The 144,179-nt window shown below is 44.4% G+C and overlaps 1 protein-coding gene across 8 annotated transcripts; it reads left to right on the top strand.

The window, feature by feature from the left end:
• The first annotated feature begins 52,711 nt into the window (after positions 1-52,711).
• On the top strand, positions 52,712-97,562 carry ppargc1a (peroxisome proliferator-activated receptor gamma, coactivator 1 alpha). 8 transcript variants are annotated; one of them, XM_029674559.2, is made up of 13 exons: positions 52,712-52,886; positions 56,234-56,413; positions 75,615-75,806; positions 76,787-76,909; positions 77,736-78,072; positions 79,915-79,960; positions 80,157-80,230; positions 84,114-85,338; positions 87,482-87,586; positions 88,249-88,369; positions 91,546-91,670; positions 92,025-92,176; positions 94,472-97,562. In XM_029674559.2, exons 1-13 carry the CDS (start codon positions 52,839-52,841, stop codon positions 94,573-94,575), a joined length of 2,832 nt encoding a protein of 943 aa, XP_029530419.1. In that variant the 5' UTR covers positions 52,712-52,838; the 3' UTR covers positions 94,576-97,562. The 8 variants fall into 8 exon arrangements, with proteins under 8 accessions (XP_029530419.1, XP_029530414.1, XP_029530418.1 ...); XM_029674554.2 differs by having other exon boundaries at positions 77,736-79,062; XM_029674558.2 differs by having other exon boundaries at positions 75,612-75,806; positions 91,549-91,670.
• The last annotated feature ends 46,617 nt before the right edge of the window (positions 97,563-144,179 follow it).

The raw sequence follows: 144,179 nt of genomic DNA, 5'->3' as shown, positions 1-144,179 counted from the left end.
TCTCAGGCCCCCCTTCCATCATTGGGGAACAACCCGCACCCCTGTGCCCGCCACGTCTATTTCTAAAGGGCACAAGCACTGTTCATGACACAAACTGTTCACACCCCTCTTGTTGCCGGAGAGAAACATTTGCGGGTTTAAAGCTTATCACCTGCAATTCTATACATATTGCCATGTCTCGTGTATTCATGTGATATTTGAGTGACTCAAACATTACAACCAAATCTATGGGCTAAAAAAACCTAGCAAAAAAACGTTAGCTGACATGGGCTAATTGATCTGGACAAGTTATAAATAGCTCTCTATTACGAAGAAAACGGATGATGCACGACCAAATTTCGAAATTGCACCTTGTACATTCCACTATTACAACTTTCAAGGGTAAGTTGAAAGCCGGACAGAGGGGTCGACCCCCCGTGTTTAGTCTTTGTCATGTTCCATACATACTCTTGTCTTAATGATGGTGTTACTGCTTTTAAGTGAAGTGTGTGTTTTAAGGGAACACACAGATCAGGCAGACAACCCGGATGTTTTTTTTTGTAGAACCAGTGTAAGTTAAGCTGAGTGAACGAACGCGACACAGCTAAGGCTGGAAATAAGATGGACCTCCTGCCTTCAGGGGACAGCTGATCTGTTGAACAGAATAGCAATGGGCTCTTGATAATGCCACTGCACCCAGGCCTACGGCACAGGCACATTAGTGGCTGCTATTCACTGCCAAGTGGCACATTCTCTTCCCAGCCTCCTCAATGGCTTTCTATGGGCCCTTCCACTACAATGGCCGCTGTTGTCATGGGAGCACCTGACCAGGGGCGATCTCCAACGCAGTCCGAACGTTCCGAGTCACAGCGAGAGCCTTTGAACCGGCGACCTCCGAATTCAAGAGCTGTGAGTGGGCCGAGATAGCGACAACTAAAAAGCCAAAGACCAAGCCATTATTGTTAGCCGTCCGTTTTTTGATCACTTTTATGTTTTTTTTCCCCCCTCAGTTCGTTTGTTTTTCTACCTACGCGCCCAAACATTTCCAGATATTTCTCTGATAAAACGGCTCAATCTTGTGGCTTATCTCCCTCTTCCAATAAAGAGCTTCGACACACTTCAAGATGCTTCAATTTGATGGAGTACTTTTCTCACCCTCTCTTCTTCTTTTTTTTCAAACAAATCAATAGCCAGCCCATAGTTTAGCCTTTCATAGGAAAGATTACAGAGAAATAGCTATTAGGGGCTTAGCGCTATCAATTCTTATATCGCAAAGCCACTTAAGGGCCTTGGCACTCTTGGTTGGGATTCTGGACCTGGCGCGCCACTGCACTGCAGAGAGGCAATGTTATCAAGTTCAGAGATTCACCGTGCATCACACATCCGAGAGCATTGCTCCGAGCGCCCCTATAGAAGGAGACTTCCTTGAAACAACAATGCGGCAAGACAAGAAAAGGACAGAAAAACAACCAGCCCCAAAAAGCACTCCAATGGGCTTTTCACTGTTATTACAGCCCATCATCAAGACAATGGCCGCCTCTCTTGATACCTTCCCAGATTGAAGCTTCCTTCAAAATGGCCTCTTATGTCGGAGCATATGTGTGTGATTGGAGCGAGCAGCAGGATGCCTGGCTCGGGCACCCGAGGAATCAAAATAGCCAGTGTAATCAGTGAAATATAAAAAGCAAGCCACCGCCGCTACTCCCTTTTAAAGATACCACACTGTGGGGATGGAATTCAGGCAGGCAGCCCCATGACCCGAGCACCACATAGCTAATGCTAAGAGGCTAAGCGCTCACGTTGTCAAGGGTCACACCATTGGCTTTCAACTCGGCTGCTCAGCTATGCAGCTTTTCAGCACACCACGCATGACTGCTAGCGCTCGTAGCAGGGGTGGCAATAGAGGCACAGCGAGTCATTATGTGGAACACATGCATTGGCAAAGCTTGTTGCTATCCCTAGCACAATTAGCTGCCCAGCGAAATGGCCACCTCAGCTTTCATTAGCTTGCAGAGTGATGAAAGGAAACCTGAATAGCATATATTGGGGGAATATTGGCATCAGTTCCTCCCTCTTTAAAGAGTTTTCTTTTGTCAACTATTTGGTAGACTTAAAACCGTAAGTTCATTAGGATGCTTGTTGTTGTTATTCTGAGGAACTATTTACCAAGGCTTATTTGTTCTGTATTTCTGGCACTGAAGCTTTGAATAGAATAGACTTCAAGTATTGGGATAGGTTTTCTGTCTCTCTCTCTCTCTCTCTCTCTCTCTCTCTCTCTCTCTCTCTCTCTCTCTCTCTCTCTCGTTTTAAAATGATGTTGAGTTAAATATTAGACCTAAACGATCACCAAGAAAAACAAACTGTGAGGGGTGAAATGAGGCTCCCTGAACCGCACGGTGGGCGGGATTACCATGCACTGTCAATCATTTACAGATTTACCCCAATGAACACTCTCCCAACATGGACGAAGTAGAGCCTCTATTGGTTTAAACAGATCAATAACTTGCCACGTGTGGTAATCCTACTGAAGGAAGGTTTCATACAAAACGAGGTCGTCACCCCCTCCCCTCTCTCATAAACACATACGGTGACAGGTCATGCTGTTGCTGGGTAGGATTTCTATCTAGCTATGTACAGTATGCCCCTCACTATGCCCCTTTGAGAAATAATTGCAGATTATACTTCAGTCACTTTGTCTTACTTCCGAAGGCAGCCACAATATGGTACTCAGCAGGAACTCCATGGTCTCAGGTATAGAATACATTGACAGAGGAGCAATAATAAAGAACAGTATAGATCTTGTTACTCTGAAATGAATAGGCTACTCAGACAGTAGCCACCAACTTGTGCCATCAGTGAGCTCTCTGGATAGCAATGTTCCAGGTTTGCAATTGAAATCTCTCCGTTTTGATAGAGCTCTCATTATACAGTGGAGAATGGCAATGTCAAGGAAGTCTATGGAAAATGATGCCCTAGAGCAATATACCACGCTAGCATCATGGCACTGGCACAAGATTGGTGTGTTTGGTGTAGGGGGAGAAAGGAAGAAAAAAAGCCCAGTCTTTTCCCAACAGGTCTATAAATGAAATTAGATGTTTGAAAGACTTCAAAGGGGTGTCGAGGTGTTGTGATCCATGATATTGGGAGATTTAATGCTATCTCTGGGATGCTTAGGCTGCTGCATTCTGCAATCCTGGCTGAACTGACCCCTCGGGAGCAACCATGGCATGTGTGTGCGTGTGTGTGCTTGTGGTCTTACTGGACTATCATACACTCCACTGCCCAGTGGACAGTGAACCTGGCTATAGCTGCACATTTTCTTTGCCCCTCCCACCCCCATCACCCACCCACCCACCCTCCTCTCATCACACCCACCTCCCTCCCCCAAGAGACCACCCCGTTGAAGGAGCTTTTTGGATTTTGAAGCAGGCATCCAGCTGGCCGGCCCTCTCTTTCTCTCATTCCGCCCGCCTGCCCATCACTTTCTCTGGCTGGGGATAGACAGCAACACCCGTGCTGTGATAAGGACAGCTGGTCCGCGCTCTCTCAAGGCTCCAGAAGGTGAGAAATCTGCGATACCTTTCATAGCACATTAGCCTCATTTTGGTGGCAGAGAGAAAGGGGGAGGCGGAAAAAGGAGGCCATTATTTTCATTAGGTTGAGGTGATCTCCCTCCTCTCCAAGTCTTCCAACCCAACCCCCCCCCCCCCCCTTTTTTGGTTTCTTATTCCCATTGATGGAGGGGGCGTGCAAATATTTGTCACTGCGATATGTCAATTACAGTGATGGGGTTGTCCACTCGAGCCTTCCCTCTGTCAATAGATGACAGTAAATCTGTGGCCAAGTGATTAGGCTGTATTTCTACTTCTCTTATTCGCGGGAATGCACACACAAACACTGCCATCGGTGTACGATACTGTGCGCTTCTATACAGTAGCGTGCAGTAGCATCTGTTCACTGTTGACGATCCATCTCTCCTTTAGAAGTCTCAATGTTTACCCCCATATCCCTACTTTATCTCTGGATTGATGTATTTCACATGATCCACGCATCCACGCAAACACAGAGAGTCAAAGCAGATGTTGTTCCATATACAATAGCAGGCAGTCAAACTGTGTCCTTATCCCAACACCCACTGGCTCCAAGCAGCACCAGACACATTCAGCAGGGGGGAGGGGAACGATGAAATCCATATGACATATTTCTCTCAGCGTTTAGTTACTTGTTCAGTCCAGCAAGATGTCACAGAGACAGCAGTCGGAGACAGCTGAATGGGGAAACCGAGGGCTATAGCAAGGTTTGCTGATGTGAAGAAAAAAAAACAGATAAACTTGGGCGAGGCAAACAACACAACTTTTTTATCTGACGGCAAGACTTTTTAAAACGTTGTCGACAAGGAGACCGGTCAAAGGCTCGCCGTTTGAGTGAATCACTGTGAGTTTCTCCCGTCAATATCGTGTCAAAGCTCATTTGATTAGCCTCCTGACGCCGGTAGCATCACAGCTAATCCCTTCACCATGTCTCCGCCGGCGCCGGGCCCTTGGCATTCCAACGACGGTTGTCAGTATGCGCGGGACGTCTCGGATCAGTGTTGATTGAATCATTTTCCAAACGGGAAATGATAATTACAAGAACTGGTGGCTTTGCACATTACACAAGTGCTGCTTCATGACTTCGGAGCCAAACGGGTGGTGCCATTATTTAAGCAGGCTGGCCAGCTCTTAATCTATTTCCAGGATTTCCGAGGCTTCAGCAATCCAGGGATTAGACGTTTTTGCACAGATTTAGCCCCCCAAACCCTACACACACACACACACACACACACACACACACACACACACACACACACACACACACACACACACACACACACACACACACACACACACACACAGACATACTGTACCACTATAACACACTACTAACAGTATGGGACTGGTGCAAGCACAGAGATGCACATATACACATACGAACACACTCAGAGGTTACACTATGTGGCAAACACAACTTTGTGTGTCAGAGGCATGTGCCTTTTGCTAACTGTTTTTCAGGGTCTTAAAATGGTTGGTTTAGTCTCTAGACGCACATGCATATTGTTAAATGCTGTATATAGTGTGTTTTTTGTAAACAACAACGGGATTAACCAAACAGTTCAGTCCAGACTTGGAGACTCCCCACAGGCTTTCTCGCCTTCTCACACACCCTCTCACACACACCCTCTCTCACACACCCTCTCACACACCCTCTCACACACACCCTCTCACACACACCCTCTCACACACACCCGTGTCCGTGAGGCCGTGTCCATGTTCCTTGAAAATCCACTGTTGAGCTCCACCTGTTTTCTGGCTCGGATGACGAGATGTTTGGATCCATAGTTCTTCCTTGACAACCGGAAGAAAATGCAAGTCCAATTGTAAAAGATCAAAAATTAGTGCAAAAGGAGATATCATAGCATGGCCAAGATTCCCAATGTTATCAGATCATGACAATCCAAGATGCTTTGGTGTTATTTCTAGACAGGGTCAAAAAAAAATTTAAAATAAAAATAGTAAACCTTTATTTAACCAGGTAAGCTAGTTGAGAACAAGCTCTCATTTACAACTGCGACCTGGCCAAGATAAAGCAAAGCAGTGCGACAGAAACAACAGCACAGAGTTACACATGGAATAAACAAGCGTACAGTCAATAACACAATAGGAAAAAAAGAAAGTCTATATACAGTGTGTATATGGATAAAATCCCATACAGTTGATCACCAAACACTGCACCAATACCCACAATCACCTTGTTTAAGATATTAGATGTTGAGACATCCCCTTAATGGTATTTGTTTGAAGCAGGATTTCAGGGGGATGATGTAGGTGTCAATACGTGGTCTATTACACAGGAATATATGGGGGTTTATGAGCCAACAGCTGCCATGACTAGGGGCAGCGCTAGGGGTCAGGGGTCAGGGAATGTGACATGGCAATGAGGGTGACAACAGGCCTTAAGGCTGTATGCCATAAAGAGGACAGAAGAGGAAGGCTGAATACGCTTTGTACTAGAGGTTGACAATGGAACAGGACTCCTGTGTGTCTTGCAGGTCCCGCGGGATTCTTGCAGGAATGGGAGGGAAATTCGAGAGTCAAGTTCACGACAGGACGGGACAAGAAGAAAATGTCCACATTTCTTTGTGTGTTATAAGCAGTTTCAGAAGAACATATTGTTTTGAATGTTTTTTTCGCCCTGCCCCTCCTCCCAACAGAAATACATGTTCTTCAGTATTCATTTACTATTAAAAAAATGCTGGGCAGGCAACGAAAGGTAGCTAGCTAATGTGCGAATGCAGCCCAAAATGGGGTCGTTGCTATAGAAACTCAACGCAGCAGAGTGCATGAAGCGGGGACAGACAGACGTGCGGCTGACAGAAGAAGTTATTTCAGATTTCTGCGCTTTAAAAGGAACAAGGGACCGGAGTTATTTTTATCAGGGCAGGACAGGAAAGTTGTCGGGGTTGTAGAACTTTTGCAGTATCGGGACAGTACAGGAAAATAATTGCCAGGACCAGACAGGACAACCTCTGCTTTGTACTATCTGTAATTACCTGCTCTGACCCTACCGCCACCCCAAACCATCACCTTGAGCGCTACAGATCTGCTATCTTAATATGACCCTGTTTCTCACAGCAGGAAAATAATCCTGCAGCAACAGGAAATGGGAATTATTATGTGAATTATAATTAATCAACATTTTTGTAGGGGTTGATACTTTTTTCGTTCGGGGCAAATCAAGTCTGACATTTTAAAGTTGAAATTACAATCTTTTGAAGCCTTTTTTTAAACCTTAAATACACTACCATTAGAAAACATTAAGAACACCTGCTCTTTCCATCACATAGACTGACCATGTGAATCCAGGTGAAAGCTATGATCCCCTATCGATGTCACTTGTTAAATCCACTTCAATCAGTGAATTTTTAAGCCTTGAGACAATTGAAACATGGTTGGGGGGGAGGGGGCAGCATGTAAATGCACTCATTTACACTCGGTTGCCCTCAATCTCTCTCTCTCTTTCATTCTCTTTTTCGCTCTCACTCTCCTTCTCATCACACACACATATATATATATATATATACACACACACACGCACATGCACACGTACACATTGGTGGTACATTTATGTGCCAGGTGGATCAGATTTCCAGTCGGGCAGCTTTCTGGGCAGTCCTCACCTCTGGGGGTTCACACAACACTGTCAACAAGGTCAGGGTGTCCAAAACATAATTACACCTTGCCAGGGGGACAGGGACAGGACTGCCATAACCTTCCCTCTCCAAGCTAATCATGGAACAGCTCATGCTTGTGGCTGTCCCCTCTCTGAGAGATATCCTCTCAGCCGGCCGCAGAGACACCGAAGGCCTTGGAGGGGTCATGAACATCAGAGCCAGACGCATGAAAGGGACTCTCTTCTGTTGGCTCTGGAGGGTGGACGGTGGAGTGTTCGATGTCATATTTGCGCCCGTATAGGAATCATCACTCAGGGATGTGGAGATTCAAAATGGAAGGGGATCGGACATAATTGTGTTGCTCTGAACAGAGATAAAGTAGCTAGGATGTTGAATTCAAAAAGTCTGGCCCTTGAATCAAGTCGAAACCGCAATGCTCCGTTTTTTTTCTCAATAAAACAATTGAATAAAACAAGCATTTATATGGGGCAGTGTTGAGGGATTCAATACTTATCACACACTGATATTGTGTATACTTGAATTAAACCTCCAGGGAAGCAAATTTAATGCAAACTGATAATACAGTGAAACTCCTTGTCGAATCAAACCTCTGTATCCGAGCTCAGATGGGAGGCGATCTCTATCTGAACATGTAATGACTTGCCTGATGGGATCCTCAGAGTGGAATAATGTGCTCCGACAAAGAGTCCCCCAGCAACGCTCGTATTTCCCATGTCTACAGACCTACCTGGTGGTGAACAGGGAAAGTTTGAGTTTGACCGTGATCTGTTCGGGTTGGGGCACGTGCCCGAGAAAAAGTGAAGAAGCGCCAAAGGCGTGGTTATCAGGGCATTAAACCAAGATTTAGATAAGCTTATGCGATTAAAAGGGGAAGAAAGACGGCATCAATTAACAAATCCCTTCCGACTTTTTTTGCCAATATTTGTTTAAGCATGTTGTGTTTGTGAGGTAAGCCGCTTGGTACCATTTGCAAATATTTGCACTTTCGTCATTGTAATTTCTCATTGAGGAATATTGCATGTTCTATCACTAATGGTGGCATGTGTTTACATGTATTAAATATTTGAAGTCATTTGAATCTTACAGTTGAAGTCAGAAGTTTACATACACTTAGGTTGGAGTCATTAAAACTTGTTTTTCAACCACTCCACAAATGTCTTGTTAACAAACTAGAGTTTTGGCAAGTCGATCAGGACATCTACTTTGTGCATGACACAAGTCCATTTTTTCAACAATTGTTTAAAGACAGATTATTTCACTTATAATTCACTGTATCACAATTCCAGTGGGTTACATACACTAAATTGACCATGCCTCTAAACAGTTTGGAAAATTCCAGAACATGATGTCAAGCTTCTGATAAGCGAATTTACATAATTTGAGTCAATTGGAGGTGTACCTGTGGATGTATTTCAAGGCCAACCTTCAAACTCAGTGCCTCTTTGCTTGACATCTAAAATCTAATGAAAACAGCCAAGACCTCAGAAAACAAATTATAGACCTCCACAAGCCTGGTTCATCCTTGGGAGCCATTTCCAAACACCTGAAGGTACCACGTTCATCTGTACAAACCATAGTAAGCAAGTATAAACACCATTGGACCATGCAGCCGTCATACTGCTCAGGAAGAAGTCGTGTTCTGTCTCCTAGAGATGAACGAACTTTGGTGTGAAAAGTGCAAATCAATCCCAGAACAACAGCAAAGGACCCTGTGAAGATGCTGGAGGAAACAGGTACAAAAGTATCTATATCCACAGTAAAACGAGTCCTACATCAACATAACCTCAAAGGCCACTCAGCAAGGAAGAAGCCACTGCTCCAAAACTGGCATAAAAAAGTCAGACTACGGTTTGCAACTGCACATGGGGACAAAGATCGTACTTTTAGGAGAAATGTCCTCTGGTCTGATGACACAAAAATAGAACTGATTGGCCGTAATGACCATCATTATGTTTGGAGGAAAAAGGGGGAAGCTTGCAAGCTGAAGAACACCATCGCAACCGTGAAGCGTGGGGGTGGCAGCATCATGTTGTGGGGGTCCTTTGCTGCAGGAGGGACTGGTGCACTTCACAAAATAGATGGCATCATGAGGAGGGAAAATTATGTGGATATATTGAAGAGAATATATAGTAGACAAACGACACAGGGGCTTTCCCGCTTTGCCTCTTTAGAAAGTTGAAGGAAAATACAAACCACGGATACATTTAGTTTATGTCTTAGGCATGTAATGTTCCAATAAGTTCAATATATTTAGTTGATTTCCTACTAAGTTCCAATACATTTTTTAAATATTATTGAATTCTGTTTTAATGTCTGGATTCCACGATTCCGTTTACGTTCTCCACATTGCGGATTTTATAGGATAATAGTGTTTCTCAAAGCACAATGAATTGTCTGATTAGTGATACCACAAATCATTCTAAAGCTTTAAATTGCTTTCAGAAACCACAAAGACAGTTATTTCATGCTAATGTTCTTTAGAAGGTGAGCTAATGTGAACGAGCTAGCCATCCTCTATCACCTCAATATGACCCGTGCTGAAATGTCACCCAAGGCCACCCCGAGCTATCAGTCTGAAATGAGTTTACAACACTTTTGTGTACAGTGCGTCGGTATCTTATTAGCCTGCCAATATGGTGATGCTCAGTCTCCTGGGGCTATGCTTCTCCCACAGACGTTTGTAATCTCCACTGACACAGTCCCTGTCCATTGTTTTCTCCCAGCATTGTTTGGCTGCCACATCATCGATGAGATAGACCATGGACATGCCACTTACAATGGGCCTCTCCTGATTAGCCTAGCACAACACTACCCGCCTGCACCCTTCCCCGACACACACACACACACCACACACACACACACACACACACACACACACACACACACACACACACACACACACACACACACACGCTGCCTGCCTTGCTTTAGGAGTGCATCTCAAGAGTTGCTTTTCAGACTATTAAAGCCTAATTAACTGGCCTGGTGTTGAAGGGTGATAACCACTAAACAGCAATCATCGGCTAGCATGACACTCAATAAAGGGCCACTCTACACTATAGCCTCCTCTCACACTGACCATAGATCATAGACACAGAGATAGAGAGAGACAGAGAGACAGACAGAGGGGGACACTCATCCTTGTCCCCGAGTCAGGCCTGGACTTGAGAGGACCCCAGTCAGAAGATCAGAAGACCCTGTCTGTTTTCATGGGGTACCAGTGAGTGTCTCCAAAGCAGGGCACACAGAGGCCCCTCGGCGTATCCTGGAAGTGAGATGTTAGAGAAACAGGTTTTTGGCACCGGCCTAAAAGCACCGAGCCTCCGCCAACAAGCCTTTGTGATGGCTTTCTCTCTCTCTTTCCCCCTTTCTCTTTCCATCCATCCCTCACGATGAATAAAGGCTAGAGGCTCAGTGGCAGAGTGGTGGCGGGTGCCGTGATTCCAATCCATTTAGGATTGATCGGTTGTCTGTTCCTTTGTTGAGCTGGAGGGAAGAGAGGTGTCGATATCGGCAGCCCTTTTTAATCGCGTTGAGGGTTCGCCCTTAAGTGAACCGCCACACAAAAGGGACAAAACAACAATCATTGTCACTGTTACATTTTGCCCCGGATCACAATAGCAGCAAGTTACTTTTCTCTGGCAATTTCATGCATCGCGGGTTTCATTCGAGTTGTTTAATCGCGAACCATGTGTAGGCATGCATAGATCTTCGTTTGCGTTTACCACACTTATCCTCCATAACCCTGTGTCTTACGCAATAACATACCAGGGTGTGTACGCCAATGAAAAAGAGAATGTCAGTTACTGCAGGCTACTGCCACGTCATGGTTGTTGTATTTGTAATACACAGATACACAGGCATTATGTTTTCGTTGAGTTTATTAGTATCCCCATTAGCTACTGCACATGCAGAAACGACTCTTTCTGGGGTCCACATAAAACGTACAAATACATGACAAGGTACAAAACAGTTATAGACAAGGATATAAAAATATATACACCCCCGTTCAAAAGTTTGGGGTCACTTAGAAATGCCCTTGATTTTGAAAGAAAAGCTCATTTTTTTGTCCATTAAAATAACACAAAATTGATCAGAAATACAGTGTAGACATTGTTAATGTTGTAAATGACTATTGAAGCTGGAAATGGCTGATTTTTTATGGAATATCTACATAGGCGTGCAGAGGAACACACTCCTGTGTTCCAATGGCACGTTGTGTTAGCTTATCCAAGTTTATCATTTTAAAAGGCTAATTGGTCATTAGAAAACCCTTTTGCAATTATGTTAGCACAGCTCAAAACTGTTCTGATAAAAGCAATAAAGCTGGCCTTGAGCAATAAAACTGGCCTTCTTTAGACTAGTTGAGTATCTGGAGCATCAGCATTTGTGGGTTCAATTACAGGCTCAAAATGTACAACGCTGTGTACTACTCCATTCACAGAACAGAGCAAACAGTCTCTAAACAGAATACAAAGAGGTGTGGGAGGCCCTGGTGCACAACTGAGCAAGAGGACAAGTACATTTGAGTGTCTAGTTTGAGAAACAGACGCCTCACAAGTCCTCAAATGGCAGCTTCATTAAATAGTTCCTGCAAAACACCAGTCTCAACGTCAACAGTGAAGAGGCGACTCTGGGATGCTGGCCTTCTAGGCAGAGTTGCAAAGAAAAAGCCATATCTCTGTCCAGTGACTGTGTTATTTTTCCCATCTTAATATTTTCAGTTTATTGGCCAGTCTGAGATTTGTATTTTTCTTTGCAACTCTGCCGAGAAGGCCAGGATCCCGGAGTTGCCTCTTCACTGTTGACGTCGAGACTTGTGTTTTGCAGGTACGATTTAATTAAGCTGCAGAGAGATCCTTGATGAAAACCTGCCTTTTCAATTCATCATCGATCCAGGGGGCTCTAACAGTTCTCACAGTTAGTTTCTTAACAGGTGCATGCTTGACAACAATTGGCTAAAATAATTTAACAAATTCTCCAAAGTGCTGAATCTGGATTCTCCTCCTTATACACATCAGATCAACATACATTTTTAAAACATTTTCAATAAAAGAGTCCTGAGAAAACATTTTGTATGATCTCTTATAAATAACTTTAGGCCCCACTTTTGGTACTTTGGCTGTCCTTGTTATTGCCACAATGGGAACTGATATTGCGTTGGAGCAAAGCACTGCAGCATTAGTGATGATATGATCAATACAAGTGAATGTCACAGATCCAACTCCATTAGTATACACTGTAGTTGGTTGAGTGATAACCTGGGTCATGTTACAGGCATTACATTACAGGACAACTAGATGATAACCAGTCAATGGTCAGGCCACCAAGAAAATACATGTCTCTGTTAGCATCAGAGACCTTATCTAACACCACACACATATTCTCCAGATACTGCCATTTTGCACTTGGTGGCCCATAGCAGCACCCAAAAGAAGAGGCTTCAGATGAGGCAGGTGATGTTAGAAGATCTTTAGTTGGATCCCTGCCACATTCTGTTTACAACTCAAGCCAGGGCATTGTAATCTTCCTAAAGTGTGAAAATTAGGACGCAACAACTGAAATTAGCCTCATGAGAGAGAGGTTCCTTTCCATCTGAGAGGGTCATTAGTAAGGGGAGGATCTGCCTATTGGGGATGTCACACTTTACTGCCAACCAGAAGTGACACCTGATGAGGCCTATAGTGGAGGATGCTTAGAGGGGGGGGGTCCTACAGGCATGGCCCTGTCTAGTTTGTGGTCCCGGGGGATATGGATCTTTCATCTTCCCCTCTCAGAGTAGGCGGCCCACAGATCTCCATGTGACACTTCCTTGCCATTTTGTTTGGCTAGAATTTGCTTTGTACTTTGGGACCTGTGAAATAGGTTTGGTGTTGTCACATTCAGAGTAATCTTGCTAACCTTGTTAATGTTGAGATCCTACTCTCACTTTGTGGCATTCATGTTTGGTGAAGAGCGTTTGTACACATTTGTGCATCATGGGCTGTGTTTACACAGGTAAAAAAAAAAAACCAATTAGTGGAACAAATATCACTATTTGGGCTGCATGTGTAAATGCAGCCTAAGCTGTGTGGAGTTAATCAAATTTCAGATTTCTCTCTTTCTGATGTAGACATGGGGGGGACTGATATGCGCCTAAATAGGAATGCAGTGACTGTTGTAGTAGCATGCTATAAATTACGTTAGAGCTCAGCTCAGTATGGGTTTTGACTTACAGCTGTTCTGAACTTCAGCACCACACGCTAAAGAAGCTTCCCCATCCCTCCCTTTAATTTGGCAACTTTTGCAAATGTTTTGATGTCTGAGAGAGGGAAATGTTGTAAATTACGAGAATATATTATGAAAGATGAGAGGTTGAGGATTATATTAAATACAGGCAAACCCATTAGTCCAAATGTGCACTTCACATTTTCATATCATTAAACACTTCAATTTGCTTACCGCCCCAATAGATCCACAGACTATGCAATCACCATTGTACTGCACACTGGCCTATCCCATCTGGACAAGAGGAATTCCTATGTAAGAATACTGTTCATTGACTATAGCTCAGCATTCAACACCAGAGTACCTTCCAAGCTAATCATTAAGCTTGAGGCCCTGGGTCTGAACTTCGCCCTGTGCAACTGGGTCCTGGTCTTCCTGAAAGGCCGCCCCCAGCTGGTGAAGGTCGGTAATGACATCTACACTTCGCTGATCCTCAACACAGGGGCCCCGCAAGGGTGTGTGCTCAGTCCCCTCCTGTATTCCCTGTTCACCCATGACTGTGTGGCCACGCACGCCTCCAACTCAATCATTAAGTTTGCAGACGACACAACAGTAGTATGCCTGATTTTTTATTTTTATTTTATTTTTATTTCACCTTTATTTAACCAGGTAGGCTAGTTGAGAACAAGTTCTCATTTGCAACTGCGACCTGGCCAAGATAAAGCATAGCAGTGTGAACAGACAACACAGAGTTACACATGGAGTAAACAATTAACAAGTCAATAACACAGTAGAAAAAAAATGGGCAGTCTATATACAATGTGTGCAAAAGGCATGAGGAGGTAGGCGAATAATACTATTTTGCAGATTAACACTGGGGTGATAAATGATCAGATGGTCATGTACAGGTAGAGATATTGGTGTGCAAAAGAGCAGAAAAGTAAATAAAAAAAAAAAAAAACAGTATAAAAACAGTATGGGAATGAGGTAGGTGAAAATGGGTGGGCTAATTACCAATAGACTATGTACAGCTGCAGCGATCGGTTAGCTGCTCGGATAGCTGATGTTTGAAGTTGGTGAGGGAGATAAAAGTCTCCAACTTCAGCGATTTTTGCAGTTCGTTCCAGTCACAGGCAGCAGAGTACTGGAACGAAAGGCGGCCAAATGAGGTGTTGGCTTTAGGGATGATCAGTGAGATACACCTGCTGGAGCGTGTGCTACGGATGGGTGTTGCCATCGTGACCAGTGAACTGAGATTACCAACAATGACTAGACAGCCTACAGGGAGGAGGTGAGGGCCCTGGTAGATTGGTGCCAGGAAAATAACCTTGCACTCAACATCAACAAAACTGATTGTGGACTTCAGGAAACAGCAAAGGGAGCACACCCCTATCCACATCGACGTGACCGCAGTGGAGTAGGTGGAAAGATTCAAGTTCCTCAGCGTACACATCACTGACGATCTGAAAATGGTTCACACAGAGTGTCGGTGGAGGCAACAGCGCCTCTTCAACATCAGGAGCCTGAAGAAATTTGCATTGGCCCCTAAAACCCTCACAAACTTTTACAGATGCACAATTGAGAGCATCCAGTATCACTGCCTGGTATGGAAACTTCACCGCCCACAACCGCAGAGCTCTCCAGAGGGTGATGTGGTCTGCCCAACGCATCACTTGGGGCAAACTATCTGCCCTCCAGGACACCTACAGCATCCGATGTCACAGGAAGGCCAAAAAGATCATCAAGGATATCAACCACCCGAGCCGTGGCCTGTTCACCATGCAGTCATCCAGAAGGTGAGGTCAGTACAGGTGTATCAAAGCTGGGACTGAGAAACTGAAAAACAGCTTCTATCTTAAGGCCATCAGACTGTTAAATAGCCATCTCTAGCTGGCTTCCACCCGGTTACGCAACCCTGCACCTTAGAGTCTGCTGCACTATATACAGTTGAAGTCGGAAGTTTACATACACCTTAGCCAAATACATTTAAACTCAGTTTTTCACAATTCCTGACATTTAATCCTAGTACAAAATTCCCTGTTTTAGGGCAGTTAGAATCACCACTTTATTTTAAGAATGTGAAATGTCAGAATAATAGTAGAGAGAATGATTTCTTTCAGCTTTTATTTCTTTCATCACATGGTCAGAAGTTTACATACAATCAATTAGTCAGAAGTTTGGTCAGAAGTTTGGTCAGAAGTTTACATACACTCAATTAGTATTTGGTAACATTGCCTTTAAATGGTTTAACTTGGGTCAAATGTTTCGGGTCGCCTTCCACAAGCTTCCCACAATAAGCTGGATTCATTTTTGCCCATTCCTCCTGACAGAGCTGGTGTAACTGAGTCAGGTTTATAGGCCTCCTTGCTCGCACACACTTTTTCAGTTCTGCCCACAACTTTTTTATAGGATTGAGGTCAGGGCTTTGTGATGGCCACTCCAATACATTGACTTTGTTGTCCTTAAGCCATTTTGCCACAACTTTGGAAGTATGCTTTGGTTATTTGTCCATTTGGAAGACCCATTTGCGACCAAGCTTTAACTTCCTGACTGATGTCTTGAGATGTTGCTTCAATATATCCACATCATTTCCCCGCCTCATGATGCCATCTATTTTTGTGAAGTGCACCAGTCCCTCCTGCAGCAAAGCACCCCCACAACATGATGCTGCCATCCCCGTGCTTCACGTTTGGGATAGTGTTTTTCAGCTTGCAAGCCTCCCCCTTTTTCCTCCAAAACATAATGATAGTCATTATGGCCAAACAGTTCTATATTTGTTTCATCAGACCAGAGGACATTTCTCCAAAAAGTACGATCTTTGTCCCCATATGCAGTTGCAAACCGTAGTCAGTTTTTTTATGGCGGTTTTGGAGCAGTGGCTTCTTCCTGGCTGAGCGGCCTTTCAGGTTATGTCGATATGGGACTTGTTTTATTGTGGATATCGATACTTTTGTACCTGTTTCCTCCAGCATCTTCACATGGTCCTTTGCTGTTGTTCTGGGATTGATTTGCACTTTTCGCACCAAAGTACGTTCATCTCTAGGAGACAGAACACGACTCCTTCCTGAGCGATATGACGGCTGCGTGGTCCCATGGTGTTTATACTTGCGTACTATTGTTTGTACAGCTGAACGTGGTACCTTCAGGCATTTGGAAATTTCTCCCAAGGATGAACCAGGCTTGTGGAGGTGTAAAAAAAAAAAATCTGATATTTTGCCTGATTTCTTTTGATTTTCCCATGATGTCAAGCAAAGAGGCACTGAGTTGGAAGGTTGGCTTTGAAATACATCCACAGGTACACCTCCAATTGAATCAAATTATGTCAATTAGCCTCTCGGAAGCTTCGAAAGCCATGACATCATGTTCTGGAATTTTCCAAGCTGTTTAAAGGCACAGTTAACTTAGTGTATGTAAACTTCTGACCCACTGGAATTGTGATACAGTGAATTATATGTGAAATAATCTGTCTGTAAACAATTGTTGGAAAAATGACTTGTGTCATGCACAAAGTAGATGTCCTAACCGACTTGCCAAAACATTTGTTAACAAGACATTTGTGGAGTGGTTGAAAAACAAGTTTTAATGACTCCAACCTAAATGTATGTAAACTTCTGGCTTCAACTGTATACAGACTTGGAATCACTGGCCACTGTAATAATGTTTACACACTGCTTTACTCATTTCATATGTATATACTGTATTCTATTCTACTGTATTTTAGTCAATGCCACTCCAACATTGCTCAATCTAATATTTATATATTTCTTAATTCCCTTATTTAATTTTTTATATTTGTGTGTATTGTTGTGAATCGTTTTTAGATACTACTGCACTGTTGGAGCTAGGAACACAAGCATTTCGCTACACCCACAATAACATCTGCTAAATATGTGAATGTGACCAATACAATTAGATTTAATTTAATTTGATTTGATCGTGACTCCTTTCTATGTGCACCAAAATGATGATATATTTTTCTGAATTGCCTTGTGAAAGCTGAACACTGTAAGATCCTATTTAATAACTTAGCATTTCAATTGATCCCTATCCATATAGGCAAATTCCCACAAGTTAACATATAGACCTATTTGACTATATTAATAATAACTTAGTGAAATGACCTCAATGGCTACACAGCAATTAATGATTTACAAAACAATGTAGCTGACATTTCCTGGTTCAGAGGGGAGGCTGTGCATTTTGCCCAATGGGCTCCAGCCTTGTAGTCTTGGTTGCCGGTGGTTGATAACATGCTCATTGCAGCCTAAAACAATGTTAACTCTCACGTGACGACCGGGGTCCCCTATCAGCAAAAAGCACGGTCCTTGCCAATGCAAGTTCCCAGTTCCCCTCTAGCATCCCTGGGTTAAAGCTATGTCCGACAGTGTCGTTACCCTGTCCTGTATTTATTATTTCTGATGTGCGCGAGCCTGTGTGCCACACGACCAGCCGGCCACTAGCGTGGTGGACGCAAACCATGCTCGACGTCGCCATCTCATGTGGAAGGTGAGGGTAGATAAGATTCCAGTGGGGAGAAAAACACACAAGCATTACCTCGGAGCCAGGTTGTCATGAGATCCATGCAACCTCAAGCCTGCTCAGGCTCTCGCTGTCCATGAAGGTTGAGATACCACCGGCTGGCTGGTTAACCATTCACAGTGTTTAGGTTTCTCTCTGTTTTCTCCCCCTGGTCTAAGAACTGACTGTATGAAGGTGTGGGCCCCCTTTAGCACTAGGCTTGGGTTAGTTTACGGCATTACAGTTTATGCATGAGAATCCACACAATCCACCTTCCTCCTCTATCAATGTCGATCCCCTGCATGTCTTTTCCCATACAGAAATGCTACACTTCCTTCCGAGTCCTTCCAGGGAGAGAGACATAGTACAGGGAAAACACACTTATCAATAAGAAGCCCTGTGTTATTATACTACTGTGTGGTGCTCAAGTACACAGGGATAACATCATCTTCATGAGAGCAAATCATGTTTGGGGATGAGTGGGATTTGTTTTTTTGCATGTGTGAATAGTGATTTTAATAGGGACTTAAAATGAGGTTACTTGATATTGGACAAGTCTGCAAATCCGGTTTCCCAGAAATCAAGCATGCATGGACTTAAAATAGCCACCTGGAGGGAGCCAATCATAATACTTTATTTTGAGAATGTAATTTTCTCATACCTAGCCAGTAATTAACCTTGGGTACATAAATGTATTGGAAACTGCCACAGAGACAATTACACAGCTATAGTTTGTTAAAGGACTGGCTATATGATAGGGGGGAAGGAATGAGAAGGAATGAAGGAAAAAAAGAGACTATATTCAACTTTATCGAGCGCCAGGGAGCGTTTCCTTAGACTTTCTTTGCATTCTCTTCCCCGTCTTATTTAAAACTGCTGTTTCTTCATTTTTTGCTGAATTGGGTTTTGTTCTGAGCTAATTCAAGCCGGCTCATTCCGGGTCCTGTGGGAACCGACAGCATCGCTTACAACCACGGCCGTCCAACACCTGGGAGATAATTGACTGTGCTACGGTCAAACTTGTTTTTCCAAAAGTCCTCACAATGTAGACAAAGAGCACAGCAGAACACACATACAAAAAGACATATTGGAATCTCAGAATTCATATCCAGGCTGAACTGTACTGAACAGACGAACCATGGCTCCAAATAAATTTGCTGCAGTGTGTGGAGACATTGTCAGTTGGTTTTGGAACAGTGGTTTGGTTCTTACTTGGGTTTCAAGCAGCTATAATGTTCCGGTCTGTGATAGATGAAGGCAAATGGATACGTCTAGTGTCTTTCTCAGACTAGAATGAATGCTATCTTCAACTCCAGACTGATATCTGAAGGTTGTACTTCGAAGAAGACACTTGTAGTGAGAATTTCATTCATAAGATAAGGTGGACATCTTTACAGGCCTTTATGAATCAATAATATAGCCACAATTCCTGACTAAAAGGGGATGTCAAACAACCTAAACCTCCATTTCTTGACACACAAAGTTAACAACCAATTTACAGCACCTTGATGTAAGGAAATAAGTAGGTAGCTCATTGGCTGTAATTGTATTTCAGTAGTTCTTATCTGAAGTCAACACTTCCCTCAGTAATGATCTTGTCTCCAAGATGGCGTAGCAGTAAGTCGTCCTGTCGTATCGTCTCTCTGTAAATATCGTCTCTTTTTTGTTTCGTTTTAGATATTTTTCTTTGCATATCTTTAAAAACATTTTGCTAAACCTAAGCTTCCAAATACTCTCCTGCAACCCGCCTCACCCAATGTAGCTACTTTTCCTAAAGTATTTATATTTACTTCGCAACTGAAGCTAACCACCAGCTATGCTAGCGGTCTTCGGCTAACCGGTCATCAGCTAACCTTTAGCTCGGAAAGCTCTCGCCAGTTCGAACAACGCGACGCTAACCAGAGCATAACGGACCTATTTATTTTTTATCCCCGGATTCCCACCGTACACGGAACATTTTTCAGCTGGATCTTCACAACTAGCTATCGAGCTAAACCGCAACCCTGGTCGATTACTCCTGGCTAGCGTTTCCACCCACGTAGCTTGAAGCTAACCCGGCCAGACCTCCTGTGCTCCTAGCATACTCCTGGGCTACAATACCTGGACTCACGACCGGTCTATCGATGTCACTGCATTAAGAGGAATAAACAGACTCACCCAACCGCGACGTCCTCCAAAGGCTAACTCTCTAGCCCTCGCTATCTCCTTGCTTGCTAATTCGGCATGCTAACTGCTAGCTTGTTTAACCCAGGTCCGCTAACTACTACCTTGTTTACCCCGGCCTGCTAATCTGTTAGCTTGTTAGCACAGGCCTGCTAACCGTCTGCATCGACGCGTCCCAAACACGCAGCGGCCCATATGTACTTTCTATCTCTTCCCGATTTTTTAAAATTTGTTTATACCTTCCGGAAACCTGCCTCACCCAATATGATACGGAATCGCTATTATTTTTAATTAGTCATTGTTAGTTTCTTAACCTGGATAACACTCGCCAGTCCAGCCCCCCTGCCCCATCCACCGCTGCCCCTGGACTCTGATCACTTGGCTACATAGCTGATGCACGCTGGACTGTCCATTAATCACGGTACTCCATTCTGCTTGTTCGTTTTATCTGTCGGCCCCGTTGCCTAGTCAATGCCATTTTACCTGCTGTTGTTATGCTAGCTGATTAGCTGTTGTCTCACCCACTGTTTTAGCTAGCTTTCCGAATTCAACACCTGTGATTACTGTATGCCTCGCTGTATGTCTCTCTCAAATGTCAATATGCCTTGTATACTGTTGCTCAGGTTAGTTATCATTGTTTTAGTTCACAATGGAGCCCCTAGTCCCACTCCTCATACCCCTGATACCCCCTTTGTCCCACCTCCCACATATGCGGTGACCTCACCCATTACAACCAGCATGTCCAGAGATAAAACCTCTCTCATCATCACCCAGTGCCTGGGCTTACCTCCGCCATACCCGCACCCCACCATACCCCTGTCTGTGCATTATGCCCTGAATATATTCTACCATGCCCAGAAACCTGCTCCTCTTATTCTCTGTCCCCAACGCTCTAGGCGACCAGTTTTGATAGCCTTTAGCCGCACCCTCATACTACTCCTTCTCTGTTCCGCGGGTGATGTGGAGGTAAACCCAGGCCCTGCATGTCCCCAGGCACCCTCATTTGTTGACTTCTGTGATCTAAAAAGCCTTGGTTTCATGCATGTCAACATCAGAAGCCTCCTCCCTAAGTTTGTTTTACTCACTGCTTTAGCACACTCTGCTAACCCTGATGTCCTTGCCGTGTTTGAATCCTGGCTCAGGAAGGCCACCAAAAATTCAGAGATTTCCATACCCAACTATAACATCTTCCGTCAAGATAGAACTGCCAAAGGGGGAGGAGTTGCAGTCTACTGCAGAGATAGCCTGCAAAGTAATGTCATACTTTCCAGGTCCATACCCAAACAGTTCGAACTACTAATTCTGAAAATGACTCTCTCCAGAAATAAGGCTCTCACTGTTGCCGCCTGCTACCGACCCCCCTCAGCTCCCAGCTGTGCCCTGGACACCATTTGCGAACTGATTGCCCCCCATCTAGATTCAGAGTTTGTTCTGTTAGGTGACCTAAACTGGGATATGCTTAACACCCCGGCAGTCCTACAATCTAAGCTAGATGCCCTCAATCTCACACAAATCATCAAGGAACCCACCAGGTACAACCCTAACTCTGTAAGCAAGGGCACCCTCATAGACGTCATCCTGACCAACTGGCCCTCCAAATACACCTCCGCTGTCTTCAACCAGGATCTCAGCGATCACTGCCTCATTGCCTGTATCCGCTACGGTGCCGCAGTCAAACGACCACCCCTCATCACTGTCAAACGCTCCCTAAAACACTTCTGTGAGCAGGCCTTTCTAATCGACCTGGCCCGGGTATCCTGGAAGGACATTGACCTCATCCCGTCAGTTGAGGATGCCTGGTCATTCTTTAAGAGTAACTCCCTCACCATTTTAGATAAGCATGCTCCGTTCAAAAATGCAGAACTAAGAACAGATACAGCCCTTGGTTCACTCCAGACCTGACTGCCCTCGACCAGCACAAAAACATCCTGTGGCGGACTGCAATAGCATCGAACAGTCCCCGCGATATGCAACTGTTCAGGGAAGTCAGGAACCAATACACGCAGTCAGTCAGGAAAGCTAAGGCCAGCTTCTTCAGGCAGAAGTTTGCATCCTGTAGCTCCAACTCCAAAAAGTTCTGGGACACTGTGAAGTCCATGGAGAACAAGAGCACCTCCTCCCAGCTGCCCACTGCACTGAGGCTAGGAACACGGTCACCACCGACAAATCCATGATTATCGAAAACTTCAACAAGCATTTCTCAACGGCTGGCCATGCCTTCCGCCTGGCTACTCCTACCTCGGCCAACAGCTCCGGCCCCCCGCAGCTCCTCGCCCAAGCCTCTCCAGGTTCTCCTTTACCCAAATCCAGATAGCAGATGTTCTGAAAGAGCTGCAAAACCTGGACCCGTATAAATCAGCTGGGCTTGACAATCTGGACCCTCTATTTCTGAAACTATCCGCCGCCATTGTCGCAACCCCTATTACCAGCCTGTTCAACCTCTCTTTCATATCGTCTGAGATCCCCAAGGATTGAAAGCTGCCGCAGTCATCCCCCTCTTCAAAGGGGGAGACACCCTGGACCCAAACTGTTACAGACCTATATCCATTCTGCCCTGCCTATCTAAGGTCTTGAAAGCCAAGTCAACAAACAGGTCACTGACCATCTCGAATCCCACCGTACCTTCTCCGCTGTGCAATTTGGTTTCCGAGCCGGTCACGGGTGCACCTCAGCCACACTCAAGGTACTAAACGACATCATAACCGCCATCGATAAAAGACAGTACTGTGCAGCCGTCTTCATCGACCTTGCCAAGGCTTTCGACTCTGTCAATCACCATATTCTTATCGGCAGACTCAGTAGCCTCGGTTTTTCGGATGACTGCCTTGCCTGGTTCACCAATTACTTTGCAGACAGAGTTCAGTGTGTCAAATCGGAGGGCATGCTGTCCGGTCCTCTGGCAGTCTCTATGGGGTGCCACAGGGTTCAATTCTCGGGCCGACTCTTTTCTCTGTATATATCAATGATGTTGCTCTTGCTGCGGGCGATTCCCTGATCCACCTCTCACGCAGACGACACCATTCTATATACTTTCGGCCCGTCATTGGACACTGTGCTATCTAACCTCCAAACGAGCTTCAATGCCATACAACACTCCTTCCGTGGCCTCCAACTGCTCTTAAACGCTAGTAAAACCAAATGCATGCTTTTCAACCGATCGCTGCCTGCACCCGCATGCCCGACTAGCATCACCACACTGGATGGTTCCGACCTTGAATATGTGGACACCTATAAGTACCTAGGTGTCTGGCTAGACTGCAAACTCTCCTTCCAGACCCATATCAAACATCTCCAATCGAAAATCAAATCAAGAGTCGGCTTTCTATTCCGCAACAAAGCCTCCTTCACTCACGCTGCCAAGCTTACCCTAGTAAAACTGACTATCCTACCGATCCTCGACTTCGGCGATGTCATCTACAAAATTGCTTCCAACACTCTACTCAGCAAACTGGATTCAGTTTATCACAGTGCCATCCGTTTTGTTACTAAAGCACCTTATACAACCCACCACTGCGACTTGTATGCTCTAGTCGGCTGGCCCTCGCTACATATTCGTCGCCAGACCCACTGGCTCCAGGTCATCTACAAGTCCATGCTAGGTAAAGCTCCGCCTTATCTCAGTTCACTGGTCACGATGGCAACACCCATCCGTAGCACACGCTCCAGCAGGTGTATCTCACTGATCATCCCTAAAGCCAACACCTCATTTGGCCGCCTTTCGTTCCAGTACTCTGCTGCCTGTGACTGGAACGAACTGCAAAAATCGCTGAAGTTGGAGACTTTTATCTCCCTCACCAACTTCAAACATCAGCTATCCGAGCAGCTAACCGATCGCTGCAGCTGTACATAGTCTATTGGTAAATAGCCCACCCATTTTCACCTACCTCATTCCCATACTGTTTTTATACTGTTTTTTTTAATTTTTTTATTTACTTTTCTGCTCTTTTGCACACCAATATCTCTACCTGTACATGACCATCTGATCATTTATCACCCCAGTGTTAATCTGCAAAATTGTATTATTCGCCTACCTCCTCATGCCTTTTGCACACATTGTATATAGACTGCCCATTTTTTTTTCTACTGTGTTATTGACTTGTTAATTGTTTACTCCATGTGTAACTCTGTGTTGTCTGTTCACACTGCTATGCTTTATCTTGGCCAGGTCACAGTTGCAAATGAGAACTTGTTCTCAACTAGCCTACCTGGTTAAATAAAGGTGAAATAATATTTTTTTTTAAAAGGTGTGAAATACATTTCCTGAGCTTTCCGAGTAAACCCGGAAACATTCCCAGGACATTAGATAACATTCCCGTTAAGTTCTAGTTATGGTACATTCAAGTAATGTTTTTGATAACATTTTATGTTCTTCAGAATGAAAACAAAATGGTAAAAATAACTTGGAATGTTCTCCAAACATTCATTAACATTTTGTGCACAACATCTGTAAAATAAAACGCAACAGTGGACATGACTGTATATAGTGAGAGCCCGTGTTTCTGGAGGTCATGCTAGGCAGTTGTTATAATATATTTAGAAGATTATTTTTATTTGCTAGCAATGTGTCAGTCTCCTGCTGAGACATCACCTACAATATTTTAGCATGCCCGTGGTCTATCTATGACCTGTTTACAATGAGCTATACTGAAGGTAAATTAAGGGCAAATGTGTGGGATTATTGAAGGGTTACAGGCCTGGCATACATTCACTCACACACCTGCACGCACACACGCGAACGCACACACACATACACACACCCTCCCATACACACACACACACACACACACACACACACACACACACACACACACACACACACACACACACACACACACACACACACACACACACACACACACACACACACACACACACACACACACACACACACACTCCCACCTCTGTTTATGTGGAGGAGTGCTTCAACTGAGATTGAGGTCTCTGGAGCGATTTCACGAGATTTTGGAAGCCTGCCTCCCTCCCTCCTTCCCTTCATCTCTCCTCCCCGCTCGGACCACAGCACTGCCTCGTGAAACATGCATCCCATTAAAAACCCAAGCTCTCTCATCATTATGTATGTATTTCGCCAACATTGTTAACCAGCGTGACTCACCACGACCATGAAACATGAATAGCTTGTAGGTTATTGTGACATTACCCCTGGCTGTGACATGTTACACATATGGCTTCGCTAGTATGCCACTCCTCTGTAATACTAGCTCTGGTATACATAAATCTATACCACGTCAATCCCTCCCTGGTCTAGATGGAAGGCGTGCCGGCATGTGCTATTGGAAGGTTATGCTCGGACTTTTCCCATGCGGTCGCTAGCTCTTAGTGTCCTAACAGGTGGGCTTGGGGAAAAGGGCACTGGATAGGGTGTTGTCAATTGCACCACCGCCCCCCCTTGTGACCGACATAGCTTTGAAAATCTGTAGAAACATCGACTGCCCCCACCCCCCGCCCCTGTGTGGGCGCCTTCAGGGGACGGTTGCTGTAAAGGGGTGTTAGGGGTGTGTGAGAAAAGGGCTTGTTGCTAGGGACCGAAAGGAATGTGCCATTCTGCCTGAACCTATGGGTCAGTCTGATCTTCAGAACTTTCCCTTTCGAGTTGCCGTTTGTGTGTGATAACCTACTCGAGATAAAAACATGCCTTAATACAAACCTCATCCCATGCTAATGTGGTTGGCACTTGACTTACATAAAGCTGTCATAATGATGCCATAACAGATGTCATAACAGGTGATATCAGCCTATGACACCTGATGTTATACAAATCCATGAATGTAGATGAGCTCGATTGCTAACAGCTAGCAGTTTGTGTCACAGCTGTGAATTAAGCTTCACCTTTAACAGTCATCATGACTGTATGGCACCCACCTTGTATGTCATCGTTTTGACAGCGTTGAGTAGCCATTGTGTCAAAGGGTTCTACTCAAGCATTACCCTAATGTGTTAGCATTATCATGGAGGTCCAATACCATCGCATATTGCTGATAAGCTACTTTTTATCCCGATAGCGCGACGCCTCATATTCTAATACACATTTGGATGATTGATGTCTCAAATTAGGAAGTGAATTCAGAATGGATTATCTGCAGCATTGTAGATATGACATTAACATATAGCTACTCTTCTTTCCATTGTCAAGACTTGACCAAAAAAAATCTTTTGAACGAATCAAATCATGCCATCATCCAATTTCATATCTTGCCTCTTCTATAGGCCACACACTGTCCTCGGTTTTTAGCCACATTGGCTATCTATAAAATGTAATATTCTTAATCCTACATTTAGAACACAGTGTGCTTGGCTGAAGCCCCACAAAGCCAGAAGTACGCCTGTTTAATTGCTCTGTTTTATAGACTGTACACAAGGCTACCCATACTAAATGCAGGCAGGGCTAGATTAATGGAAGCGTGCAGCGTTAGTGCATTTTTAATGAGCGCTGGAGGCTGCCAGGCTACATTTCTATATGATGTGGCTCCATTTCGTTTCTCCTGCTCGCCGTTTGTGACACTGGCATGGGGCGAAACGGTGCCCGTGCTCAGCCAGCTGGCACCCACGTGAAGCCAGCTAGGCTGGCTGGTGTGCTCAGCTAAGTGTGCCCTGCTACAAACCCCAAACAAACAAACAGACAAATGTATATCTCTGACTCGTCGTTTGTTGTCAGGCAAGCACAGACTGGTAAACAGACACACAGACATATATGGGCCAGCGCGATAAATTGTGCACATGGATAAGCTGGCATTCGCCACCTCTGCACAGAGCGCTGCTCCTGTTGGAGGTGTGAAGAAATGCACACAAACACACAGAGAGAGAGCTTATCGAAGAAAAACAAGAGTTTACAAGATGATACGGAGGGGCAGAAGGTGTGACCCTATTCTGCATTTGCATATTGAGTGCAACAGAGTACAGATGGCAGACATGGCAGCCAGGCAGCAGAGAAGATAACCCCACACATTCACTCTGAGTCCATGCCTGGGTCTCATCTCTTCTATCTGAATGAATACCTCAATCTGTGTGTGTGTGTGTGTGTGTGTGTGTGTGTGTGTGTGCCTTTCACTTTCTTGCTCTGTGCGTGTGTTGGTGTGTCTCTGTCTCTTGTTCTGTGTGTGTGTGTGTGTGTGTGTGTGTGTGTGTGTGTGTGTGTGTGCCTTTCACTTTCTTGCTCTGTGCGTGTGTTGGTGTGTCTCTGTCTCTTGTTCTGTGTGTGTGTGTGTGTGTGTGTTCTGTGTGTGTGTGTGTGTGTGTGTGTGTGTGTGTGTGTGTGTGTGTGTGTGTGTGTGTGTGTGTGTGTGTGTGTGTGTGTGTCTCACACTGTATTCAAGTTAAAACTGTTTTAGTAGTTGATTTGGAATTGAAGTGACATTTGTCCATAGTCTTAGATACTGCACCCTTTGCCATTTCAATATTCTCCCCATTCAAAGAGTCAAACCAATAGTACCCATCAGTTCTGCTGTCTGTGCATTTCTTTTTCACTGAGAAATGGCTAGTATTCTTTAATGGAAGATTACGTTTAGATTCAAGGTTAAAGATTATGCTCTTTCATATATGTCTCTGTGGGCCATTATTTGATGCCACTTTGTATAGAATAGAGTGAACCCTCTCCCTCACTTCCTCCATCCCTCCTATCTATTTCTCTCTCAATTCAAGTCTATCTTTAATTCAGGCTATTCAAACACAGTGTAAGCCCACCACCCAACACTATGCATGTATTGTCAGTTGACACTTTTCACCAAAAGTGTCAAACACGTGACTTTTAATGGTGGCCATCTTTGATCCATGCAGCTTACTTTACATGCAATAGCACCAGCGCATCCCATCCGCTGACAGGCCACATACATAATTGAATCCTTTATAATATGAAAAATCTAATCTATGCGGGGGGGAATATTCATTTTATATCCCCCCTCCACTGTTGGTACCATCTGACTCGTTGCTTTATGAATTATTCCAGAAATTGGTCCTGATGTCCTGTGTTGGTAGGCCATTACAGGAGGGGGAACTTAATTCGCCCATCGCTAATTGCTTGTATACTTACCGGGAGTAATAAAAATGCTATTAAGTAAAATACCTCTATCATTAACCTAACTCTGTTAATATGGGACTCAGCGGGGCACGATAAACAAAATCTGTAGTAGCCCTTTGTCGCATGGGGGCAATTAAAAAAGCGCTGTCATTAATTATGTCAGAGCGAGAGATCATCCGATGAGTTATGGGCACACCGCCGGTTTAGTTGTACCCATTGGTTGCGACACAGCGAGAGAACTAAGTGTTTCGAGTCACAATATGGTTCGACCGCCTTATAGTTTCCAGTTTCCGTATGCTATTCTTTGTCTGCCGTTGGTCTTTAGAATGCCAAGGTTAGCCCCCAAGCATCCCTATTTCTGAAGGTCCACTAGGTCCCTCTTTGTCATTGAGAAATCTGTTAAGATAGAAGTGACCTTTTTGCCAAAGTTATAATTGATCTTGAATGCAATTGATTTCCGTGGGGTTAAAAAGTTAATCGTCAAACATAATGTCTTAGCACCTCAAAGCTAACATTGCGAAGTATCTGAACACGTTTGGACAAAATGACGTCAATGCTCATTGACAGGTCACGTTGCTTTATTAGGATGAATCTGTGTGTATAAATTCCAAAGCTCACAACAAGATAACCACTCTTTACAGAAAGTCTTGTTCACCAATTGTTGATCCAGGGTCCAATAAAACACCTTCAGGTCAAGAACGAATAAAACGTAGTCAGGTTAAATATTCTCCATTTTGCAAACATGCTGTAATGGTGCTCTTAGATCGTGGTAGTGATATTAATCTTTGTGCAAACAAGCCGATCGCTAGTTAACTGTGCCATTCACAAAGAGTCAGTGAAAGGGATTTTTTTTTGTGGCAATAAGCTTCCCTTGAAGACAGAAATGGCAACTAAGATATTCCTTCAGATATGAAATACCTATGCAACAACTGAAATCTGAGGAAATATGCCCTCATGTGAAAGAACGTTTCTTTCCATACTATCAAGGCATTACTGTGTTTTTTCACACACCAAAATGTTCATGTATAAAAATGATTCTCAAGCTAATTCTGAGAATATCTAAAGCTTGTTTTACATAAGAATGCAGGTAAAACCCTCACCTACTTTATGCAGTCCATATGTAAATACATTCCCACTGTGTACACACCCACACCTCCTGTGCACACACACACACACACACACACACACACACACACACACACACACACACACACACACACACACACACACACACACACACACACACCTCCAAAGAGCCACTAAAAGGACCACTTCTATCTCGCTCTCCATTTCTTCCTTTAATCTCCTTTCTCTCTCTCTCTCTCTCCGTCTGTCTGTCCTCACCTTGTCACGTTCCTCAGAAACCCGGCGGCGCCGGTGTGAAATTGATGTGATGAAAAAACAACTGGGATATCTCTATGAGCCATTTGCTTTGCCATTATGGCAGCCCTCTCTCCCCTCAGCACGACACCGGGGCGTCCGCTGTGATAGGGAACACACAGAAAATTACCCAGCAGCTATCTCAGGTTATCAGGCCTGCCCACCGCCGACCCCCTCCCGGCAAACTTCTCCCCCATCTGGTAACCAGCGGATGCTCCGGCTGTGGCTGCAGCTCCAGCAGAACTTCACTAGAAGGCTGAGCTGTCCTGCTCCTTCCTCTCAGAATGCTTTGGCATCAGTTGACTGGCTCGGTGGAGAGTAGTGGATAGCATTGGTTTGATTGCTAACGATACCAAAGCGTATGATTGATTGAGTTTGGTGGTTGTTACTGTGGTTGTTTTTAGTACCGAGACATTACATTGGGATAAAGGGTCTCTTTGTGAGATCAGAATCTGATTCATTAAAACACAGACCGTGATCAAATCAAAACCTCCATCGATGACTTTATAAAACACTGAAACATGACTCTGTGATGCATGAGCTCACAGTACCACCGGGGGCGGCAGGTAGCCTAGTGGCTAGAGCATTGGGCTAGTAACCGAAAGGTTGCTGGATCGAATCTCCGATCTGACAAGGGAAAAATCTGTCTTTCTGCCCCTGAGCAAGGCATTTAACCCACTGTTCGCTGAAGACATGGATGTCGATTAAGGCAGCCCCCCGCACCGTTCAGAGGGTTTGAGTTAAATGCGTGGAGACACATTTCATTTGAAGGCATTCAGTTGTGCAACTGACTAGGTATCCCCTGTTCCCTAGACCTCAGCAATACCATTGTCCTTTAAACAAAAATCCACGTGGATAACCCCCAGCCATAGAGATAGTTAGAAGATGTCCCATTAGAACATCACATCATTCAGGCCATCTCCATTTTGAAGAAGTCCAAACTGAAATGGTGCATACTGCCACCTGGAATGTGTTGTTTGAATAGGTATCAAGCCAAGGTTGGCGATTAACTGGGACCTGCAGTTATGGAATGTTTGCTCATGAGTATAATTCATTGGCTGATCCCTCCTGATAACCTGGATGAAATTATGTGATCCTTCCTTAACCCATAGGAAGTCCCACCCAATATACCACTTGAAAATGGTGAAAGTCCACAATGGCACTGCCCATATTAAAACAGGATTTTGGGCACTACAGTCCGCTATGTATCTCTATGGTTTCACCCTATCATCTCCCAGCTGAGCCATGAAATGGGGCCCTGACATTATCCCGCGGCTCCAAGTTTAGAAGCAGATATAAGAGCAGAGCAGCCCATTGTGTTGGCCAGAGTAACCCCAAACATCGAAGCGCATCTCAACCATCTCACATTGTGGTGCGACAGTATATTGAGCCATTTAAAACCCTCTTCTTTGTGTGTAAAAGAAAAGACAGGTCGAAGCAATGAAGCGAGCATGAATGCAAGTGACTTCCATAAATGAATACGCAAAGCGACCGACTGTGTCATCTCGGGATGTGGATAAATGAATAAGTTAGCAAATTAGTGCGTAAGCGAGTTAGTGGGGAAATAAATGAATCAGTGAGCGAATTACAATGCCACGGAGTGAGTTAGTCGAGTAAATAAAGACATTGGAGAAGTGTTCCTCAGTAAAAAGGAAGTAGGAAGTTAGGCTCCCGAGTGGTGCAGTGGTCTGAGGCACTGCGTCTCAGTGCTTGAGGCGTCACTACAGACCCTGGTTCGATTCCAGGCTGTATCACAACCGGCTGTGATTGCAAGTCCCATAAGGCGGCGCACAATTGACCCAGCGTCGTCCGGGTTAGTTTTTGACCGGGGCAGGCTGTTATTGTAAGTAAGAATTTGTTCTTGACTGACTTGCCTAGTTAAATAAAAAATAAAATCATTAAAGTGGAGTGGTTATGGCCACCGCCGCTGCCAGTTGCCAGTTTTCCACTCATGTCATCTTTCCTCATTTACAGATGACGTGACAATTATTCCGTAATTACACACGTCATCTGGACCAGAGTGCCTGTCGCCAGCGCTGATTAATCCTGTTTACAGTGGCGACGGCAACGAGTCCCCGTTGTTACGGCTGGCCACCAGAGAGACAGACGGGCTATGGGTGTGCTGGTAATGAAGGTGCAAATAGGTGTAACTGACTAGCCACCAGTAAACAGATAGCTGACACACAGTGGTGTCGTCTCATCGGTTGGCGACCTTTAAGGCATTGACGGATTGATGCTATGATGATTCAAAGTGGTTTCATGTCAATTATTTGACCCTTCCACCATGGGAATCGCACTAGGGGGTGAGGCAACAGAGGCTAGAGAAAACCACCAAAGTGTCGGTGCTAACGACTCTGAGGTTGCCCACTCACGGGGAAAGGGCCAAACATCGATGCTTAGACACACACAAAGCGGCGGGACGCTTGCCAAGGCATTTGAATACTATGTACAGTAGTCTAGGTCTAACCACCTCTGTCAGCATCTGACGCCAACCCCGATGTGCAATCCATGAATAAGACTCTCAATTCATTACCTAGTGCCAGTAGATATTAACAAAGGAGATGGCAAGACTGCAAATTAGAATTGTATTTTCCTCATTGGGCAGTGAGGTCATGTGGGCATTGGAAGCGGAGGGGCGTGTGAATCACTCTGCAGGCTGTGTTTGTGTGTATGCACGTGCGCATGTTTGTTGTGCACATGCATGGAAATATAGATTTTCCTGTAAATGAATACACAGCACATGTGAGCCAGAAACCCAGTAAACAGTAAACAGGAAGATCTTGTCCCATGACGGGAATGTGGGGAGGGGATGGGAGAGGCGTAGATGACAGTCTGGCTGGTCCTCGGTCGGTGGGGGCCTGAGTCAGGCCCTTTGAGGGGTGGGGGTGAGCAGACAGGGGTTTATCTGAAGATGAGGTATGGGGGCAATGGGGTGGAGGGGGGTTGTGAAGCACTCTGTCATCTCAGGTTTATTCAGTTGGGGGGGGGGGGTTCTCTATCCATCCATTACCATCACCTTTTCTTTCTTTCTCTTTCTCTCTGTGACAGTGGAATGCCTCAGTGAGAATGTGAATCGACTGTGCCTTCTTTTCCCAGTAGTCCCCACACTCCCCCCCCCTTCTTTTCCTTAACGGTGTGCTCATTTAGGGAGCGGGTAAAAAGAGTCGAGTAGAAATGTACCCTGTAAGGGGAAAAAAGGTGATGATACAATCAGTTTTATTGTGCTGTAAGGATTTTCATGCACTTGTGGTTACACACCCCGTATACATGCTCTATGCAGGCCACAATGAAAGAATTGCAATTCACATGCTTTTCCCCCCACCTTCCATCTTTTCATTGCTCCAAATAATCAGGCCAGTGTTTGGACTCATGGGCGGAACTTCTCTGCTCACGTTTCTATGAAACGTGACGAAAAGAAGAAAAAAATGTGGCCAATTTGTGCTGCTCTAGAAAATGATACCTGTGTGTGACACCTCCTCTCCTCCCCTGGTGTGGTTTTAGCATGGAGTTGCACAAGGTACACTGCACTTCGTCTGACCTAATTCTTGTCTGGCACACTTCCAATGCTACGAGTGCATAAGGAGCACGAGACTCGCTGTCAAGGTATTCCAAGAGGTGCTGTTCTAGTATTTGGCAATTAAATGACATCTGTTATGTTTTTGGGCGATTATAGTGATCCCGTGGAATTGAAGTCTGAAACTATTCCACAAAATTCATAGAGATTGCCTACATTTTCCAGACGTCTTTGTAACAGTCTGGAGAGACAACAGTCTGGAGAGGCAGTTTGAATCTCTATTTTGCTCTTTCAAGCAAATGATTTTGGTCAGCCATTGTCACATTTGAGGTATGTTGCATCATTTGACATCTGCCGGAATTTTACAACCGTCTTAAAATGTAAGTTTATGGAAATGTATTCGTGTGTGTGTGTGTGTTTGTGCACGTGTGTGTGTGTGTGAGTCCCACCCCTTATGGTCCATCAGTTTTAGCATTCCTCTCAAGTCCCACCCAGGCAAAACCCAAAGCTCCCTTACGGGTGCCTGCCCAGAGAGTTAGCTTACCACAGCTCTCTATAACCAGAGTATTACACGCCATGCCTGCGTTGGCTCTTTGCCCTCTTCCTCTGCTGACACTTTCTCCCATGCATCTTTCATGACTCGCGGTGGTTTTAAACAGGCCCAATAACAGCCCTTACAACAGGGAGCACCGACGGGGGGCAACAACTCCATTCGCCGAGCGACCATGATATTATTCGTCGGCGGGAGAGCAAGGCTCGCCGCTGCGCCCTCCGCTCCTCGAAAGCAAGGACGGGGGGTAGGGGGGGGGGGGGGGTATGGGGCGCCCTGCCGCGTCCCTTTTGTGTTTACCCGCCTCTGCGTGGGACTTATGTTATTTTCAATTTCAAGGCACAGACCCGGCTAACTCGGCCCCAGCCCCCGTCATGCCATTTGCCTTAATAACGTGTGCTGGACTCTCAACGGGGAGAATCGCCGCCACCCTGAGACCTGCTTTATGCCACATTGAAGTTCATTGATGGAAAGGATTACATGCTTTTGCACGCAGGGCGCGTGGCAAAGCGACCCTCTTCATATTTCTCTCTCTCTCTCTACCACACCTGCTGTCTCGACCTCCGAATGCTCAGCTATGAAAAGCCAACTGACATTTACTCCTGAGGTACTGACCTGTTGCACCCTGAACAACCACTGTGATTATTATTTGACCCTGCTGGTCATCTATAAACGTTTGAACATCTCGAAGAACGATTTGGCCTTAATGGCCGTATACTCTTATAATATCCGTCCCGCACAGCCAGAAGAGGATAGCCCCCCCCCCCCCCGCTCCCGGAGCATGGTTCCTCTCTAGGTTTCTTCCCAGGTCTTCCCTTCTAGGCAGATTTTCTGAGCCACTGTGCTTCTACGTCTGCACTGCTTGCTCCCTGGGGTGTTACGCTGGGTTTCTGTATGAGCACTTTGTGACATCTGCTGATGTAAAAAGGGCTTTATAACTGCATTGGACTGATTGATTGACTTATTCTATGAAGGGCACTAAACAAAGGTGATGGATCGTGTTTGAAGGGAAGAGGTGGCTCACCGAGATGTCAACGAAAAAGTGAGCTGATTTACTTATCCATGTGTAATGCGCTCCTTATGTAGTGCTCCTCACAGAAAAAGCCTATGGGAGCCTATGGGATCCCATGGGAGGTTGGTCACCTGCCCTCTCACTTATTTTTGAATTCATTCCATTTGTAGGTTATGTGTTCCATCCTTTCAATAACACTTGTATGATGGCTTGCTTGTCATGCTTTGATAGGTATTACAATCTTGTGTCCAAAATATGAAATACCACATCATGCACAGCCGATATAGAACGTGGTGGTCTCTGCATTGGTAGCGTTGCCTCATTGTGATTTCTCCATGGTGTATCTTACGTCTAAGGAAGCCATGTGCTATGGACACAATTGGCATGCGCGTTCAGAGCACATGTATCCTTTTACAACTCTGTGTCGAAGCGTGGCATTGCCAGGGACGCGACCCATCCTGAACTCTCTCTTACTTTGTCCCCCAATGTTTGCTCCGGAGCGGACGACACATTTATCAAAGGAAAAATGACCGGGGCTCTGGAGCGTCTGAAAGGACGTCAAACGATGATCAAATGAAGAGATACTGTATCTTATCGTGTTCCTGTGCAATACGCGGATAGATATTTATTCTCCTGCCAACACTGCTCGCGATTAATTCATATAAATGCATCTGTTATGCCTCAAACTGGCCAGATGCTTGGATAGATTCTGTTGGGAGGGTGTGACATACGACAAAGTGATATGAATCACCTTCCAAAAGCGTGAGCCCCATGAAACATATTCTCATAGGCTCCTATTTTCTGGATTAATGGTCACTTTTGCCAAAATGATTAACATAGTACTTAAACTTCCCTAAAGGGACTGTTTCCTGTAACAAATGATGATGAAAAGGGTAGCAATAGTCTCAAACTAAGCCTCCTGATCATAGGGGGTGCAGAACATTGGATTAGAACAACTTTCCAGTTCAGAATATATGAGCCATTCAGGGGTAAACAATTTGCCTGGGTTTCCTGTCATGTAATAGCTGTAAGTGGGGCAGGGCACCAAGTACTGTGGGACCAGGCCAACCTCTATGCAGCTAATTCATCAAGGGTAAACATTTTATATAGGCATATTTGACTATAACTGCCTCCTCACATGAAGGCTTAAATGCAGTAATCGATTGAAAGTTCAAAGTTCATAACTGAGATGAATGTGGATTTTCGACATTTCGGATATGAGAATTCCAGATGACGCCCCTGCCCGCTAATTCTCAGACAAATCACTCAACCATTTAGGGCATTCCATTTCTAGGAAATGCCATCAGCGGAGTAAAATCCTGGTAAAGGATTTAAACAATGGCGCTAGCTAGTGACGAGTTTGCCATGAAAACTGACAATCTACTAATCTACTTGAATAATTGACTAAATGACGTACAAATGCCGAACTACGAATGGAGGCTTCACAACCATCTAATTGTCGGATTGGGGTCATCATCATGCGGGGTAAATCAATGCTCAAAGCTTCTGCTTCGTAGTGACCAAGTCCATCACACCACAATACCCCATGCAACAAATGAGTGTGAACAAATGTTCACACATCTCCCACTATCGGTTGATCCTTTGGAAGCATGATGTATGTCCATGGGGAGGCCTTAATGTAAAGACTGTGTGAAAGCAAGACTTGCGGCCATCTTTTTATATAAGAGTAGCTGTGATATTGCCACAAGCATTGCTTTCAGTGCGCCGCCCACCAATGTCCCTTCCGATGTTGGCCAACACATGTTTCAAATGCATTAGTCACCCTGTGAGTGGGATAGTCCTACACACAGACCACTGATAGGCCACTTCATTAAATAGACTACCTATACCTTGAACACAATACCCAATAGTACTTTAAATAAGGCTGGACAGACTCCATCTTCAAAGATTAGCCTTAAATCTGTCAACCACCGCGACACTAAACAAAACAAAAATCTATATGCTGCATCTACCAGACAAAAAGGGTAGAAAAACCAACCAATCAGAAACAAAAGCAATCCAAAATTCAAAAATCACAACACAGTCTATTTTTAAGCTCGGCCGTCTTAATTGGCATGAAGAACACAATCAGAGAAGCCTGGGTATGTGAATCAGACGCTACCCAGAAGCCTGGGTATGCTTCCAGAGCCCCTACTATCGTGTTCTGTGTCACTTCCATAGGTCCCCTGCTCTATGTGTGTGTGTGTGTGTGGGGGGGGTCCATCTGGGCCCAGTGAGGTCATTGCACACCGGCTGCTCAAGTAAGGTTTCACCATGGCTTCTGGGTAGCGTCTGTGGCCACTGGGCACGCATGGCGAAGCAGATGTGTAGGTTTACTGGTAGAAAAGGCCCTGGGATGGCAATAATCATCAAGCAGACACAATGTCACCACCGCTTACAAAGCATGTCCCCAGCTCCAGGTTTCTGTGCAATTTCATGTTTAATGAGACCTATGTGGCTTGCTAATTTAGGGAGACAATTGCTCCTTGCATGCTCAGGTGGAGTTAATAGGCCCTTGAAAACAAAACTGGACTGAGCCCAGTTTATTCCATAGAGTGAAATGTTATTCCTTGTTTGGGTTGTGTGTGTGTTGTGTTGTATGTAGTTATCTATGTGTACCTCTAAAGAATACATTGGTAAAACGTAACATTACGTTTCTCTTATACTTGTGTACTAATGGTGCATTTATATTAACAACAAATGTATAAATTTTGTTACATTGTAATTTAATAGTGGTATTACACAATACAAAATCTTCTTTGAATTATTCTAAAAGATGTTTAATACCATCACAACCCATTGGGCACAAACTGGTTGAATCAACGTTCAATCAACAATTGTCAACGTATTTTGATGTGGAATCTACATAGAAAATGCACTAGATTTGAAAAAAGTAATCAACTGTTGTTTTGAGGGTGAAACTTCAACCACAGGTTTATTTCGTCATGTTAACCAAATTTCAATTTAGACAAACCTTGTATAAAATATGTTGAATTTGAACCTTTAAAACAGCGTTATATCAACTATTAGAAGAACAAAAAACAATAGGCTGGAGAATTGATATCTCTACAACTACCCTTTGGTCTCCGATACAGGGTTTTAACCAAGCCCAGCCCTGCTTAGGTATGATATTTGTCACTGACTATTACCAATGTGCTATCGTGAGAATGAAGGTTGAGAGATCTTCACTTAAAAATGAAATACATTCACTGTTGCTATCAAAGTCATTCCAACGGGTAGGTTTAACAGAGCAAACAAATTGGGACCATACTTTATCACTCATATATCATTAATGATGCTATTTAGGCCTATATACAGTTGAAGTCGGAAGTTTACATACACTTAGGTTGGAGTCATTAAAACTTGTTTTTCAACCACTCTACAAATTTATTGTTAACAAACTATAGTTTTGGCAAATCGGTTAGGACATCTACTTTGTGCATGACACAAGTAATCTTTCCAACAATTGTTTACAGACAGATTATTTCACTTATAATTCACTGTATCACAATTCCAGTGGGTCAGACGTTTACATACGCTAAGTTGACTGTGCCTTTAAACAGCTTGGAAAAGTCCAGAAAATGATGTCATGGCTTTAGAAGCTTCTGATAGGCTAATTGACATAATTTGAGTCAATTGGAGGTGTACATGTGGATGTATTTCATGGCCTACCTTCAAAGTCAGTGCCTATTTGCTTGATATCATGGGAAAATCTAAGACCTCAGCCAAGACCTCAGAAAAACAATTGTAGACCTCCACAAGTCTGGTTCATCCTTGGGAGCAATTTCCAAACGCCTGAAGGTACCACGTTCATCTGTACAAACAATAGTACGCGAGTATAAACTCCATGGGACCACACAGCTCAGGAAGGAGACGCGTTCTGTCTACTAGAGATCAACGTACTTTGGTGCAAACAGTGCAAATCAATCCCAGAACAGCAGCAAAGGACCTTGTGAAGATGCTGGAGGAAACAGGTACAAAAGTATCTATATCCACAGTAAAACGAGTCCTATATTGACATAACATGAAAGGCTGCTCAGCAAGGAAGAAGCCACTGCTCCAAAACCGCCATAAAAAAGCCAGACTACGGTTTGCAACTGCACATGGGGACAAAGATTGTACTTTTTCGATAAATGTCCTCTGGTCTGATGAAACAAAAATAGAACTGTTTGGCCATAATGACCATCGGTATGTTTGGAGGAAAAAGGGGGAGGCTTGCAAGTCAAAGAACACCATCCCAATCCTGAAGCGCTGGGGTGGCAGCATCATGTTGTGGGGGTGCTATGCTGCAGGAGGGACTGGTGCAAAATAGATGGCGTCATGAGGGAGGAAAATTATGTGAATATATTAAATCAACATCTCAAGATATCAGTCAGGAAGTTAAAGCTTGGTCGCAAATGGGTCTTCCAAATGGACAATGACCCCAAGCATACTTCCAAAGTTGTGGCAAAATGACTTAAGGACAACAAAGTCCAGGTATTGGAGTGGCCATCACAAAGCCCTGACCTCAATCCTATAGAAAATGTGTGGGCAGTACTGAAAAAGTGTGTGCGAGCAAGGAGGCCTACAAACCTGACTCAGTTACACCAGCTCTGTCAGGAGGAATGGGCCAAAATTCACCCAACTTATTGTGGGAAGCTTGTGGAAGGCTACCCAAAACGTTTGACCCATGTTAAACAATTTAAAGGCAATGCTACCAAATACTATGTAAACTTCTGACCCACTGGGAATGTGATGAAGGAAATAAAAGCTGAAATAAAGAATTATCTCTACTATTATTCTGACATTTCACATTCTTAAAATAAAGTGGTCATCCAATCTGCCCTAAAGGGAATATTTACTCAGATTAAATGTCAGGAATTGTGAAAAACTGAGTTTGAATGTATTTGGCTAAGGTGTATGTAAACTTCCGACTTCAACTGTAGCATTTGCAAAGTAATCAACAGCTATTGTTTAATCTCAACCCAGAATTCAACAAAAAATAGACTATACATATAGGTCTAGGGCAGGGGTCCCCAAACATTTTTGGCCCACGACCCAGTTTTGATATAAAAAGAAAAAAACCCACCGTGTAAAAAAAGTAATACTTTTTTGGGCCTTCCTCAGACACCGCCTAGTATATAGGTCCTGGATGTCAGGGAGCTTGGCCCCGTGATGTACTGGGCCGTACGCACTACCCTTTGTAGCACCTTACGGTCAGATGCAGAGCAGTTGCCATACCAGGCAGTGATGCAACCGGTCAGGTTGCTCTCGATGGTGCAGCTGTATAACTTTTTGAGGATCTGGGGACCCATGCCAAATCCTTTCAGTCTCCTGAGGGGGAAAAGGTGCTGTCGTGCCCTCTTCACAACTGTCTCAATGTGTTTGGACCATGATAGTTTGTTGGTGATGTGGACACCAAGGAACTTGAAACTCTTGACCCGTTCCACTTCAGCCCTGTTGATGTTAAATGGGACCTGTTCGGTCCTCCTTTTCCTATAGTCTACGATCAGCTCCTTTGTCTTGCTCACATTGAGTGAGAGGTTGTTGTCCTGCCACCACACAGCCAGGTCTCTGACCTCCTCCCTGTCTCATCGTTGTTGGTGATCAGGCCTACCACTGTGGTGTCGTCAGCAAACTTAATGTTGGTGTTGGAGTCGTGCTTGGCCACGCAGTCGTGGGTGATCAGGGAGTTACGGAGGGGACTAAGCACGCACCCCTGAGGGGTCCCAGTGTTGAGGATCAGCATGGCAGATGTGTTGTTGCCTACCTTCACCACCTGGGGGCGGTCCGTCAGGAAGTCCAGGATCCAGTTGCAGGGGGAGGTGTTTAGTCCCAGGTTCCTTAGCTTAGTGATGAGCTTTGTGGGCACTATGGTGTTGAACGCTGAGCTGTAGTCAATAAACAGCATTTCCAAATAGGTGTTCCTTTTGTTCAGGTGGGAAAGGGCAGTGTGGAGTGCAATAGAGATGGCATCATCTGTGGATCTGTTTGGGAGGTATGCAAATTGGAGTGGGTCTAGGGTTTCTGGGATAATGGTGTTGATGTGAGCCATTAACAGCCTTTCAAAGCACTTCATGGCTACGGACGTGAGTGCTACGGGTCAGTAGTCATTTAGGCAGGTTGCGTTCTTGGGCACAGGGACTATGGTGGTCTACTTGAAGCATGTTGATATTACAGACTCAATCAGGGACATATTGAAAATGTCAGTGAAGACACCTGCCAGTTGGTCAGCACATGTCCTGAGCACATGTCCTGGTAATCAGTCTGGCCCCGCAGCCTTGTGTATGTTGACCTGTTTAAAGGTCTTACTCACGTCGGCTACGGAGAGAGTGATCACACAGTCGTCCGGAACAGCTGATGCTCTCATGCATGCCTCAGTGTTGCTTGCCTAGAAGCGAGCATAGAAGTGATTTAGTTCGTCTGGTAGGCTCATGTCACTTGGCAGCTCGCGGCTGTGCTTCCCTTTGTAGTCTGTAATAGTTTGCAAGCCCTGCCACATCCGACGAGCGTAGTATGATTCAATCTTAGCCCTGTATTGACGCTTTGCCTGTTTGATGGTTCGTCGCAGGGTATAGCGGGATTTCTTGTAAGCTTCCGGGTTAGAGTCCCGCACCTTGAAAGCGGCAGCTCTACCCTTTAGCTCAGTGCGAATGTTGCCTGTAATCCATGGCTTCTGGTTGGGATATGTACGTACAGTCACTGTGGGGACGACGTCCTCAATGCACTTATTGATAAAGCCAGTGACTGGTGTATTCCTCAATGTCATCAGAAGAGTCCCTGAACATGTTCCAGTCTGTGATAGCAAAGCAGTCCTGTAGTGTAGCATCTGCTTCATCTGACCATTTTTTTTATAGACCGAGTCACTGGTGCTTCCTGCGTTAATTTTTGCTTGTAAGCAGGAATCAGGAGGATAGAGTTGTGGTCGGATTTACCAAATGGAGGGTGAGGGAGAGCTTTGTATGCGTCACTGTGTGTGGAGTACATGTGATCTAGAATTTATTTCCCTCTGGTTGCACATTTAACATGTTGATAGATTTGGTAGAACTGATTTAAGTTTCCCTGCATTAAAGTCTCCGGCCACTAGGAGTGCCACCTCTGGGTGAGTGGTTTCCTGTTTGCTTATTTCCTTATACAGGTGACTGAGTGCGGTCTTAGTGTCAGCATCTGCCTGTGGTGGTAAATAAACAGCCACAAAAAGCATAGCTGAGAACTCTCTAGGCAAGTAGTGTGGCCTGCAGTTTATCACAATATACTCTACTTCAGGCAAGCAAAATCTAGAGACTTCCTTAGATTTCGTGCACCAGCTGTTGTTTACAAATATGCACAGACCGGCCCCCCTCGTCTTACCGGAGTGTGCTGTTCTGTCCTGCCGGTGCAGGGTGTATCCCGCTAGCTGAATATCTATGTCATCACTCAGCCACGATTCCGTGAAGCATAGGATATTACAGTTTTTGATGTCCCGTTGGTAGGATATTCGTGATTGTACCTCGTCTAGTTTATTGTCCAATGATTGCACGTTGGCGAGAAATATTGACGCTAACAGCAGCTTTCCTAGTTGTCTTCTGCGGGTCCGGACGAGGCTTCCGGCTCTTCGTCCTCTGCGTCGCTTCCTTTTGCGAATAATTGGGAAGTCTGCCCTGTGAGGTGTTTGGAGAATATCGTGTGAGTCCTGCTTGTTGTTGTTGAAGAAATCTTCGTCTAATCCGAGGTGAGTGATCGCTGTCCTGATATCCAGAAGCTCTTTTCTTCCGTAAGATATGGTTGCAGAAACATTATGTACAAAATAATTTACAAATATTGCGAAAAAACCCCACATAATAGCACAATTGGTTAGAAGACCGTAAAACGGCGGCGATCTCCTCCGGCGGCGCCGAGTCCTTTAGATTCCTTTTGGCAAACTCCAAGCGGGCTGTCATGTGCCTTTTACTGAGGTTGCGTTGAACACCAAACACAATTCAATATCACTTTATAAATCAAATAAAAAGCCTAGTAATTTGTCAGGAAGTTAACAAATGATATGTTGGATTCACGTCTCCAACTCAACCTAAAATACCTACTTCCTACTCTGAAGACGCGTTGTGAATACCTGCCCTGGAATAAAGCTTGTTGTCCAATAACTTGCACAGCGGTCGTTTGACCACAGGACTCTAGAGGTATTATAGTCAATGCTTATGAACTGAACATAAGTGAATTTCCATATATCAATGACACTAAAAAATATGTTGAATTTTTCAGCAACTTGCAGTAAATGCTAGCATGGCTTTGGTGATGAAATGCGTTTATTGTTGTCTCCCTATCAGGCCACTACATGCTGTGACAAGGGCCTGGATGGTGACACATTTTCTTCAAGCTACCTGACTAAATACTGGAGACTTCAGTGCTACTGGAAGCAAGGGCCTTACCTGGGAGCACAGCAACAGTCTCTCTCTCTCTCTCTTGCGCTCTGTCTCACACAGCCATTCTGTCAACATGTCAGTGCTTTCAGAAATTATTCATACCACTTGACTTATTCCACATTTTGTTGTGTTACAGCCTGAATTCAAAATTTATCAAAATGTATACTTTTTCTCATCTATCTACACACAATAACCCCAATAACCCATAAAACTGAAAACATGTTTTTAGAAATCTTGGCAAATATATTGAAAATAAAATACAGAAATATCTAATTGACATAAATGTCAACACCCCTGAGTCAATCCATGTCAGAATCACATTTGGTAGTGTTTACAGCTGTGAGTTTTTCTGGGTAAGTCTCTAAGAGCTTTGCACACTTGGATTGTACAATATTTTCCATGATTCTTTTTAATGTTCTGTCAACTTGGTTGTTGCTAGACAACCATTTTCAAGACTTGCCATAGGTTTTCAAGCAGATTTAAGTCAAAACTGTAACTTGGCCACTCAAGAACATTCACTTTCTTCTTGGTAAGCAACTCCAGTGTAGATTTGGCCTTGTGTTTTATGTTTATTGTCCTGCTGAAAGGTGAATTAATCTGCCAGTGTCTGGTGGAAAGCAGACTGAACCAGGTTTTCCTCTAGGATTTTGCCTGTACCTAGCTCCATTCCGTTTATTTTTTGTCCTGAAAAACTCCCTGGTTCTTAACAATTACATGCATACCCAAAACATGATGCAGCGACCACTGTGCTTGAAAATATGGAGAGTGGTACTCAGTAATGTGTTGCCCCAAACATAACACTTTGTATTCAGGACAAATGGTTAATTGCTTTGCCACATTTTTTGCAGTATTACTTTAGTGCCTTGACGCAAACAGCATGTTTTGGAATGTTTTTATTCTGTACAGGCTTCTTCTTTTTTGCTCTTTCAATTGGTTAGTATTGTGGAGTAATTGCAACATTCTTCATACATCTTCCGTTTTCATCTGTCACAGCCATTAAACTTTGTAACTGTTTTAAAGTCACCAATCCCTGAGCGGTTTCCTTCCTCTCCGGCAACTGAGTTAGGAAGGACGCCTGTATCTTTGTAGTTACTGTGTTTATTTATACACCATCAAAAGTGTAAATAATAACTTCACCATGCTCAAAGGGATATTCAATTTCATCTTTTTTTTGACCCATGTACCAATAGGTGCCCTTCTTTGGAGTCATTGGAAAACCTCCCTGGTCTTTGTGGTTGAATCTGTGTTTGAAATTCACTGCTCGACTGAGGGACCTTACAGATCATTGTATGTGTTGTGTACAGAGATGAGGTATTCATAAAAAAATCATGTTGAACACTATTATTGTACAGAGAGTGAGTCCATTCAAGTTATTATCTGGCTTGTTAGGCACATTTTTACTCCTGAATTAAATACTTATTGACTCAAGACATTTCAGCTTTTCATTTCTGATTCATTCGTAAAACAAAATCCAAGAACATAATTCTATTTTGTCATTATGGGGTATTGTGTGTAGGCGAGTGACAAAACAAATCTCAATTTAATTCATTTAAAATCCAGCCTGTAACACAACAAAATGTGGAAAATGTTACTACCGAAACCAAGTGAATTATATTATGGCACCACGTCTCATCTCACTAACAATTGCTACCTCGACTTATTCCATCATGACAACATCGTGCTCCCCCTTATTTTACTGTAGTTAGCAGGCTTACAACTTGTGTGATTGTTGAGGCTTAATTTAGCATCCAAACAGCTTCATAGACGATGTCTGAAAAATGAGTAACACTTTACTTGACACCCAGCGTCATAACAGCTGTCATAATATGGTCAGAACACTGTCATGACATATATTGTGTTATTTTATAGCTGGTCATGACACCTACATAAGAGTGTCCAAACCCACTAAACCTACCACAGTAGTTATTTTATGGTTGGATATGGTCCATACATAAGAGTCAAAACCCACTAAACCTACCACCGTAGTTATTATATGGTTGGATATGGACCATACATAAGAGTGTCAAAACCCACTAAACCTACCAGCGTAGTTATTTTATGGTTGGATATGGTCCATACATAAGTGTCAAAACCCACTAAACCTACCACCGTAGTTATTTTATGGTTGGATATGGTCCATACATAAGTGTCAAAACCCACTAAACCTACCACCGTAGTTATTTTATGGTTGGATATGGTCCATACATAAAAGTGTCAAAACCCACTAAACCTACCAGCGTAGTTATTTTATGGTTGGATATGGTCCGTACATAAGAGTGTCAAAACCCACTAAACCTACCACCGTAGTTATTTTATGGTTGGATATGGTCCGTACATAAGAGTGTCAAAACCCACTAAACCTACCACAATAGTTATTTTATGGTTGGATATGGTCCGTACATAAGAGTGTCAAAACCCACTAAACCTACCACCGTAGTTATTTTATGGTTGGATATGGTCCATACATAAGAGTGTCAAAACCCACTAAACCTACCACAATAGTTATTATATGGTTGGATATGGACCATACATAAGAGTGTCAAAACCCACTAAACCTACCACTGTAGTTATTTTATGGTTGGATATGGTCCATACATAAGTGTCAAAACCCACTAAACCTACCACCGTAGTTATTTTATGGTTGGATATGGTCCATACATAAGTGTCAAAACCCACTAAACCTACCACCGTAGTTATTATATGGTTGGATATGGTCCATACATTAGACTGTCATATCCCACAAAACCTACCACACAAGACAAAACATTCCATTACACCATAGTCTACTTGTCAATTGTATGTTTATGTCAAATGAAATTTTCTGAAATTGGCCATATGAAATTATAATTGTAATTGCGCACACATTAATGTCAGACTTGCACCTACCCCAATGCTGTTTCTGATGACTGGGATGAATGCAGGATGAGATTTCAGGAGCAGGACAAGACACACTCTTTGTGACTGATGTCTGACATAAGGGCATGTATGTGATATGTATATGATTATGATGGTCATAATGCTTCATAACAGTGCCATAAAGTGTACTTTCTTAGTCCAAATAAAGTGACAGGATGGTCATAATGCTTCATAACAGTGCCATAAAGTGTACTTTCTTAGTCCAAATAAAGTGACAGGATGGTCATAATGCTTCATGACAGTGTCATAAAGTGTACTTTCTTAGTCCAAATAAAGTGACAGGATGGTCATAATGCTTCATGACAGCGCCATAGTGTATTTTCTTAGTCCAAGTAAAGTGACACAGGATGGTATTAATATTTTATGACAGTGTCGTAAAGTGTATTTTCTAAAAGTTATTTTCTATTTTCTACAAGAATTCATTACAACAACAACAAAGGACCTAAGAAACAAACTTTCAAATGAAAGGAAACTTCTTGGCAGGGAAAAAACACATTTGAATAAATGGGAGTTTTGACACTTATGTAGGTGTCATAACCAGCCATTAAAACATAATAATATATGTCACAACAGGTGTAAATATATGGGTCATGACAGTGTTATGACCATATTATGACAGGTTATGACAAGTTATGTCAGCTGTTATGACATATTATACAATGGGTTGGTCTAATCCTGAATGCTGATTGGTTAAAAGCGCATTCCAGCCGGTGTCTATTCCACGAGTTACCACCGGCAAAATCTATGACGTTAAAAATGCCTATTTACGCTGTTCCATCTGACTGCGAAATCCACTATCTCATCAGCCCAGCCAGGCAATTTATGAACTTGATCTCTACTAGATAAAGCATATAGACATTATCTCACATTTCTTTTAGACTAACATTTAGTTTTCAACAGTGGAGATTTATTATAAACCTTGCTGTCTATCTTGCCGACATTTGCAACACTTTCAATATTCAAATTCGATCTCCAGCTATCGCTTAGTAAGGAACGTGTCAGGAGTCGGGATGAAACAGACAGGCAAAACAGCCTGGATTTATACAAAGAAATATCAATAGAAAACAGGTCAACTTAAATGAAGTGCAGCAAGTTTGCAGTTTTTCCAACTTCAGTTTGAAGTGATTGTGTTAGCTGTTGGCTCGCTTCTCTGAACAACAGTGTCCTGACGAGAAAGCACATTTTCTATTGCAGGTGAAATCACACATCATTAGCTCATTGATATGAATGTATCCAAATAAATGTAACTAGAAAACAGCTTAAACAAATGCAAACGCAGATACTTTGTTGTTATTATAGCTGCACTGTTTGACGTGACTGTAAGTTAGCCGAAGTTGGCTAGCTAGCAAGGGTTATTTATCTTGTTTTTTTTGTAGGTTATGGGATTGTGGTGTAGTATAGTAGTCTAGGAAAGTCTATGGTTGCCTGGAGTCGTTCTCAATCAGAGGCAGGGGTTTATCGTTGTCTCTGATTGGGAACCATATTTAGGCAGCTATATTCTTTGAGTGTTTCGTGGGTGATTGTTCCTGTCTCTGTGTTTGTGTTTGTTTGCACCAGATAGGGCTGTTTCGGTTTTTCACGTTACGTTTAGTGTTTTTGTATTGTTCGTTTTTCATCTTTATTAAATAACCACGCTGCATTTTGGTCCTCCTCTCATTCGACAGAAGAAAACCGTAACACAGCCAGTATGGCAATAAAACATTTAGAATGAACGACTGGACGAACGATTTAGAACGAATGTCCATAGATACAGAACAAAAAGACTTAATGACTGGGACACGTCTCTGGCAACCGAACCGATAAAATGAACGACTAGCAGGCTTGGATAGCAAGCCTAGATTTGTGTTGGACTATAACTTGTGAAAGGATGAAATAGTATCAATAAATTCATCAAAATAATGTTTTTAATGAAAATATGTAAATCATTATTTGAATATCTTGGTAACCTGTTGTATAAAAGGGATAATGTACCTCGAAGCTGGTGTATGGAGAATATATTGGCACGATTTTCCAGACCTCGACTTCATCTCGGGCCTAACAACAGCCGTGCCAATATATCCTCCAAACACCTGCTTCTCTGGCATTACCACTTAAGTATGACATGTAAAACACAGCTAGTTAGCTAACCAACAAGCTAGCTAGTTTCTCTAGCTTGCTTGACACACTGTAAGGTTAACTTATCATGCTTTTCAGGACAACTCGACATTCCTCTTGCCAATCCTGGTCGACTGTCACGCCCTGACAATAGAGTCTTTTTATTCTCTATTTTGATTAGGTCGGGGTGTGACTAGGGTGGGTAATCTAGGTTGTTTTATTTCTATGTTGGCCTGGTATGGTTCCCAATCAGAGGAAGCTGTTTAGCGTTGTCTCTGATTGGGGATCATATTTAGGCAGCCATTTCCCCACTGTTTTTTTGTGGGATCTTGTTTTGAGTTAGTGCATGTGGCACCTCTGATGTCACGGTTCGTTGTTTGTATCTTTTTTTGTTTGGAGGTTTCGAGTAAATAAATGATGTGGAACTTTAATCACGCTGCGCCTTGGTCAGTCTCTCCACACAACCGTGACATGAAGACCTCATACGACGGTCCACAGTCCGGAACCTCCTACGACGGTCCACATTCCGGCACCTCCTGCGACGGTCCATGGTCCATAGCTTCCAGGCAAGGCGTCCAGTCCTGCTACATGGCAGGAGCCTCCCTCTGCGCCAGTGCCCAGTCCAGGCACGGCGTCCAGTCCAGCTCCAAGGCCGGAGCCTTCCTCTGCGCCGATGTCCAATCCAGACACGGTGTCCAGTCCCGCTCCAAGGCCGGAGCCTTCCTCTGCGCCTGTGCCCAGTCCAGGCACGTTGTCCAGTCCTGCTCCATGGCCGGAGCCTTCTTCTGCGCCGGGGCCCAGTCCAGGCATGGCGTCCAGTCCCGCTCCATGACAGGGGCCTCCCTCTGCGCCGGTGCCCAGTCCAGGCACGGTGTCCAGTCCAGCTCCAAGGCCGGAGCCTTCCTCTGCGCCGGTGCCCGGTCCAGGCACGACGTCCAGTCCCGCTCCAAGGCCGGAGCCTTCCTCTGCGTCGGGGCACTGCGTCCAGTCCAGCTCCAAGGCCGGAGCCTTCCTCTGCACCGAAGTCCAGGTCAGGTCCGGCATCCAGTCCTGCTCCATGGCAGGAGCCTCCCTCTGCGCCGGTGCCCAGTCCAGGCACGGTGTCCAGTCCTGCTCCAAGGCCGGAGCCTTCCTCTGCGCCGGTTCCCGGTCCAGGCATGACATCCAGTCCCGCCCCAAGGCCAGAGCCTTCCTCTGCGCCGGTTCCCGTTCCAGGCACGGTGTCCAGTCCCGCTCCTTGGCGGGAGCCTTCATCTGCGCCAATGTCCAGTCCAGGCACGGTGTCCAGTCCCGCTCCAAGGCCGGAGCCTTCCTCTGCGCCGGTTCCCGGTCCAGGCACGGTGTCCAGTCCCGCTCCTTGGCAGGGGCCTTTGTCTGCGCCAATGTCCAGTCCAGCGTCCAGTCCTGGTCCATGGCCGAAGCCTTCCTCTGGGTGCGGCGTTCAACCCAGCTCCATGGCTGGGGTCCTCCTCTGCGCCGAGGCCCAGTCCGGGCACGGTGTTCTACCCGGCTCCATGGCCGGACCCGTGGTCTGGGCAGGGGCAAAGTCCCACACCAGAGCCGCCACCGATGCTGGAGCCGCGGGATGAGGGGGTTCTTTGACCCGCACCGGCGCCGCCACCGAAGCTAGATGCCCACCCGGACCCTCCCCTATAGAGTCAGGTTTTGCAGCCGGAGTCCGCACATTTGTGTGTGGGGGGGGTACAGTCAGGCCCTGAGCATAGAGAGCCTTTTTATTCTCTATTTTAGTTGGGGTGTGACTAGGGTGGGTAATCTAGGTTGTTTTATTTCTATGTTGGCCTGGTATGGTTCCCAATCAGAGGCAGTTGTTTAGCGTTGTCTCTGATTGGGGATAGGCAGCCATTTCCCCAATATTTTTTTGTGGGATCTTGTTTTGAGTTAGTGCATGTGGCACCTCTGATGTCACGGTTCGTTGTTCGTTTCTTTTTTTGTTTGGAAGTTTCGGGAAAATAAATTATGTGGAACTTTAATCACGCCCTGGTCCGTCTCTCCACACAACCGTGACATCGACTCCTTCTTGCCTACTCCCGTCTCTCGGTCTTCTTCTAGATTCAAAACGTTATGACTGTAGACAGTCTGGTGCCTTATTGTAAAAAAGCAACCCACTGACACAGCAGCATCGCTTTTATCTCAAATTTCCAATGTTGAATGAAAAAACAAAGTGACAAATCATATTGATGCATACACTGTGTATACATAACATTAAGAACACCTGCTCTTTCCATGACATAGACTGACCAGGTGAATCCAGGTTAAAGCTATGATCCCTTATTGATGTGACTTCAATCAGTGTAAATCTACTTCAATCAGCGTGGATGAAGGGCTGGAGGCAGGTTAAAGGATTTTTAATCCTTGAGACAATTGAGACATGGATTGTGTATGTGTGCCATTCAGAGGGTGAATGGGCAAGACAAAAGATTGAAGTGCCTTTGAGCGGGGTATGGTAGTAGGTGCCAGGCACACCGGTTTGTGTCAAGAACTGCAACGCTGCTGTTTTTTTTATTACGCTCAACAGTTTCCTATGTGCATCAACAATGGTCCAACACCCAAAGGACATCCAGCCAACTTGACAACTGTGGGAGGCATTGAAGTCAACATGGGCCAGCATCCCTGTAGAATGCTTTCGACATCTTGTAGAGTCCACGCCCTGTTGAATTGAGGCTGTTCTTAGGGCAAAGGGGGGGGGGGGGTGCAACTCAATATTAAGAAGGTATTCCTAATGTTTGGTATACTCAATGTTTTTGCACTACACATAATTTTTTGGGGGGGGTGCTATTGTGAAACATGGTATTTAATGAAAATATAAATGTAGAATGAACGGTCCATCTTTAGTGTTTCCACTGGGGTACAATAACTACTGCGCACATGGCTTGAAATCACCTCCCCAGTTTAAGCACCTCCTTCCACGTTGAAATGACATAGTGTGCCCAGTGAGAAGGGCCCTTTAAACTTGAAAAAGATTCAACTTGAAAAATACTATCAATGACGCCTCAGAGGCTACATTCACATTTGGTTTAGCTTTTTTACCTGATAAAATATCTTAATTCAATTGTTGGAATTATATCAGATTTATCCTAGGTAATAATGTTAACTTGTATTTGTGAATTTAGCAAAAATGGGACTAGATTAATTTCCTTAGATGAGAATTGTATCTCTTTTCATACCTATAGGGTTTTACATCAAGTGGATTTTCTGTGGAAAGGAATACCACAACCAAAAGGTATGTGTGCCCAGGCACAACCCACTGATGACCTGCTTGTTTGAAATGTCTACACAGAGCTTGTGTTTTTGGTTGTCTGTGCTGCTGTTTCGTATACATGCACTGTTGACACTGTACACATGGTTGATACTTGTCACCTGCTGCACCATGTCTTCTAAAATGTAAATCTCCAGTTTTGAAACAGATAGAAACCTAATGGGGGGGGTAGTAGGTATTAGGTTTTTGTCTTGAAATTACAGCCTAGGCTAAAATGTCTAAAGCTGTAACGTACATTGAGATGGGGGGGGGGGGGACTAGTCATGTCCAAACTTGCACAATTTCCTTTCATTCTGCTGTTATTAGGAAATAATAATGGAAATTCAAAAGTGTCTAACATTAGTTTTGGAGTAGCCTAGCATGCAGGCAGGCTGTCAGCGTGGACATGACGCCTTATGTCAACCAGATGTATCAAATCATGTGGAAGTCATTCATTGTCAATGGAGCAGTCTGCAACGCTACGTTGGGGATACCGCACTAGGCTGTAGTGCGTTCTGTGTACCACGTGCATTTAATATCTTCAACTAGTGCGGTTGCTTTACTGTGCACTGGTACATGGAAGTACACAGACTCCAACTAGCTAGCTTTTAGCAACTTGAAAAGCGAAGCACGTGCATCAAGTACGAAAAATGCGGGCTACACATCTAACAAACAAAACGCATATGCATGTGGTGGAGATTGAGCGTTATGTAAACGGTAGAGACTTTATACACAAGCCTCGCGTCGCCCAGGCGATTCTGAAACCTATACCCCAGTTGGAAATGCAGTAGCCTAGCCTTGAGATATTGGAAAACTTCACAGTAACATAGTTGGAACATCTGGGAAATGTTATTGAAGTCAGACCAATAGGCTACACTTAAATAGGCTACACTTTGTTTGTATAACCTTATGTTTTGTTTTTGTCGCCATGTTCTTCACATGATCCGTTATTTCCTTATAATATATGGGAACTCACAGCGCACCCCTTTTCAATAGATGAGCATCAGTAATTGTCTACTATTTGTTTAACTAAACAGGGTGCGTGGTGTCATAGTAGCCTACCGTGTTACTATATTTAATAGGTTACGGGAATTAATATGCTTATGGCGCAATGTAGACACGTTCAACAAGACAGAGATGTTTCATTGATATCACTGTGCATTTTGATATCTTGAAATGCTGCATGCATGGTGGTGATTCGAGTGTCAAACGTGTGTAGGCCTATAGACCAGTGAGCGGTCTGGGCATAGCAGTGACTTGATAAGCAAAGCAACAATATATGTGGGCTGCGCTAGAAATATATTTTATTTCTCCGTGTCATTAGAATTTACCGATTTTTTTTAGTTGGAACATATTGACGATGCGCGTTCCAGACCCCGCCTGCTTCACAGTACGTCATTGGCGAGTAGTAGGGAGGGGGCGAAGGGACTCACTTCCCTGCCTACTTTTAATAGCTTTGTCATGTGATGGAAGCAGTTGTAAGACAGGTACCCTCAGTTCATTCTCGGTAAGGGGCAGTAGCCTGTGCGAGAGCGAGTGGAGCGCGAGTGGATTTCTTTTTGCCTGATTTCTTTTTTTGTTTCTTTCGGACCGTCATTCAGTGCCTGGATGGCGTGGGACAGGTGTAACCAGGACTCGGTCTGGAGAGAATTAGAGGTGAGCAGTTCTAAAATATCAAACTTATTGTCAACTGTACCGTTCTGGAACGTTTTGGGTGATGGACCTCACAGAACATCCAAAGACGGTGATATCCGATAACGAATACGGCTTTTCCTTTGCTGGTGTTGGCACGGGATGCGTAATATCGCCGCTATTGCGCTGAGGATACGATACGGGGAAATGCACAGGAATACATGACAAGTGGAGGGGATAAAGCAAAATTGCTGCTTTTACTTCATAGTGTCGTGTTTAAGTCGTTATATGTAATGTTGTAGGCTGCATGAGCGGTGCGTCTCTTGCAGCCCTGGAGTTTGCTGCTGGTCGCGTCTCCCTAGGATGTCGTGCAGTCGGAAAGAATGTTTACATGCGTATGGAGATCTTTCCAGTCAAAGTCTGTATTCGCTCTTGTGCTGATGTGAGAAGGGTCCGCTCTTGAAGTCCGAATGACAGAAATGTTTCTAAGTCAGGTATTGTACAGTGACAAAGAACACTCACGACGATATACGTATCTTTTTATCGGGGCTTTATCGGGATTTTACGTGATTTGTTCAGTGGGATTTGTTCAGTGGAAAGTGCAGGGGTGATAACAGGCACGGAGGTTCGATATTACGGAGGAGCATCTTCTCTTACATGTATCGGGCGCGTCTTGACATTTCTGCCAACAACATCCGTTTGGAGGAGTAATCACATATCTGTAGCCTAGTTGCATATTACAAAATAGGCTATGAGAATGTTTTGACCGGTTAATGACAATATTTGCGTAATTGCCATCGGTAATGTTTTTCCCACAGCATACTTAGTAAGCTCTTGGTTTAAAACGCACGGGGTAGATTGACAACTCAAATGCAATGATTTTTACTTGAATAACTGGAAATAATGCAAATAGTGATTTGGAGATGGACGATAGACTATAACTCTGTTATTAGTGTTATGCATGCCTATGCAGTTTGTTTTAGGCATTGAGCTGTAGGCTATAGTCTGCAGTTACCGTCGACTTTTAACGCATTCATGGGATAGAAGCTTATCTTCGATATGAAGCTGCTGTCGGTTTATCAGCTTTTCTCCATCTGTCTATTATCACCACTCGAGGCAAGATTGAATGACAATTATTCGCTTGACAAAATGCCTTGAAATGTCAGTTTAACCCATTACTTATTGACCAAGACCATTGACCTACGCATGTATTTATTTGCTTTCCTTGACAGCCTGGCGAATTACTTTATGCACCAGTAGCACTTCTTTACACTTTAACTTCAATTATTCATATCGATAGATGGATGCTCGGTCGTCTGAGCCAGCCTGTCAAATTATTATAATAAAAAAAAAAACATTTTGTTTTTTTTGTTCCGTATCGGCATTTTCGAGTGTATCAACGTAGTGATCTCTGCTGCCTATCTATTGTGTTGTTCATCCCCCCCCCCCCCCCCCCCCCATTAAAAAGGTGCGTGTATTTCAAGAACCTGTCCTGCTTGTGACAGACATGCTAACTTTATTCTTTATTTTCTAAGTGCGTCAATTCATTCTGAGTTGAGCATAAATCATGCCGTGAAATTTCCAAAGACCGCCCCTTTACAACCAGGGAATTTCACTCAACATCCCCAGTCATATTCCTAATAATCTCACCATAGCAGGTGCTTGTATGTGTTCTGTGTGTGTAAATCACGTTGGCTCGCAGTGGCGGTTAGCGCACTCCCCCCTCGCTCTGTCTGGCGGCGCTATTTCATTAACACCCTTGGAAGTCGATGAGAAGATTGAGAGGAAATGTCAGATCTCTCTTTGATTTCTTTTTTCGTATATCTTGATAAAGTGGGGCATTTTACAGGGCTAGGAGGGATAGAGACTACGATGAATTTGCATCTTTATCCTAGTTTATGGGCAAAGGAGAGGGAGTTGTGTCGTAAATATAACCTATGACTATGTCATCTCATGAGCGCAACCAGAGGCCGGATCGACTATGGCACGTGTTAGCCGGGGCGTTTTTCTTTTTTTGAAGCCTACCTCCCACTTGGTATAGTAGGCTATCTGTCTCTCTGTTGCCCTGAGTCGAACCCTAGGCTCATCTCTCTCCAGTCAGACGCCCTCTCCCTCTCTCTGGCTCCTTGGCGAACTAACTGCCTCCGGGGTATGCCCGAGGGTATCACCATTAACTCTCCCTTAAGTCTGCATACATTGAATCCTGACAACTCTCTAGCCAACATTTATGACATGTGGGGTTCGATTTGACATTTGCCAAACTTAAAACGCCTGTTTATCTATGCATAACGAGGGTGTCAGTGAGAAGACGCGAGAGTAAATTTGGGATTTAAAAAAATACCTGCATTTGGCTCACTCGAGCTGATATCTCCTTGCTTGCCTAGGGGTTTCTCTCTCTGTCGAGTAGAAGTGACTGCCATGTTCCAGAACAAGATGCATTGCGTGCAGTGCTGACATAACCTTGCCTCAAGCAAGCACGGGCCGCTGAAGCAATTAACATTTGTAACATATTGGCACCTGAATAAGAAATGTAGGTTAGCAAAGCGCCTTCCTGGAACGTGTTTACATTGAGCTTGCAACCGTTGGCGCAGAGTCAAACTTCATTGCCCCATCTTCCTCCTCTCTCCACACCACACATATTTAAAGCCTGTGGATCCCCTCAACGCAGTTCGATGAAGCGATGATTTGTGTCTGGAGAGCGGCGGAGCAGCTGTCGCATAGGCCCCTATATAAAAGCGGACAGTGACGAATGAAATGGCAACATTTAGCATCACCGCGGCCCGCTGTATCACATGTACGGGGTGGAAAACGACTGTTGGGTCAGAGTGAAATTTGTGCCATGGCTACCGCTGCCATTGTGTTGACGCGCCCAGGTCAGCCAGTCAGGTGGCAAGTCTAGCCATGCTGTCATTCAAATGAGGTTGACCCCGAGAGTTCAGCCTATCAGTGACATGGACATAAAACCATAGGAAGAATACCCATGGAACACGATGTTGACTGAATTATCAGGCTTTATGAATGTCTGACCAATTAGGCCAATAGGCCTAAGCAGGATTTCCTAGTCTACTAAAACGAACCATGCAGTATGAGAAATGTAAAAAGGTAGGCCTATCAATAAAGATAACTTGTTATCATCAAATACATAATGAATGTCCTCAAGGCCAGGATGTAGTGTACAGATATTGCATAATAACCATAAAATAATACCTGTGGGGGTAACGGCTTGTGAAGTAATGTGAAAAAGTAGCTTTCATCATTTGCCTCAGTGTGCGTGTGTGTTTGTGTGTGTGCGTTGGTACGTACGTGTGTGTCTGCGCACCTTTGTGTGTATTGATGGGTTTTTGACACCTTCCGTCTTCTTGTCTCCCCAGTGTGCTGCCTTGGTTGGCGAAGACCAACCCCTCTGTCCGGACCTCCCCGAACTCGACCTCTCAGAGCTTGATGTCAGTGACCTGGATGCGGACAGCTTCCTGGGCGGGCTCAAGTGGTACAGTGACCAATCAGAGATAATTTCCAGTCAATATGGCAACGAGGCTTCCAACCTCTTTGAGGTAAGAGAGCATATCATACTACAGCTTGTTTTTATCTCCCCAAGTCTCTCTGCTCCCCTTTGCCCCAGTATCACACAATTTATGACACGGTCGTTAACTATTTACGGATATTTTGGTAGCCTGGACTCTTGTTCAGTATGTATTTTTCCATCTAGGAAGTGGATGCTAGGTAAATGAACTCTTCAGAGGTCACCAGCCTGAGCTCAGTCAGCGATAGAAACAGACGCGTCACACTGTGTTTGCTATCTGTTGAAAGCCTTCCAGGTACATGATAAAAACCTCCCGCCTCGTACAGTATGTAGTAGTACCGACTGTATTGAGAGAGGGACTTTATATCCCCCTGAAAAGTACGAAGTCAAGATAACAGGGGTTTGGCGATAAGCCTGGAGACCTTTGTACTGCCCTTTGGCTTCTCTCCCTGACAGTACCTTATCAATCCCCCAAGTCATTTATTACAGTCCAGCCACTGCTCTACTCTGCTGTGGCAGGCATCTAAAGGAGCAGAGGAAATTAAACCCAGCTCTTGGCCCTTTGGCCCCCATATTATGGCCATATTGCGAAAGCCCCCTTTTCCAAAAGGTTTGGGAGGAAAATGTTCAACTTTCAACCTGCGGCACTCTCTCTCATTCAGGGAGGCAAAGTCCACTGAAAGTAGCATGCTGGGGGAAAATAAAGTCATTTGGGACAAGTAAGCTAGGAGAGACAGTTCATTACTGGTTTATCTGTGGGGAGATAGGCGAGGAACATGGAGATTGGTGCTGGCTTGGCTGGAGAGAGGAGAATGCTGGAGGGGAATGCCACTGTTGGTCTGTGGCTTGTCATGCTGTCACGTTTTCGGAGGCGGAAAGTGTGTGTCTCAATGGCCCCAGTAGGGGAGAGGTTGATAGCGGACAGAATTCTTTCCACACACACACACACACACACACGTCTCCCTCCCTCCCTCTGGTCCTTCAACCTAGTGCCAGTGAGGGGCCCCTAGACAGTCCCTTGTGCTCCGGGGTCCTGAGTGCTAGTCGTGTGACTCCGGACCCTCAGAGTGATATGGCCTGCGGCCGATGAGGGGATGGATAAAAATACAAGCTAGCATGTCTGTCAAGTGTGTGTGTGTCACATTTTAAAACACAATGCACTCTTTGAGGTAGCCAGCATAGAGAAACCAGCACTGTACGAAGTGTGTGTGTAGGATACTACATTATTTCAACACACATACTACACAGCTACGATCAGAAAACAGCTGTAACGTTCGAAAAACATCTGAGCACTAATGAATGTGATGCATTTCAAATGAGCTGGCTTTACAATCAATGAATGTATTCCTTGTGCTGGTGGTTGCCATCTGGAATTGGAAAGTGGAAAGTTTTCAAGTTGCCATACGAAGTGCTCAGTACATCATACTGCAATGCTGGGAGTTGGCTCGTGTTATTAGTAATCCTTACTAATCTGACAGGGGAAAAATGGTTGGTTCTCTCTCTGTGTGTGTGTGCGTGCACGCTCACAGATCAGAGGCTTGGGGCTGGGGGTTGCCGCACAAACTTTCTGCGCTTCCCTGATTGGCCTGTGTGGGGCACTGCAGCGCCCAATCACAACGTCAGGTTTTAGAACTGGTTATTGATTGGCCAGCTGTTATGTGAAACAAGTTGGCACAGGGGACTTTGTGTTCTTCCTCTCTCACAATCTACTGCCAATGTTTTCTTAAACTACCTGACTAGAGGTTAATGGGTGTTCGTGGTAGGTCGTCTCTACCCTAACCTTAACCTTAAACAATGCACAAACGAATGAATACACACGCACACACACAAACCTCATAGACATACAAATCCACACACATACTTACATAACTACTGCACACACAAATGCGCATAGTCTCTCTCTCAGTCTCTCTCACTAATTCTCTCTCTTTTTCCACACACACACACACACACACACAGAGTGCTGAAGGGCCCGTTGCTCTGTTTTTTTTATCCCGCATGTGTGATTTGCCATGGAGTTCTTCTAGTGTGCACAGAACAGAACAGGCCCTGGCTGGCAGGCAGATGAGCAGAGAGAGAGATCGAAAGCGAGACAGAGAGATAGGATCGGGGAGCAGCAGCAGAAAAGGCACAGTGGATTGTTGTGAACTTGACGGTTGATGCCCTTCAGTGTCAGTTCGCTTGGCCATGATTCATCTGGAGCATCTCCGGGGCTAAAATGGTGGAGTTGAGTCTGGAGGTGGTAGGGGAGTGGAGGCCGCTTCCCAGGGAGGGTGCCTGGAAGCTGGGTGCAGCTGTCACCGTGGGGCCCCATTCTGGAGGGTGAGCGGTAGGGAGGGGGAACCAAGACGGGGAGATGTGTGCTAGGCTGGGCTCCCTCTGGCTACTGCACACAACTGGAGGGAGGGGGAGAGCGTGAGAGATAAAGAGAGAGATAAACAGATGTAAAGAGACAGAGTGAGAGTGATAGAGGCAGAGAGAGACTGAGACCGATAGAGAGGGATAGACCGCAAGAGAGAGACACCCTCTGATGCCAGAGAAAGAAAGCTTTGTCTTTCCTTCTTTAAGAACAGCCTCTGAGAATCCTTCCTAAAATGGACACCCTGGTTGTGTTTTAATGAACTTCAGTCTCGGTCCAACGCTACTTGGGAAGAAGAACAAGTATTGTTTTTGTAGCGTTGGCACCGATGTAGATGCTGCCGGCCGCGTGACTGGCGGTGGCAAATGTGTAAGCAGCTTTATTATTCTACACCTAGAATTTTGTTTTTTAAAAGTCGCTGGCTGTCGATAATGTGAACATCTAGCGTGAAGTTGGTTTGATCATTAATGGACCAGGGTGATTGTTCACATCCTGCACGTGGGCTATTCGTGTGTGTGTTTGGTGTGTGCGACTACTATCAAGTGTTTGATATAGAGTGTGTGTGTGTGTGTGTGACTGTCTGCTTGTGGGTGCACTTGTTGTGTGTGTGTGTGTGTGTGGGTGTGCTTGTCCATGTGCATTGTGTGTGTGTGTGTGTGTGTGTGTGTTCTTTCCCTTGGATGGCCTATTTTACAGTACTCTGCCAGTGTTCTTCAGCGGGATCCGGACAACACTGAGAGTGGCACACAGCCTCTTACAAGGCCAGCTATCAGTCTGGACCACAGTGTGCTCTCACACCTCTTCAACACGCCCCGGCCACTAAGCCAACACTTTCTATATCGGGCTATGGTTGTTGGGTCTGCCAGTGAGATTATGTCCAGAACTCCCCAACCGGTTGCCAATGTGGACTGAGAATCACGTGGGATCTCCAGGATACTCAAACAACAGATCTAGATTCAGATTACGCTGTCTTCAATCCCTACCTTAAACCTTATGCAGATTAAGCAAGATCTGATCCTACATCAGTGGTTAGGAGCAACTTTATACCCACTCCATCAAATATGGATGCCGTCTCCTTGTAAGGAAGGAGTGCAAATAACATTTGCCCAATGACAGCCGGTCTCAAACACTCTGATCAAGCCATTTAAAGATGACTCCATCCCCAGCTGTCAATCACTCAACATTACCCAGTAAAGATATCAGACCATTAACAGAGTCTCTTATTAACAACGATAGTGAGGTAGTCAACATCGCTAGAGGTAAAACAAGATGTCGATTGCGTGCCTCTGTCTGAAACAAGTCGCTGATCCCGCGGATTGAGTGATTGGCGTCATTTTCGCGGCGAGGATAGAATCCCGCCGTGGAGTGCCAGCGGAAATCCCCCAACTGATGAATTAAAAACAAGAGAGTCTGGTGAGAGAGGGAGTGGAGGATTTAGGGCATTAGCCAGGTACTGTATATGCAATGGCTTTTTCTGTGTCGGTCGCACACAAACACACGCTAGATTAGTCATCGGAGGTGGGCGATCTTGTTTACGGCGGGTTTGGGATTGTTAAAGGAAGAAGGTATTATGCCTCCGAGACAGAGGTCCCTCCTCTGTTTGTTTCATTTTTGTTTGTTTATGTGTTGTTCAAATGTTTCCCTGGGCAGATGCAGTGCTTACGCATAGCGGGCCGAGGAAGAGAAAGACAGCCCGGATTGATTAGGGGGATGTGTGTGTGTGTGTGTGTACGTTTGGAAGTGCTGATTGTGTCGCGATCAAAATGTTTGTTTAATAGTCCCCCCTCCCTCACCCTAGACACTCACAAGTAGTAAACTTGCACGCACACACACACACACACACACGCACGCATGCACACACACACACACACACACACACACACACACCTTCATCACCCCCTGTTACCAGTCCCTGCTGAACGCTGGCTGCGTTTACTTTGCAAATTTATGCTGACATTTGAGAGCACAGCACACGCACCCTTTCTGCAGTTCAGCAAGGGTGGCTAAATTATCATACTGTTCTGTATAATATGATTCTCTCAAGTGAGCCCTATTAAAATAAAACACACTTTCCATAATTGTTAGGACCCCTACTTTGTACACAAACAATGTAGTTTGATAAAAGCTAGGCTCCCCTTCTTCTGATAAACAAAGGCAATCTCTGTAACAGTGTAACAGACTCACAGATCTGCCATTCTGGCTGTAATGTAGTCTTGTGTTTTTTGGGGGGGAGGGGTGTTGCAAGTGTGCTGATCAAAATGTTATGTTCCAATATCCCTTTCTTCCAACACACACAGGCACACTCAAGTGTACACGTATAGGCACTCACTCACACGTGAACACACACATGTCAGCACACACACACGGTTGAGTCGGAGCGTTATCTCTGAGCGTCTGTCAGATTCATTCCACAGCAAAGAGATACTCTATCTCTCTATCTCTCTCTCCCCTACACAATACTCCATTGGCTCTCACACAGACACACACACACACAGACACACACACACAGACACACACACACACAGACACACACACTCTCCCCAAAGGATGTCCACAAACATCCCCGTTACGTTTCATATCCAGTGGGCATAAAGAAATGGATTCACCCGCAGACTGAGGGATGGGGAAGAGGGGTGAGGGAACGAGGTGAGCGAGGCAGCCAAGAAAATAGTACCCTCAGGGCATGTTTGGAAAAGAGCAAGTGGGAATATCTTTTGGTGGTTGCTTGGCAGGCTGGCTGGCTGACTGTTGTGTCTTCCTAAAGAGATACACTGCTGATTGAGGGCTGGGTTGGAGCAAGTAAGTGGCCCGGCCGAGTGTCCTCAAACGTATTAGCTGATTGTATCTGCTTAACAAGACACCTACACACACACACACACACACACACACACACACCCTTCTATTCAATGAGACGTCACCGGTACGGCCAAGAGTTTAATGGGTTTTGTGTGTGCAAGCGCTAGCCGGACTGTCTGTCTAATGTTTCGGGGTCTGTGTATCTAATGATGCAAAGCTTTGGGTCCCATCTCACACAGACAACCGTACTGTACTGGGCATGGATGGAAAACACACTAACTGTATCATCTGACAACACCATAGAGACTGCATTCGGAAAGTATTCAGACCCCTTGACTTTTTCCACATTTTGTTACGTTACAGCCTTATTCTAAAATGGATTCAATGTTTTTTTTCCTCATCAATCTACACACAATACATTTACATTTACATTTAAGTCATTTAGCAGACGCTCTTATCCAGAGCGACTTACAATACCCCATAATGTTTTTTTAAATGTAAAAAAAAAAAGTCTGACATTTTTGAAAATGTATTACAAATTAAACCCAGATATATCACATTTACATAAGTATTCAGACCCTTTACTCAGTACTTTGTTGAAGCACCTTTGGCAATGATTACAGCCTCGAGTCTTCTTGGGTATGACGCTACAATCTTGGCACACCTGTATTTGGGGAGATTCTCCCATTCTTCTCTGCAGATCCTCTCAAGCTCTGTCAGGTTGAATGGGGAGTGTTGCTGCACAGATATTTCCAGGTCTCTACGGATATTTTTGATTGCGTTCAAGTCCGGGCTCTGGCAGGGCCACTCAAGGACATTCAGAGATTTGTCCCGAAGACACTCCTGCATTGTCTTGGCTGTGTGATTAGGATTGTTTTCCTGTTGTAAACTGAAACTTTTCATCAAGGATCTCTCTGTACTTTGCTCCGTGCACCTTTGCCTCGATCCTGACTAGTCTCCAAGTCCCTACCGCTGAAAAACATCCACCTTACATGCTGACCAGACCGCTAGCGTGCGTACATCCGTCATCGCGTGCATGTTGATTTTATCCACCCACACCAGGTCACACAGGTTGAAATATCAAAACAAACTCTGAACTAACTATATTCATTTGGGGACGGGTCGAAAAGCATTGAACATTTATGGCAACTTAACTAGCTAGCTTACTGTTGTTGGTTAATTTGTCCTGGGATATTAACATTGGGTTGTTATTTTACCTGAAATGCACAAGGTCCTCTACTCCGACAATTAATCCACAGATAAAAGGTTAAAGTTTGTTTCTAGTAATCTCTCCTCCATCAGGCTTCTTCTTCTTCGGACTCTATATGGCGGTTGGCAACCAACTTTAAGGTGCATTACCACTACCAACTGGACTGGAGTGTGGACCTCAGTTAATCTTTCAATCACCCACGTGGGTATATGCATCTAAAAACCAATGAGGAGATGGGAGAGGTGGGACTTGCAGCACATCAAGCTTCACAAATAGAACCAAGTTCTATTTTAGCGCCTGGCTATGCAGACGCTCGTTGACGCTCGCAAGCAGTGTGGGTGCAATGATTGAATAACACATATGTGTACATTCACTTTGCAACGTGAGCGGTGTGGTCAGCATGTTAGGTGATGGTGCCAGGTTTTCTCCAGAAATGACTCTTGGCATTCAGGCCAAAGAGTTCAATCTTGGTTTCATCAGACCAGAGAATCTTGTTTCTCATGGTCTGAGATTCTTTAGGTGCCTTGTTAAATGGCGGGTGCCATTTACTGAGGAGTGAGTTCTGACTGGCCACTCTACCTTAAAGGCCTGATTGGTGGAGTTCTGCAGAGATGGTTGTCTGGAAGGTTCTCCCATCTCCACAGAGGAGCTCTTTCAGAGTGACCATCGGGTTCTTGGCCAAGGCCCTTCTCCCCCGATTGCTCAGTTTGGCTGGGAGGCCAGCTCTAGAAAGAGTCTTGGTGGTTCTACATTTTTTTCATTTAAGAATGATGGTGGCCACTGCGTTCTTGTGGACCTTGAATGCTGCAGAGATTTTTTTGGTACCTCTACCCAGATCTGTGCCTTGACACAATCCTGTCTCTGAGCTCTACGGACAATTCCTTTGACCTCATGGCTTGGTTTTTGCTCTGACATGCACTGTCAACTGCGGGACCTTATATAGACAGGTGTGTGCCTTTCAATATCATGTCCAGTCAATTGAATTGACCACAGGTGGACTCCAATCAAGTTGTAGAAACATCTCAAGGATGAGTAATGGTAACAGGATACACATGAGCTCAATTTCGAGTCTCATAGCAAATGGTCTGAATACTTATGTAAATAAGTTATTTCTGTTTTAAATGTTTTATAAATGATCATACATTTCTAAAAACCTGTTTTTGCTTTGTCATTATGGGGTGTTGTATGTAGATTACTGAGAAAAAAATAATATTTGATCAATTGTAGAATAAGGCTGTAACGTAGCAAAATGTGGAAAAATTCAAGGGGCTGAGTACTTTCCGAAGGCACTGTATAAGGTCCCAACACGGGTGGGGTCAGCTATGTGACCTAGTGTTCTGTATGTCTCCCTCCTGAACCCCCTAATGAGGACATGGGGGTAAAGGTTAACCATGAAGAGGCCACATCCACCTCGCATTTCCATCAAAGTAGAATCTGACTGCCAGCCACAGGAGTGAAGCCCCCATGACAGGTTTATTGTATTTTTTTTTCCTTTGAGGTTGTAATGTGTGTTGGGTGTGTATGTTGTTTGCTTGTTTGTGTGTTTGTGTGTTGTTGTTGTTCTTAGAGTGAGAGTAAGGTGTAAAGTTGGCATGCCGTTGCTGCAATAAGTAGGTACCCACACTTCCTCAAGCTATACTAGTAGCTAGTGTGTGTGTGTGTGTGTGTGTGTGTGTGTGTGTGGTGTATGTGCGCACGGGCACACACAAGAGAGTGAGACAACTTATAAAAATACCAGGTGGTGACGTTTGCATGTGATGAATGGCTAGTCGCTGCACTTCCATAGCGTTCCTGTCTGTGTGTGTGTGTGTGTGGCTATTTTTAGTGCGAGAGCGTAATCTGTACTAAGAGCCTTTCAGGACCGCTTCTCTTTACCCTGGCCGGAAATGCTAAGCCAATAAGCCCCCTGCACGCACACATAGACACACACACACACACACACACACACATACATACAAATACACGCAGGAACCCAAACCGCAAGCCAAGCCTTCCTGTATTATTTAATAATGTATACTTTCAAGCGGGTGGGAGTTAAAAACACTTGCTTTTTAGAGAGGGATAGAGCGAGAAAGAGTAACAGAATGAGTGAGAGCGAGGCAGAGTAAGAGAGAGAGAGAGAGAGAGAATAGAGTGAAGAGAAAGGAGAGAAAGTGAATTGAAGAGAGAGTGAGAGCAGGTGAACGATAGAAAGGAGAGAGGCCCTCAGTCCGTGGGTTCAGTGATTAGATGTGAAGTGCTATCAGTCCTGTGTGATCCTCCTCTCCAGGAGAGGCATATCGATCAGAGGTGTGCAGCCCTCCCCAGCCCGGCAGCCCTGCCTTGCTACAGCTAGCATTTCTGCACTAGCGCCTCTCTCTTCCCTAGACCTACTCATAGAATAGGATGGAATAAACAAAAAATTGGCGTGATAGAAAAAAATGTTCTCTTACAAAGTAGCTGGTCTTGGTTGTTTGTTCTTCCGAAAGAGTGTGCAGTGTTTCTTTTTCTTGTATGCCTTCTGATGTGGAAGTCAAACTCACAACCCTGGTCATTCCGGAACTACGTTCAAGACCAATTGAGCTACGCGAACTGCATGCTTATGGTTCAAACTTGTGTTTTCTATTTGAACATTTGGGCTCAGGCAGGGCCTTGAATAGTTGTAAAAGCTCTTGAAGTAACTCCTTGTGCTTGAGTGAGTGGCTGCTGGGATGACGCACATTGGCTTGACAATCATTACCACTGACAGACAGTAGGCTAAGCAGAAAGCTGTGGCATGGACATTGATGGTGTGTGTGTATGTGTGTGTGTGTGTGTGTGTGTGTGTGTGTGTTGTGGGAAAGGGAGGGGGAAGTGGGGGGGGTCTGCCTGCCTGCCTGCCTGTGTGTGTGTGTGTGTTTGTGGGAAAGGGAGGGGGGTGTCTGCCTGCCTGTCTGCCTGCCTCTGTGTGTTTGTAGGAAAGGGGGAGGGGTGTCTGCCTGCCTCTGTGTGTTTGTGGGAAAGGGAGGGGGTGTCTGTCTGCCTGCCTCTGTGTGTTTGTGGGAAAGGGAGGGGGTGTCTGCCTGCCTGTCTGCCTGCCTCTGTGTGTTTGTGGGAAAGGGAGGGGGTTTGTCTGCCTGCCTGTGTGTGTGTGTGTTTGTGGGAAAGGGAGGGGGTGTCTACCTGCCTGTCTGCCTGCCTCTGTGTGTTTGTGGGAAAGGGAGGGGGTTTGTCTGCCTGCCTGTGTGTGTGTGTTTGTGGGAAAGGGAGTGGGGTTTGTCTGTCTGCCCCTGTGTGTGTGTTTGTGGGAATGGGATGGGGGGTTGTCTGCCTGCCTCTGTGTGTGTGTGTGTTTGTGGGAAAGGGAGGGGTGTCTGCCTGCCTGTCTGCCTGCCTCTGTGTGTTTGTAGGAAAGGGGAGGGGTGTCTGCCTGCCTCTGTGTGTTTGTGGGAAAGGGAGGGGGTGTCTGCCTGCCTGTCTGCCTGCCTCTGTGTGTTTGTGGGAAAGGGAGGGGGTTTGTCTGCCTGCCTGTGTGTGTGTGTGTTTGTGGGAAAGGGAGGGGGTGTCTACCTGCCTGTCTGCCTGCCTCTGTGTTTTTATGGGAAAGGGAGGGGGTTTGTCTGCCTGCCTGTGTGTGTGTGTTTGTGGGAAAGGGAGTGTGGTTTGTCTGCCTGCCTGTGTGTGTGTGTTTGTGGGAAAGCGAGGGGGATTGTCTGCCTGCCTCTGTGTGTGTGTTTGTGGGAAAGGGAGGGGGTTTGTCTGCCTGCCTCTGTGTGTGTGTTTGTGGGAAAGGGAGGGGGTTTGTCTGCCTGCCTCTGTGTGTGTGTTTGTGGGAAAGGGAGGGGGTTTGTCTGCCTGCCTCTGTGTGTGTGTTTGTGGGTAAGGGAGGGGGTTTGTCTGCCTGCCTCTGTGTGTGTGTTTGTGGGAAAGGGAGGGGGTTTGTCTGCCTGCCTCTGTGTGTGTGTGTTTGTGGGAAAGGGAGGGGGTTTGTCTGCCTGCCTCTGTGTGTGTGTTTGTGGGTAAGGGAGGGGGTTTGTCTGCCTGCCTCTGTGTGTGTGTTTGTGGGAAAGGGAGGGGGGTTTGTCTGCCTGCCTCTGTGTGTGTGTTTGTGGGAAAGGGAGGGGGGTTTGTCTGCCTGCCTCTGTGTGTGTGTTTGTGGGAAAGGGAGGGGGGTTTGTCTGCCTGCCTCTGTGTGTGTGTTTGTGGGTAAGGGAGGGGGGTTTGTCTGCCTGCCTCTGTGTGTGTCTCTGCTGTGTTTATGGGAAAGATTAGGGGGTTCATTCTCACTGGAAGGATGTACACACATTTGTTATGAAGCACATTTGGGAAAAGTGTGTGTCCTCCGATGGGGCTGTTGACCTAATTTTAATGAGCTCTAGCTCGAAGTCCCTCTATTCCTCCATCCCTGTCTGTGTCCATTACCACGTTAGTGTTGTTATTACTTATATTAACTGGCAGACTGAGTAGGCTTTGTACCCAGACAATTTTGTCTAGTATTGTCAATTATGGTACGGCCGGTAGCCTAGTGGTTAGAGTGTTGGGCCAGTAACCGAAAGGTTGGTGGATCAAATCTCTGAGCTGACAAGGTAAAGATCTGTCGTTCTGCCTCTGAACAAGGCAGTTAACCCACTGTTCCTAGGCCGTCATTGTAAATAAGAATTTGTTCTTAACTGACTTTCCTAGTTAAATGAAGGTACAAAAAAAAAAAAAAAAATGCTGGCCAATTCCGAGCAGAATAAACAAGGCCTATATCAATGGGCAACGTCATATCAAAACATACCCTCTTCTTCTTGCTGAAGTGTGCTCTTGTTCACTCCTCCCCACAAAATGAAAAGCATTGGATTGGTGTAGGCGTGGGATAGAGAGCTTTTCCATGTACCAGTAATTGTCCTTCAAATCCATGAAGGTATGTGGATAGGTGCTTAGGGAGAAAGTACAAGCATTGGAGAGTTCATAAACGATGGTGTTAGGTTAGCTGGCCGAAGCCCTCCCCCATTTATGAGACAGAGACGGTGGTATCATAATAAATATCAGCAGTAACCTTCACACACTTAACACCATCCTCCATTTAAAGAAACTGAAGCACTTGAGGCAGGAGGCCACAGGTGTGTCAGTATGCAATTAGTGAAATAACAAGGCTGGCAAGCGGTCAGCTGACAATTACAGGGACATTCCACTCAATCGAACATTCAAAAAAACAGGATAAAGGTTGAGCCGATTGGAAAAGATCAATTTCCCGGGATTTACATGTGGTAATGACATTTTATGATCCTAGATAAACATGCAATAAACACATTCATATAAATTACAGCGAAGGCTACTCTTTGACAGGTATTTCAACGAAGGGTATTTCAATGAATTTAAGTCCCATCTATGAAATCTTTCCTAACACCCATCTGTATTGATGCAGAGGACTTAGACTTTCTCTCGTTAGTTTGCTCTATGTGTATCTCCACAGTTGTAGAGACGTAGTGTTACTCAATAGTCCCACTCAGACCGTTGAAGGGGTTTTGGGCGCCCTCTTATGTTTACCTGCTGGCGAGTGTGTCGCCACCCCAGAAAGGCCATCAGATAGCCAAGTGGATGAAACGTGACTCTTGATAACCTGCTCACAAAGTCAAGGCACGGACAAGGCCTACCTGCTGCAGCAGGGGGGGGGGGGGGGGGGGAGAAACACACACACATGCACAGAAGTCAAGGTAAAAGATAATGCATTTATTTAGTAATCAGCAAATAGCTTTTATGCAGTAGGTAAGTGCCGAGGTCTCTCGGCTTGATAGGATCATTTGCTTTCAGGTGTTTTCTGCTCTCCTTGTTGTACTCGGCATAGAGTGTAAATTGAATAGGGTGACCTTTTGCCACAGAATCAAATTGACTATATTTTCCGAAAAGATTTCTGTGGTTTCAATTACCATATATTTGTGATATTGGGTCCATACCCTCCCCAACACCGCGCACACACATAGACACACACGCGTGCTTACATAGAAGCACACCCGCATGCATACGCGCACACGCTCCCAATCGACGCAGAAGTGTGCTTCCCTGCATACAAAATGTTTCCCGTTTGCGTCCCGGTACACAACACCACTGTGTGATACAGTATCTGTCCACCCTCATCCTCGCCCTCTCCTTTCTAAGGGATGGATCCTCCTTTAGATATTACTGCGACAAATGAAAAGGCCCGCAGCCCTTGATGAGCTTGGCAGGGTCTGAAAGGTCAGGAGGGGAAAGGGGGGAGGGATGGAGGGGAGGGGGGCAGCGGATATTATCCTTGGCAGTTCTGTGAGAAAAGGAGAAGCTTTGGATGTTTTCTCTCTGTGAAAATGTCATGACAACACAAGCCTCAAACTAACACCACACATTGTTTTTGTTTTGCTACACGCACGGTAACGGTAACGGTTACCGATGCTTTGGTGGAGGAAATGTGACAATGTCCATTTAACAGGGTTTGCACTTCAGAGGCCCCCCCCCCCACTCTCCCATCTACTGACCACCATTGTTTACACGCCGACACATACCGAGGACGCTTAGCACTGCAGCTTCATAGCTGTCTACTAAAGCAAACGGCTAGTTGCATGCCATTTAGAAAAATGCATAGAAAATATTCCCCATCTCTTACTCTGTATCTAGTGGGATTTTTGATGCAAGCAAATGATTTTTGATACAAGCAATGATTTTTGATACAAGCGATCAAAGTCCCATTTCAACTAAGTGGGAATGCAAGAACCTCCATTTCTTGCGTCAACCTGGATAATACAGAAGAACCCCAACCCAAATCACCACACGAAAGAGCATCCAAACATTTTGATGGTGTGTAATTACGTTGGAGTAATAAAAATAAAGAATTAAACAGGCTCTGACCACTCTGACCATCTGTTAGAAGGAGAGGGACGAAAAACAACAGCAGTTCTGCGTTAGGCCTTAGATGTGGATTCTCTAATCACACTGTTAATATAAACCCTCCTCATGGTCTGGCTTCAGCTGTCTGGTGACCGGCGGCTCTCCTGGGCCTGTAACGCTTGTGACTAAGCCACTCCTCAGACTCTAGTAAGTCTAGTCACTGGAGAGCTCCAGTTGTCTTCAGCAGTGGAGATGGGCAGACTAGTCCAAACCAGGATTGCTTTAGGTGTTCTGTCCACCCCCCCCCCCCTTTGCTAGAGGCATATGGAACCAACCATTGGCCTTCTCTTCATTTGTTGGTGTCCATCTCCTCATTTGTTGGCGTCCAACAGTCTGATCTCCTTAGAGATCCACCGTTGGCGTTGTGCGAGCTGCTATGTCTGCCTGTTTCTGTTATGTGTACACCTGCTTAGAGAATCCTGAGCAAGGATTCTAGCTTGTTTCATGGCTGCTGATGATGTTGTGGTGGTAGTGTAGCTTTTGCTGACTCCCATGACTTTTGACCCAGGGGTACTGTACAACCGGTAAGGCTGAAGTCTAAAAATTGCCGTAGGACAAGGATGGCGTCAGCAGATTTTCGAGACCTGGGCATGTTTTGTGTCAGAGTTTCGGTCAAGAGTTGTGGTGGGACAGACGGAGCTGTCGGTCAAAGACTGGGCCCATCACCCTTTTACAAACCAGAATAAAGAGACGTTTCCTTATAAACACATTTACTCTCAGAATCAGTGAGTTGTGTCTGGTTTGACGGTCTTTGACAGAGAATCGGTCATAAGGATTTTCTTCTGCTCTTGCGCTCCCCCTCTCTCTCTCGCTCTCCCCGTTCTCATCTCATAGCGCTCTAACGGTTGAAATGGCTCCCAGGAGACACATCATCAGTGCTGGCCTCGGGGCATACACTTCTCCCTCACACAGTCCAAGGCTTCACCGACAGGCCGGAATGTAGTTTCCACTGTTTAAAAGTCATACTGGTTGTCAATGGGAGTGACACGTGACAGTGATATCCTGCCTTGACATCACTCCTGATATCACTGAGAAACTGTGTGTAGGGCCAAGATTTCTGGCTTGGATCAAACGGTCAATGGTCATACTCCTGCACCAGGATCTCTAGTAGTACATTGCTAAGATGTTAGGCAAGCTAGGATATGAGCCCTCTTACGGCATTAGCTCAGCAGAGAGGGAAATGGTCTGATTTGAGCTGAGTGGACGACCCACAGTTTTGACCACTCTTATCTGTATTTAAAACCCAGACGGTCAAGGAATTCGATTTTTATTGCTGGGTAAATGGGCTGTATACGTGTGTTTTATTTTTCTATGTGTGTGTGTTTTTTGCGTGTGTCTTGGCTCATAAACATTTTCAGGTGTTGACCGATGCCACCTGGTGAGCCTTGTGTCCAAAGCAAGCAGACCCCGGTCTCTTGCTTGGGATCATTTGCTTGGGAAATGGACTTTGAATAATCCGATGCACCGTTGACTCCAGTAGCCAGACGGTAAAACGAGACTGGCCTTCAGCGCTGACATCTGTTACCGGGCCAATCATGGCCTTGACAAATTTGACAGTTTTAATATTTTGTTTTATGACTCGTAACACTGAGAAAGACAGTGCAGCCTGACACACACACACACACACACACACACACACACACACACACACACACACAGACACACACATACACAATAAAGATCTATACAGCACTTATGTATTGTGTCGTTCCTATAGGTTACGATCACCTTCTCTCTCCCTGTGCTAAATGACTGGCCGTCTCTGTTGGCTGCACGATTTGTCTCTCCAGTGCATCGTGCTGCACCTTAAAGCCGATTCATGGTCCAACCGGCGTCTGCAGTGGCCGTACAGCATTTACAGCGATGCGGCCTCCGCAGAGCAGAGTGTGGCATCCAATGAATTGGTCTGCATCACTTAAAATGCACCGGTCGCACTGATTCAGGGCTAATCTCTATAGCCAGCCAGCTAATTACAAGCAGCCGGCTAAATTAAAAGACAAGACCTTACCTCTTCTGAGATATTGGAGTTGGTTTCCCGGTGCTTGACATAGGAGCTCAGCCAAGACAGCATGAAGTCAAATGGCACCGTTTTCTCACCTGCATCTCCACTTCAAACATTTAAAAAAAAATGTTTTCCGAACTTGTCCTGCAACTGCCTCCACTTCTTGTGGCAAGCGTCCCCTTCCATCGCCACTACCTTCCCGATCTCTCTTCCCCTCATTTTTGTGTCTTTGAAATCCCTACACACGGTATCATGAAGATGTTTACGTTTGCAAACTTGTTCTTATAGCCTTTTGTCAAGGTTCTCCATGTTTATTGTCATGGAAGTCAAGGAAGTGAGTTTGTGTTTATAAAGGACCTACTGCCCCCACCTACCATCAACCAATCATGTAAATGCAGAGCTATACAGAGCCCTCCGCATTGTTACAACATTTGGGAGGTCCATGGCATCACCGTACAGAGCTTGATTTGGCCTCCGCAATCCTCCGCAATTGTGTCATACTCTCCGCACCGTATTGCCGGACCAAGCATAAAATTGCCCCTTTCCCTCCCCCCTCTCCTGCCATATGTTGCGCCTGTGTGACCAGCTGACTTGTCAGCTCGACTAACGCCTTAGTGGCTTCTGACTTGGATTTATTTCCTCTGAAATCTGGGGCAATAATACAGAATGACATTATTTGTTCATCAAATCTAACGCTGCTTTCTTGGTGGAGTTGTGACGTTGAAGCGGCTCACCTCTCCTCCTCTCCACTCCTAGCCTGGTTTCCCTTCCGTTTCTGATTGTGCTTTGATTAGGTCTGGCTAGTCGTTTAACCTCGTCTGAGAGAACGCCTTTGAGTTTATGAGGGGGCAGAGAGAGAGAGAGAGAAATATCTAGACGAAGCAGCACAATTAAATTGTCAAGGCGCGGATTTAACCCCGAGCAATTCGCAGGCCAATTTATTAAGAAATGTTTTCTGTCTGTGTAGACTGACTTTTTATTTTATTTATTTCTCCCCTTATTTGCAGGCTCCCCTTATAAACAGTACTTTCAATAACAGATGACCCATTTAGAATGAGATGATTTTCTTCTCCCTGAGTGGTTGTTGTAACAGTCTCTTTCATTTTTAAGATAACAGCAGTGTGTATAAAATGAATCTCTGTCTTATTGAATGATCAGGTTTGCAATTGCGTACACTTTTACAGTGGATTTTTTGATTCCCCTCCTTCAAAGATGGAAAGATGCATTGCCAAATGCCTACTTGAAGTTTGATCCCTGGCGCATTGCTCGGAGGCTTCAAATCTTCAAGAAGCAATTAGTCCATTTAATTTGGCTATTTAACTCAGAGTTCAAAAGTGTTTATTTATTTGTTTAAACATGCACACCCCGTTATCAGTGGCACGAATAATACCTCTGGAACACAATGGCTCGGCGGAACTCAATAACAGACTTAAAGCAAGGACGATTTCAAAGACAGCCTGTCTGATAACAAAGAACCTCGCCTGATAATGAAGGACTGGTGTGGGAGGGGAGGCGGGAGGAGGTGGGAGAGAGATGGAAACAGTCCTACCGGCGCTTGCCAGCATGCTTTATGGCTAATTGAAGCGCTTGGAGTAAAACAGCCATGAATGGCACCCTTTAGAATTGAAGCGGGTTAATATATTGTGATCCCACAATTAGCCTTGGATGGTTAAGATCTCTTTAATTCAGTGAGGTCCATTAACCAGGATGGGAGAGATGGTGCTCCCACTGAGGCCATTCCTTTTTCTTTTCTTCTGCCAACCCTATTTCATTCTCTCAACAGCCGCTGTGGTAATCGATAAAAGAGGACGCCAGGTTAGCCCCGATGGTTGAATATCTCAACCCAATCGGTCCAAGTGAAAGATTTCCCCCAGCAGGGTTCTTTTGGCTGGTGAAGAGTCAAGGGGTTAGTGGATTGACTTTGGTCCAGTAAAGCAACGAGAGGAGGGTCCTAAGCTGGCATGGCAAAGCTGGGCTTTGCTGGACAGGGGCTCTCTCAAGAGGAGAACCACTTTCTCAGGTCTCTTCTTTTCCCCCAAGCCCCTGAAAATCCCCTGACTGGCCTGGGACTCTTAACAGCTGGAGCTTTAGCAAGGCCTGTAGCATGACCGTCACGACTTGAGCTTTTACAAGTGTCCCTTTCACAGCATTACAGTCCCCCAGGGGGTTATCTTGAGGAACATGGCCTACCTCTCAAGTCTAGCAAACCGGATTGTAGTGGTCACGTACCTCGAGTGAAACTCGACCAGAGCCTTGTAAAAACCCCTCCCTTCCGACAAGGCTCGGTGGCCTTTTGAACTTCTACTGGCACTCGGTCAGACAGTGGTCTTGATTTCACGTGCAAAGCACATGCATACTGGGCAAGACGAAACTGTAAAGGAGGTTAAGAAAACGCCACCCAAGCCTTCAGTGAAAAGTTGTTTATGTTGAATCCAAAACAGATGGTTCTCCATTAAAGCCTCATTTGAGATAATCTGAAATGATCCCAGTTACAATTTTCTAGCTGAGGAGTGCATGTTAGGTTCTGAGAAAAGGATCTGGCTGTATCAACTGTTATTACCCACCCGCTTAGTGCACGGCTAATAAAGTGGGATGTTGGAAAACTGTGAACGGCAACATAGGTTCCGGCACGCTGAATTGAAGCTCTTTTGCAAGTAATTAAACAGCATGGTACCACTTCGGGAGCAATTTCCTGCTAACCGTTTACTGCCAGTGCTGGCGTGGCCCCAGTCACCGTTTTGTTATCTCTGTGAAATTATGGCCCTTTTTATAATGTTCTAATAATGACTGAGAGCACATGTTGTTAGATGGTGAATGTTGTCTGAATGGGCATTGGATTCACATTCTCCTCACTGTCAGCTAGCTAACGCAAATGCTTAGGCTATCTGTGCCATCTTCCCAAAAAATGGAGGAGAAAAAAAAACATTAAATGGCCGCTATCTCGGATGCTCTAAAGCTTCTCCTGTGAAGAGCTATCCACGGTGGTGTGTAATCGTGGAAAACTCAGAGGGGTTGAATGGGAGCAAGCGGCCTGGGGTAATTGTGTGCACGAGAGAGCCAAGCCAGAGTAGGCAAGTGGCTCTATCTGAAGGGATGGTTCCCCCTCGGCGGGATGATCGCCGCACGCTATCGGCGAGAGATGCTAATCCTGCTGTGTGGCATAAAGGGATTTGTTCTTATTCTTATTGGGCTCGCCATGGAGCATCCCGGGGCGATTGCTGTTTATCTTTTCCTGTCTTTTCGGTTCCCCTGGGTTTTGTCCTGGAACTTCCAGTGCCTGTTGTCTCCCCCCCTCCCTCCTCCATACCCCTCTCTCTCACACACCTCCCCTATCGATGCTAGGCAGCTCACATCTCTCCGTCTCTTTCACTCTCTCTCTTCACCCCTTTAACTGTGGAAACAGCTGCAGCTAACTCACAACATCCACTTCAAAGGGGAACAAGAGGCGAGAACAGGACTTTATTTAGAAATGTCGACGTCAACTTTCCCCTCACACGCTTCTCGACGGACGTCAGTTGTCTTTTCCTGCCGCTTAAAAGAAAACACATTCATTTAGCATTAACAGGCAGTAATTCGCCTTATCAGAGGATTGCTCGAAAACATATTTTTGACAAGCCTATCGCTCCCTTTCCGGCAACTCAACATCCCTCCTTCCCTATCTGCTCCCCCTAGATATTTTGCCCGCGTGTCACCCTTGTTAATGGATTTTTTTTTGGGGGGGGGATATTATTTTGGTGCTGTAAGCTGCATGCTTAAAATATGAGTGACAGGCCTGACTCATGTGCGCAGAGAGAGAATTGTGTTTTTAAAAGGAATAGGACTCCAGAACAAAGCCGTTCTGCTGCAAAACTGGCCTACTCTATTAACAACATAAGCATGTTACCACCCACCCTCCCAACCCCTTCTGAAAATAAATACACATGCTGGTAAAGCAAGTTCTCTAAACTAAAATGTCCTATTTCTCTCTCCATCCCTCTTCCCTCTTCTCTTCTCCTCCTAAGAAGATAGATGAGGAAAATGAGGCCAACTTGCTGGCAGTGCTTACAGAAACGCTGGACAGCATCCCAGTGGACGAGGACGGATTGCCTTCGTTCGAGGCCCTGGCAGATGGGGACGTGACCAATGCCAGCGACCAGAGCTGTCCCTGCACCCCCGACGGTTCGCCGCGCACCCCCGAACCAGAGGAGCCCTCCTTGGTAAGACCCTGTTCCGCCCCCTCCCTCATCCCCCAGCACACACCCTTCCCTTCACTCCCTTCGCCAGAGCCTCAGCCGACACCAGATAAGGCACTATGAGCGAAGCCAGCCGGTGACCAAAAATGGCTGTGTGCCTTGCAGGCCTTCAGCTTTGGCAGCCCAGCCGCCAACCCACATGCCCCCCTGTGCATGTCTGTCTGTGGGCTGAGATGAGCCATGATTCAGATGCATGGATGAAAGAGCAAATCGAATTGATCAGTGTTAGCTGTGAGGTGCTAATTACATTGTAGCGTACTAGCTGCGCCAATGTAATGATACATGCACAGTGGTGGGTCTGGAATGGGTGACACTATGCCACAGGCCTGAAAATCAAGCTAGGGATGTAATGAGGAAAGGAAATCCATCTCATCTAATGTCAGTGGGCCATACTAATCCCAGAACCATCATTGGTTTCCTGATGAAGGTTGGTCATACTGGTGTATTTGTCGCGAAACACAAAACATGACTACAATAACCCCTTTGATTTGGCCTTTCCTGAGGGGGTTTGACCTGGAATATTGTTTATTTTGTTCAGTTATAGTCCGTTGTATTTTACGCTGGCTTCTGCTTGACCAACCTATCCACACTAGTAAAGCACGGCCGTTGTGTACCCCAAAACACCTGCCCCGGCAATATAGTTTCTCATTGACTTGTCCTCTTAACACTGTAAATAAACAGAAAGAAGACCTGCTTGATAGATAGTAATGAGCTTTGTCTTCAAGAGGTCTTCTGTGTTGTTACAACTACACCAAGATAAATCGAACATCCTCAGTCAAACATTTACAAAAGCGTTGACTATCTCCGATCGTTTATTTGAGTGAAATGTTGAAATTTCAGAGGCAACGGCAGTTTGCGTAATCTCTACTCACCCCTTTTTTTCTCTATTCTCTCTGCCCCCCCCCCCCCCCCTTTCTTCTCTGTTCTGTGTGGGGGTTTTTCAGCTGAAGAAGCTCCTTCTGGCACCCGCAAACTCCCAGCTCAGCTATAATCAATACATAGGCGACAAGGCACAAAACCATGCAGCCAGCAACCACCGGATCAGACCAACACCTGCTGTTGTCAAGGTAGCTACCCAGTCGCACCGTCCGCTCACTTCAAAGGCACCGCTTCCGAGGGCCCCTCCATGTTTGTTTATCATCCCTGCTCTCAGATTTCTTTTCATTGCCGGCCTTGGAATGTGTTAAACTTCTGCTCCACTGCAGTCTCGTAATAAAAACAGGCTGATTGCCTGTTCAGCTTTCCAGGCGAGGCATCGGGACTGTTGTCTTATTTAACCCCCCCCCCCTCCCCGTAGAGGGAATGGGTTTTCCATTTAGATGAATGTATTATTTTAGTGGGTGTATAATGGGCACAGGAATACAAATTAAGTGAAGTCGGTGATTCCAGTATTTTGCTGTTTGCCGCATTTCATTGGAACATGATGAATGCTCTTGAAGATTCGATTTTTATTTAGTACGATAGCACATAAATAATACATTCGTTTACTCCCGCTTGTTCGGAGAAACTACTGAAAAAGGTGCGCTTTCTAAAATAAATAAAAAATAATTTGGAATGCATTGGTAGCGTTGTTGTCTAGTAAACAGCGCATATGGGAGCTGTTGTGTTGTGCACACACAGAGCTAACACATCACTGAAAAGTCTATTTTTAAACCGTTCCTTTGACTCACCCACTTCTGGAGCATGGAGCTATGAGGGCTCCCCCAGGACAGGGGATCAGTGCACAGAGCTGCTGCGGTGCCGCTCGGGGGCCACGCAATTAAGATGATGGGCGGGCGCCGCTCCCACCACCGCCTCCCAAACAGTTGGGCCGACCCGTTGTGCTGAGCCTCACTCTCTCTTCCTTATTCTCTTTTAACTCTTTTCTTTCTTTCGTTCTACCTCCCCCTGCAGACGGAGATCTCCTGGAACAGCAAGCCGAGGGGGGGCTGTCCGCAGCAGAGCCGTCTAGTGAGGCGCCCGTGCACCGAGCTGCTCAAGTACCTGACTGCCACCGACGACATCCTCCTCCAGACCAAAGCCAGCGACGCCAAGAGCGCCTGGGGGGGTGGTGGCAAAGACAAGGGCGGCCTGCTGGGCGCCTCCTCCTCCACCTCCTCGTCGCCGTCCTCCTCCTCCACCTCCTCCTTCTCCTCCCTCTCCTCCTCCTCCTCTATCGCCTCCAAGAAGAAGTCGTCCTCATCGTCCGTCGTGTCGCAACAGCAGCAGCAGCAGCAGCATCACCAGCGAGGTGAGAGCCGGGCTGCTGGCGAGTGTAGTGTGGCTGGTGTGGGGGCTGGGAAGTGGCGTCGTTGCGCTCATGGGGCTGGTGGCACTGAGGGACAGTCCGAACCCGCGGCGGCACCCGCTCCTGTCCCCCCAACACGTAGGAACGGCAGTGGCCATGCCCGCCCCAAACTGGAGCGCAGGCCGTCCAGTGAAGAAGGAAGGCCGCCAGGTCCGCAGCCTGCGGTGGACGCGGGGCGCCTGGCAGCCGCTAGGTTCATTAGGTACATGCATTCTTATTCTCTCCTTCCTAGAGAGACGGGTCAGACAGGCAGCTGTGGGCGTTGCCCTGAGGTGGGCACTGCCACTCAGGCTAGCGAGTGCTGGGGCGGGCATGGCCGTGGTGCGGCAGCGCGTAGGCACATCACAGTGACCATAAAGAAAAGAGAGGAGGAGCCGGGGCATCCCTTGCTTAGCCAGTTGCTGACCTCCAAGCAGAGGCCTGCCAGCTATCGGGCCCACTTGCTCCTGCCCGCTACTACCCCTCAGCCCCGCAAGAGCAGTTCATCAAGAATGAGCTCAGGAGTCCTGGAGAGGGATCAGTGTCCCAGCCAGGCTATTGAGGTGGAGGAGAAGTACAGAGGCACTGTCAATATCAATCCCGGCAGCTGGGGTCTCAGACAGGCCAAGGAGCCTGATTCGGACCCCCTGTTGGCCGAGAGCTTAGGCCTAGGCAGCTGGGTTAGCCAGTCAGACCAGGGGCTAAATTTGGGGCTGGAGCTGGGCTTGGGTTGGCCGGAGGTTGGCCTGGTGGAGCAGGCTGGCTGTTTCGGGGAGGAGGTCCGCGATGATGATGCCATGGGCAGCCCCATGGCGCTCTCACTGGGCCTGCCATGCCCACTCTTCCCAGATTCTAGAATTCCAGACCCCACTCCCTCCGTCACACAAGGGCAGCAGCACCTACACATGCAGGCAGTCTGCAGGCACCCCGATGACCAGGGCCTCCTGTTGTTAGGTAATCATCGCTGCATCCCCGCCCTCTCTCTTTTCTCCCTCTCCTGCTCTAACCACTTTCCAGTTTGACTACACACTAACCCCTATGCTAATTTGACGCTAGCTATCACTCCGAGAACAGCAAATACATTTCTAGATGTACCATCTATTCCAAAAGGCATTCTTTCGAATTGGTACAGACCATTGTCTCAAGATTGACATAAGGGGAGGTGGGAGAGGGGTGTTACGTGTTGATACATTATGGCATCTGTTAAATCAACCACTATCTGGCTGGATCAAGCTGAGTGTTCTGAATGTCTACCTAGCTAGTCTCGGCAGAGTACTGCTCTAATGTCTAACTGAGCTTCAATCTTTAGCTGCAGTTGGAGACAGCCAGAGCCTCAGGCAACTGCACAAGCTTCTTCGACTCTCCTTTCTTCCTCTGCTTTCGGTTCCAAATGCATGCGACAATTACTTCATGGGGGGAGGGGGGGGATCACCACCTCCCATTGCCATGTGTACTGTTTGTGCCGTTTTCTATTTCGTTTTTCGTAGTTTTCATTTTTTGTATTGAATGGGATATCTGGGTCGAACGGTGTACTCTGAACACATGTGCCAATACCATCACTTCATCCTGCCTCACAGAGTGAACAGTCAACCAAAACAAACGGACAGGGTCAATAGAGAAAGCCTATTGGTTATTTGCTCTTCTAAACCAAGAGCAAGAGAGCATATTTCTAATCGTACTAGGTTGGGTTTTGTAACATAATGCCCGAATCTGAGATCAATTTGCAGATTTGGACCTGATCTCTTCTGCCTCAACTTGTTATCTAATCTAGTTAAATAATTACCCATGCTCCTTTGTGTTCTGCAGCCAAACCAACCACCTTGCCACTTCCTTTGACCCCAGAGTCTCCAAAGTAAGTGCAAGAGTTTTTCAACATTCTACATAGACCAGAAAACAACAAAAAAAGAACAAAGACAAAGAATTAGCACCAAGAATGAGGCATTTTTGTTAACTCTCATTTCCATTTCTAAGATCACAAAGCCCTTTTATTAAAGTCACGTTTTCCTGTGTGGTGTAAAATGGTGTGTTCAATCTCGTTTGTCTCTTAGTGACCACAAGGGATCACCGTTTGAGAGCAAATCCATTGAACGCACATTGAGTGTGGAGATCTCTGGAACCCCAGGTAAGCATCTCATGTGTTTTCAGGAAATGTATGAATGAAGACCTTCCATATATGAAGGAGTGGGGATGGATGCAAATATTCACACAAATGACAGAGAAGCTCGCCCTGCTTTGTAGTGGTATAATGGAAAACCCCAGTTCTCTCACTAAGCCAGTTAGGGGTTAAATTGCAGTCACTGCCTCAAGGCTTTTCACACCATCTTGATAGTTTCATAAAAGTTTAGAGTTCAAGGTGAAGGACTAGGACACACGGTGACATTTTTTATATGCCTCGCTATTGATTAAGCTTTCCAATCTCCTTTGGGTTTATTAAGGCAGATCCCCCTTCTTCTCTCTGTGAAGAGTTAATATACTGCCTCTCTCTCTCTCTCTCTCGTTTCGATCTTAATGCTCTTTGACTGTGATGCTCACCAATACATCACAGACAATTGATGTCATTATTATTATTTTAATTGGTTTTGCCACGTAATTCAGTTTCGACCGATATTATCTGTGTCTCTTTTTTTCGTCAGACAGTCTGGTAATTTGATTAGAGACATGGGAAGGTAATGTCCAATGTTAAGGCTTGGTATTTATGGGAAGGATGACATTTTCCAAACGGGGTCAACGCGGGGTGATTTTTAGTAGTATTATTGTCATTATCCCTGTGTATTCTATACTTATTCATTAAGTGTGTCGGTGAGAAGCTACAGACAAAAGGTAATTAAAAGCCAGACGAAGAGAATGTCAGCCAAAGCTAAAACACCAGGCTTCAGCAGTTCTTCTCTCTCCCTCTGTCTCCCTCTGTCTCTCTCTCTCTGTCTGTCTCTCTCTGTCTCTCTCTGTGTATGAATGTGAATTATGCAGGTAATTATTTCAGTACCCCCCCCCCCCTTTCTTCCCTGAGATGAATCATCCCAGGTCAATAAAAACAAAATGGATGCCCTTTTCTTCTTCTTCACAATGTATTGCCTTTTGGTATTCATTTACCAGATTGGAAAATAAAGGGCCCACGATGTAAACATACCAGATACGCCCCGACACGCAAGGTGACATTTTGTTTGGGAACGAGGACCAATAGGAATTATCTGCCATCTCCTTAAATGTTGCAGAGGGGGTACATTTGTGGGACACCAATGCACCAAGGGGGGGGTCCTCCAATTGACCTCGATCCACTTGCCATTTAACCCTGTGTGTATATGAGCATCAGAGGTCAGAGGGGACACCCAATGGGAATTAAGAGCTGTGGAGCAATCAAACTGTTAATATTTCTTTATTTTTAATGCTTGTGGGTGTGCCTCTGACAGCAGACCTAAACCCTGTCCCATTCTCCGCGTGTCCCTGTGCTCCTGCTCCAGCCATAGTTAATAAAGACAAACTCTGACCCCACTGACCTTTGCAGATTTGGGATTAGATATTAGGGAAAAGCAATTAGAAGGGAAAAACTCGTGGATATTGAGCCCCTTCCGCTTTAGGATTAGTCTAGTCCCGTGCGGTAAGCGACTCGGGAGCGCTGGATATGGAGAAACGGGGGGGGGGGTATGAAATCTCTGTGATCCCTTGAGTTAATGTCTGCTCAATGGCCCCCGCTCGAGTAGATCTGGAGATTATGCTTCTTTAATTGATAACCGAAAGGAGCTAAGCCAAAGGGGGAGGGGCCACCTTCAGGACAGGGAATGTTCCGTGGCAAGGAGAGACATTTTTATATCTTTATTAGGAGTTGTAATAGTAGGCCAGTAGTATATAAACATTTCAGCTGGAAACTTTTCCATGACATGGGGTGAAAAATGTTTTCTTTATTATCAGTAGTGATGATAGTAGTAGGCGTAGTAGTGCTAGTAGTAGTACTAGTAATAATACAAGGAGAAGCCTGAGTCGTCGTCATAGTATGATTATAAACCGCTAACCGTACACTCTAGCATCTTTTTGCTATGGCCTAGGCCCTTGGTTGTTATTGTTTTGTCACTGAGGTAAACCTGAGGCAACCCCACTACTCCGAACAAGCCCACAGATTTGACTGGAAGGACTAATCTCCTCTCACTAATAGATTTACTCTGCACTGTGTTGTCTTTAATTACAGTATCTCATGACACTGGGGTTTGGGTCTATGTGTTGCTATTTGCATGGCTTACCGCAGGATCAACTCTTTAAGCCCCGAGTCAGAGTCATTCGGTTGGAAGTCTCTTCGCAATTTACAGTCCGGACAGAAACAGATTAGGGGAAATAAGAAATAAGAAAGAGACAACAACAAAAAATGGCTATATGTTAAGTGTTTGTGTCTGCCGAGCATCCATCACCAACCGGTTTGACTGAGAGGCGCATATTTATCGAATTCTGATTGATTTTCGACAGCGCTAATGGCTCCTAGTTTAGGCCCCCTGTGATCATTGGCGAAACAGAAGTTCCTCAGGCACCACCCTTCCCTTTTCATCGCTCATTTCTGTTGGCGTAATGATAAACATAAGCCCTCTTTCTCAGTTCTCTCTCTGAAATGCTGCATCAAGTTTCTGTGTCTCTATCGGGGTTGCACGTCTGACTGTTAAAGTGGGACGGCGGTTTGCGGTTCGGTTTAATGTCAAATCCAGATAATAATTCCAGATGATAAACTGGTCGGATTAGACGGCCCAAACTCAGGAAATGGCCCCGAAACTGAACTTGTTACGTATCAGTCTCGCTCTTTCTCTCTCTCATTCTTGCTCTCTCTTTGTGTCTTTCTCCCGCTCTCTCTTTTCTGACTCCGAGCGGTCCCATCAAATACTCTTACACTGGATTTGAAACTAATAGCTGTCACTTGGTCCAATTCACTGCGACGGAGAGTAATGTGCGTTCATGAAAATGTGCAAAGACAGGGAGCGTAGGTGTTCAAAGTGCCTAATATACATTCCAGAGAGGGGGGCCGTTCGCGGTTATTGTGTGCCTGTGAACGTGCATGTGTGGCTGTCTGTCTGTGTATTAGTCTGGAAGAGCAAGACAGGCGGTGAGAGAAAGAGAGATGATGAGAGACAGAGAGATTGATCCAGAGAGGACGACCGGCAGGGAGAAAGGAAGGGAAGAGACAAGAGAGAGGGAAAGGGACTGCCTACCTAGCGCTGGTTGTTTGTGTGTGTGCATTAACAGTGCCATAAAGCAGACCCATCTCAGGAAGTCCCATATAACTGCCATCTGTCGGCCTGTAAATCTGTCAGGAGGGGTCAGGTTCGGCACGAGTCACGGAGAGGCAGGCGGGATCTGAGAAGAATGACAACCCATTACCCCGGCAGACAGTGAGCCTCCATTACCAGTCAGACATCTCCCTCGCGCCAAGCCGACACTATCGTATGACAGCACAGTGGCACGCCATAGCAACATGTACCTCCGAATACTGACATATCTCGCTACCTTGACTGGCAGTAGAAAGAGGGAGCCTGAGCTATAGGAGACTTGTGATAGATTTTCAAAACTGAAGCCAAAGGTCTTTGCTATTTTTAGGCTACATTCGAGGGTTCAAGTCGAGATGCTATATATTTTCGAAGGATGATGTGTTCTAGTTGTCCGCTGCAGATGTGTGGCTTTCTCTTCTTCCTGAACAAGGGATTGTCCAAGGTCAGGGAGGGAGGGAGAGATGGCGGAGGTAACCGAGCCATGTAGCAGCTCCACCATATTAAGTTACACAGAGCATTACATGAATCTGTCAAGATTGCAATAAAATACGGATCAGGATTAGGAGCGGGAATGAAAGTGAATATTTTAATCAAGCCCCTGTGTTTATCCCACTGTCTATAAACAGGTTGTGGGGAGTGGAAATGGAGGGGGGGTAGGTGGAGAGGTAGAATGCATTATAATTCCATTCTCTTATCAATCCTTTCTCTTTCTCTCTCCTTCCTCTCGCTCTTCCTCTCTCTGTCTCTTCCTCTCTCTCTCTCCAGGTCTGACACCACCTACCACGCCCCCCCACAAAGCCAGTCAAGAGAACCCTTTCAAAGCATCACTCAAAACCAAGTTGTCTTCATGCTCCTCGTCTGCCCTGGCGTGCAAGAGGGTTCGGCTGAGCGAGGCGGGCCCCTGCGGCCCCCCAGCCCTAACCCCGACCCTAGGTGGGGGTCCCTCCAAGAAGGGCCCCGAGCAGACTGAACTGTATGCCCAGCTGAGCAAAGCGTCCACTGCCCTCCCCAACTCGGTGGTCACCGCAACGACAGGGGGTTGCCAGGAGGAGCCCCGCGGCTTCAGCGACCACGACTATTGTCAGTCGCCGGCGGCCAGCACAAAATGGGACGCTGACGCTAATGCGGCTAACGCAGTTTATGCTACTGTTACCATGACGACTACTACGACAACCCCTCTGATGCCCAATCCGGTCATGGCGGAGGACAGGCATGTGAAATGTAAGGACTCAGCCATGCCACCCTCCTCCTTTTCTTCTTCCTCCTCCTCTTCTACATCTTCTCCTACATCTTCATCCTCTTTGGCCAAGCAGCTGCAGCAGAGCTCTTACCCTGTGGCTACGGAGGCTCGGGGGCAGGGCGCTCGGGGACAGGACCGGACCCCCACCACCCAGACAAGAACACCCTCACCACTGACCCTAGATGGGGACCAGCATTCCACCAGCAGGAAGCAGCCCCTGCGAGACCAGGAGATCCGGGCGGAGCTCAACAAGCACTTTGGCCGCCCCCAGCAAGCCATTTACAGCCAGGATGAGAAGGGGGGGGAGTTGGTGGTGGAGGAGGGGGGGCAGGGAGGAGGGGAGAAGGTTGTCGCCCCGCAGGCGTCCGAGGAGAACCCTGCTGGGGACGAGTACTACTGCAAGCTCCCTGGTTCTGGTTCTACTGGGTACCTGCACCCGGGTCTCCCGCCCTTCCACGAGGAACTTGAGCTCCAGGACCGTGGCGTGGAGGGGCGCTACCTCTACCCCTGGGAGGGCACCCCCCTGGAAATGCTTTTCGAGTCCTGCTCGCCGTCCTGCTCGCCGTCCAGCTGCTCCCCCTCACGGGGCTCCGTCTCACCCCTCTCCTCCCTCCTCCTCTCCCCCAGACACTTTGTCTGGCCCCGTTCGGGCTCCCCCTCCTCCCGTTCTCGCTCCCGGTCCCGCAGTTCCTCCTCCCACCACCGGAGGCGCTCCCTCTCCAGCTCACCCGACGGACGCCCCTCCTCCAGGTGAGTAAAGCCTCAATCTCTTCTCACCGTGTCTAGGTTCCCATGTCCATACTACGTCTTGCACCATGTGTCTACTACTTAGTTTCATTCTAAGTAGTATGCCAGTGTGGATATCGGTACACAGCCAACTCATTCCCTCCTGCTGGGTGCCATTTCCCCTCTGTTGTTCGAACGTTGTTTGAGCGTTGCCTAAAGGTTGTGGGCGGCTCTGACAGTGTTCCCGGCAGGGGGTGGACAGCTCAGTCGTGTCAACAGGCCTCCTCAGCTGTCAGAGACGTGTCAGTAGAGGATAGGCCCTGTGCTCTGAGTCTCTTCAGTCTCCCAGTATGGGGCCTCCTTTAGCTTCAGCTGCTTCAGCATCCCCAGCTTGAGCTAAAAACATTGGGGAGACTCATTATATTCCACAGGAAATAGGCTTTAACAATAGGAGAGTGTGGCAGGGTCAGGGAGAATCCTTACTGGCTTGACTACTGGACAGTGGATTGCAATTGGCTGGAGTAATGAGGCTAGCCAAGCTCAACTCTCTCTATAGACTTTACTATAGAGCAGAGGCTGTATGTATCACTCTTCTTAGAGTAGAAGTGCTGATATCAGAGCAGGTCCCTCATGTACATAATCTTATTCACTATGCTCTAAAAGGCTAAACTGATCCGTGATCAGCACTCCTACTATGAGAAGCTTGATACTTACAGACCGACAGTTCCACTGGGAAATACCAGACAAGGAGGTTTGGTGTGTTAGTCATGTGCTACCAAAATGGTATATCTGAGAAAGAGGCAACTAGGAAAATGATGAAGCGACTGAGGCGCTGGGCTTTGGTTGCTTCAACGTTGTCAAAGCCTCATTTCCCATGGCAAGGTTTTGTCTCTCTCATCTCCTCCTCCGTTTCCCTGGGATCTCTGTTTGATGCAGTGCATGTTGTTTTAAGCTGCAGCTGTTGTTTTTGCTGAGCGCCAGGCGAACCCCCCTTTGTCCCGGAAGATGAAAGCCAAATCTGGGAAGTGAGTTTAGTTCTGGACCCCCCCCCCCTCCTCTGAAAACAGTGTGTATTATCACAGCAGCTCGAGAGAACTACATTTCCCATGGTTCCCTTTGATCGGAGCAGAGTGGGTACTGTGTGTTTTTTTTATTTTTAAGGGTTATAGGTACCGAGTAGGACTACACATATAAGGAGACTTTATCAGCGAGTTTGCATTGAGTGCCTTGCAAACTGGATAGACTCTTCGTTCACCTCCCTCAAGCTCATAAGTGAGTTTAAGTTTCTTTGCTGGGTTAATGAAAGGTCTCAATGGAGGTTAGCTTTGCCCTCTGTTTTGAAGTCCTTTACCCTTGATAAATCACTCACTCGGATGACTATCACCAACCTCGTGATACAGTACACCGAGAAAGTCACAAGGTTTCTAAGGATGTCAGGGTTGGTACTTGAAAGAAGAAAAACGGGGGGAAAAAATAACCACATAAAAGGTGATGACTAAGTTTACCGGAGTAAAAGTACCTCAATGTCAAGAGCTCACTCAAGAACTCAAAGGGAAACAATTTCAACAAATCCATTTATTTCTCTCTCAAATCCTCTCGACTCCCCAGCTCTCTTTCCAAACTCTCGTCTTCCTTAACTCTGTGGACGTTTGACCGTTGCCTAGCCTCTCTCCCTCTATCATTCAAGTCTGCCTTCTTCAGCATCTGTTCAATAATTAAGCAATGAGAGCGTGTACTCTGTGTAGGGCTACTAGCTTTAGAGTTAGGCCACAGGGCCTAAGGACCTTCCCCTCATTTAACATAGATACGAGGAGCATGTATATACTGGCCCTGATGGGGGGAAAAGGTGAGAACATCTCCCAGCTGCACTGTGCAGAAGCAGAGTCTAGCAAGTCAAATTCAGTAGAACTAGGAAAATGTGTTAAGAAAAATTAGCAGAATATATTTGGACTTTTGGTTATGTGTTTTTTTTTTATGGTTAGATTTTACACTGTGACTGTCTGTCATCTTGCAAGAAAAGGCTATGATTTAGGGATGCCAAGGTACAGTGACTGGCATGTCTAGACAACATTATCGGTTTTTCGAGATACGCATTTCAGATATGCACACATTTTTTAAATATCCTGGATGATATCTTGATGATTAATGTGCATTCCGTTTTTTGCAGGCCTCGTCACAACATGGACTCCAGCACTTACCGATCCAGGACCCACAAAAGCCCTCACTCGCAGTCTCGATCTCAGTCCAGATCCCCCCTCAGCCGCAGGCCAAGGTAAGGGTCCACCACATTCCCTTACACTAAACCAGGGGTAAACAGCTCTGGTCTGATGATCCAGTCCCTGCAGTTAATGCTTGTTTTCATCCTTGCCTTTTAACCAACAACATGAATTGATTGAAAACCAGCAGGATTGTGGAACCCCTGTACAATGTCCTTATGCACAAACACAGGGAGTGTAAAATGTTGACAGTCACTCCTAGCTCCAAAATGATTTGCTATTGATGAGCCTAACGACACCAGGAAATCCCCAACTCTTCCCATCTCTCCAATGGATGGACAAATCTTGACAAGGAAGTTGAGAGAGAAAAGTTGCACTTCTTTCCTCCCGGACGAAGCCCTAACTAAGCAGAAAGTAATGACGTCAAGTAGTGCTGACAGTGGCAGCTGCCCAACTCCCAACTGTACGCCTCTCCCGCTATCCACCATCTCCCGCGGGCCTCCTGTGGGATCCATAACCTTAACAGCGGGGAGGAGGCATCTTCTTATTAATGCGTTTGTTTGTTTCCCTACCCCTCTGAGAAATTTAGCCCATCTCGTTGGTGTTTTTTTTTCGGCCGATACGCTTTCATAACTGCTGGCGTCAAAATTGAAGGGCGGATGTTGGAAGGGCGGTGGAGGACAGTGAAAGTGATGGGTTTCGTTTGGTCCCTCCGCAGGTACGACAGCTACGAGGAATACCAACACGAGCGTCTGAAGCGGGAGGAGTATCGCCAGGACTACCAGAAGAGGGAGTCCCAGAGGGCCGAGCAGAGGGAGAGGCAAAGTGAAAAAGCAATAGTGAGTTCCCCTGTCATTCTTCTTATATTCTCTCTTTTCTGATCTTTCTCTCTCTCCCTCTGCTTATCTCCTTACGTTCCCACCCACCCACCCTCGCTCTCTCTTCACCTCTCTCTCTCGCCCTCTCTGCCTATCTCTCTACTTTCCCACCCATCCAATCCCTCTTTCTCTTCACCTCTCTCTCTCTCTCTCTCTCTCTCTCTCTCTCTCTCGCTGCCTTTCTCTACACTCCCAACCACTCTCTCGCTCTCTCTCTCCCTCTCTCTCTCTCTCTCTCTCTCTCTCTCTCTCTCTCATCCATCCTTCTAACATCAGCCTGGCATTAATATCTCCCAGCTGTACCCATCGCTGTCTCACTACCTAGACAGGGCAGACAGTTGTGGGCCTGTGGCCGTGCCTCCTGCCTACTGTTCCTCTCTAATGAATGAATACATGCAAAGTGAGTCACTGAATGTTTCAGGGCTCCACTCATTTCCTCTTTATCTCCAGGTTGTGTATTTTTAAAAGTCTCCGGCATCTGGGAACGGTGTCAGTTCTAATTAATCACACCACAGGGGCACATGTTAGAAACGGCAAGAGTGGGAGGAGGGATAAAAAGGGAAATTCACCGCCAAGGCAATGTACACTTCAAATAAGGAATCTTTCTAGTGATCTAGTTTGAATTGAATCAAAATGGGATGAATATCAATTCTCAACCCCTCTCTCTGTTTAGTATTGCACTCGTTTGGAACATGCTAACAGAGACTGATAAAGGCACACGTCAAGTAATGCACACACGCACAGCTTTAGCCTGCATACATTTTAGACGAGGCGGTTATGGGCAGCAAAGCCAAGCTGTCAGTAGAGGTTTCGGAGGCAAGCGGATGTGAGGGCCACACACACATACACTGACTGCCAGCCTTGGGGTGGAGTCCTGCACAGGGCAGTTTTTTGTTGAGCCGCACCCGCCCCACGCCGGCCACATCAATTCTGAGCTTCACCCGATACCCGACATCAGGACAGATTTTTCTCCACAACCCAACCCATCGGCATAGAATTGTTCTGAGAGCCGATCCGTGACCCGACAAATATCAACTTCTAAAAAAAAATATGATGACTTCATTTGTCTGCGTGTCTATTCAACATTTGGATAAAAGAAAACCATGCCATTAGTAAAGAGCAATATATTTTATTTTCACAATGAGATGCGGCATATTGACAACTCAATCGTTCTGAAGAAAAGGGCATTTTCATTAGCCATCTTACCTCCTGAAAGTCTATAACCGACATAACAAATCCTTTGCATTCAATTTAGTTTAGATATTCAAAAAGTTTAATTGAAACTAAAATCAACAATTCCCAGAATTGAATATAGGCTGCAAAAATAGATTTATTTAGTATGCTATACTCAAACTTTTAACAGCCACACAGGTTTAAACTTGATATGGTCTAAATGAACGAAAGCCTGAATTAACATTATAAGATGATTTATATATATTTTTTTAATTTAACTAGGCAAGTTAGTTCAGAACTATTTTTTTTTTACAATGACGGCCTACCCAGGGCAAACCCGGACGAAGCTGGGGCAATTGTGCGCCGGCGTATGGGACTCCCAATCACTGCCGGATGTGATGCAGCCTGGATTATTAACTGATAATCAACTGAATTAGCCTATCGTAAACAAATATGCTTTGCAGGCTGTGTATCCATCTACCGGTTTTGTGTTTCAGCACCACACATATAATGGACAGTTCCCTGATTCGCTGCATGTGTGGCTGGTAGCCTGTCTGCCTTAACATTCACCGAATGGAATTTGCGACACAGTGCCAAACAACATGGTCATGGGTTCGTAAAAAAAAAACCTTGATTGTTTCATACCTGCAGTATAATTGTTCTGAACCGCAAGCCGACCTGCGGGTTGAAAGACTATTTTCATTCCACCCGGCAGCTTCTTTTGCTGGTCAAACATAAGGACCTGTGGATATCAGACCCGATGCAGGACTCTACCTTGGGTGCCATCTTGGAAAGCCGGCATATTTATCAGCTGTCAGGAATTAAATAACTAGTTCCGCAAACTGTATGTGAAGAAGAGCCAGAGAAAAATAACACTTATGTCTTGCCATTGAGGATGCATCCCAAATGGCACTCTGTTCCCTATATAGTGCACTACCTTTGACCAGGGCCCATAGTGCTCTGGTCAAAAGTAGTGCATTACATAGGGAACAGGGTGCTATTTGGGACAGAGCCTTAGTTTAGCTTCTTTGCGGAGGTGAACTTTAAGTTTTAGTACCAGGCAACTGATTTACATGTATAAGTTACCAGTGGCCTGAGGTAGCTTTCAAAATTTGAATGGATCCCAATAGACTTGCCCCAGTAATGGCAAGTAAATGAGTGAATAAGTAAATAATACCAGTGATACAATGTAGCCCTAAAGCTTGCTCTGCATTATATGATTAGCAGACGCAATTAAATTGCTCCCAAAACCATGATTGCAGCCTCGTGCTTTAGGTCCAACATTATGCCGCTGTGACCTTTGTGTCCTTTGTGGTTCGAGGAACATTGTGTGACCCCCCTCCCCGGCCTCCTGTTGTTCCTGATGGTGTTTCGTACAGGTTTCTCTAAATGGCATATTAACTGGAGCCTACTGTATGGCATAAACAACTCATTAACTCATGTTCAGACGAGCTATGGAAAGAGGATGAGCTATGGAAAGAGGATGAGCTATGGAAAGAGGATGAGCTATGGAAAGAGGATGAGCTATGGAAAGAGGATGAGCTATGGAAAGAGGATGAGCTATGGAAAGAGGATGAGCTATGGAAAGAGGACGAGCTATGGAAAGAGAAAAGGCTTCCTTCTGATATTTGGCACTGGATTGAAAAAAAGATACACGGTTCAATATGGGCCAGAAACAAAGACAGAAAAGACAAGTGAATGAACAGGTAGATCTAAGACGATCGCTAAAGCCTCTCTGTCCTATCGGATAAGAGGAGGTATTTAGCACAGCCCAACCAATCAAGGAGGAACAAAACAAGACGGGAGCAACAAAAGGGTGGCCTCACGTCAGCGCTCGCCACCGGGTGTCCCGAGTAGTTCATTACGGCCACCGAGTGAACCTGAAGGGAAGGAATCAGGATGAACGAGAGGGAAGTACTCCTCCTTTATCTCTCTCCCTCTCTCTCTTTCTATCCTTTAATGAGCAGGAGGAGAGACGGGTGGTGTACGTGGGGAGACTGAGGTCCGACAGCACGCGAACCGAGCTAAAGCGGCGTTTTGAAGTCTTCGGCGAGATCGAAGAGTGTGCCGTGAACCTGAGAGATGACGGGTAAGGCCCCGGGACGGTGTTCGCGTGTGACGTGCGTGCATGCGTGTGTGTTGGCTATATAGGGAGGTAATAGGATTCATTGTGATACATTGTGTCCATTCATTCCTACCATCTGGGTTAGGTGAAACACGGAAAAGCATCATCTCTTTCAGGGCTTTGCATCGACTTCTATGTCAAAGTCGAGTGGAGACGCAGGGCGGGATGGAGCTGTATGCATTCCAATCATGTTTTATTCATCTTATCTGTTCCTAGCCTAAAAAGAGCCCTACAGATACATTTGACTGTATAAATAAATAGTGTGGATGTCCACTAACAGAGGAGGCCCTGACGTCGTTTTTCTATTCCCGACTGCAGGGACAATTTTGGTTTCATCACCTACCGCTACACTTGTGACGCCTTCGCTGCCCTTGAAAACGGACACACCTTGCGCCGGTCAAACGAGCCCCAGTTCGAGCTGTGCTTCGGTGGACAAAAGCAGTTCTGCAAATCGAATTATACAGACTTGGGTAAGTTCTGCTTTGTTGTTGCTCGGGAGAACCCCGGAGCCACGGCCAATACAGCCTGACTGTCAAAGGGAGGGATGGAGGGGGAAGCTGGGAAAGAAATAGGCTCAAGTGACGCCTTTTAAAATGAAAGAGAGCATATATTTACCCTTACCCCCCACCCCCCCACCCCCAAGCTTTACAATTCACCTTCGAGGCATCACGGTTCTGTGTACCAGCCCAGGAATAGAACTGCTCTTTTACCGCCACCCATATAGGAGTATATCTCGAGGAATCGGGAGGCCTTCTTCCATTCCATTGCTCAAAGCCTATATCTTTCTACTTAGTCAATGCACAAGTAATTGGAAAGATGAGCGCAAGATTCTTTAAAAGCTTATCTGTGATTTGTTTTGATACCCTATATACAGTGATGTATAGTTTATGCTCTGGTCCTCTTGGAGGGTAAAGAGAGGTAGATGGAAGGAGAGAGGGAGGGGGGGAGTGGGATGAAGGGGAGGGTGGAGGGGTGGAGGGGGCAAGGTTAAGTCCCATCAGCCCATCCCTCCTGGGTGAGCCTCCATCTGTTGCCAGCTGTTGTGGCGTTCAACAGAGGAAAGACCTCGCTGTGGTACCTAGCAACGTGTCATCCACTGAGAGAAGGATGAAGGGTTGACGGGAGGGAAGGGGGGGATGAAGAAACGAGCCTGACAGCGGAGGCCTGATTGACTAATAGTCAGCCATCTCTTCCTCGTGCGACACTTATAGACAAAGACAGACACAGGCTCGGGTTCTTAAGACGGCAGCCCTACAAAGTGCCGTCGACATAAAAGCACGGGTAGAGCTAGTCGATTCATCTGAGGAAAAGGTACACAACTTACACATGCATGCACCGAAAAAGAAACCTCATCCGCATGAAAGACTGGACTCGATGGTCAGATGGACGTGGTGCCGGATGACGAATATGACAAATAATGCAAGACATTGATAAAAAATATCTCTGCTTCTCCCTCGACAGACGCCGATGTTGAAAACAAGAATAGAAAATGGCTGGTCCATCCTTCTCTTTCTCATCCTCTACCTATACTATTGCTCCAGTATCAATAAGAGGGTAGACATTTTGGCATCGATGTTTAAATAGTCAGTCAGTCCACCAAGGTGGATGCTGTCCTGTGTGGCCATAAGAGGTCATTTGCTCCATTTGATGATGGAGGTTAAGATGCAGAGTGGGGCTTGTACAGTTGCTCCCATATTCCACTCGCCATTCATCCCTTGACAGAGAGTGAAATGGGGAATGTTTAATGCAGGGCCACTGGGAGGTCAGTAGGTCATGGCAGAGGGGAAAAAATAACATGTTCTTCAAAGGAATGAAGGCATTATTGTATATTTCCGAGGTCCTTGAGAAAAGACATGGAGCGCTAAGACAGCTAATCAGTCTCTCGGAATGAAAAGAAAGACCTTCGTTCTGCTGCCTCTCTTTTTTTGAGAGAGAAAAACTAGTTCAGGCTATCCCAAACTGTCCCCGTGACGGGAGTAGGAGAAAAAGGGAAGGCGAAAAGAAAGAGAAGAGAAAAGCGTAGTGTCCAAAGCGAGGGAACTTGAATAATGTCATGCGGTAGCGACCTCAGTCCCTCCTCTCAATCTTGCCCGGCGCACTCGTCTCGATTCTTTTTTTTTATTGTTGTTCTCCGAGACACTGTCCATTAGTTCTAAGTAGTGTGCATGGGTATTTTTCATCCGTCAAGGTGTGCGGCATGACACAATCCACCCCTTGGCCATAGCATTAGATCACGACTGGCATCTCCTGCTTGCCATGGTCATTCCCATTTCTCAAGCTCTCAAAGTTTGCCGCAGCCTGTGTGTGGGGGCCCCATTTGTGAAGCTGTCTGCCACAAGAGATAAGACACTTGTTTTATTATCGCGCTGACCATTCAAAATAGATGCCTCCGCCACTCGCTCAGTTTGGGATTTTTTTGGGTCACTCGGTGTCAGGAAAAGCTTTATTTTCCACCCTGAGCATTTTAATCATGTAAACATTGTGTCTAAAGACCTCATTTCAAGAGAGATATGAAACATTGGAGGGGAGTATGGATAACTTTGGGACTTATTGAAAAGTAACAGATGCAGATGGGTTCTTTGAGATTGATGTAGACGTGCCACTTGCCTTGATCTGTGAGACAGGTATTTTGTGTCCAGCGACATTTTGTGTCCAGACATTTACAATACACTTTAGTCGTTTGGCAGACGCTCTTATCCGGAGCGACTTACAGGAGACCACTTAGGTTGCTTAACACTGATGTCAAAATGAATCTCTGGTTTCAGATTCCCATTCTGACGACTTTGATCCAGCCTCCACTAAAAGCAAGTATGACTCCATGGATTTTGACAGCTTGCTGAGAGAGGCCCAGCGCTGCTTGAGAAGGTAACAAGTGCTCCAGCAGCCGCTGTCTACCAAGAGGGATGTCTTGATACCTCACTAATGCTTCTGTCCTTTGACTACGAGAAGTTTTACACTCTATGTAAGAGAGTATATAAAGAGGAATCTATATATATATATATATAAACAAAAAGTATATTAAAAACAACGTTTACATGAACATAGCTGCTGAAGAAGCTGGGAAGAGACAGTACCTGGAAAGCCAGTGAATCCTCATAACCCTGTACACAGATGTGTGTGCTTTACTGCTGTACAACAGTCAGTGAAAGACAAAAACATTCATGAGATTTTTTTTTTCTCTCCAAGCACTACAAAAACCCAACTATGCTTTGAGTGGTGAAACATGTGCAGCTCGTTCAGTCTTTTTTTCTTTTTGTCCTTGATTATTCTTTTTTTTTTTTTTAATCTGGTGTTTGGGATGTGGTGTTACGTTATTAACGAGAGTATAGGGAAGCGTATCTTGGAGGCTCAAGATAACGTTGCTGTCTAGATTTTCAGGACAAAAAATGTAGCCCTGTATATACAGATATTATCAAAAGGAATATTTTTATTTTGTGTACATATCAAACAAAGTTCTTTATTTGTTACAGCTATGCACTGTAAAATGCAGCCTTTTTAAAATGATGAAGACATTTTCTCAATTAAGAATGTCGATCTGTAGTTATTACAATGATGTAAGACATATTGTACACCTACATGAAGTTTAGAGGACATGACATGATTGTAAAAATGTGTAGGAGGCTCATTTTGATGGAGCATGTGAACAAATTTCCTTTTTTAAGAATGATTTTGTTGGGGGAAAAAAGTTAACCATGTATAGTTTTATCTGTTTATAAAGTTTCTCAATCAGTGTTTTTCCGTATACAACAAGTATAAAATGAATTTTTAACGTGTTTTTTCATGATTGTAATGAAACAAACCCCATTTTTAATAATATTTCTGAAACAATCAGTATATATATATATATATATATATATATATATATATATCAATTCATTTTGATTTCAATGCTTTTTATGGTTCTCGTTTTGATAATTTTACTCTCAGTGAGAAAAGACTACTACTAATGTTTAATCTGTTTAATCAGGATAAACCGTGCATATTTATCTATTTATTTTAATATTTGAATCAAAAATATTTATCCTCTCCATCTCACATGGTGTACCTCACTCATTTTTGCTATTTATATTTTTATTTAATTTTTGTTATTTCACTTACAATCAGTGGGTAAGGTGTACAATAATGTGGGAATATTACATTCTATGCCTTTCAGAAACAATAAAAAATCTATTATAATCTCCTCGACAGTGGCCCATCATGAGATATGCTGCTCATTGTCCAAGTGATTTCTGTCTCCACAACAGTGGTTTGCAGCCATGACAAAATGTCTACCACATTATTTTCCTTTATACACCGTAGAACATGAAGCAATAAAATGATTTTCCAGGTATTTTTGTTGTACCACACTGTAAAAATCTGTTTCGTTGCTCCACACGCTTGATTATGTGAATGCCAAACAAAAGTTTACAATTTTCTTTCCTGAATTAAAAAAAATATTGTATTTGATGTACAAAATATATAGATATATATAATATATATATATTATATATATATATATATGATGATGATAATAATATTGACATTATTCACAATAATTACAAAAATAATAATAATATAAATGAAAGAAAAAGTATATAAAAAAGCAATAAATTATTTTTCAAAGTTGTATTTTAGCTCATATTGTTGTGTGGTTTTGGACCCTGACCCATTACTCAATCGCTGGCAACATACAGGGATTCCATTCCAGTGTCTTAGCATGGTCACATGACCCTTATCACCCAATAGAGAACACTTACAGAATGTTTTGCTCAACACTCGTGTTTGCCCATTTAGTGTACGTTCAGGTCTGTGTGTTTGTGTAGAACATTGTGGCAACTGTACAAATGTAAACTAATACCATGGAAAACACACTGGTAAAACTGTAGTGTTCAACAACAGGCATCCTAGCATCAAAACATTTGTCTGTGTAGCGCATGGCTATTAAATGATGACAGCCGATACAGCGCATAGTACTTTGGATATCAGGCTCTCCTTTCTAAATGGCACTACTTGAATGACATCTTATAAGCCTAGAGAAACTACTCAATACTGCATGGAGCCGCACCATTTTCTATTAGGCGCTGCTGCCACACAGTCCAGATACCACAGAACCTTCAACGTGACATTAAAGGTAACCTTGTGCTTTCTGGTGCAATTAATATCCTGTTTATAGTGCAAGCTAAGTAACAAGAAAAACCAGCCTACATTGCAAGAGGTAGAACTCTTTTGTATGAAAGCTTCGCTGATCACAGGCCACCTTTCATGAAGTTTGACTTGTGTAGATGAAAACGAGCTAATTTCCTTGATGCAGAGGCAAAATCAGTGGTGGGGAAATCTCCCCGTCCACCTGTATTTCAACATATTTTTTGTTTTATGTACAGCGCTTGGGTAATGGTGTCGCGTCCCATTTGATAGATGTGGCTTTAATCATTGTAATAAAAAAAAAATCTGCTTTGTAAATCGCCTAGAGTAGTAATATATTATATCACATTATGGTCCTCAAAATGTCAACTGTGTCAGACTTTTTAACAATGTGAACTACTGAGGAATTTGCCACTGCTTAAACGTTTGTTGGGTGATCATGTTTCTTTTGGAAGGACAATGGTGTGAGCGTGTGTGTGTGTGTGCATGTGTGTGTTTATAGGCAGGTGTGTGTGTGTGTGTTGGGCAGAGGGGGGGGTGGGAGGGGGCGGGGTATTGCTTTGGGTTGTTACCTGTTTGTGTCCTATCCACGTTGCCTTCTGCCGTGTCCTTACCGATGCCTTTGTGGTTCTACCTATTGTATGACTTTCTTGTGAATTTTGTTTTTATGTGCAATTCTCATCAGCCTCACCATGCCAATAAAGGGAAATGTGTTTGAAAGAAATTCACCTGGAACCCTCCTTTCATGTGCCTCTTTTCTTTACCGTCTCACCCCTCCTGCTTCCTCTCTCATTGTCCTGGTAAGACTGTGTTATTCAAGCATCATTGTGAGCCATTTAAAAATCGGCACTGCATGACTGTAATGGCGTATCCTTGAAGTCTACCCCTCCATGCGAACACTGACTATTGAAATGCAGTGCCTTCAGAAAGTGTTCATACCCCTTGACGTATGCCACATTTTGTTGCGTTAGAGCCCGAATTAAACATTTATTAAATCGTTTTGTCCCCCTCACCCATCTACAATACCTCAAACTAACAAAGTGAACACATGTTTTTAGAAATGTTTTCAATGTAGTGAAAATGAAATGCATAAATGTCTCATTTACATAAGTATTCACACCCCTGAGTCAATACATGTTCGAATCACCTTTGGCAGCGATTACAGCTGTGAGCCTTTTTGGGAAAGTCTCTAAGAGCTTTGCACACATGGATTGTACAATATATAATAATTCTTCAAGCTCTGTCAATCATTGCTGGACAGCCATTTTCAAGTCTTGCCATAGATTGTCAAGCCAATTTAAGGCAAAACTGTAACTATGCCACTCAGGAAAATTCAGTGCTGTATTGATAAGCAACTCCAGTCTTTCTTTGGCCTGGCTTTAGGTTATTGTCCTGCTGAAAGGTGAATTTTTCTACCAGTGTCTGTCAGAAAGCAGACTGAACCAAGTTTTCTTCCAGGATGTTGCATGTGCTTAGCTCTATTCTGTTTCTTTTTATCCTACAAAACTCACTAGTCCTTGCCAATGGCAAGCATACCCATAACATGATGCAGCCACCACCATGCTTGAAAATATGAAGAGTGGTACTAAGTGATGTGTTGAATTTGCTCCAAACATAGTGCTTTGTATTCAGGATATAAAAATATTTTGCCACAAATGTTAGAATTTGTTTTTTGTTTTATTGCAAACAGGATGCATGTTTTGGAATATGTTTAATCTGTACAGGCTTTCTTCTTTTCACTCTGTCATTTAGGTTAGTATTGTGGACTAATTATATACAATGTTGTTGATCCATTCCCAGTTTTCTTCTATCACAGCTATTAAAGTCTGTAACTGTTTTCAAGTCACCATTGGCCTCATGGAAAAATCCCTGAGCAGTTTCCTTCCTCTCCGGCAACTGAGTTAGGAAGGACACCTGTATCTTTGTGGTGACTGTGTATATTGATACACCATCCAAAGTGTAATTCAATGTCTGTTCATTTTGTTTAGAAAAAAACAATATATGCTCTTCTTTGCGAGGCATTGGGAAACATCCCAGATCTTTGTGGTTGAATCTGTGTTTGAAATTCACTGCTCAACTGAGGGACCTTACAGATAATTGTATGTGTGGGGTAGAGATGAGTTAGTCATTAAAAAAATAATGTTAAACACTATTGCACACAGAGTGAGTCCATGCAACTTATCATGTGATTTAAGCACATTTCTACTCCTGAAGTTATTCAGGCCATAACAAAGGGTTGAATACTTATTGACTCAATACATTTCTGCTTTTCATTTTTAATTTGTTTGTAAAAATGTCTAAAAACATCATTCCACATTGCGTGGCATTATGGTGTATTGTTTGTAGGCCAGTGACACAAAATCTCTATTTAATCAGACTAACAACAAAATGTGGAAAAAGTCAAGGGGTGTGACTACTCTCTGAAGCCACTGCACCTGTGTTTTACTGGGTGCAATGTTGGAAATCAAATGTACTTGTCACATACACATGGTTAGCAGATGTTAATGCAGTAATAACCAGTAATGCAGTAATAACCAACGAGTAATCTAACCTAACAATTCCAAAAACGACTACCTTGTACACACAAGTGTAAAGGATAAAGAATATGTACATACAGATATAGGAATGAGTGATGGTACAGAACGGCATAGGCAAGATGGAGTAGATGGTATAGAGTACAGTATATACATATGAGATGAGTAATGTAGACATGACACCATGCTGCCAGTAGTAGTAAGCATTTACCTTAGGTTTCACAAAGCTACATCTATCTGCATTAGGTTACTGTAACTGTATGAAACGAAAGACTACGCATATAACATATCCACGTCTTCAAGTGTAGCTACAAGTCTCGACCAAGAACTTAATTAGACCTAAGCTTTCCCCTCTTTGATATTCCTATCACCTGAAAATGCTATATATTCTCCTAGTTGTCAGTGTCCACAACTTTAGCCCTGCGTACCATGACTCTGCAAGTTAATTAATAATGTTGAGGGGACAAATTGATTTGAAGTCCACAAATTGGCAGACGGAGTACGGACGAAGGTGATGACTGCATCGTTGTATCGGCCACCGGTTGGCCTCATGGCTGGACGTCTCGCTGGGAGCCCCCAAACCTTTCCTCTGTGGGTGTGACGGGAAATATGGGAGGAATGTGCATTAAACTTTAAGGCTGGTTGTGTTTTTTTTATTAAGGGCTGCCATTTAGCCCCCGGAGGAAAAGAGAGGCGGCCGGCTTCATTTCGGCTCAGCATTCCAGCAGGAGGTCTCTCCCTGCTTGCCCTTTCCACAGAATGAAACTGTCCCAGGAAATCTCAATTCCCTTTCTTTTCCCTGTCCCTCCTCCCCTTCCCGTCATGATAGGATGGCCGACTTTATCTGTTATGTGTTTTAAAAAAAAAATATTAACCAGTAAGATAAGCACCTATCTGGACTGTGGTTGAAGGTAAGTGGAAGTCTTGCAGATAATGGGGTTTGATCGGCTTTGGTTCCCTCTGACAAAACAGGTGATATTATTTAGAGTTGCAGGGTAGCCATCGTCCTTCCTGCACTTCCTTGCGTAGCACTGGTATCAGGGTTGACACTGTCTTCAAGGGCTCTGTGGATAGACTAATTAAACTTGGGCATAAATTGAAGTCTAATCACAGTCACATTGAAAATGTATAACAATAACATGTTCAAGACATGAATACCTTTTTAAGGCAGTATAATTTTTGACAAACAACATCTAGATGATTTAGATTCTCTTAAAATAAAAATACAACACTTGACCTTTTCTCACGCATTTCTCACACATTTGTACCTCTCCCGTACAGTGTCAGGGTGGAAGAAGAAAAATCTGTGAAAATAAGATAAGGCTACACACGACTAGTTAATTAAAGGCTCTGGGGTGGAACATGTAATGCTACCCGTAATTTAGTATCAGGAACAGTTTATTCTCAGGGAAGCACATGATTCATTTGAAAAAAAAACATCTCAGAAGGAACTTTTTCTTCTTCTTGCGAATAGTGTGAAACTGGCATTCCAGTTATATAATTTGCCTGTATAATTCTATGAAAAATAACTTAAGTGACAACATTAGGACTGGGGAGTAGGGGACAATTTTGTGTGTGTGTGTGATATGAAGCAGGATTTTGCGAACTGTTAGTGGATGATGGAATGCCATCAGAGAGAGAAGCGGGCGAGGTGAGGTCCCTGGATTCCGTAGTTCTCTCTCCTGTTTTATTTCAAAGCTTCCTCAGCTTGAGCCCCCAACCTCCACTCTCCTCCCTATGTTTTATTTTTAGAAGATTTGATAAGCAGTGCTGTTCCCTCTTTGTCACCAGGCAAAGTCTACACTCTTTGACCTCTAGCCATGCGTAACCCGTGCTTGCCAGTACCAACGAGTCTTGCCAAAATGGGTGGAAGGAGCTAAATATTGTCTTCGCCTGAAATATCATGTCATCGTGATGATTCCCATAGCCGATGGCAAAGAGTTGCAACTCCCATCGGTTGACATAAAAAAGAGAGTGACAGCTTCTTTAATCCAGCCTGTGGCATGGTGCCGTGATGGTCATGTGAGCTAACAACTGGGATTCCCACCTCATATGGCTCTCATTGGATCATACCAAAGGATCATTTTGGTGCAGTATATTATTATGTTTTTGGCCTCTACCACATCACTGCCCTTGAAGTAATCAATTTTAGAAGTATATTAAGACTAGCCTTCAACCGTGGATTTGAACCTTCTAACCTTGTGTCACAAGACTAGCACTGACAGGGTTATATACAGTATCTCCATGAATCCAGAACTGTTTCAGTCGCAACAGTGCCTTTATATGTCATCAAGACTGTTGTCTATTGTATGGCGAGTAATGGGGAGATGATCATGACGGAGCTATTACGATCACACACTCCCTATTCCAACTGTTGTGTTGCAGCACTTTGTGCTTTTAAAGAGTAATGAGCAACAGATGGACAGTATTCTTCTTCCTCCCAAACTATCAACATTGGGGACCATGAACATATACTTCTCCTAGATAATTAATGGCTACAGACAAATGGTGGCTGATTGAGCTACTCATCCCTATTTTCAATCACCATCTGCTGTGTGTCGCCTGCTAAAAACAATGCTAATTACCGCAAGTGTGCCCAAGACGTACCATATTAATTAGAACAACATAAAAGGGAAAGTTGAGATAGAATGAATCAGATGTGGCCCAACTGTATGTGGAGAGGAAGGGAAAAGAGCAAGCATAAACGGATTAACGATTGGCGAAAAGCCCCAGACGGGCTAGAACCCTCGCTTGTTGATAGGCCTCCAGTTGTGGCCACTGTCTGAATGGTAGAGGAGGAGCCGGTTGCACAAAGAGACGCACCTGCGCTGTGCATGGTACCACAGCGTTAGCGTGCCTCCGGGCAACGGCAGGCCTTTTAGAATGCTGGGGCTGGCAACTCCTCCACACCGGGACGTCAGCAGAAAGATGAGTCGCCGCGGCCACCGTGGGGACAGCCGGCTGACAGAGGACATTAGGATTCTGGCCGCAGATGGGTGTGCTTTTTGTGCGCGCATCACCTGAGAAAGGAACAGAGTGAGAAAGGAATTGACTCGACTTGACAGGCCTGTGCTTTTTGGGGCTGCCTGGCTATACGGTCCAAAGCAATGTAGCCTAGCCACCTCGCGGATACTTTAAATTTGAAATGCCCGTAGCAGGCGAGAGAGGCGAATGATATTGATAGCGAGGCATTTTAGCAGCATACACTTAGTGTGATGGTTGATGAGCTAGCGTTGAATAAAATATGCAAATGAGGTGATGTGAGTGCATTTATATCATCTAATTATTTGGTAATCATCAAGTGGCATCAATAGCTATTAGCATAATTTCCGTGACTCACCCTGTTCTTAATGACTTTAGTCAAGAATCTGACAAATCAAATATGTTCATTTCCTCTTGCAAATAGACACTTTAGAGGCAATTAAACACTGAATGATGCACTATCCTGCTCCAGCAATACATAGTATTATTGGACCTCATCTCCAGCTGAGGCCTCATGCACCTTCTTTTTTAGAAATGTACAGACAGCCAAATTCAAAGAGTATGACTGACTGACTGACTTCTCTCCCCCTCTCTCTCTCTCTCCCCTGCCTACCCCTCTCTACTCTCTTCTAGTGAAGCAAATACCCTTACACACCGTCTCAGATGGAGCTGAGCACATCGCATGACTAGACGTCACTTTACTATAGAATGGGAAGTGGACAAGAACTATTTGTTTGCACAATTGACCTTAAATACAGTATATGCAACCTTTATAGATGATACATCACATCTTGGGAACATGTCCCAGGGCATTAAAATGGTTGCCATTTTGTTGGATATGTTGTCAGGGGCGAACTGGCGATTTGGCATTCGGGGAAAATGCCAGACGGGTTGGTCCATTTTTAGCACAGTCGACCTATCTATCTTTGTTTTTTGTTTGTTGTGCTAATAATGGCTAATAATTGGGGCCTTAAGGAAATACATTGGCCGGTGTGGGGGACTCAAAGAAAAAATGGGGCAGTGTGTTAGCAGGTAAGGGACACAAACGGATACAGTAAGAGCAGCGAAAGGCTTTTCCAAAGCTTTCTGAAAAATAAAAACATAATTATGAATAGTGTTCTGGTCCCTGTAGGTGGGTTTGAGTTCCTTTAGGCTATCGTGTAATTCTATTGTTGACCACTTGGGGGCCACTTTCCTGTGTTGATGTGTATTGTTCGTTTAATGTGCTAAATCCTGTAGAAAAAGAATAGTTCACATTACAAAATGGTGAAAGTCAAATTGTGGAGCTGCAGACGTTATCAAACTCCATCCTTGCTATCATTTTGAAGCATTGTCTACGTAAAATTAATCATAACATATTTGGCTTTCAATTTATGATGATATTTTGTACAGATTATCGTTTTAATTAAATTTATGAATAGATAACTGTCGAGTGCATTTGATCTTGTCATGTTTTTGGGAATTAGTTTCATCTGATTTAATGCATAATGCCGCATATTTCTGTGTTCATGAACATGTATACAAATACATGATGTGTTATTATAGAGAATTAAGCCTAGTATTCTAGCCAGCATACAATAAGTCATACTCATTGTTCTTTTCTTTCTATATTTCAGTTTCTCATTTCAGTCACTATTACTGTATCTACGAAGAAGCGGCAATAAATCAACCTTCAACACAACAGTAACTGTGCCGGGTTTATCTATCTGTTAAGCTTATGACGACTATTTTGTGAGTAACCAAAAAAGTGTTAAACAAATCTAAATATATTTTAAATTTTAGCTTCTTCAAAGTAGCCACCCTTTGCCTTGATGACAGCTGTGCACACTCTTGGTATTCTCTCAACCAGCTTCACCTGGAATGCTTTTCCAACGGTCTTGAAGGAGTTCCCACATATGCTGAGCACTTGTTGGCTGCTTTTCCTTTACTCTGCCGTCCAACTCATCCCAAACCATCTCAATTGGGTTGCGGTCGAGTGATTGTGGAGGCCAGGTCATCTGATGCAGTGCTCCATCACTCTCCTTCTTGGTCAAATAGCCCTACACAGCCTGGTCGTGTGTTCGGTCATTGTCCTGTTGAAAAATAAATGATAGTCCCAATAACTCTCCAATGGGCCTGCGTCGCACCGTGTCACAGACACCAGTAATCTTCCATTTCAGTAGGTCCTCCTCGACACTTAACGCCACTCCAGTTATCACTCCTTTCAATGGCGCCCTGCTCCGGACAGCAAAGCAAGTCACAGGTCTTGTCCCAAAGGGGCATATTGCAGAGCGCCCTATCCCTCTGGACAGAAGACGCATAAAAAAATCATCCCAAGTCTTCAACTAACTTTGACAAACACAGCCAAACGGTGTTATCAGGGAACGTGTACCCTTCCCTGTCCTCCAGTGCGGAATCAATGCTCACTCCATGAGAGTGCCCCTTCAGTATTTATTTACATTGCTCACCTCATCTCATACAAAGCCACAAGAATGGCAAACTTTGTTACCAAACCTACTATTCTATGACCAAAATGGAAGACTGAACACGTAAATGCTGTTTGGGCACACAGCAGTAACAACTTTTGAGAATAATACTGTCCTGTAGGCTCTGGTGTTGCTAATAGTATGAAACCAAGGCTAACAACACATTAATAACTCATTAACACCACATATCCATTTAATCCAGGGATATTGAGAGGGTACATTTACAATTAACACAGAAATGTCATTATTCCAAAGCATCATGGAGGCTGTTTATTTTGGAATAGAACTTCTCTTAATGTTTGGATCGTTAGAAATGCAGACCAAAACCAATGTGTCTAAACTGCATTAAAATGCATGGACAGTGTGACTCTAATTACTGGTTAAAAATACTCCACGCCTTAATCCACATGGTAATAACGTAATTAAAGTGGTGTTTCATGGGCTTCATAATCTTCTGTGACAAGGCTTAAAATTCAATTAACCCCATTTTAACACTTTGTTTCAACTTACTCCGGAAGGCTAATTTGCTTAAAACTTATTTTACTCACTATAATTACGTCTTGAGAATTCTTCTGTAATCTAGAAATATCAGTTGTTTGTTTTGACGGACCATTGATTCGCTACAGATGTCATCCTATCTGTCGTTAAATATAAATTACTTTTGTAAAAACTGTTAAATAACGTGCACATGATTTGAAATATTTGGTCATTCTCTTGTGAGAAAAATTATAGAAACGTAGTATAAGCACTTGGAAGCCAGCTTTAGCATAATTAGCATTCTCGTACACGTAACATGGCGGGATAGCTAGTTAGCTTTGTGGCACAACAGATAGAACATATCCTAATGTTATATACATTTGTTTTTTTTTTACATCGGCACCGTTTCTGTCTTTTGTCATTAATATTCTGTGTCAAACAACAGTTCTCTTTCAAGCATTGATCTTTGATTGAAAAGGGACACAGCCTGTATGGATAATGACCAATAGATAGCATGTTATACCAACTAGCTAAACCACGTGCTAATTATGCTAACGCCGACATCCGAGTGGTTATACTTTGTAAAAACGCATGTTAAAATGTTTTCAATCATTTTCCTCAACAGAGAATTAACACATCTTAAAAATGTTGTGCGCTTATTTTTGTAGTTTTGACAAATTGTATTCATATTTAAGAATGGTTTTGCTTGTTTGCCAATTGGCCGGAAGTTGACACATTAACCCCACCCAATGAGATGGCTGGAAGGTGTTCATGTGGCTCTGGAAATAGACGTGTTGCATTGAAGTGATTTTAATGACCTAGCAGAACATTGTCATTGTCACACAGTTTAAATTCCAAATAATTTTTCTCATCATTTATTTTTTGCCAAAATCTTGATATGTTTGTTCTAAGATATATTTTATTTCCATTGTGTATTATATGACAAAAATATGATCAAATTAACAAATTATACATCTGCCATGAGCAACTCGTTCTTAGTTACTACACTACTTCAATCATGTCTACCACAAATGTTAGCGACAGCTTCAACCCATGTTATATTTCCTCTCTCTGAGCATGTGCTGGCTGTGACATATAGAGCCAGCAAACTTTCTATGTTTTCAGTGAGAAGGTCGTTGGACCAGCCCAAATCTAGCCCTTTGAAACAGTGCCAAGATTTCCACTGGTGTCTTTCAGATTAGCATAAGATGTGAGAGCCTTAGCTAAGCAAATCAGACAGTGTGAAGGACAGAGACTTCACACTTTGAGTACGCTTCTCATTTGTTACAGATACTGGATAAGAAATATCTGAATACTAGAAGAAAGCTCATGTACAGTAGGAGTCTTTCAGTGATTAAATATCTTATGAGAAGCCATGTTGTGCCACTAGCAAGACAACATGCACAGTATTTGAGCCCCCTACAGTAGCCTAGCTCAAAACAAAAAAAGCATAATTGACATTGTCATATTTTTATAGCACTCCATCACTCTCCTTCTTGGTCAAATAGCCATTACACAGCCTGGAGGCGTGTTGGGTCATTGTCCTGTTGAAAAACAAATGATAGTCCCACTAAGCGCAAACCAGAAGGGATGGCGTATCGCTGCAGAATGCTGTGGTAGCCATGCTGGTTATGTGTGCCTTGTATACTAAATAAATCACTGACAGTGTTACCAGCAAAGCACCCCCACACCATCACACCTCCTCCTCCATGCTTCACGGTGGGAACCACACATGCGCATATCAAGCGTTCACCTACCCTTCATCTCACAAAAACACGGCGGTTGGAACCAACAATCTCAATCTTCAGGACAGATTTCCACCAGTCTAATGTCCATTGCTTGTGTTTCTTGGCCCAAGCAAGTCTCTTCTTATTATTGGTGTCCTTTAGTAGTGGTTTCTTTGCAGCAATTCAACCATGAAGGCCTGATTCACGCAGTCTCCTCTGAACAGTTCATGTTGAGGTGTCTGTTACTTGAACTCTGTGAAGCATTTATTTGGGCTGCAATTTCTGAGGCTGGTAACTCGAATGAATTTATCCTCTGCAGTAGAGGTAACTCTGAGTTTTCCTTTCCTGTTTCGGTCCTCATGAGAGCCAGCTTCATCATAGCTCTTGATGGCTTTTGCAACTGCTCTTGAAGAAACTTTCAAAGTTCTTGAAATCTTCCGAATTGACTGACCTTCAAGTCTTAAAGTAATGATGGACTTTGCTTATTTGAGCTGGTCTTGCCATAATATCGACTTCATCTTTTACCAAATAGGGCTATCTTCTGTATACTGTACCACCCTTACCTTGTCACAACACAACTGATTGGCTCAAACGCATTAAGAAGGAAACTAATTCCACAAATGAACTTTTAACAAGGCACGCCTGTTAATTGAAATGCATTCCAGGTGACTACTTCATGAAGCTGGTTGAGAGAATGCCACAAGTGTGCAAAGCTGTCTTCAAGACAAAGGGTGGCTACTTCTTTGAATGTCAAATACAAAATATATTTTGATTTGTTTAACACTTTTTTGGATACTACATGATTCGTATGTGTTGTTTCATAGTTTTGATGTCTTCGCTATTATTCTACAATGTAGAAGATAATAAAAATAAAGAAAAACCTTGGAGTGAGTAGGTGTGTCCAAACTTTTGACTGGTACTGTATTTCATTAAACAAAAAAAATACATAGCTGAAACAAGCAAACATGCCATTTTCAAACATTCTCTGTTCTCTCTCGACATCTCCCAGGCCTGCCGTCATAGTGGACAAAGAGCTGGTATTGACGACAGCTGACAGAAGGCTGGAACAAAGTGAAGAACAGGGGTGGAGGAGCTATTTTTACTGGGGCCCAGGAGTGTGTCGAACACAGAAGGTGAGTCGGGAGGGGACCGTTTGGGAGCGGAGATCGGGGAACGTTAATCATCTAGACAGGAGAAACATTAACTGTGCATGAGGCTTGGTCTCTGGGTACTGAACTTACTGTAGTCTCCTCAAACAAAGGGGGAGAGGGTGTGTGTGTGTGTGTGTGTGTGAGAGAGAGTGCATTTCTGTGTGTATGTTGCTGTGAGTGTGTGTGTGTATAGAGTCTGCAGAGATGACACACACAGCTCTTGAAGACTGAGTGCACTCTGCTCTGAAGAAAGCCACTCACACCCAGTGGCATATGCCTTATTCTAGAACTGGTTTGGTGAAAACACACACTGTTAAAACTGACGATGCTGTATGGCTGAACACACCCGACTCATGGTAGGCCTGTCACACTGTACCATCATTTGACTTCAGCTCCAATCCAATCGTGACAAATAATTGCATACTTACTGGGTGTAGCCTATACATTGTTGCCTATGGCTCTGCTTGTCTATCCCTGGATGCGATATTATGCCTAGTGTTCTCGCTAAAGAGTCGCTGATATGGCACGTTTACCAATGACTGCATTGGAGGTGTGCAGAAAGCAACGCTCCCACCTTAAGAGAGCGAGGGGAGGGGAGACACGTTGTGTTATTATTTCCGGCACCGGCTGATTCCCGTTGACCTGTTTGGGTTGCAGGGACGTTGAGTGTGGCGATGCATATACTGTCTGTCGCATTCCGTCAGGCCCTCGAGGATTTCAACTCACATGTTGCTGTTACTAGAGTCAGTTATTTAGTGCAGTGCAACATGGGAGAGCTAGTGGGTATGCATGCTTTTGCTCCAGCCCTGCTATAACCGACCTGATTCAGCTAAACAAGGTCCTGAGGAGCAGCTAACTAGTAGAATCAGGTGTGTTGTAGAAGGGTTGGAACGAAAGCCTGCGGCTGGGTAGCTCCTGCTGTACATATTATGTTGTACAATTTTTAGTTTGTAGCGACATAGCTGAGTGTCAGTGGAGGCTGCTGAGGGGAGGACGGCTCAATATAATGGCTGGAACAGAACAAATGAAATGGCATCAAACAAATGGAAACCATGTGTTTGGTGTATTCAATACCATTCCACTTATTCCACCCCAGACATTACCACGAGCTGGTCCTCCCCAATTAAGGTGCCACCAACCTCCTGAGTTTTGTCTTGCTTACAGGGGCTTAAAAGCTCCAAACAACCTAGCTTTCATTGGTACTGTATACATGTTTCAGTTGTGACAGCACCTTGCCTGCTTCACTTGTTAATGTGCTGTTGCACATAGCATTGCAAATGATAGTAATTGCAAATGATAGACATAAGTTGAATATAGTGCTCAGTCCACCTGACAGATAACTGTTAAGACAACCAAGGAAGGTGTAATTATTTCATCCTCATGGTTTAACTGCAACACTATCCTTAGCGTCATCCATTAGTTTGGTCTTCTTGGCAGAATCCATTTATTCTGTCTGGAATACAGTTGGGCTGTGTATGATTAGATTTGTTGATTGACTTGATTTACCCATTGCAGTTTCCTTTTGTGACCCATAACGTTGACTCTCACCTTTGCAGTGAAATATATATTCCTCTCTAAATATGGGAGAGCTTCTGTCACTACATATGAATGATGATGCCATTTGGTTTTGTGAAGGCTGTCATTTCAAGGGGCTCAATTAGTCAATCATGACACAGGCACACACACACACACACACACACACACACACCCGTTGGACCTTTTATTGGCCGGATTCACAGCCAGATGTTCCTGTGATGTGAGGATGAGGAGGGAGAAATTAAGCGGAGGGACGTCCAATGACTCATTGCAGCAGAGCAGCGCCCCCCTCCTCTCTAGAGCTGGTAATCCTAATGTTTTGTACACTCATACACACATATATACAGTACCTGTCAAAAGTTTGAACACACCTACTCATTCAAGGTTGCTGAGCACTTGTTGGCTGCTTTTCGTTCACTCTGTAGTCCAACTCATCCCAAACCATCTCAATTGGGTTGAGGTCGGGTGAGTGTGGAGGCCAGGTCATCTGAGGCAGCACTCCATCACTCTCCTTCTTGGTCAAATAGCCATTACACAGCCTGGAGGTGTGCTGGGTCATTGTCCTGTTGAAAAACAAATGACGGTCCCACTAAGCGCAAACCAGATGGGATGGTGTATCGCACGCTGTGGTAGCCATGCTGGTTAAGTGTGCCTTGAATTCTAAATAAATCACTGACAGTGTCACCAGCAAAGCACCCCCACACCATCACACCACTTCCTCCATGCTTCACGGTGGGAACCACACATGCGTAGATCATCCATTCACCTACTCTGCGTCTCACAAAGACACGGCGGTTTGAACCAAAAATCTCAAATTTGGACTCATCAGACCAAATGACACATTTCCACCGGTCTAATGTCCATAGCTCGGGTTTCTTGGTCCAAGCAAGTCTCTTCTTCTTATTGGTGTCCTTTAGTAGTGGTTTCTTTGCAGCAAATCGACCCTGAAGGCCTAATTCACGTAATCTCCTCTGAACAGTTGATTTTGAGATGTATCTCTTACTTGAACTCTGTAAAGCATTTATTTGGGCTGCAATTACTGAGGCTGGTAACTCTAATGAATTTATCCTCTGCAGCAGAGGTAACTCGGTCTTCTTTTCCTGTGGTGGTCCTCATAAGAGCTAGTTTCATCATAGTGCTTGATTTTTTTTTTATGCACTTCAAGAAACTTTCAAAGTTCTTGAGTTTTTCCGAATTGACTGACCTTCATGTCTTAAAGTAATGATGGACTGTCATTTCTCTTTTCTTATTAGAACTGTTCTTGTCATAATATGGACTTGATCTTTTACCAGATAGGGCTATCTTCTGTATACCACCCCTACCTTTTCACAACACAACTGATTGGCCCAAACACATTCAATTAACTTTTAACAAGGCACACCAGTTAATTGAAATGCATTCCAGGTGACTACCTCATGAAGCTGGTTGAGAGAATGCCATGAATGTACAAAGTTGTCATCAAGGCAAAGGGTGGCTACTTTGAAGAATCTCAAATATAACATCTATTTTGATTTGTTTAACACTTTTTTGACTACTACATGACTCCATATGTTATTTCATAGTTTTGATGTCTTCACTACTATTGTACAATGTGGAAAATAGTAAAAATACAGAAAAACCCTTGAATGAGTATGTGTGTCAAAACTGTTGACTGGTACTGTATATATACACATACATAAATACATACACTGAGTGTACAAAACATTAGGAACACGAGAGAGAGGGGAAGGAAGAAAGAGAGCTCTGCTCTGCTGCAATGAATCATTGGATGTCCCTCCCCTTCATCTCTCCCTCCTCATCCTCATATTTCCATGACATAGACTGACCAGGTGAATTCAGGTGAAAGCTATGATCCCTTATTGATGTCACCTGTTAAATACACTTCAGTCAGTGTAGATGAAGGGGATGATGCAGGTTAAAGAATGATTTTTAAGCCTTGAAACAATTGAGAGATTGATTGTGTATGTGTGCCATTCAGAGGCTGAATGGGAAAGACAAAATATTTAAGTGCCTTTGAAAGGGGGAACGGTACTAGGTGCCAGGTGCACCAGTTTGAGTGTGTCAAGGTCTTCAACACTGTTGGGTTTTTCTTGCTCAACAGTTTCCCGTGTGTATCAAGAATGGTCCACCACCCAAAGGACCACTAGCCAACGGTGGGCCGTTGGTCAAAAATGGGTTATTGATGAAAGAGGACAAAGCAGGCTGACACGAACTTTGCAGAGCAACAGACGGGCTACAGTTAGTCAATTGACAGTCCAGTACAACATTGGTGCCCGAAGACACATAAAAGAATACACAAATCGTCGTACCTTGACACAAATGGTGTACGGCAGCCGACGACCTCAGAGTTCCAATTCTTTCCGCAAAAATACAAGAAACAGTGGATGTAGTGAGATAAGGAATGAAAACATTGGACACTGGAGAATTGGAAAAACATTGCCTGGTCTGATGAATCCTGGTACCTGCTGTTTCACGCCGATGGGAGGACTAGGGTATGGAAAGAACCACATGAGTACATGCATCCATTGTGCCGCCTGTCAACATTGCAGGCTGGTGGTAATGATGTGGGGTGTGTATTCGTGGCACACACTGGGCCCCTTGATGAAAGTGGAGCAACGTTTGAATGCCACAGGATATCTGAACATCATTGCCAATCAGGTGCATCCCTTCATGCCAGCAGTATGTCTTCGAATATATTTTTTCAGCAGGATTATGCCCTATGCCACAAGGCTAGGATTGTCCAGGAATGGTTCCATGAACATGAAAGAATTCAGCTTACTGCAGTGGCCTGCCCAGTCACCAGATCTCAATCCAATTGAGTAGCTGTCGGATGAGCTGGAAGGAGCTATTCAGAGTAGAGATTCACTAGCAGCCAACTTGACACAACTGTGGGAAGCGTTGGAGTCAACATGGGTCATCATCCCTGTGGAACGCTTTCGACACCTTGTAGAGTCGACGTCTCGACAAATTGAGGCTGTCCTGAGGGCAAAAGGGGGTGATATTTAGGAAGGTGTTACAAATATTTTGTACACTCAGTGTATATATACAGTACCTGTCAAAAGTCTTTACTATATTCTACATTGTATGATAATAGTGAAGACATCAAATCTATTAAATAACACGTGTGGAATTATTATGTTGTAGTCAAAAAAGTGTGAAACAAATCTAAATATATTATTTTTTTTTTGCCTTGATGACAGCTTTGCACACTCTTTGCATTCTCACAACCAGCTTTATGAAGTAGTCACCTGGAATGCATTTCAATTAACAGGTGTGCCTTGTTAAAAGTTCATTTGTGGAATTTCTTTCTGTCTTAATGCGTTTGAGCCAATAAGTTGTATTGAGACAAGGAAAGGGTGGTATACAGAAGATAGCCCTATTTGCTAAAAGACCATGTCCATATTATGGCAGAAACAGCTCAAATAAGCAAAGAGAAACAACAGTTATTCATTACTTTAAGACATGAAGGTCAGTTAATACGGAACATTTCAAAAACTTTGAAAGTTTCTTCAAGTGCGGCCGCAAAAACCATCAAGCGCTATGTTGAAACTGGCTCTCCTGAGAACCAACACAGGAAAGGAAGACCCACAGTTACCTCTGCTGCAGAGGATAAGTTCATTAAAGTTACCAGCCTCAGTAATTGCAGCCCAAATAAATGCTTCACAGTTCAAGTAACAGACACATCTCAACATCAACTGTTCAGAAGAGACTGCGTGAATCAGGGCTTCATGGTCGAATTGCTCCAAAGAAATCAGTACTAAAGGACACCAATAAGAAGAGACTTGCTTTGGCCAAGAAACACGAGCAATGGAAATCTGTGCTTCGGTCAGAGTCCAAACTTGAGATTTTTGGTTACAAACGCAGTGTGTGAGACGCAGAGTAGGTGAATGGATGATATCCGCATGTGTGGTTCCCACCATGAAGCATGGAGGAGGAGTTGTGATGATGTTGGGATGTTTTGCTGGTGACACTGTCAGTGATTTATTTAGAATTCAAGGCACACTTAACCACAGCATTCTGCAGCGATACGCCATCCTATCTTGTTTGCGCTTAGTGGGACTGTCATTTGTTTTTCAACAGGACAATGACCCAGCACACCTCCCGGCTGTGTAAGGGCTATTTGACCAAGAAGGAGAGTGATGGAATGCTGCATCAGATGACCTGGCATCCACAATCACCTGACCTCAACCCAATTGAGATGGTTGGGATGAGTTGGACGGCAGAGTGAAGGAAAAGCAGCCAACATGTGCTCAGCATATGTGGGAACTCCTTCAAGACTGATGGAAAAGCATTCCAGGTGAATCTGGTTGAGAGAATGCCAAGAACTTTCAAAGCTGTCATCAAGGCAAAGGGTGGCTGCTTTGAAGAATCTAAAATCAAAAATATATTTTGATTTGTTCAATACCTTTTTGGTTACTTCATGATTCCGTGTGTGTTATTTCATAGTTTTGATGTCTTCACTATTATTCTACAATGTAGAAAATAGTCCAAATAAAGAAAAACCCTTGAATGAGTAGGTGTGTCCAAACTTTTGAAATGGTACTGTATATTTTTTAAACAGATACCTTATTTAGGTACTTTTTCAGACCCTTTGCTATGAGACTCGTTGCATCCTGTTTCCATTGATCATCCCCGAGATGTTTCTACAACTTGATTGGAGTCTACCTGTGGTAAATTCAATTGTTTGGACATGCTTTGAAAAGGCACACATCTGTCTATATAAGGTCCCAAAATTGAGAGTGCATATCAGAGCAAAAACCTAGCCATGAGGTCGAAGGAATTGTCCGTAGAGCTCCGATACAGGATTGTGTCGAGGCACAGATCTGGGGAAGGCTACCAAAAAAATCTGCAGCATTGAAAGTCCTTAAGAACACAGTGGCCTCCATCATTCTTAAATGGAAGAAGTTCGGAACCACCAAGGCTCTTCCTAGTGCTGGCCGCCCTGCCAAACTGAGCAATCGGGGGAGAAGGGCCTTGGTCAGGGAGGTGACCAAGAACCCAATGGTCATTCAAACAGAGCTCCATAGTTCCTCTGTGGAGATGGGAGAACCTTCCAGAAGGACAACCATCTCTGCAGCACTCCACCAATCAGGCCTTTATGGTAGAGTGGACAGACGGAAGCCACTCCTCAGTAAAAGGCACATGACAGCCCGCTTGGAGGCACCTAAAGAACTCTCAGTCTGATGAAACCAAGATTGAACTCTTTGGCCTGAATGCCAAGCGTCATGTCTGGAGGAAACCTGGTACAATCCCTACGTTGAAGCATGATGGTGGCAGCATCATGCTGTGGGCATGTTTTTCAGCGGCGGGGACTTGAAGACTAGTCAGGAATGAGAGAAAGATGAACAAAGCAAAGTACAGAGATCCTTGATGAAAACCTGCTCCAGAGCGCTCAGGACCTCAGACTGGGGCAAAGGTTCACCTTCCAACAGGACAACGACCCTAAGCACACAGCCAAGACAACGTGGCTTCGGCACAAGTCTCTGAATGTCCTTGAGTAGCCCAGCCAGGACCTGGACTTGAACTCAATCGAACATCCTTGGAGAGACCTGAAAATAGCTGTGCAGCGACACTCCCCATCCAACCTGATAGAGCTTGAGAGGATCTGCAGAGAAGAATGTGAGAAACTCCCCAAGTACAGGTGTTCCAAGCTTGTAGCATCATACCCAAGAAAACTTGAGGCTGTAATCGCTGCCAAAGGTGCTTCAACAAAGTACTGAGTAAAGGGTCCGAATACTTATGTAAATGTAATATTTCAGTTTTTATTTTTATTACATTTGTAAAAATTTCTAAAAACCTGTTTTTGCTTTGTCATTATGTGGTATTGTGTGTGGATTGATGAGGGGGGAAAAACAATTTAATCAATTTCAGAATAAGGCTGTAACTTAACAAAATGAGGAAAAGGTGAATGGGTCTGAATACTTTCCAAATGCACCATATATACAGTATGCACACACTCACACATCTCTTTCCCTCTCACTTTCACCCCTTCTCTCTCTCTCCCATCTTTCACGTCCCCATCCCCCCCTCACACACACAAAAATAGACACTCAAACAAACCATTCTTACCTATCATGTTAGTGACCTAGTTAGCTGTAAGTTGAACAAACAGTTACATTTGGATTCACAGAAGGTATAATTTACGGGAGCTTCAATACAGTATGCTTATGTGTGAGATAAGAGATGCGATCTTCTGAGCTGTTTTGAAACCCAGATAATACACTCTGGAAAATCAGATTCCGAGAGCACCGTGGCCTCTGTAATTGTCTCTCTGACTGCTACTTCTGATGCTACTCAGAGCCGCGGTGGAATTCACATATTGAACTTAGCATGGTGGGGAGAATGAATTATTCTTAGAGTTATATCATCATAGCAATACTTTCTCTCTCTCTCCTGTTTGCGTTCTCTCTCTCTCTCTCTCTCTCTCTCTCTCTCTCTGGTTCTCATTCATTCTCTCTCTCTCTATCTGGTTCTCATTCTCTCTCTCTCTCTCTGGTTTCATTCTCTTTCTCTCTCTCTCTGGTTCTCATTCTCTCTCTCCTCTCTCTGGTTCTGGTTCTCATTCTCTCTCTCCCTGGTTCTCATTCTCTCTCTCTGGTTCTGGTACTCATTCTCTCTCTCTCTCTCTCTCTCGATCAAAATGTCAGGTGGGCCACACTATTTCCTTTGCTTACTGTAATCATAATTAAATCCTATTGTGCCGATTATACAGTCAAAACATACAAGAAGTCTGGGAGGAAATGGTTACTGAATATGTAGCCCAACAAACATAGATCTTTAACACCGCCATCCATATAATACAGCAGCTATACACAGGCAAAGGCCTGACTTATTCAGATATACGTTTCCCAGTAAAGACCTATTTGCAAATCAATCATGCAGCATAAATACCATTGCAGGCTTATTTCTACCCTCCAAAGGCAGGCAAAAAAAATGCAGAAATCTAGCCATGGCAGTTGATGGAGAATATGAATGAAGGTGCTATGCTGCTTTTATGCGTTCTAATAAGCCTCCAAGGCTCCGGAACATTATGGCTCTCAGTTTTACAACGGCTTGATGGTCTGCTTAGAGATGCACGGCGAGGAGGCTTGGAGAGGGGGGGATTGGGATATCTGTATATTGGGTGGTACGTTCCACCTGAATATTTGGCTATGAATCAGATGAAGCCACCCGTTCGCTCTTCTTCTACCCAGCACGCCTCTCAGATGATTTGCTTGCTAAATAGGAGGGGAAGAGATAGTCCCAGTGAATGGATTGGGATCTGACTGAGAACAAGTAAGGTGGTGGGTGACTATGGTTTGCTCTAAACTGCTACACACACACACACTTAAACACAGTTCACTCTAATCCATTCTGCACACACACACACACGCACACACACACACACACACACACACACACACACACACACACACACACACACACACACACACACACATCCCACCCACACTCCTTCCTTCCTCTGCCTTTTCTCCATATCTTAATCATGTTGCATCAGAAGGGGCCTCGCCCGGTGGCTGAGATGTGCCTAGCAAGTGAGCCAATGAGGGAGACTGATGGAAAATAAGCCTCTCTGATATAAACACGTGATTAGCTCTGACAGAAATATATTGCGTCGAATAGACATGCTTTCCTGACATGTATACAATAAGGAATCAAGTTAGCTCAAATGAATTCCATTTCTATCTGCAATGTTCCGTAGATTGCATCCTCCTGAATGCCACCCGGGGTTGAAGAAGCTAATACAAATATATGGGCAAGATGAGCGTGTGACGCTATGCACTGCACAGAGATCCTTTTAAATTAGTTCCCGAATTGTAATATTATGATGCACTGTACGTATATAGGGCTACTGTAGAACCCTCCCTTACAGAGTTTAAGCAACCTAATTTAACCTTGGTTTGTACAGCACATTACTCCAAAGCCGTGGCATGCATTGCTTTTAGGGAAGAATAGTATTTTCATTTGTTGGTCTCTTTTGGCCCTCAATGAGCATATTAATGGTATTTTGTTGACAGAACCACTTCCTGGTATTTCAACGTGATCATACAATGAATTGTAGCGAGGCTGTTAATGTTTTTTGAACTGGGTGAAACGTTGTATTATTAATGCCTATATGAATCATATATATTGTTTCGTCTAGCTTTCAAGGAGCCTAAATGTTTTATGTCTAGATTGAAATAAACAGATACTTTGCTACAAATTATTGCTTAATGTGATGCTCCAGAACCGGTACCTCAAAATGGGGGTACTACGTCGTCCAATTGTGTACCACGTCATCCAATTAATATTATTTTTTTTTTAAAGTTTTTTTTGCAATTCGTATGTTATTGTATGAATCCTATTTGTACACTATGTTACAAATTTGTTGTGCTTAAGATCCGGGACAGCATCTTTAATTAGTACATTTTTGTGGCTGCTAGTCTTGAATTCAAATATTATTTCTCAGCCTCATACGAAGCCTCATTTGATGTAGAAACGTATGTGGTGCTTTCTTCAAAGTCAAACAATATAAGTCAAACATAGCATGCATACCAATAATATTAAGCACATGACACACCTGTAGTATGCATCGTATCCGCGCATCTCCGAAAAGTCATCAGCCAAATCGGCAACCGTGATTTCTCGAAAAGATTACCATCTAAGTACTTGGTATTATTTTTCCTTGGGAACGCCATTGGAGCTTGGCATTCTTCTGGTAATGAATTTGGGATGCATTATTTATGCATTTTAATGTTGGATAGTGGTTATTCCACATAATTTCATTAAAAGGCAGCCACAGACTAACTACCCCACGCACAAAACAATTAATTTCTTAAAGCGTCCATTTGCACCATTTAGCGAGGAAATCGGAAGGGCGGTTGGCGATGGAGAGAAATGTTGTTGTTGTGGGAAATGTTGGCGGAAGCGTAAGAGGCTTCTGAGGGTATCGAGAAATATTGATGCCGTGTGAGGCTCTGATTTAGCTCGCAGCTGTGACAAGTGGACGCCAATTGGGGTAGCAGGGCCTTCTATCAAAACAAACAGCATTTTGGGAGATAACACTGAACACTGCTGCTGCACGCCTGATTGAAAGAACAAGTAGTGTGTTTGTGAAAGACCACATATTGCCCTGGGGGGACTTTTTCATTTTTTCCCCCCCTTGAAGCATCACAAGGCTATTTTTTGTACGTTTAAAAAAAAAAATTTAAAGGCACTATAGGAAATAGGTATTGCGATAGGGCTGTTGTTGGACATTTTATTTTTCTTGTGGAGAAAAACCCTTGACACTGCGAGTGGGCCTACATTCTCTTGGAGAAATCCCTTGAGCTTCAATGGCATCCTCTAGGCCCATCCATCTGAAATCAAAGCCCTTTGTTATTCCTCATTCCTCTTCTCTTGTCTCTCTCTCCCTCACACACAATCTCATGCACTCACGCACACGTACGCGCGCATGCATGCACAAACAAACACACAACCACTCCACACACACACACACACACACACACACACACACACACACACACACACACACACACACGTGTCTGTTAATGCTTTCAAGAATACACAAGCCAATATAGAATCAATCCTGTCTAAAAATATTTGGACCGCGGGGGATCGATGGGAGAGACATCATCTCCGTGCTATTGTGGAATGTATACACAAATAGACCTTAGATAGCATCGACCTTTGATAGCATCCGTCTTTGGTCCCTACTGACTTGCAGTCAACGTCTTACTGCCTTCCGTCCTCTACCCTGTCATTGGATAATACTGCTCCGACCAGGAGTGATCCCACCGGTCAGAAATAAGTTGCGCTATCATTCTATCAATGGAAGTTTTGGTTGAAAACACATAAAGTTCTAACGTAGACTCCTTTTAAACCACATTTCAACCACAAATCATATTCTTCAAATGTATTTTCTTCTATCTGAAAATCAGACTTTTGGAATTGAGAAGTTGTCAAGCCCCTCATATTAAACTTTCACTCAAGGCATTTAATCCCTGTCTCGCTATTGCTGCACAGGGGATTGTCAACAGTTTTCTGGTTCAAGACTAGCATACACTCTGATCTGATTCACTGTGGGAGTGTATTATGATGAACTATCTATATCTAAAGAAAAGATACTCTTCAAAGTTTATTCTTTTTTGAAGAATGGAGTATAGGTGGGTAACGGACACACACGCACATAGCTACTCTCTGAAAAACATGGACTCTCACAATCATTCCCCCACGGGCCTCATCATGCTGTCAGTAGTGTGTAAAATAACAGTAGTGTGTAAAAAAGGAGAGGATGATAGGGAAGGAGAAAAAGTGAGTATGTCCGTGTTCGCACAGGAAGCCTTGGCCTCTTCTCATCCTTCTAGAAATGATAAACAGACAATCAACTGGTCAATTTTACCTGGCTGCGTGGCGGCCGTAACCAGTGAGCCGTGCGTCCGGTCCGGCACACAGATCTCCCCTCGACACCTCCAGAGAGCCATTTCGTGTCCACGCGCCACTGAAGCCATGGCACCAGGCATTATTTACACCTTTCAAATGAGGTAAATCACCAACAGAACAATGGGCCGTGCTCAGTAGAAACAGACCCACCTGCAAACTAGCTAGAGGATTAAAGGACTATTTAGATGTTTTACAAAATGTACAAATTGTTAAAAGTTAAATGGCATGTTCTAGTAGGGTCCAGACTATGTTTTGGGAGAAACTTAACCTAACCAGTCACTTCCTCATCCTCGTTGTGCAGTACGGGGGCTCTGAAAAAACATGAACAAATGCAAAAACACACAAATACGTCCTTTTAGAAACGGAAATGCTCTCAGTATAGTGATGCTGGTCTTTAGATGTTGTACACATACAATTGTGTAATTCTGAACAGAGCGTTCTGCTATGTTGAAATGACGTTGTCTTTTTGTAATGTGTGAGAAACGGATGCCCTTGCAAACTAGCTGGAGGACACTGTCTGGTGTTAATGTAATGGTAGATATTTTTTTGCTGTTTTCTTTGTGTGAACTTTGTGTTGTGTTCTTTTATGTTGAAATTACTCTGGCCATGTCCGAATACCCATACTGGTGAAGAGTATGCCTTACTTATCTATGCATAGTCACGTACCAAATGACCTCGACTAACCTTTACCTCTGCACATTGACTCGGTAGCGCCCACTGTATATCGCCTCGTTATTGTTATGTCATTTTCTTCTGTTACTTTTTTATTATTAAAAAAACTAAGAGCGGGGAAACACTCAAGCGCGCATGAGGTATTCTCTGTACGCAAAAATGAATAGTTTCCACTGTTTGTATTTCCGAAAATCAAACGAAGGTTAAATGGCAGGTAATACTCATTTCGGCTCTTCATCTAGTAGAACACTTTTCCACAATGCATTGGAGGAGGTGGGCTGCGAGTAATAGGCCACGCCTACTCCTGTTCCGGTGCTCGACGTCTACTAACCACCCGTCCTGGCAACCCATCTTTACGCACACCTGGCAACCATCATTACACACACCTGCGCCCCATCATCAGTCACACCTGGACTTTATTGCTACCTTGATTTACTTACCATTTATCTAGCACTCTGTTCTGTCAGTCATCAGGTAGTATTGTTTATGTTTCCGTGTTAGACGCGTCTCTTGGTTTGTATTCGTTCCATATTCGTTGTCATTAAACTCTGCACTCTCTGCACTTACTCCCTGCGTCTATGTTACAACTACGTTACAATTAGGCTACTTGATTAGCTTCTGCAGGGGTGTTCAAATGTAGGCTAAGCGCTCCGTAAAATTAGTATATATATATATTTTTTGTTTTTACCCAAAGTGGATTTCTGTTTTCTCATTAAAAAGTGTTTCTTGTTCTTTTGGCCTTGGTCAGTGCTTTAAAACTAAATGCTAAACCATCTTTTGATTTCTGAATGTGTCGGCACCGGGGACTCGGGATGTGGCTGCGTTATTGATGTTATGTTAATCAGGCCTTTTGATTTGAACACATGGATTGTTTTAGTTTTGTAGGCGTGGCTATCTATTGAATTATTTCATTTACTGATCAAGCCTTAGCAGTTATTCTGGACTCGTTCCCAATGATCAGTGCTTTAGTTTATTCTGTTGCTGTCAAGTGGTTCTGAATTTGCGTTGCATCCGACTGTCCGTGTTTTTCTGTGCAATGGCCTTTTTGATTTGAACATTTGAAAAATATCTGTGTGTACCAGGCTATTTGATTTAATGTGATTTAATGTATATATGTTACAGCACTGGTTTCACTCATAAATATGTTGAAATAGAACAACTACTAGAGTATAGTAAGTCCATAACTCCATTCCAATTCTATTCAAAGTTCAGAGAATTTTAATCGAATTGTAAATGAGCTATTATCAAGCTGGTCAATGCGATGCAGGTCTGTTGAATTTGGAAAAATCCACCCGCACTTGGCCCCGCCCCACCTACTCAGACAGTTAGGAGCTGCTATTGCATTGTGGCTGTGGCATACTGCATACTTTTTACTAAACGGTAAGTGCTAAATAGTATGCGAAGCTGAGTACATAGTATGCATTTTAAGTATGTAGTACGCTAGTTTGGTTATTCATTCGGACACAGCCACTGACTTTTTGTCTTTGGTGAAGTTTAAAGACATATGGAGGCATTCCGCCGCAACGTGGAGACACACACACACACACACACACACATAAACAAATAACTATTCATCCAATCATCCAACTTGCTCCAAAACGAACACAGACCAAGCCCTGCTTGTATAACAATGTGTTTGTCCGAATGTGCCGTTTCCGTGGCTTCCTAACGGCGAGGCAGTGTCTGTTGCCAGGGGATATGAGGGGATTACACCCAGGCATTAAATATCTTAACGACATCCCCACGACCTAGCCAGCTACCGATTTCCACCATGACTCGGAGGTCCAGAGCCACCGCCTTAGCCAGAGCCATCGATTGGTGTGCTTCATCCGAAGCAAGGCGGTTCCGGGGCGGCGTGCGTTTATCCCCTGACCCCGGTCCACAGTGCTGCTGTTGCTAGGCGACCATGAAATTTAGTGTCCTCTGCCATTATAAACTGTCATGATTGGGAGACTGGTGAGATTTATACTTAGTGTATAAAAACCACCAAGTCAAACATGAGACAAGTCTAAATGCCACACTCTATAAGATGTGTATACCATCAAAGTGGACCCACCAACTAAATATAAACAATGAGGCAAATGCCTTAGTTGAAGTTACTGGAAATCCTACAGACTGTGGCTTTAAGAATACTACACAGCATGATTTGGGAAGGTTGTACACCAGACAGTTGTAACCAAAAATCCTCGTTCAACGTGATATGCATTCACTTTTTTTAATTGTCATATGCAGATTCTGATCTGCGGTCATTTATTCATTTCTTTATCGGAGGGTTACTCTCGAGGTTGTGTAACACGTGTGTGTAGTAGTGGTAGATGAAGAAAAGTATTCAAGAAATCAAATAATAAATGTGTTTTGGAACACTCCATTGCTTCATTTGCTCTCCCCCATAAAATTCACTCAAATTCACTCATGTAGGACACGATTTCTAATTGCTATATTTTATGTGTTAATGATTTAATTATTCTTTTAATTAATTTGTTACGACTAAATGATTGACTTAATTCAAGGGCTCCCGGCTTGTCTGGCGGGGTGGGGGTTGTATCGGGCCACGATTGTAGTCGCTTGAAGACGAGCCGCACACAGACGCCATTCCACATCAGTATCCAAACTTTGAGAGTGACGGAGAGTGGGAGGGAGGGATAGAGTGAGCGAAAGAAAGAGAGCGAGAGGGTGAGAGAGCAGGCAGACATTCTGTTTAGTCAGAGGGAGTGAGTCTTTCATAGTCGCTGCGCCGAATGGCTCCAATGCATTACAGAGAGTGGCAGGGAAAACAACAGCTCTCCCCCTCTGTGAGAAATGACTCGGCCCGCTCTAATCAGAAGTAAACAGACCCTTATGGTCTCCCCACTGAAACGAGGGGTGTCGCACTTTCTCAAGCACATCAACAAATGATTTGACGGCACCAAAGGGATTTCCATTTTTTAATTGAAAGGGCTTTAATGTATTATGCAGTTCATTTATTTAATTTAGTTTCGATGGCTGAGAAAAAAGAAATTGAGCTTTGAAAGGTCAGACGTAAATCAGCATTCAAGAGAGAGGACACCGGCCGCTTTTCAGCAATACTCTGTCAACTTTGGGTCAGTCCACAACTTTGGGCTCTCATTTTCATTTAGGAGTAAATGTAACACCTCTCAAGGTATTGCAGCGAGTTCAGTTGATACCCCTCGAAACCAGGTCAGACAACCAATAGCCCAACACCTTAGCCATTACTTCAAGAGATCTGAAACTCTTGACGAGGTTGTGTTAAGGTCCTATCGTATGTTACCCTGTCCGGTCTTGCTATATAGATAACTCCCCACCCCACTCCCTCAAGACCAGTGTGGAGGCGCAGGATGTAATCTGGGAATAATTAGGGGAATTTCAGTGTGCGGGTGTTGCAGCGTCTGCAGGCGTCACCAGGATCTGACGCCTAGGGTCATCTGGATGAAAGTGTATTTGGATGGTGGCTTGTTGGAGGACGCCGGTGGAGGATTTCAGTGTGGTGTGTGTTAGTTCTTAACACTTCAAACACAGAGGGGAATGTTGTCTTTGTAGAAATATCATGAGCAAGGGCACTATGATTCAGAGTGTGTTTGAGTGTGTTTTGCGGTTACACTATTTGGTGGAGTGTGTGTCTGTACGTGTGTTTTGAGAGCGCGGAGTGTTTTGCGGTCATTGTGGATGTGTGTGTGTGTGTGTGCGTGTGAGTGTGTACACAGTCTCTTAGCACAGTGTGTGTTTTGTAGGTTGCATGTGAGTGTGTGTGTGCACGTGTAAACATTCTCTTAGCACAGTCTGTGTGTGTGTGTGTGTGTGTGCGTGTGCATGCGTGTGCATGCGTGTGTGCGAGTGCATGCATGCGTGCGTGTGTGTGTGCGAGTACGTGAGCGTGTGCGAGTGCGTGCGTGTGTGTGTGTGTGTGTGTGCGAGTGCATGCGTGTGTGTGTGTGAGTGTGTAGACTTGCAGAGTAGAAAAAGTTGAGTCTGACAGAGCAGCACTGCTCCACATGGCAATCTAATCCTTAGTGTTCACTGTTGAAATATTTGCCTGTCTCTGGATCTGAAGAGATAAGGCAGGAGACAGCCCCTGTCATCAAGAGAACTGTCTGTCCCCTAGGACGCCTTTTTTATTAAACCAAATTGATTTTCTACAACTTTTGATAATCCCTAAGCAAAAGAAACATGAAAACATCAGCCATTTAAAACATACATGGTATTACAACCTCCAATAACTCACATCATGTAGGTTTAGACGATTGTAAATAAGGTGTTGTTATTTTTCCAGAAAATGTATAAGATTTGGCGACCATTTGAGCGCCTTTGTCGACCATATATCCCTATATTCTAGGAATAGTCTATTGGAATGTGTTGTGGATAGTCCGCAGTCAAAGCAACAAACACACTGCCAACGAAACACAACAATATTCTATTCACCGCCCCGCTTGTCAAGGACTTGGCTCTTGTAGCATCGCCTAAGCAGCAACAGAAGCAGCCTTACAAAGGTTTTATGACATAACCTAACGTAACATGCGATTAATGTAGCAGCGTTGCTATTGACGTAGCACTCTGCCCCAATCTTCTACAAGAGGCTGCAAGTGGCTCACCTTTGACCTCCTCTGTGTGGTCCTCACCTCCAAAGTGTATGTGTCTGCATATGTGTGTGGTGCCGTGTGTGTGTGTGTGTGTGTGTGTGTGTGTGTGTGTGTGTGTGTGTGTGTGTGTGTGTGTGTGTGTGTGTGTGTGTGTGTGTGTGTGTGTGTGTGTGTGTGTGTGTGTGTATGCTGCTCTCTTTTTTCCCCGCACTCCATCTGAGCATGGTGTTCCCATGGCAATGGGGCGGCTCACGGTGGGGTGGTGAGAAAAAGGGTGTGGTCGGCAGCGCCTGTTGGCGGCTCGGTGCGTCTCCCCCATCACCGTGTGATGGATCCCTCCTGGGCCCGATGATGGACTAAATAATTTTTAATGGATCTTCATGAAACCATCTGTATCAGCGGACCTGCATGCTGGAAGGCTATCGACAAAGTGATTACGACCACAGGACCCCGAGATTGCTCTAAAAATGTCTAATCATTTTGTTTGCTATATATGAAACTCTCTTTTTGGTAACTATATTTTGAGGGCAGGGTTGGTTTGGAAGCTAGATGAAAACAAATCATGGCTCCTGAGGTCCATACATTGTTGGTTTCATTATTAGCTGCAGGGTTAAGTGTAGCGTGCCAGCGCTCTGTTTTGGATGCCATTGCACTTTGTCTTAAATGCCATGCAAATGGTTCAAATTGAGCTGGCCAGAGGCGCGATGTCCGTGATGAATTAAGGTTAATTGTGAAAGTTAATTCACACAGATTGCAGCCGTAATGAACTTGATTGGCCATCCAGGTTTCAGTAATGACTCCCCATCCTTCTTTAAAAACATCTAGCAACAGTTGTTGCTGCTGTGCATTCTGGACCTTCTTTTGAATTATGGGCAATTGAATTAGCATATACAGGTATCTGCCAAAATAAAGGAGACACTTGAGTAAATAAGGGACACAAAGTATACCGAGAGCAGATGCTTTCACACAGACGTGGTTCCTGAGTTGATTAAGCTATTAACATTACAGGCACGCTGCCTGCCTTCCAGGACATTTACAGACATTACAGACATTTTCTGTGTTAAAGGAAGGCCAAAAAGATCATCAAGGACCATGCCACCTGAGTCACGGTCTGTTGACTCTACTACCATCTAGCAGACAGAGACGGTAGAGGTGCATCAAAGCCCAAACCGAAAGACTGAAAAACAACTTCTATCTCCTGGCCATCAGACTGTTGAACAGCTTCTATGTCCTGGCCATCAGACTGTTGAACAGCTTCTATCTCCTGGCCATCAGACTGTTGAACAGCTTCTATCTCCTGGTCATCAGAATGTTGAACAGCTTCTATCTCCTGGCCGTCAGACTGTTGAACAGCTTCTATCTCCTGGCCATCAGACTGTTGAACAGCTTCTATCTCCTGGCCATCAGACTGTTGAACAGCTTCTATCTCCTGGTCATCAGAATGTTGAACAGCTTCTATGTCCTGGCCATCAGACTGTTGAACAGCTTCTATGTCCTGGCCATCAGACTGTTGAACAGCTTCTATGTCCTGGCCATCAGACTGTTGAACAGCTTCTATCTCCTGGCCATCAGACTGTTGAACAGCTTCTATCTCCAGACCATTAGACTGTTGAACAGCTTCTATCTCCTGGCCATCAGACTGTTGAACAGCTTCTTTTTCCTGGCCATCAGACTGTTGAACAGCTTCTATCTCCTGGCCATCAGACTGTTGAACAGCTTCTATCTCCTGGCCATCAGACTGTTGAACAGCTTCTATCTCCTGGCCGTCAGACTGTTGAACAGCTTCTATCTCCTGGCCATCAGACTGTTGAACAGCTTCTTTTTCCTGGCCATCAGACTGTTGAACAGCTTCTATCTCCTGGCCATCAGACTGTTGAACAGCTTCTATCTCCTGGCCATCAGACTGTTGAACAGCTTCTATCTCCTGGCCGTCAGACTGTTGAACAGCTTCTATCTCCTGGCCGTCAGAATGTTGAACAGCTTCTATCTCCTGGCCGTCAGACTGTTGAACAGCTTCTATCTCCTGGCCATCAGACTGTTGAACAGCTTCTTTTTCCTGGCCGTCAGACTGTTGAACAGCTTCTATCTCCTGGCCGTCAGACTGTTGAACAGCTTCTATCTCCTGGCCATCAGACTGTTGAACAGCTTCTATCTCCTGGCCATCAGACTGTTGAACAGCTTCTATCTCCAGACCATTAGACTGTTGAACAGCTTCTATCTCCTGGCCATCAGACTGTTGAACAGCTTCTATCTCCAGACCATTAGACTGTTGAACAGCTTCTATCTCCTGGCCATCAGACTGTTGAACAGCCATCACACAATAACCTGTAGTAAGAGACAAAGATGGACACACTCACATAAAACACATCTACGAAATCACACATGCACACTCCTGTACTCACATATACACTCACACACGCCTATACACCCATACTCACAAATACACTCATATACACACACACTCACACACACACACACACAGCCAACGCTGCTGTACCATGTATATAAATACTGGACCATGTATTTTATACCGTTTTTCACACTGTGTATTCATATACTGTATTCTTCTGTATGAACCGTAACTGTTGCATGTTGCATTTATATTTTTATTCTCAGAGGGCTGTCCCGGTATACATCCATACATAAAAGTTCTTCATACAAACACAATTTATGAGAAGTGACAGAAGATTGGGTTGAGGAAACCCGAGTAAAATTGCATGTCGGTCGACATCTGCTATTCAATTCGAGGTTTATTGGTCGCGTACACAGTTTAGCAGATATTATAAAGGGAGCAGTGAAATTCTTCCACTCTTCTAGGAAGGCTTTCACTAGATGTTGGAACATTACTGCAGGGACTTGCTTGCCCAAACTGTTGCCACAAAGTTGGAAGCATGGAATCATCTAGAATGGTTAGTATGCTGTAGCGTTAAGATTCCCCTTCACTGGAACTAAGAGGCCTAGCCCAAACCATGAAAACAGCCCCAGATCATTATTTCCACCAAACTTTACAGTTGGCACTACGCATTCGAGCAGGTAGCGCTCTCCTGGCATCCGCCAAACCCAGATTCGTCCGTCGGACTGACAGATGATGAAGCTTGATTCATCACTCCAGAGAACACGTTTCCACTGCTCCAGAGTCCAATGGCTGCGAGCTTTATATGACTCCAGCCGACGTTTGGCATTGTGCATGGTGATCTTAGGCTTGTGTGTGGCTACTCGGCCATCGAAATCCATTTCATGAAGCTCCAGTTATTGTGCTGACGTTTCTTCCAGAGGCAGTTTGGAACTTGGTAGTGAGTGTTGCAACCGAAGACATTCCATTTTTACTTCCTACGCACTTCAGCATTCGGCGGTCCTGTTCTGTGAGCTTGTATGGCCTACCACTAGGAGCCGTTGTTGCTCCTTTTACATGTTTCCACTTCACATTAACTGCACTTACATTTGACAGGGGCAGTTCTTGCAGGGCTGAAATTTCATGAACAGACTTGTTGGAAATGTGGTATCCTATGACGGTGCCACATTAAGTCACTGAGGTCTTCAATAAAGCCATTCTACTGCCAATGTTTGTCTATGGAGATTGCAAGGCTGTGTGCTCAATTTTATACACCTGTCAGCAATGGGTGTGGCTGAAATAGCCAAATCCACTCATTTGAAGGAGTGTCCACATACTTTTGTTTAAATAGCGTATATAAGGAAATCAGTCATTAAAGAAAAATGCATTATTCCTTCACATAGAGTTGATCAGGCTTTTGATGGTGGCCTGTGGAATGTCATACAAATCCTCTTCAATGGCTGTGCGAAGTTGCTGGATATTGGTGGGAACTGGAACATGCTGTCGTACACATTGATCCAGAGCATCCCACACATGCTCAGTGGGTGACATACAGGCCATGGAAGAACTGGGAAATGTTCAGCTTCCAGGAATTGTGCACAGATCAAATCAAATCAAATGTGATTTGTCACACGCGCCGAATACAACAGGTGTAGACGTTACAGTGAAACGTTACTTACTTGCAAGCCATTTATCAACAATGCCGTTTTAAGTTTTAAAAAAGTGATAAGAAGGTAATTAAATTAATTAAATAATTAAGAAAAAGAGAAAAATAACAAATAATTAAGGAGCAACAATAAAATAATAGTAGCAAGGCAATATAGAGGTCCTGCAATCCAGGACCTCTATACCAGGCGGTGTCAGAGGAAGGCCCCAAAAAATTGTCAAAGACTCCAGCCACCCTAGTCATAGACTGTTCTCCCTGCTTCTGCATGGCAAGCGATACCGGAGTGCGAAGTCTAGGTCCAAGAGGCTTCTAAACAGCTTCTACCCCAAAGCCACAAGACTCCTGAACATCTAATCAAATGGCTACCCCCCCTCTTGTACACCGCTGCTACTCTCTGTTGTTATCATCTATGCATAGTCACTTTAATGACTCTACCTACATGTACATATTACCTCAATTACCTCGACTAACCGGTGCCCCCACACATTAACTCTGTACCTGTACCCCCCTGTATATAGTCTCGCTATTGTTATTTTACTGCTGCTCTTTAATTACTTGTTACTTCTATTTCTTATTCTTATTTATTTTTTAACTGCATTGTTGGTTAGGGGCTCATAAGTAAGAATTTCACTGATGTATTCGGCGCATGTGACAAATAAAATTTGATTTGATTTGAGGTCAAGATCCTGGTGAGGACGACGAACACGCAGATGAGCTTCCCTGAGACGGTTGCTGACAGTTTGTGCAGAAATTCTTCGGTTGTGCAAACCCACAGTTTCATCAGCTGTCCATGTGGCTGGTCTCAGACGATCCTGCAGGTGAAGAAGCCGGATGTGGAGGTCCTGAGTTGACGTGGTTACATGTCTGCAGTTGTGAGGCCGGTTGGATGTCCTGCAAATTCAAAAAAATTACGTTTGAGGCGGCTTTTGAATATTCAATTCTCTGGCAACAGCTCTGGTGGACATTCCTGCAGTCAGCATGCCAATTGCACACTGCCTCAAAACTTGAGACATCTGTGGCATTATGTTGTGTAACAAAACTGCACATTTTAGAGTCCCCAGCACAAGGTGCACATGTGTAATGATTATGCTGTTTAATCAGCTTCTTGATTTGCCACACCTGTCTGGTGGATGGATTATCTTGGCCAAAGAGAAATGCTCACCAACAGGGATATAAACCAATTTGTGGAGAACATTTTTGTGAAATAAGCTTTTTGTGCACATGGAACATTTTTGTGATCTTTTATTTCTCCTCATGAAACATGGGAGCAACATGTTGCCTTTTATATTTTTGATCAGGGTATAAAAGGCAGACATTGTCCTTGCATGCCTAGGCAGATTGAATAAGATCAAATTTAATGCAACCACCATTAGGTTAGCCACATTATTGAAGTTCTTTGTTACCGTGGCGACGGCAGTGGGATATCTTGATTTTGGAAGGGGCATGGGCCCATTCATCATGGTAGATAAAGAACTGGAGTGAGGCCACGGTGTAGACGACAGCAACAGAGGAGCACACACACACAAACTTTTTAACTCAAGTTTGGATTACATTTAAATAGAGTTTGGACCAACAGCGTAATTCATGTATTTATATCTTACTTAGTTCCTATTTACCCTTTATAGAACTGGATTTTTTTTGATGTTCACAAAATAATGAATACAGAATACATAATCGTGCCTTAGGAAGATATGCATACCCCTGGACTTTTTCCACATTTTGCTGTCTTACAAAGTGTGCTTAAAATTGTAATCCACACATCGTACTCTGTAATGTCAAAGTGGAATAAAAATGAGTTAATGAAAAACAAAACATTAATATTGTAATTACAGTGCCTTCAGAAAGTATTCATGACTTAATCCACATGTTGTTGTTACAGACTGAATTCAAAAGGGATTACATTGTTGTTTTTTGAACCATCTACACACAATACCCCATAATGACAAAGTGAAAACATATTTTAAGACATTTTTGCAAATGTATTGAAAATGAAATGAACAAATATCTCATTTACATAAGTATCCACACCCCTACAATAAGTCAATACATGTTAGAATCACCTTTGGCAGCAATTACAGCTGTGAGTCTTTCTGGGTAAGTCTCTAAGAACTTTGCAAACCTGGATTGTAAAATATTGTTGATCATTGCTCAACAGCCATTTTCATGTCCTCACAAAGATTTTCAAGCCGATTTAAATCAAAACTGTACCTAGGCCACTCCGGAACGTTCAATGTCATCTTGGAAAGCAACTCCAGTGTATATTTGGCCTTGCTGAAAGGTGAATTTGTCTCCCTGTGTTTGTTGGAAAGCTGAACCAGGTTTTCCTCTAGGATTTTGCCTATGCTTAGCTCTATTATGTTTTATTTTGTTTTTTTTATCCTAAAAACACTCCCTAGACCTTGCCGATGACAAGCATACCCATAACATGATGCAGCCACCACCATGCTTGAAAATATGAAGAGTGGTACTCAGTTATGTGTTGTGTTGGATTTGTCTCAAACATAACGCTTTCTATTCAGGACATAAAGTTCATGTCATTGGCACATTGTTTGCAGTTTTACTTTAGTACCTTATTGCAAACAGGATGGAATATATTTTATTCTGTACATGCTTCTTTCTTTTCATTCTGTCATTTAGGTTTGTATTTTGGAGTAACTACAATGTTGTTGATCCATCCTCAGTTTCCTCCTATCACAGCCATTAAACTCTGTAACTGTTTTAAAGTCACCATATGTCCTCATGGTGAAATCCCTGAGCGGTTTCCTTCCTCACCGGCAACTGAGTTAGGAAGGATGCCTGTATCTTTGTAGTGTCTGGGTGTATTGATACACCATTCAATGTGTATTTAATAACTTCACCATGCTCAAAGTGATATTCAATGTCTGCTTTTTTTAACTTATCTACCAATAGATGCCCTTCTTTGTGAGCCATTGGAAACCCTCCCTGGTCTTTGTGGTTGAATCTGTGTTTGAAATTCACTGCTCGGCTGAGGGACCTTACAGATAATTGCATGTGTGGGGTAGTCTTTAAAAAATCATGTTAAACACTATTATTGCACACTGAGTGAGTCCATGCAAGTTATTATATGACTTGTTAAGTATATCGTTACTCCTGCACATATTTAGACTTGCCATAACGAAGGAATTGAGTACTTATTGATTCAATACATTTCAGATTTTCATTTTTTAAATCATTTCTAAAAATGTCTAAAAACATTATTCCCCTTTGACATTATGGGGTATTTTGTGTAAATCAGAGACACAAAATCTTTAAATCCAGGCAGTTACACAACAACACGTGCACAAAATCAAGGGGTGTGACTACTTCCTGAAGGAGCTCTACTCTAGCTGTTTTTGATGTCCACGGCTACATGATTGTATTCCATTTCAGATGGGAAATAACATGTATTGAACCGCTAAACATTTATGACTACTATGTTTCTCATTTAGAATTTGATGCTGAATACCATGTCAGACTCTAGGCAAGTGCAGTTATGACTGTGTTAAAACTGTGGCTCTAATTGTTACAGCTGTGTACTGCAGAGTGTACTGGTCCCCCGTGAGTCCTCTAGGATGACTTAACGAAGGAGGCTGTATGTGCGTATGTGTGTGTGTGCGTGTGTGTGTGTTTATGCTAGATCTGTGGACTCTCAGCCGATGGGCCTTTTTATTGGCCAGCTTCACAGCCAGATGTTCCTGTGATGTGAGAATGAGGAGGGAGAGATGAAGGGGAGGAACATCCAAATGGTCGGACACATTTCAGGAGAGAGGCTTTCTCTCTTTTGTAATATTTTTTAACTCTCTACATATCTATCTCTTTACCTCTTTTTTCTCTCTCTCATTTTCTCTCTCGTCTTTCTGTCCCTCTCTCTCTCTTTCACACTCCCCCTCTCTCCCCCCCTCTTTCTCCCTCTTTCTGAAATCCTCTCTTCCTTTCTCACTCCCCCTATCTCTCAGATATGGAGGCATATGCTTAAGGGCCCCCAGAAAGAGAGTGTATAGCTGATACAAAACGTTTTTTAATGAGTGTTTGTGCGCCCGCCGCCAAACGACACAGCTGCACAGAGCGCTGGATGGCACAAACAAAGTCTCTGTCCTCCTTGCAGATAAGGTGCAAAGGTCACCCACACGGAAACATAATATATTGACATATATTTTAACAACATGTACAGGATGTAGATGTATTTATGTGCATGTAAATTACAGATATTTTCATATGTGTTTAAGCCTTATATGTACATATACAGTATTTCAATATATGGACAAATATATATGGACATATTACAAAATTGGCCGTTGTCATATTTCTACATATGTACTGATATATTTCAATATGTGGTGTGGAAATGCATTTTGACAGCATGCTGTGGTAGCTAGTAAAATATATCCCAAAATATATTTAATAAATACCATATATGTTGATATGTATTTTAATGAGAGGAAAATGTTGCTTTTTAATTTTTTTTAATATATACCTTTTTGAATTGTATCCCCTTTTCTCCCCAATTTCGTGGTATCCAATTGTTAGTAATTACTATCTTGTCTACAACTCCCGTACGGGCTCGGGAGAGACGAAGGTTGAAAGCCATGCGTCCTCCGAAACACAACCCAACCAAGCCGCACTGCTTCTTAACACAGCGTGCCTCCAATCCAGAAGCCAGCCGCACCAATGTGTCGGAGGAAACACCGTGCACCTGGCGACCTTGGTTAGCGTGCACTGTGATCGGCCCGCCACATGAGTCGCTGGTGCACGATGAGACAAGGATATCCCTACCGGCCAAACCCTCCCTAACCCAGACGACACTAGGCCAATTGTGTGTCGCCCCAGGGACCTCCCGGTCGTGGCCGGCTGCGACAGACCCTGGGCGCAAACCCAGAGTCTCAAGGTGGCACAGCTAGCGCTGCAATGCAGTGCCCTAGACCACTGCGCCACTCGGGAGACCTAAATGTTGCTTTTTCAATGCATCAAACTACAATGTTCAGCACTGTCACAGTACCATGCTGTGGTATACTTTGAAAAGATTGACATCTTTTTAAAAGAGTACTTTCAATAATCGTAATTATTTGCTCAAATAATTTGGTCTATTGTTGAATTGTGGCATGGGGGTCACTGGAAGGTTGCATCTGAAACACAAAATATAATGTACAACTTAAGATCTGTATTTGAAAATAATGTATTTGAACATCAAATTGATACTTACAATGCAAATTCCTTCACCTCCAGTGTCAATTGCAGACTCACAAATTGACAGTTACCCTGTGGATAATGTAGAGACTTACTGGGAACACACTGGTTGAATCAACGTTTGTTTCCATATAATTTCAATGATATTACGCTGAACCAACGTGGAATAGACAATGAATTGACGTCTGTTCCCAGTGGGGAGTCAGTGAAACAGTTCCACACAAGATGAAGAAGAAATGAATGTTCATGAACACATTTAAAATTTAATTGGGAACTAGCTAGCTAAATGATACAAAAGACTACTTCCATTGGCTGGAGTCTGTCCATGGTCAGTTGAGATTCCAGACCAGAAGGATCCACTGCAGGAGGGAAAAACATTTTTTGTTGCTAGAAATAATCTAGCTTCTGGGTTGTCTTGGCTGTGTGCTTAGAGTTGTTGTCCTGTTGGAAGGTGAACCTTTGCCCCAGTCTGAGGTCTTGACCTTTCAAGGATCTCTCTGTACTTTGCTCCGTTCATCTTTCCCCCGATCCTGACTAGTCTCCAAGTCCCTGCTCCTTTTTATTTATTTGATTGATTTCATCTTTATTTAACCAGGTAGGCTAGTTGAGAACAAGCTCTCATTTGCAACTGCGACCTGACCAAGATAAAGCAAAGCAGTGTGACACAGACAACACAGAGTTACACATGGAGTAAACAATAAACAAGCCAATAACACAATAAACAAGTCAATGACACAGTAGAAAGAAGAAAGTCTATATACAGTGTGTGCAAAAGGCATGAGGAGGTAGGCAATAAATAGGCCATAGGAGCGAATAATGACAATTTAGCAGATTAACACTGGAGTGATAAATGAGCAGATGATGATGTGCAAGTAGAGATACTGGTGTGCAAAAGAGCAGAAAAGTAAATAAAATAAAAACAGTATGGGGGTGAGGTAGGTAGATTGGGTGGGCTATTTACAGATGGACTGTGGTTAGAGCATTGGACTAGTAACCGAAAGGTTGCAAGTTCAAATCCCCGAGCTGACAAGGTACAAATCTGTCGTTCTGCCCCTGAACAGGCAGTTAACCCACTGTTCCTAGGCCGTCATTGAAAATAAGAATTAGTTCTTAACTGACTTGCCTAGTTAAATAAAGGTTAAACATTTTTTTTTTAAATAGTTGATGTTTAAAGTTAGTGAGGGAAATCTACAACTTCAGCGATTTTTGCAATTCGTTCTAGTCACTGGCAGCAGAGAACTGGAAGGAAAGGCGGCCAAATGAGGTGTTGGCTTTGGGGATGATAAGTGAGATATACCTGCTGGAACGTGTGCTACGGGTGTGTGTTGTTATTGTGACCAGTGAACTGAGATAAGGCGGAGCTTTACCTAGCATAGACTTATAGATGACCTGGAGCCAGTGGGTCTGGCAACGAATATGTAGCGAGGGCCAGCCGACTAGAGCATACAGGTCGCAGTGGTGGGTGCTATAAGGTGATTTGGTAACAAAACGGATGGCACTGTGATAGACTGCATCCAGTTTGCTGAGTAGAGTGTTGGAAGCTATTTTGTAGATGACATCGCCGAAGTCAAGGATCGGTAGGATAGTAAATTTTACGAGGGTAAGTTTGGCGGCGTGAGTGAAGGAGGCTTTGTTGCGAAATAGGAAGCCGATTCTAGATTTGATTTTGGATTGGAGATGTTTAATATGAGTCTGGAAGGAGATTTTACAGTCTAGCCAGACACCTAGGTATTTATAGTTGTCCACATATTCTAGGTTGAAACCGTCCAGGGTGCTGATGCTAGTCGGGCGGGCGGGTGCGGGCAGCGAACGGTTGAAAAGCATGCATTTGGTTTTACTAGCGTTTAAGGGCAGTTGGAGGCCACGGAAGGAGTGTTGTAATGGCATTGAAGCTCGTTTGGAGGATAGTTAGCACAGTGTCCAAGGAAGGGCCAGAAGTATACAGAAAGTTGTCGTCTGCGTAGAGCTGGATCAGGGAATCGACAGCAGCAAGAGTGACATCGTTGATATATACAGAGAAAAGAGTCGGCCCGAGAATTGAACTCTGTGGTACCCCCATAGAGACTGCCAGAGGTCCGGACAACATGCCCTCCTATTTGACACATTGAACTCTGTCTGCAAAGTAGTTGGTGAACCAGGCGAGGCAGTCATTAGAAAAACCAAGGCTATTGAGTCTGCCGATAAGAATACGGTGAGTCGAAAGCCTTGGCCAGGTCGATGAAGACGGCTGCACAGTGCTGTCTTTTATCGATGGCGGTTATGATAGCGTGAAAAACATCCCCACAATATGATGCTGCCACCACCATGCTTTACCGTTTCCTCCAGACGTGACACTTGGCATTCAGGTCAATGAGTTCAATCTTGGTTTCAACAGATCAGAGAATATTGTTAAGGTGCATTTTGGCAAACTCCAAGTGGGCTTTCATGTGCCTTTTACTGAGGAGTGGCTTCCGTCTTGCCACTCTACCATAAGGCCTGATTGGTGGAGTGCTGCAGAGATGGTTATCCTTCTGGAAGGTTCTCCCATTTCTACAGAGGAACTCTAGAGCTCTATCAGAGTGACCATCGGGTTCTTGGTCATCTCGTTGACAAGGCCCTTCTCCACCGATTGCTCAGTTTGCTTTGGCGGCCAGCTACAGGAAGAGTAGTGGTGGTTCCAAACTTCCTCCATTTAAAAATGATGGAGGCCGCTGTGTTCCTGGGGACTTTCAATGCTGCAAAGATATTTTTGGTACCCTCCCTGTGCCTCGACACAATCCTGTATTGAAGCTCTACAGTGAATTCCTTCGACCTCATCGCTTGGTGTTTGATCTGACATGCACTGTCAACTGTGGGACCTTACAGTATATAGAACGGTGTGTGCCTATCCAAATCATGTCCAATAAGTGTAATTTACAACAGGTGGACTCTAATCAAGTTGTAGAAACATCTCAAGGATGATCAATCGAAACAGGATGCACCTGAGCTCAATTCCTAAAAATCTATTTCACTTTGTCATTAAGGCTGTACCGTAACAAAAATTGTAAAAAGGGAAGGGGTCTGAATACTTACCGAATACACTGTATATTTTCTTTCTTTCTATATTTGATAAATACATTTTCCCAATACGTGTATTTTATTGAAATATATTCCAATATATAATTTTTCGATATGGGCACTATCTCAAAGCTACTTTGTAACAAAACATAACACAAAGGAAATTATTATTTATGTGCCTTTAGTCAAATGGGTTTGGTTTTAGTTGACTTGGAGTCACTGACGTGTCATGGCCTTAAGTCAGCATTTCCCAAACTCAGTCCTCAAGGAGTGCACTTTTTGTTTTTTGCCCTAACACTACACAGCTGATTGAAATGATCAAAGCTTGATGATTAGTTGATTATTTGAATCAGCTGTGCAAAAACCAAAACGTGCAAACCTTGGGGGCGCCGAGGTTCGAGTTTGGGAAAGCCTGCCCTAAGTTATACATCCTACTCTGCCGACAGAACCTCAAACAAGGTTAGCATCACATTGCATTTTTCCTCACTTGTTTTCTGCCTTTCTGTCGAGCCATTTCCCGGTAATTGTTCTTAATGAACGTGTGTATCCTTATCGTCCTCTGGAGCACCGTAGTGTGGCCTCTCGCTGACAAAAAAAAAACGAAAAAACATCCCCTCAACCATAGATTACCATGTTTTTGATTGATGGCTGCCATCTGAAGTTTTTTTGGCTTGTTTTTTTCCTCCGCTCTTTTGTTTATTCCATTATCTTAAGCATAGTTTGGGTGTAATGGAAGTTTAGAAGGCACAGGTGATGTGAGGCTAATTAGTCATTAGCGAAGAGATTTTGGTCCCAAATGACAAGTGCATGCTTTACAAGGTCATAATTTGATTAAAATGGGCTGCCAGTGATGGGAGAAGCTACTCAGACATGATTAACTTGTCTCTCTGTCTCTCCCCGATACCACAGGGGTACTTCTCTAATTTTATCATACATGGAGGCGCACACAGATTTGTCAGCGTGCGTCGGGTTCGTTGTGTGACAGGCGCAGGAGATTGAGGCACGTCATGTGGATTTAAGGGCACGGACCCGAGATTGAGATTGTTCTCGGGCCATTTTAATTTATGTATGTGTGTGTGCATGCATGCATGTTTGTGTGTGTTTGCCTTAAAGAGACAGGTTGCAGCGCGGACTCGATTGGCTGAATCGTCATGTTTGTTCGGGTCAAGGGTCAGGGTAGGCTTCAGGTGCAAACACCAAACATGGCGACTGCAATCCCTTATCTTTCCTGCATTTTCAAAGATCTTAAAATTCCTTAATAGCACTCAAACTAACTCAACGAACAAACTTTTCTGACATACTGGCATTTGAGAAGATACTGGCAGCAGTCATGTTCCTGATTTTCTTAAAAGAATAGAGTAGATATACGTGGGTCGTGCGCGCTGGTGGTCCCATCTCGCCATCACGGTTGACAACTCCATTGTGTCCTCCTCCCAGAGCACTAAGAACCTTGGCGTGATCCTGGACAACACCCTGTCGTTCTCAACTAACATCAAGGCGGTGGCCCGTTCCTGTAGGTTCATGCTCTACAACATCCGCAGAGTACGACCCTGCCTCACACAGGAAGCGGCGCAGGTCCTAATCCAGGCACTCGTCATCTCCCGTCTGGATTACTGCAACTCGCTGTTGGCTGGGCTCCCTGCCTGTGCCATTAAACCCCTACAACTCATCCAGAACGCCGCAGCCCGTCTGGTGTTCAACCTTCCCAAGTTCTCTCACGTCACCCCGTTCCTCCGCTCTCTCCACTGGCTTCCAGTTGAAGCTCGCATCCGCTACAAGACCATGGTGCTTGCCTACGGAGCTGTGAGGGGAACGGCACCTCAGTACCTCCAGGCTCTGATCAGGCCCTACACCCAAACAAGGGCACTGCGTTCATCCACCTCTGGCCTGCTCGCCTCCCTACCACTGAGGAAGTACAGTTCCCGCTCAGCCCAGTCAAAACTGTTCGCTGCTCTGGCCCCCCAATGGTGGAACAAACTCCCTCACGACGCCAGGACAGCGGAGTCAATCACCACCTTCCGGAGACACCTGAAACCCCACCTCTTTAAGGAATACCTAGGATAGGATAAAGTAATCCCTCTCAGCCCCCCTTAAAATATTTAGATGCACTACTGTTCCACTGGATGTCATAAGGTGAATGCACCAATTTGTAAGTCGCTCTGGATAAGAGCGTCTGCTAAATGACTTAAATGTTAAATGTAAAATATGACATAACTTGATCGATAAACTGCTGGACATGTTAGGATTGAGGGCTTAGCCCCTTCACATTAGTGACCCTTTTTCATTTCATAATTATTTTTTTTTACAAACCTCTAGACTTAGGGTGCAAACTGTCAAAAGATGAGCTGTAGCTTGACTGGCGCATGAATTTGGAACGCTTTCTCGAACACACATGTTGAAGGATACAGTCGGCTGCACCTGTGCACTCTTCATCTCTCTCTCGATTCACTTCCTTCTATCCATTGTTTACTTGTTGCAGTTTACTGTCATGGAATATTTATGGGGGTCACCCACAGAGGGAGGTTGCCACGTGTACATTTTTTTATGTATAATATAGTGCCGCAAATGGCTCATTTCACTTTAGCGCTTGGGAAGGCAAATATCTTTCCCCCACCCGGTTCCATTGGGGTAGGAATTCAGTTCATAAATGTCCCCCCCCCCCACACACACTTTAGATCCATTTCAATGTAGTGCGGTTTCATATGTAGCGAACCATGCCAACAGAGTGAATTAGAAATACACTCGGGAGCGAACGGACCTGTGGAAGAAAAAAAAAATGGAAGATAACTGGCATATTACCCCTGTGCATCCTAAGTGGTCTTTTGGAGAAAGCAATAACATTGAATATGCTTGGAAAGAAAGGAAAAGAAAAGAAAGAAAAATGCATTTGAGAAGTGGACTGAAAAGTTGCTGTGTGTGTCAGAAGCAATGAGCGATATTGAGTCCATCTCATCCATGTTTAATGGACACAGCGACGAGTCACAGCTGAGATGCTGGGGTCAGTTAAAACAGGTCATCGAGCATCGACAACCAGAACGGAGGGCGGTTGTGTCTATCTTTTCCTCCCTCTGCTATCCCGTTATTGCCTCACAGGAGATGGGTTACCTATAACCAGAGTTTATATTGCTCTCTTTGCGCAGCATGCTAATTTGGGTACTCAAATGGGCTAATTTCCACCTCTCCTGTGATTGTGTGCAATTTGAGTAGAGCTATGGAGGACGCAGGGTCCAACCGAAAAGCGGAGGAGCTCTTTCTCACGTTCTCTCTTCTGGCAGGCCCTCGTTTATTTTCCTGCTCCCTCGCTTCTCTTCGGAAAAGGAACGGCTCCTTGAGGATGTCAGTGGTTGCCACTTTAACAGATGAGCATATCTGGAATGAGCTATGAGGCCGGGGCACTCAGCCAGATGTGGATTTGGCATTTTAATTCCACCCCTTACCCCTGCACACACACATACACACACAGCTTCTAACATATATATACACACACAGGCAGACAAACACCAGTCTTGCAAATAATCCCAAACACCACACAGATACACACAACCACACACAAACACCACATCCATTATCCCTGCCATTTCTCCCATTGAAGACGGTAGTCCTTTGAAAGGCACTCTTTTCAAGAGGGCACAGAGGGGTCTCTCCAAGGGTCTCTCCTAACACCACAACGTCTGAATTTAGCCCACTTGTATTCGCGGCTCACATTACAGGTTCTGGTCATTAAACTTTAGCCAGGGTTCATGAAAAATAAATGTGCCTCTCCCGGCTCTTTTTTTTCCCCCTGAAAGGTGCCAGGAACATGTTCATTCTGTGATTACGCCCTTGGAGGAAACACATGCCGTGATGTGGAGAGGAGGTGAGAGGCAGAGGGGTGAGGTTGAGTTGGCCATTTGGGATTCTTGGCTACGGAGGAACGGGCCCCGGTTACCCCAGCGGATTAGACACTCCTCCGATCCCTCGCCACGCCAGGCTCCGATTCAGCAAGCGGTGGGCACGGGACTGTGCAGTCAACGAAACGTCTCATTGGCCCACACGCCCGTTCGGCGGTGAGAGACGTTCTCGAGAGCTTAACTTAATCCTGGCAGCCACAATTAAATATTCGCAGGCACTCGCATCATCATTATCTGTGCACTTAAAATGCAAATTGGAAGACAAGGCAAACCCGCAAAACCTTGAACACCTACGCTCTGGGTTTTTACTATAGCAGTGGAGGAACGCACAAATCGTTAAGACGAGCAACTGCAGGGATCGTGATGAGGTAAACAAAAGCTACGCGCGTTGGAAGATGACAGGAAAGAAAAAGAACAGCAGAAATAGTTAGGCGTCCCCATCTCGAGCTGTTCTCTCGGGACTGGGAAGTAGGAAAAGAAAAACAACTTCTATTTCTATCTATTTGACCAGCCAAAGGCGCATCAACTATTTTCTCTCTCTCACCCTCTGTCCCTGAATGCAATCATTTCAGAATTGATTTTCATGGCTGAGAGAGAAATAATGGGAATTTTTCTAATGTAGAAAATGTATGTGTTCCTTTTGGTTAACCAGTATAGATCAAATTTCAGGCTTGTCAGTTAGGAGAGGAAAAATATCTAATCTTTGCTCGACTTTTTCTCACTCTCCTCCTCCTCGCTCAGTCTGAAATGACAAGTCATCATCTCTAGAAATCAATCATCTAATTCAACTCTTTGGCTACTGAAACGACTGAAGGAGTTTGGCCTTTTTAGCACCCTACCCGGGTCGACATTTGTCTATGTTTTGTAGAGATGGAATAGCACATGGACCAGCAAATCATTCTTCATAGTGAATAGAGGGAGGGGGAATGACTAGTGTTGCAAAATTTCAATAAAATCCCTGGTGTTCCTGAAATCCAGGTTGGAGGAATCCTAGAATCAGGAAGGCATAAGCAGGAAATCTGGAATCTTTCAGACAGGATTTCTGGGAAATCAGGTAATTTATTGAAAGTTCCCAGAATTTTGCAACTCTAGGAATAGCAATTGCCGTAACTTGCCCCACTACTTACCAATTACACTGTAATTTATCCCCAGTTCAGGGATTCCAGGCATTCAGTTCAGGGATTCCAGGCATTCCAGGCCTGGGTTCAAATTGTATTTAGTTTTTCTTTGAATATGTTAGCTGTGCTTGATTGATCCATATTTGTCCACAGACTCTATTTTAGCGGCACCAAAAGCCCCCCCCCCCCCCGTTTTAAAACCACACGTCCATGTGTCTATAGCTACCTTTCCCTGAGCAATAGCAGGTCACAAAACCCCCTGTATTCATACACCACAACTCAAAAGAATGGAAGGCAATCCAAAGCCAGGAGTAGCGATGAGCCCAAATCCATTTATCTGGGCTTATCCATCACGAGCTGTCGCACGTGTAACACACTGTCCAGGTGCCATTACTGTACCATTACACACCATATTCCCCCAGTTTATTACCGCTATAGCAGCGTTCAGCCATTATTAATGATATCTCAACCCACTGGATGAAAGAGACTATTGATTGACAGAGAGAGAGAGAGAGGTGAGGAGGTAAGGGATTGCTCAGACAGAGATTTCTTTCTGTAACAATCTTTCCAGCAACAGTCAACTGGATAGAGGTGGATAATACTGTATATCAGGATTTTCCAACTGGAGGCCCACGGATGATTTTAGTCGATGACCTGCTGTACTGTATATAGTCCTAGTTGCTCTCAAAAAAATATGGTTCTGGGTAGAAGTATTTTGAGATTTAATTCCTTTTCACTTTTATTTGAGGTATTAATGTTTCAAATATTTAATCCAAGACGGAATACAAAACAAAAAGGGAGGTAATCAGAATACATTCATCGCCCCTTTTGACAATGACAGGGGCTCTTTACCCATGGCAATCTAAACCCAAATTCGTGTCTCTTCAAGTCGACGGGGGGCCATATCAATGTGCTATGATTCTCCTCAGCCAAACAACCAAGACGTCCACACCAATTAGCTGCGAGACAGAAGGAGCAAAAAAACTCCTCTCAAATTGAGCCTTTTCATCAGAGCAGCAATGTTTTGTGTCTAGAACAATCACAGAGTACCTACTCATTGGGCCACTCGTCACTGGGAAAAGGTCAATTGGCCAACAAAATATCACTCAGGACGTTACTACACAATGCAGATGAAGGGAGTGCCATGGAGAGAGGGAGGAATGTCAAATATAGTGGAAGAATATGTGACATATTGACGGGAGAGACGACTGTATATGACTGGGAGAGAATCAATAGACGTTTGTCTGCGGATGAGTAGGAGAAGTTGGGGGATGGGGTATTATCGCTCAGCCTGGCGGCACAGGGCTTCCAGTAGCATTACTTAAACATATATCTTCTTGGCAGACAGGCTTTTTGTTGTGCCGAGGCCCCGGCGGCGCCGTCACGTGGGAATCCAGTGGCAGCCTCATCTAAATTTCAAATCGGAATCAATTATTCATTTATAACTAATGCTGACTAATTGTGCCTTTTTTCTCTCGCCACATTCGAGGAAGAAGACGGTGGCTATGAAAAGAACACGGTTCGCTTTCTGAACCACCGGAGTGGTGCTTTTCGTGACATAGTCGTAGGAGCAAAGAACTGGGGGT

Source organism: Oncorhynchus nerka, linkage group LG12 (assembly GCF_034236695.1).
Source record: "Oncorhynchus nerka isolate Pitt River linkage group LG12, Oner_Uvic_2.0, whole genome shotgun sequence".
Taxonomy (NCBI): domain Eukaryota; kingdom Metazoa; phylum Chordata; class Actinopteri; order Salmoniformes; family Salmonidae; genus Oncorhynchus; species Oncorhynchus nerka.
The sequence above is the reverse complement of the archived record's forward strand: the minus strand, read 5'-3'. Positions and strand labels throughout refer to the sequence as shown.

Coding starts and splice junctions, on each gene's coding strand:
- ppargc1a (XM_029674552.2), top strand. CDS start 52,839: ATGGCGTGGGACAGGTGTAACCAGGACTCGGTCTGGAGAGAATTAGAG. Junction 76,910..77,735: donor CAACACCTGCTGTTGTCAAG/GTAGCTACCCAG, acceptor CTCCCCCTGCAG/ACGGAGATCTCCTGGAACAG. Junction 85,339..87,481: donor GACGGACGCCCCTCCTCCAG/GTGAGTAAAGCC, acceptor CGTTTTTTGCAG/GCCTCGTCACAACATGGACT.